This window comes from Gouania willdenowi, chromosome 8, assembly GCF_900634775.1.
Source record: "Gouania willdenowi chromosome 8, fGouWil2.1, whole genome shotgun sequence".
Lineage (NCBI taxonomy): Eukaryota > Metazoa > Chordata > Actinopteri > Blenniiformes > Gobiesocidae > Gouania > Gouania willdenowi.
In genome coordinates this window covers 3,687,112-3,831,290 of record NC_041051.1, presented here as the reverse complement: position 1 = coordinate 3,831,290, position 144,179 = coordinate 3,687,112, and the positions used below count along the sequence as shown (strand labels likewise).

The following is a 144,179-nucleotide window of genomic DNA, read 5'->3' as shown; positions in this document are numbered from 1 at the left end:
GAGCCCTTCTCATGGCTATTCACTGCGTCAAAACACAGAACAGCTGAGGATCAAAATCAAAGCTCAAAGCTGAAAATCAATACAATGCTTGACTGGTTCCAAAAAAAAAAAAAATCAACACAGAGCAAATATATATGTAAATGAAAATTTATACATATATGTTTATAAAGGCAGCTTTACCTTAGTCCGAATTGGTGTTTGAGGTTCAACCGATGGTTCGTGCTCCAGTCTCTGTCCGAGGGCGGACCACCGCGGGCCAGCCCCGGGGCTTCAAATGTGTCGACCCAGTGCTGGTCCACGATCGACGCCCCACAGAGCAGAAGATGGATTCAGTTCGTCGACGCCAATTGTTACGGCAGAATTTACGGTTGACCTCATTTGAGACATGATTCATTGCTCTGGTTGAATGATAGAATCCAGGAGAAGCATTGATGATTTAATAAAAAATGATTTTATTCTAAACTAAATAAAAGAATACAAAGTGGAACAAAGTGAAACAAAATTAGCGTCCGTCCAGGCGGACGTCCAAAGGAAGTGCCGCGCCCCGCTTCAACAGTTTCAAAGCTTAAGCTTTTTATACAGATAAGAAAAGGTCCCAACAGTGAGAGACAAAAGGGAGGGAGTCAGATGCCCATAGTGGCAATGTTGGAGGATGATGAAGATGTTATGAGAAGGTTTGGCTCCAGTCTTTATCTGTCTTGATAAGTGTGTACGTCAGTGTATGTCTGCAGAGATTCTGGCTTGGCAGAGACTGTGCTGCACTGAGAATAATACGATCTGTACTGTTTAATCATGATTCAGCTGTTCAAAAGTGTAAAGATTAATGGAGTCGTCATGTATTAAAACATGACAAATTGTACACATGAACATACATTTGAGGATATGATGATGAATATAAAATTTGCCATGACAACAGCAAAACAAAATAATGTTCTGGCTAATAAGCCAAAATATTACACTTTTCATTGCTTAATTAAAAAAAAAAAATAAATCAAGTAAGTATAAACTTTGATTGTTTTCATTATTGTGTTTCATTAGTTAATTTTTTATTAATTCGTTATTTCAACATGCATTTTACTGTAGCTCTGATGAGATGTTAGAATGTAACATTCTAATAACGTTGCTCCAATGGACTTTTATTTTGTAAACCGGAAGTTCCCACTGAAACGGTTGTACTTGAGGTAGCTTGGTGACTGAATGTGTAACTACGAGACATGGACAAAAAACTGGAATAAAAAGAACTAAAAGACAACACGGACTAAGTTATTCTTAGTTAACTAGACATAACAGTTCGAACACTGAGCAGGTGAAGATGAATAAAGCTGATCACGTTCTCACGGAGCACTGCTGCTTAATCATCATATCATCAAATGTGTGTTCATGTGTACAATTTGTCATGTGTTTATACACATTGACTGCATTATTCGCTGTACTTTTGAACAGAGACGTTGCTCCTTTGCTGAGTCATGTTAAATTAGATTACTCGCAGTACAGACAGATTGTGCTGTATTCACAGTGCCAGCAAAAACCAGTCTCTGCTCAAGGTCTCAGCATAACTCTGATAAGCAGAGCTCTGTAGAAACAGTAATTTCCCATCTAACTCCTTCCTCCCTTCACACCCTCCCTCCCCTTCCTCTTCATCAGCTATAAAATATATGTTGTGTTTATCCTTTGCTCTTTTCTTCATTAAATGTTTTTTTAATACATTCCCGTCTCAGCGTGGACTTCATCAATGCAGAGCAACTGTTGTGGGTCTAAATCAGAGGTCAGCTGAAGTTATGCCTTTACAACATCTTTTAAACATGGGGCTCAATAACTATGTTGGTCTCCTTTAGGATTATTACCTTCATATTTTGGCCTTTGATGAACTTTTTGAGACATGAAAACTCAACACAGAAAGGTCCTATTGGTCCACCATGGGAATCACACCCAGAAAACACTTGTTTTCACTTAAGATACTATACAAGCCCTGACTGGACCTCCAAGAACAATTACTGTCATAACTAGCTGAGATTTATTACAAGTAGTGGACATCGATATCATTCATGCTGGACTAGTTTGTATATATTGTCCAGAAGCGTTGGAAGCTTTTAAATTGTAAAAAAATTTTTTAAATAAATAAAAATAAAAAATGCAATAAAATACATGTGCTTTTAGAAAAACACTGTAATGATATTTATGTATTTATTTATTTCTATATTTCATGCATCATGTTGTTGAAGCTCTGAATCCTATTTTTCTTCGTAAAAGATGTTTTTATTTTTCCAATAAGTTCATTTTGTAAGACTTGGTGGGTTAATAATAACAATAATAATGTTTTTGATTCGTTAGTTGCTAAGCATGTTGCATGATACCGTGTACATATATAGGTTTTCTATGTGGACTGCAGTGGAAGCTCGCTCTGCTTTTTGATTTCCACAGCAATGGCGGCTGATGGAGCCTCACAATAGTTCCCGGAAGTGAGCAGTTTACTATTGCAGCACAATGAAGCTAAAGCGGAGTAGACAGTTTGTGATGCACTTTTGAATGGTAAGACTTTAAGATAATCATATTGGATATTATTATTATTAATATTATTATCAGCTATCTAAACCCTTTAATGTGTGCACACACACATATGACTGTGTACTGTATAAATATTGTAAATCAATGCCGTTATTGACAAATTGCCAAAAATTCCAGTTATGTCATAAAATTAATGGATTCCAATTGCCCGCCAATAACTTCCGGGAACTATTTGAGTCTACGTGAACCACGTGACGGTCAAGCATTTTGAACTTCCGGCTCTGGATTTCCGTACACACACACACATCGTGACGCTTGGTGACGTCATTAGATAACCACGCCCCTGGCGGAAGAAGTAGGTTTGCCGTAGTGTTGTGGAGCAGAGGTTCAGGCTGTGGGCTCGTTTGGACTTCAGGACACCTGATGTGAAAGGTAACATCTGTTAGAGCACATCTGGATCATGTGATCAGTCTGGACATGCGTCGTAGCTGAAACGTGATGTGTTGATTAACATTAAAATCTTTACATCAGGTCAAATACCAATGGAGGATGTCAATTGATATTTTCATACATCCTGAACCCAGATAGGTTATAACGTTATGAACATCTGGTTTATATTATGTAACCTTCCAAATCATCACAACTCCCTCATCTGTTGTGTAATAGGTGGTGGCTTAGTGGTTAGCATGTCTGCCTCACAGCAGAAGGTTCTGGGTTCAAGCCCTGGGGTGGACACTTGGGTCCTTTCTGTGTGGAGTTTGCATGTTCTCCCTGTGCTGGGGTTTCCTCTGGGTACTCAGGCTCCTCCCACAATTGTAGGGGGAACCTATGGGTGAAGTTGTGGTCGGGTTGTTTAAATCATTGCTTTGCTTTGGCTCTGCATCACAAGGGGGGGCAAAGTATTGTTAGAGGGATCATGTGTATATGTTGTATATACAACTATATATATGTTTATTGTTGGGGTGGGGTGGTCCCCCCATTATGTTGTATATACAACTATATATATGTTTATTGTTGGGGTGGGGTGGTCCCCCCATTATGTTGTATATACAACTATATATATGTTTATTGTTGGGGTGGGGTGGTCCCCCCATTATGTTGTATATACAACTATATATATGTTTATTGTTGGGGTGGGGTGGTCCCCCCATTATGTTGTATATACAACTATATATATGTTTATTGTTGGGGTGGGGTGGTCCCCCCATTATGTTGTATATACAACTATATATATGTTTATTGTTGGGGTGGGGTGGTCCCCCCATTATGTTGTATATACAACTATATATATGTTTATTGTTGGGGTGGGGTGGTCCCCCCATTATTACAATATGAGTTGAAATTAAATAAAAATGCGCTCTTTAAAAATGTAACAGTTTTTGAAAAGATACAACAATAAAACAAATATACAACTTAATATTTAAGACTGCCTTCCATTTTGAAATGCATTTTGGTCACATTTAACAGGTTCTTCTTTATGAATGTTTTTAAATGACCTACATTTACACTTAGTAGTGGGAGGAAACTTCCATCTCTGCTACAGGTTGTGTGTTTTAAAATGTGCTGTATGTTTAGCAGGCTATGGATCCGTATCTTCCCTGTGTCCTCCTGTCTGTCCTGATTGTCCTGGTGTGGAGCTCCTCTGTGGACAGCTTCCATTATGATTACTGTGTGCTGGGAGCTGGGCCAGCAGGACTTCAGATGGGACACTTCCTGTCTAAGGCCAAAAGAGACTACATCATCTTGGAGAGGAACTCAGGACCTGGCAGCTTCTTTACCAAGTTTGTCTCTAGAGAAATCTGTGCATCCACCCCTGGACATGGCCTGAATCAGAAATAGGCAACTGGCGGCCTGGGGGCCACATTCGGCCCTCGATCTAATTTCATGTGGCCCCAAAGTAAATGTACAAAATGACAGAAAAATGCACAAACCAAGAGCAAGAATACATTAAAAAATACAAAGAATTACATACAACATTGCAGGAAAACACAGTAAAAGACAAGATAAAAACACACAAATCTATTACAAAAATGAACAAAACGACAACAGTTATACAAAAAATTACTTCGAAAAAAATACAAAATTACAGAAAACGACAACAGAAATACACAAAAAATACTAAAAAAAAAAACGGAAAATGACACACAAATACATAATGACTCCAAAAAACATATATTCTACAGGAAAAATACACAATAGGACCACAGAAATGCACAAAATGCCTCACAACAAGCAAGACAACAACGAATATACACAGAATGATAAAAACTCTCTGTTCTTTCCTGTATTAATGCTCAGATCGCTCATTATTCTAAATGCTGAGTCATGAATATTGATCATGTGGCCCTCTGATTAAACAAACATATTTTTTCGGCCCCGCTGTGATAAAAGTTGCCTATCTCTGGCCTAAATGTACACTCATATTTGCGTGTGTTGTGTGGCTGTAGTTATCCCAGGCACAGGAAGCTCATCAGCATCAACAAGATCCACACAGGGAGGCGAAACCGAGAGTTTAATCTGCGCCACGACTGGAACTCTCTGCTGAGTGACAAAGCCGACCTCCTGTTCCAGAGAGTGAGCAGTGAGTTCTACCCTCCAGCAGACGCCTTCCCTCTCTACCTGTCCATGTTTGAGAAAGAGCTCGGGCTAAGGGTCCGGTACGGCGTAGACATCGGGAGGATCAGGGCCGTCCAATCAGACGCAGGCAGAAGTTACATCCTGACTGATCAGCATACAACAGTTTACAGATGCAGGTATATAGTTTTCTCCTGAACCCTGGGATTGAAATGAGCATTCCTCTACTATCCACGCCTTTTTTTTCCACATCAGGATTCTCCTGGTGGCCACAGGCTTGTGGGTTCCTCAGAAGGTGGAGTTTGTTGGTTCTGACCTGGTGGAGGGCTATGAGTCCATCTCCACAGATCCTGATGACTACAAGAATCAAGCTGTGCTCATTCTGGGAAAGGGCAATTCAGCTTTTGAAACAGCTCAGAGCATCATGGGAAGGGCGAGCCGGGTGCACATGCTCAGCTCAAGTCCAGTCCGTCTGGCTTGGCAAACACATTATGTTGGTGATCTCAGGTTAGTGAGAGTCTTTTGCTAATCACTGAACTTTAAACAATAAGTGTTTATTTTGACAGAGCTGTGAACAATCAGCTGATAGACACGTACCAGCTGAAGTCCCTCGATGGGCTGGTGGAGGCTCGCCTGGAGAAAATAGCTATCGCTCGTCGGCAGGACGAAGACGTAAAGAGATCAGGAGGAAAAAAAGACTTCAGAAAGAAAGAAAAACTATATTTAACTTTAAAAAAGTTTGTACAAAACACTGGAGAGAGGAACAGCTCCGATGTAACACGAGAAGAACTGCCGGAACACCACATTGACAACTTCCCAATGAGAAAACACTACGACCGAGTCATTCGCTGTCTTGGATTCAGATTTAACTTCAGCATTTTTGAAAGGTAGGAAGACAATCTGAAAAGTACACACGCACACACACACACACACACACACACACACACACACACACACACACACACACACACACACACACACACACACACACACACACACACACACACACACACACACACATTGATTATTTTGATAATAAAAATCTCTTCCACAGCTCTGCGTGTCCGCCTGTCAGTGACAATGCTAAAGGAAGGTTACCAGGTGTGACCGCCTGGTATGAAGGGAAAGACACCGCTGCTTTGTTCGTGCTGGGAACGGCTGCTCACTCCAGAGACTATCGCTCGTCTGCTGGTGGCTTTGTTCATGGTTTCCGTTACTTAGGTTAGATCCCCTCTTACTGCTCACTCCAAGCAACCATTCTGAGCAATCAGACAGGAAAACATTGGTTCTTTAAAATGAAATCTAAATCTTTCCCACAGTTCAAGCTGTACATCGTGTACTTGAATATCGATACCATAGTAATCTCTGGCCATCAACCAAGCTGTCTACAACACAGTTGCAGTCCTGGATTTTGAAGAGACTTGGTGAAGCTTCAGGGCCGTACCAGATGTTTGGTGTGATTGGAGATGTCGTACTTCTTCAAGGGTAAGAAGATAATGTAATGATTCATTTCATCTATACATTTAACTTATATAGCCACTATCACTGTCTGAGTGCTGAGACAACACAGAGACAGAAAATATCAGATAGAGAACGTCACTCATATTCCATACGTTTGGTCGTATTAGGAATGTGAGAAAACATAGAGTGGACATGGGTCACAAGCAGTGTTGGGAACGTTACTTTAAAAAAGTAATTAGTTATAGTTACTCACTACTTGTTCAAAAAAGTAACTGCGTTAGTAACTAAATTACTCTATAATAAAAGTAACTCATTACCAAGGAAAGTAACTATTTGCGTTACTATTAAAAAAAAAAAAATGTTGCTATATGTCAAAGAATTCACATTTTTTAGATGTGTGTGTTGTGAGGTGCTTCATTAATTTTGAGTTGCTTACAACAGATGTGGACAAATAATATAATGAACACTTCACATACACGTTCTTTGCCTTTGACCACAATTAATTTAAAGTAGTGTTTGTATCGTCACCTTAAAAATGTCAACTTTTCATCAGACTGCTCCACGCTCGCCATCTCTGCTGCTTCATCCAATCTGTGTGTGTGTGTCTGTGTGTGTGTGTGTCGCGTGTGCTGGCACGTCACCTTAGTCAATCATAATCGCTCACCTTGTTTTTAACCCACCTCCTCACAACAGCTGATTCAGAAGCTGGGGATGCTTTCGTATAACATTTTATTTAATCAATGCATGTAACGCACCGCATTTAACGTTCAGTAACAATAACGGCGTTGTAACGGCGTAAAAAGTAATTAGTTAGATTACCTCGTTACTGAAAAACAAACGCCGTTACTTAACGCCGTTACTTTAAATGCCGTTATTTCAAACACTGGTCACAAGCAGCTCTCACTCTTGTTTTATGTGTCCCCCAAATCAAAAATTATAATGCAAGATCTTGCAGTTAGATTATCTGTCCAAAGGGGGTCTCTACGTACAGTATCTGCTCATTAAGTAACCCAGAGCTTTCCTTCCTTTTTGTCAATGAATGGTGAAAACAAGCCTCTGCTTATTGATTTCCATTGAGCCAGACATGTTTTTGTAAGGGTGTAACGAGTCATCCATTAGATCGATGAATAGATTTATATTACTAATGCTAGGATCCAATTACATCGATCTGTGCTCGACAAGTTGTCCTTCCAGTTGACACTAATCAATCTAAAATCATTTCAAAAGTTAATCAATTGATTTTTTCCAGTAGAAGGAAATTACGCTTTGACATCACACGGCGCGTGTCAACACTCAACAAACAAGATGGAGAAGCCAGCGAGCGAGAAGTGGGTTACCATCTTTGGGTCCAGTGTGTGGAAACACTTGAGCTTCTTATTCTAAAGAAGTCGCTCAACTGTGTCCACGTCCTCCACCAGGCCCTTCTGGTAACGTTCACTGCAGCAGCAGCAGCACATGTAGTGTTAGCTCTTTAGCATTAGCTCTGCAGAAGCCTCATGATAACCATCATGTTCAAACAAAAAGTATCATCTTCAATCACTGCTCATTTAACCTGAACAGATGTTGGTTTGTTGCACATAAAGCTGCAGTATGTAAGGTTTTTTTGGCATAAAAAAGGACAATAATAACAATATGCATGCACTCTGTATACAGTATATACGGCAGTAATTACGGTAGTTGGAGATGCATCTGCGAGTCATAGTTTATATGGGACACGTTCCCCACAGAAAAACCATTGTGGGCAAATAAGGTAATTAAATGTATGATAGTGTGATGTGTGTTAGCAGAGAGGATTGGAGCATGAATGAGCTACTGGGCTGGCAGGTGAAGTGGACGTGAGAGGTGAATCGCAAAAATGCACAGAAATAAAAGAGACGATTCTGAGAATAAGACTCAAAGCAAAGTGCCCAATCCCAAACCACTGCCTACACACTAGCCTTCCCTAAGAGATGTTCCAAACCACGTAGGGTGAAGGGCGAGTGTGGAGGGACAGTGTATAAGGGCCTTAAATAGCAAGTTGGCATCCAATATACCCTTTGATGACATTTACAGGAAGCACAATGGAGGAAACATTCATACAAATATTAGTTCTGCATCTGTTAAAACCAAACTAGCAAATCTTATAGTATGACATTTGATTTGATTGTGCAGTTTTAGCACCTCAAAATGTAAACACAATTGGCAGTATTTATTAATTTGTTTGATTAGAAATGTCAAATGGTATTGGTGTTGAAATACTTGTGGAATCACTTAAAATCATTTGAGGTATTATGTAGGCCAAGCTGATGTCATTGTAATGGTTGCTGCAATTTTATTTGTATTAGTAAATGATGACAACCACATCAACAAAATATAGAAAGACTTCATCAATAAATTTGAAATAAAGAACTAAACAGAATAAAAACCGAGGGATTTAAGAGGTCACTCAAAAGACAAATGTCCAATAATTTGGGACATTTTAACAGCAGGTTTAGATTGGACACATTTTACATTTATAAACTTTTTTAACTTATTTAGAGAAGGTGGAAAAACATGGATTTTTAAATATCTACATTTCTGACAATACAACAAAAATCTGACGAGATGGAAAACCAGAATCCTGACCCATAATCTATTCCTGTAATGAAAACCAAAACATTTTTGTGGACTCGCATGTAAAATAAATAAAAAGCTCACTGCTCACTGGTTTCACTATGAATATCACAAAAAGACAGTTACTCAAGTTGCGAGTGCAAATTCCTTTGGATGGACACTTATTAGTCTTGGGATAGTGTTGATGGCGCAGTTTGGGGTGTACTGGACGTCACCCTGTGACAAAATACCGTAGTCATCTTAACTGGATTATCACAATAGCACAGCAATGATGCACGAGCACCTAAAAACAGTTGTTGAGGGTAGGAGAAGGAGAAGACATTGTTAGTAACTGGTGAATAATGAAATGACAAGTGTTGTAAACCACGCCATGGATGCAATATTAATGTGAGCAGCATGTCTATTTTTAGCGCTAATCCTTATTAGTGAGAGAGAAGCTAAGATATGGTGTAAGAAAAGACAACTTAAGTAAATTATTATTAATGAAACAGCAAGTCACATGGTAGCGTAGTGGTTAGCACGTCCTCCTCACAGCAAGAAGGTCCTGGATTCAAGCCCTGGGGTGGACACTTGCATGTTCTCTCCGTGCTTGCATAGGTTTTTTCAAAGTACTCTGACCGGGGGTTTCCACTGGATACGTCTCCGCCCCGCCACGGCACTGATCCGGTTTTTCCCCGCTGTCCGCCGTTCAGTAATCCCCACTGGTTGCGTTTTAAGTGCCCCGCGGTGCTTTCCGGTTGGATGACTGTGACGTCACGAGACAGAGCAGTTCTCACGATATTTATATAATTGTGCGAGAACGCAGTTAAATGTATGTGTTATAAACGCAACAATAAACAGATAAACAGGTCAGTGTTCCTAACAAAGGAGAACAAGAAGGTTGGACTCTGGATTTGTCATAGACACATTTTTCAGCAACAGCCAACAGAGAAGAGATAAAACTGCACCAGTAAAACATGAACTAAATCAAAGTTGCTGCAGTTTACAGTTGAGTTACAGTATGAGAGGAATCAATATAGTGGATATGATTTTGTTTTTGTTTTTACACATTATTACATTTTGGAGATGTAGTTACTTGAAATATAATCTTAAGTGTTTTATTTTGAAAAGTAACCCAATAATACGTGCCTAATTTCCTGTTTAGCTTAATTTGCTCTGTGCTGATTGATGCGTCGTGCTCTGGTGTCCGCCAAAAATAGAAGTCCCGTGTATATCTGGTGGAGGGCACCGGACTACCGCAGCTAGGAAGGAGCAGACACGGACCGCAGCGGACCTGGTGGAAATGAACACAGACTAAAGTGGAAACCTATCAGCTCTGGTGACGTAAAGCAGCGGAGCCGCATCCTGTGGAAATTGGGGGTAACTTCCTCCCACAATCCAAAAAACCTGACCGGTTGATTGGAGTCTCTAAATTGGCCGTAGGTGTGACTGGTTGTGTGTCTGCCTTTGTGTTGCTCGGTGATGGACTGGCACCCTGTCCAGGGTGTACTCCCGCCTAACACTCAATGAGAGCTGGAGATAGGCACCAGCAGACCCTGCGACCCTAAAAAAAAAGGAGCAAGCAACTCTGAAAATGGTAAATGCGAGTGTTTTGAACCTTGCCATGGATGCTAGTGTGAAAGCGAGCAGTCTAATTGCGTGCCTGCCTGGTTTTAGCGCAATTTATCATTAGTCAGTCCTCAGCTGTATGATTTTACTAGTAGGCTGGTCCAGAGTCTGACTGAAATGTCACAGCCTAATAGAAATGCAGATAGATGCTAATGCTTCGATAGTTCATATACGTACATAATGAACTTAACTAGCTTTAACAAAATGAGTCTTATTCTGATGTGCAGGTGAGGGTAAAAGAATATAAGAAATGTGCTCTGTGTCTACATCAGGTGGCTGATTGTGTTCTTTTTGCCATCTTGGCTGTAATGGACTTATTCTAGTTAGGCCTACAACCAAAAATAGTATTTAACTGGATTATTGGAAATGGAGATATTTGCAGCTTAATTTAGCACAGTTTGCTTTAAAACTACATTTTTTAAAGCTTTGAACTTTCTGGAAAACCATCCATCCATCCGTAGGGTGGCTGGACTCTCCCTTAGAGATACGGTGAGACGCTCAATCATCCGGGAGGGGCTCGAGGTAGAGCTGCTGCTCCTCCGCATTGAGAAGAGCCAGATGAGGTGGTTTGGGCACTTAATTAGGATGCCCCCTGGACGCCTCTCTAGTGAGGCGTCCAGGGGGCGTCCCTCTAGAAGGAGACCATGTCTAGAGACTCTGTCTCTGAGCTGGTCTGGGAATGCCTCGGGATCCCCCTGGAAGTGCTTGAAGAAGTGGCTGGGGAGAGGAAGTCTGGGCCTCCCTGCTAAGGATGCCGCCCCACGACCCGGCAATGGATAAGAAGATGAAAATGGATGGATGGATGCATGGATGGTGTTTGTTATGCTGTTTACTCAACGGGAAGAGATTCAAATTCTGATGCAGCTGGTTATGATTTACAGTCCACATAAACAGGACTGAATCATAACATAACCTAACAACTAGAGCGGACATGGACTCGTCTGTGAACGGTCGCATTTACAGTCCTTGGAGACGCTGTTACCTTACCAATAAACAGGAAGAGATTTGTCACCTTTATAATAAGTATTGACTAGGCCACTGGGAGTGAGGTCCAAGGCCAAGACAGGATGACTTGATAATAATGTATCATGTTTTTCTGCAGTCAGTGTCTTCTCCTCGTCCTTCTCTCACTGATGATGGCAGTTCCTGATCTGTGGTTCACGGCTCAACTAGTCTGAGATACTCTGATCTTCTATCTCTCTATCCTGTTCTGTTGGTCCTTCTGTCCACTAACCTCAACCAGTCCACGCAGATGGCTGCCACCTCTGAACCTGGTTTTAACGGAGATTTCTTCCTGTTAAAAGGGAGTTGTTTCTTCCCACTGTCGCTAAATGCTTGTTCATGTGGATCTTGTTTGGTTTTCTCTTTCTTATTATGAATTTTTTATTTTGATAAGCGCATTGAGATGACTTTGTTGTAAATTGCGCTATACAAATAAAGTTGAATTGAATTAAATTGTACAGTGTATCATACAGGGCAGGAGTGGAGCTAGAGTTCCATTGTAAACGCGGTGAGACCTCCATCTGTTTCTTTGATTTGTGTCAGAGTCTGGGTATGGTTCACACCAAACTATGTTGACGTTCCAGGGATTGAATTTGGCTGGGGTGAATATTCTAGTTTTAGTTGGATGAAAAAATGCTGTTGCACCAAACATTTTTGTGACAGTAAAGTTAAAAAAAACTCAACTCAAACCTGTTGCTCATTTTGTTTGGCCTCTTTTGAACTCTGCAGCTCTCACTGTGAATACATCGAAGAGTTTCTCCTTCAGGCTCTGCCCCAGTTCTCCTCTCTGTCTGGTCACAAGGTCTCTGAGCATGGACTCATAGTTATAGTAATGCAGTACGGGAAAAAGAAGATTGATTATTTGGGACATAACAGGGCCGAAACAGACTGGACTAAAGCTTGGAGATCCAACTTTCTGCACCCTGTTTTGTACTATTATGACTCTCTTCCTACAGGTGAGTGAACACAGGCAGGACATTTATTAATCCTGTGTAGTTTAATGAGGGAATAAACTCTGTTGGTTCTTTGTTTTCCTTAGAGGAAAACATGAAACTGCGGCCAGATGGATGGCCTTTACCAAGGCCCAAAGCAATTCACCACATTGTGGAAGACTTTCTTACAGAATGGGAGGGTCCATTATCTCACATTCAGCCTCTGCGTCACTTCTTGGAACACTGTCTCCGGTCTGACCTTAGGACCTTTTTTGCAGGTAAAGCAACTGACTACAGATTTGAAACTGATTCATTGCTCAGCAACTATTAGACCCATTACTCAAAGGACTTCTGCTTCTTCAGTATTTTTTGCTGTTGCAAAAACCACATTTTGGAGGTATTCTGATTTTGTCTGCATAAAACAGGATTGAGCTTAACTCATTGACTGCCATGTTTTTCAGTGGGAACGGGTGCTAAAGCCTTATGCAACAGCCACGTAAAGATCATACTATAGACCATATTTTATTGAGCCAGCAGCTGGCAACAGTGTTCTTTGGCTGAGAGATTAGCGCTGATAGCAGAGGTAGATGAAAATGGTGCTACAGGGGTTGAGAGTGAAGTATTCAGCAGCTCAGAGCATCTCACACTTGACCAGAGCATGTCTGGACCTTAACTAAGCTTTTGTGGAATATTGAGAGTGTTGTGATCATGAGGAAGTAAGATGTTAAAAAAACGGGCCAAATGGGTCGACTTGGCACGTCCAGGTCAAATAAGAAGTTGCGTCTGTGCAGTCTGACGGAGGGCGAGACATGGAAGAATGCCAAAATACAGTAAGCAAACCATATAATTCTAAACCAGATAGCAAAATAATAATTTTGCCATCCAAAGCCCAGTCTCAGTGTTGTTTTTGTAGTTTATCGAAGGAAACCAATGTTGAGGTGTCCCTAAAGCCTATCTTTCAGAATCTGGTTTCAGATTTCAGATTGTCATAGTACAAAATATTCTGTAGGTCTTGAAAGATCATCTTAAATTCATGGCAATATGGGTTGGCCGCTCTGAAAATGGCTGGCAGTGAATGAGTTAAATGAGCCACAGATTTAACTCTTTCACTGCCAGCCATTTTCAGAACAGTTACCCCCTCACTGCCAGACATTTTACAGCATTTTGACTGATTTTTAAAGACCCACAGAATATTTTGTACTGTGACTATAATTTGAAACCAGATTCTTAAAGATTAAAGTCTCTACTTTCATCAGAATTTTTTTCTAACTTATTTCCTTCTTCTGTAATCAGCAGTTGAATAGAGGTAGTTTCACACAAATCGCCTTTTTCTGAAAAAACCTATTAGTGACTTTGAAACTATTTTTTTTTTTTTTTTGCTTTACTGACACCTTAACATTGGTTTTCTTCTATAAACTACAGAAACAACTCTGAGACCGGGCTTTTAATGGCAAAATTATTATTATTTTGCTATCTGGGTCAGAATTGTATGGTTCCCTTCCATGTTTTGGCCATCCTCCAAGTCTCCCCACATGCACCCGTTTGGCCCGGTTTGTTGATCATTTTCTCTAATAATCGCGACACTCTCAATAGTGGACTTAGGTCCACACATGCTCTGCTTGAGTGTGTGCTGCTGTGAGCTGCTGGTAGCTTCACCAACAACTCTCATAGTGCCATTTTATTACTTGTCCATGCTTTCTCCCTCCCCAGCGATGGTGACCATCACGACTAATCTCTCATCCAAAGGTACACTGGTGCCACCTACATGGCACCAGTTGGTCACTATATCATAGTACAAGGCTGATGTTCATTGGAGAGCTCCGTCACACTGTCTCCTAGCAACTGCCGTTGAAAAACACAATTGACGTATATTTACGTCAGTGCCAGTGGGTGAGTTAAGGTGGAGAAAAGAAGCAAATTCAATGTGGGGAAATTTAAAGAAATATGCCAGATTTTGTTCTTTCAACAGTTTGTGATTAAAAATGACTGTCGTCATGTGAAATAAGATCTGGAAAACTGAGCTCTGCAAATATTGTGGATTTTAATTGAATTGAATTTTTTTTGCAGGGGCTGAGATATCTAAAACTGAATTAGATAGTAATCTACAAATTTTTTAATTTTTTTCTATCATTTTTGCTTTCTCGAGCGGGCTGAATTCAGTGTTCTAAAGCAGAGGTGTCCTGGAGGGTCGGTAGTCCACCAGGATTTCAATTTATTTCTGCTCCAACACTCCTGAACTTCTAAAGCAGTTTTGCAAAAAGTCTGCTAATAAAAAGGGACAGATTTGGCCCCCGTGCCTCGAGTTTGACACATGTGGCTTAGAACATCAAAAAGACCGATAAGGTTAGAACTTGGTTTTACGCAGATCAGACCAATTCATCAAAGATAGGAACATGCTTAAAGCTGATATCCGGAGTTTCTGAGAAACGTCTCGATGTCCCACACTAAACAGCCTCACTTCCTCCCACTGCCTCTGCCAATCTACCAGAAGCCACGCCTCTACTTTTCTGCACGCGCATCACAGAACATAACAAGGTCGCATCTGGTTGCATTGATATAGGTCTATGGGTCAGGTAAGAGCCAAAATCATATTCACCGGTTTCTTGGTGTGACGCGCGGCCTTGTTTCCGTGCACAGTCCTACATTCACTTTGACTGACAGTCTCAAAAACAGAAAGTCAAAGCCTATTGGCTGGGCGCAGTCGGCGTTTGTTTCCATTTGTATCGGGGTCTATAGGATGAAGGAGGGACTTATATACATTATTGTATATGAATGACCATCAGCAGTAGACCATAGTAAAAGACTAGTTAGGTGTTTTTATGCATTTCAAAAGAATCATACATAAACATAGATTTCTCAAAAACTCCAGATATTGGCTTTAAGGAAAGAACTTGCACAGCTACTTCCTGCTCAGTCAATGGTCGTCTTAGAAATGGTAAAAAAAAAATCTCAAAACATTTTAAATAAGTGAAACTAATGCTGGGCTGCTCACAGGCCAGGAGGGTATTAACTCTCTTCTTTTATAAATCCTTTTAATAATAAGCTGCCATCAAAATCTTGATGAATGTTGAAAATCTCATATTCATACAGTATTGTGAAAACAAGGAGCGGTTTAACCATTAAATAATTAAAGAATATAATCAAATTTCTGCTAAACTAGAATGTCTACTTTTTCATTTAAATAGACTGCCTGTGGTTGGGGAACTCAGTGGTATAGTATGGATGATCATTGCAGACACGCACTACTTACAAATCTAAAATATGTGCCTTATTCCCCAAGGATCAAACAAGTCATTTTTGTTAGTGTTTAATTTGGTAATTGTTGTTTAGCTCAGCTTGTTATTTTGTTGATGTTGTATAAACTTATTGATCCCTCCTCCATTGTTGTTAATCGCTGTGATAATATAATATTGTGTTTTCTTAGAATATTGAATACCTTTTGTTTTTACATGTAGAAACCTGTTTCCGCTCTTCTCTCACACACCGGAAGCCGCCACCTTTCTGTCAGCATGGATACTTGAAGCAGCAGGGCGTCCATCTTCCACAGCTTCTTCAGGTCTCTGGGCTTCTCCTCACGGAGCAGGAAGCTGACACAACATTTCCAAATGATGTTTCACCACCTGGAGCCTCACAATCATTAGCACTGAAACTTGACTTGTGATTGTTTCATGCAATAGTGTGCAGTATTCACATTGTCATTTATTTTCCCACTTTAGATTGATGTAAAAAAAAAAAAGACAGAGGAATGTAAATGTAGAATTAAACATATCACACTTTAATTAGAAAAACCTATTTTAATCCAGAATTATTGTAGAGTTAAGAACCAAATGTTGTAATTATATAATTATTCAGAATATGTTGCCAGTTATATTATGGTTTACTTGCTCTTCAGTTTGGTCTTTCCACAGCATTTCACAATTAGTCACTTATCAATGCATCAGTTTTCATATTAAGTGCAATCATTAAGATGCTTACAAGTCAGATGAAAGAGTCACCTTTTGAATGGGTACTACACTGTTGTTGTATTTTATACTCCAAGTCATTTTGCTGTCATTTTATCATTGCACATGGATGTTGTTACGGCTGAATTTACGGTTGACCTCATTTGGAGACATGATTTATTGCTCTGGTTGAATGATGGAGTCCAGGCGGAGCATTGATGGTTTTATAAAAAAGATTTATTATAAGATAAAATAAAAAGGAGTAAAGAAGAAGCTTCCATCCTGAAAGAATGAAAAACAAAAGCTGGTGGCAAAGCAAAAATGCAAAACCCGTTCAAGACCCGTTCCAACGCTCTGACTAACAGTTTCAAAGCTTAAGCTTTTTATACAGATAAGAGCAAAGTTCCACTCTGGGGTAAGGAGGAGGGGAGAGTCAGATGCCCAATAGTGGAAAGATTTGAGGATGATGAAGACGTATATGTTATGAAGAAGATGTGCGCCACTCTTATCTCCTTGATAGTGTGTGCTGCATGCGAGCAGAGACTCTGGCCTTGGCTCTGTGCACTGAGTACGATCTGTACTGTTTAATCTGTTCAAAAGTGTAAAGAGTAATGGAGTCATCATGTATTAAAACATGACAAATTGTACACATGAACATACATTTGACGATATGATGATGAATATAAAAATGACCATAACATTCCCCACTTTTGGTCGCCCTCAACGACCAAATCAAGAAACAAAATTATTATATTCAGGGTTAACTTTTGTGAGGCACAGATATATCAAGAAAATGTGGAAATAAACTTCTTCATCATTATTATCAATGGCATGAATCATCAAGAATCATCCTTTATTACATCTAGATAAGCAAGGACATCACTCGTCTTCATCGGCTGAGTTCAGTGGTAACTGGGGTAACCAATAGCCATGGTTAGAATCACCGCACTTGATTGGCGGCATCATGAGTGAAGAACCTTGAGTATTTTCCTCAATCGTAGCAGAAGGGTTTATGACTGTATTCCTGCAGCTAGGTGTGAGGTTGTCCACCCTCAACCTAGCTATGAGCATTTGGTGTGGCTTATAAACAAAGCTAGGCCCTTGTTCTAGAGCGTTTTCTTGTGTGTGTCGTGAAAAAGAAAATCTCAGTGGCCTTGTCGGTTCCCCCTTCATTGTTCGGTCAGCCTCCGTCTCAGCATCAGCTGGTGTCGGCAATCATCTTGGATCCATGTCGCCCGCTCCGCGACCTTCACTGCCGTGTGGGTCGTTCATTTCCGGTCGGCGTTGTAGATGATTGGTTGTTGTCTGAGGAAGGGTAGTCTCCACACACCTGGCAACCTCTCTTGGGATCGGCTGGTACCTGAACAGAAGGGGGGGAAAAACACCAAAACAGAACTCTTGGGATTGGCTGGTACCTGAACACAGGCGCGATCCCACTACTGAGGCTTTAGCTGGTAGCTGGTACCTGGTAGGCTTTAGCTGGTACCTGGACAGAAGGGGGGGGGGAAAACACCAAAACAAAACCAAAACAAAATAAAATAAAATAAAATAAAATAAAATAAAATAAAATAAAATAAAATAGAATAAAATAGAAGTTTAGGGGTGTTAGGTTTAGTTAACTAACTAAATGAATAGTTAGTATGGCCAGGAAGGCAGAGACAGGTCAGAGGTCAGGATCTGAGAGCTTTTCAGATCCTAAAAGGTGCTGCTGCACAATCACACAATGGTTAGGTGTGGGTTAGTGAGCTTTTAGCCATGCTAGCTCTGTAGCCCATTCGCACGCGAGTGGGAAAATATGAGGCTGAAAGAAAAGCAGGAAGTATTAATTCGATTTTCTTTTCCTGGAGTAAGAAGAAGCATAGCTGGAGTTGCAGTGATTATCTGTGGTACGTCTACTTACCTGGTGAGAAGCAACAATTTGAGAACCACTGTTTACAAGGACATGCAAGTCGGACGGAGAAGGACATGCAAGTCGGACGGAGAAGGACATGCAAGTCGGACAGAGAAGTGTGGAGTGTGATTACATGTCTTCTCAAGATGAATACATACAATTGGGAGACATGGAGATGTGAGAAAGCTAAATGAGTTTAACCAAATAAATAAATAATGTTATTTATTTATTTAAATTGTTTGTTTCATTTTTCTTTGCTATCTCTTATTTGTGAAGGAGAAATCTTATTCTATCCTTTATTTATTCTGAATAATGTTAACACTCCACACCTATTTACATAGCCTAATTCTTTTATAGAGCTGAATTTGTCAGTTCATTTATTTCATTATTTTCCCTCATAATTATTATTTGAGATGTAATTTACTTAATTTTGAAGGTCAGTTGGTGGCAAAAGTGTCTCCTATTCTGTGTCTGAACCAGAGTTTAGCAAGATTATTGGCCCTTTAAGGTTAGACAGAATTAAAGTTAAGTTGAGTCGAACAATCATATTGTCTTTTGCTCTCTGTATTTATCCCATTCGTAGGGGTGACGAGCCCCAGCACGGTTTGGAGAGCTTCCTTAAATGCTTGGAAATTACTTAACTTTAAACTATCTCTTATTTCAATCAATTATCAAGAATTTCAGGAGGACCCTTTTTAAATCTCAGGCGACCCAGATTGGGCCACCAACCCAATGTTGAGAACACTTAATTTTTCCCTTAAACGTGTCTAAACCCAGTGAAGGTGTTTTATGGTCTTGCACGCTAAGTGCTGGTGGAACAAGAAGAAAATGGTTGGAGGGTTTTGGGGTATATTTTTTTCCTATGATAAAATATAAATCAAAAAATCAGAGGGACGTTGGCCCTCTCCCTTCCCTTTTTTACATAAGAATACATTTGGATTCTTAAAACCATGTGATAAATATCATTGGAAAATCACTTATCTGATCATTTTGGATGTGTCTCCGTTTTCCTCTCTCTTGTGTCTGCCTGCCTTTGTGCCCTTCCAGCCTCCTCAACCTCCTCCTCCTCAGCCTTAAAAGGTCAAAGCCAGGGTCAACTGTACGCTCCCTTTGGAAATTTGAAGATCTGTCCCCACTTTTGCAGTTGGATTGGAAGTCTCTGTAGTCTCTGGAATAGATATTATGTTAGAACATCCACAATATGTCATATTGTCACGTGTCTATTTCAATCTATTTCCCCTTTGCTTCCCAGTTACAGTTATGGACAATACTTCCCTTTAATTCTCATCCTTCATCATAAGAGCAGTGACCAGGCATAGCGGCTGGGGGAGGCAGGATCGGAGTCGAGAAGGCGGTGGCATTTTCTGTTAGGAAACACTCAGAAACAGAAAGAGAGGAAACCATTAAGACTTAAATGAATAATTTAAAATATCTCTTTTCTTTAGTTGGATCTGATTCGTCTCCTTTGAGTATACAGCCAGCGACCTGTATTTTGGAAAAAGCTACACAATAGCAACAACTAAGACGAAGACATAGACAAGTGCACACAACAACGAGTATACACATATAACAACAAAAAAACATGGACACTGAACATGAACAGTAAGGTCAGTCAAGGTCAAAGCCAGTCATTCCACTGAAAGTGGTATCATATATAAAAAATGTCGTTTGGTGTTTTTAAACACCCAGAAAAAAACCTTTAAAGCCTGGTAAACTTTTTAGAAGGCCCAAGGCCTAAAACCATAGTTCTTTTAACAAGCAGCAGTGTTTTCTGAACACCCCACTACATAATTGCCAAAAACAGGGAGAAGATCTAGTGCATCAAAACCCAGGAGGAAAGGAAGGCGAAACAGAGGAAGATGTGTAGTCAAACAGCCATTCATCGGTCAATCACTCAATGACACGTCCACGGCACATTCGCACTCACAACGCGGTTCTCTCAGGCATACGTAACGTGTCATCATTCAGTCATTCATGCAACGCACACGTTCATGCCTCAATTTTTACGTCCATGCATTCACAAGGTTTTGTTGCATAGTGCCTAAGTAGAATATAGGTCTCATCTAACCCACCATCGGCGATAGCCAGTCCACCTCCTCTCTCGGGGTCAATGAGCTCTTATTGCCCCCTCATGCTTGGCAACCTTTTAGTGTTAATTAATTGCTTTTTACTGGTATCATCTGATTACTAAGAGGTACGCTCCTTTTTACTTCCACCTTTGCAGAGTCTACACTTAGATTATTGCCCGTTGCAGTACCGACAGTCTACTAGCTGCTGATCAGGCAGAACTCGCACGGCCGTGCTCCAATAACCAAACTCAACCCCGGTCCGCGGGGGAAACTCAACCGCTGTCCATCTCCAGAAATGTAAAAAAGAATCTCTGAATCAGCAGGAAACTCAACCACCGCTCTTGAAAAATAAGAGTTTGGGAATAACTCAACCACCATAAACTCCAGAAGTCTAGGAAAAAACCTCTGAATCAGCAGGAAACTCAACCTCCACTCTTGAAGAATAAGAGTTTGGGAATAACTCAACCACCATAAACTCCAGAAGTCTAAGAAAAAAACCTCTGAATCGGCAGGAAACTCAACCTCGGTCTGCAACCTGAGGGAAACTCAACTGTCAGGACTTTATTGGGCACCTCTAAGATTGAACGGAGCACGCAACCTCTAATAACCCTCACTCTAAGGGAACGTAGAAATTTGTTCAGAACGGTATTCGGTTACCAAGCATGTATCAAATCAGGTGGACCACTATCCCCCGAAGAGCGCTTTCCCTAGCAAGGTTTATCCTTTTTCTGCACATTAAACCAGGACTTCTTGTTTGAAAAGTAATTGCCTATGTACTCATAGCAACTAATGGGACATTTTTTCTCAGGAAAAATTTGGTATCCCCCCCTGCTGTCGAGTGGCTTTGGGCCGGCCAGACAGTCCGACGCGGTAAGGGGGAGGCACGCAAAATGAAAACAATGAATGTTGAACTAGGCTGTCTGTCGCAAGCAGCTTCAAAAAGGGTAAGGTACAGATTGTTTACGAGGGTATTGGTCAAAAAATGTCAAAATGTAAACTTGGTTGAGGCTGCAGTCCTCAATCTCTGTCTCAATTTTCCTGAAATTGAGTAAAAACAAAAGAGAAAAAGAAGAATCGTTCAGAAATAACAAAGGAGAAAAACGTGTGAGCTCAAAAAAAATCATGGCCAATAAAAATTAAAACTTCAGCTCCAAAAGCTGAGGCAACAGAGGGCTCTTTCTTCAGCGGATGTAACCATGTCTTGCATTGTGGGGGCCTCCCCTCAACAAGAAAATAAAATGAAAGAAAAGCAAACAAAAACAACCTTATCAGTAACACTATTTTCTTCCCTTTTGTTTGTTCTTTTCTCATAAAGTCAAAAGCAGTGTAAATAAATGAGCAAAGATAAATGATGGGCACACATGGTATCATGTGGCAAACAGAAGGGTTCTGTGTGAAGTTCTGGTGGTCCTGTGTTTCTCATAGTTATGAATGTGGGTGCGTGACTGTATGTCTGGTCTGTCTGCGTGTGAGAGAATAAATGAAAACAAAATAATCTAGTGCACAGTCAGAAGATAGAGGGGTTAGTATTGTGCTATCGAAGGAGAAGCTTGTTGGCTATTTGCTAGTTGTCCCCCTCCATGCCAAAGTTCAAGGCTAAAGTGATTTAGCACTACCACCAAAGGCTGTGGTGGACTTCTTGTGGCTTGGTATCCTTGTGGCTTTTGAAACAGTGTCTTTTTTGGTGAAGATATTCCAGCAGACGTGTGACCAGTCTGCAGTTGCTGCCCATCATTCAGGCAGTAGTCGTGGCGTTTAACTCGCAACTCATTGGTGGGGGAGTGTCCACTCCGACGCCCACAGGTTCTCAGTCTTTGATGATGGGGCAGGATGTGTTAATCCCAGCATTGGCATGCGGCCCATTCATAGACGATGAAGAGTTGACTTGGGACTGAGCGAGTTATTTCAGCATTGCTTTGCTGAATGGGAGTTGAGTCCTTGAGTCCTGAAAGGTCACAGACCTTTGATTGTCCATTTCCTTCTGATGCTTGGTCCTTTGAATGATGTTGACATTTCATTAGCATAAGAGTTGAAGGTGATTTCATTCTTTCATTGAAGATGTTGTTTCTTCAGGGGGACAACCACAAAGCCAACAGAAACTAACAATAGAATAATAAAAAAAATGATAATGATGATAACAGTAATATTAAAATAAAATAAAATGAAATACTGTATTCATCTGTGTGTGTGTTTGAGTGTGTGTTGCTCATATTCATTTTAGAGTGAACCCATCAAACATGAAATCAAAATAAAATTTAAAATTAAAATAAAAATAGTGTCTGTGTGTAATGGCACTATTCTGTAGGCAGGGGGAGAAGTGAGAAATCACAATGTTGTGTCACAAGTGTGTAGTGCACTAAACTGGCCAGTGAGGGGCGCCACCTCTCTCTCTTGTGTGTGTGTGTGTCTTCTCCCTCCCTCTCTGTGCGTGGGTGTGGCTGTGCGTGTGCGTGTGCGCCCGTGCGCGTGCTTCCCTCTCTCTTTCCTTTGAGTGTGTGTGTGTCCTCGTTCTGAGAGGAAAAAAAAACCAGAAACACAGCAGCCCGTGTGTGTGTGTTTGGCTCTCTCTCTCTTGTGCGTGCGCGTGCCTGTGCGTGTGCGTGCGCGCGCTTCCCTCTCTCAAGGCGCAACCAAGGCGCACAGAAGCCAAAAAGCTGACACTCGTCCAAATGAAAGCATTAAAGCCAAACACCCAAAGGGAGAAATCTGATTCACGTTTAAACAAAATAAAAACAAAGATAAAAAAGAAGTAAAACTCACCGAAAGCATGATCTGAGTTCACATCATACCAAGATTGTATATGAGTATGCATATATTATTTGTTTATTGGATTCTTCATCTGTTTGATTCACAGAAACACAATTTAGGTTAGGTTCGGGGTTTTAATCTATTTTGCTTTCGGTACAGAGGTGAACTCAATACATGGCAGCGGGGTGTTTTGGAAACTTTGGTTGCCCGTCTATCTATGGTCAGGACCTCACAGGCTGTCTGTGGGTGTCCGAACAAAACCAAAGTAAATAATGACCAGCCTTATTTTATGCCTAAACAAAATATCCGAGCCCGAAGAAAAACAGAGGGAACCTACAGCATTAAAAAGCAAAGAACCTCAACCATTTGAGCCTTTCTCATGGCACTCTATTCACTGCGTCAAAACACAGAACAGCTGAGGATCAAAATCAAAGCTCAAAGCTGAAAATCAATACAATGCTTGACTGGTTCCAAAAAAATCAACACAGAGCGAATATATATGTAAATGAAAATTTATATATATATATGTTTATAAAGGCAGCTTTACCTTAGTCCGAATTGGTGTTTGAGGTTCAACCGATGGTTCGTGATCCAGTCTCTGTCCGAGGGGTGGACAGAAGATGGTCCTTGTTCGTGATCGCCAATTGTTACGGCTGAATTTACGGTTGACCTCATTTGGAGACATGATTTATTGCTCTGGTTGAATGATGGAGTCCAGGCGGAGCATTGATGGTTTTATAAAAAAGATTTATTATAAGATAAAATAAAAAGGAGTAAAGAAGAAGCTTCCATCCTGAAAGAATGAAAAACAAAAGCTGGTGGCAAAGCAAAAATGCAAAACCCGTTCAAGACCCGTTCCAACGCTCTGACTAACAGTTTCAAAGCTTAAGCTTTTTATACAGATAAGAGCAAAGTTCCACTCTGGGGTAAGGAGGAGGGGAGAGTCAGATGCCCAATAGTGGAAAGATTTGAGGATGATGAAGACGTATATGTTATGAAGAAGATGTGGCGCCACTCTTATCTCCTTGATCGTGTGTGCTGCATGCGAGCAGAGACTCTGGCCTTGGCTCTGTGCACTGAGTACGCTCTGTACTGTTTAATCTGTTCAAAAGTGTAAAGAGTAATGGAGTCATCATGTATTAAAACATGACAAATTGTACACATGAACATACATTTGACGATATGATGATGAATATAAAAATGACCATAACAATGTAAATAATGTTAAATCTAAGTGTCATTCGGAAATTCACGGGTTCACATTTCACTCCCACATCCCTGAATAATGACATACAGAATTGGTCCAAAAACATGTATTTAATTTTTATGCTTTCTCTACGTTGAACCAGAGTAGATTAACCTGTGGAGATTTAACCTTAAGCTAAGGTTAAATAGAAAGCAATTAATTGTAATGGAATTAATCTGTTGTTGTGTGTCAATCAACTTCTGACCTCTCAGACTTTTTTTTTGGCATCACTTGCGGTCAACTTTCACAGGGTAAACATTCCAGCTTATCACTGGACTGGTATCTAGTTTTCTTGAAATGACTAGATCTGTTCCAGCTTGTTCATTATCATATCATTGTAATAAAAGTAAAATGAAAATGTGCTTTTTCTTCATGGAGGACACAAGCCCTCTCTACGGAAGAGTAAATAAATATTAAAAGGAAGGGAAGTGTTACTCAGGGGTTGAAGGGTGTGAGTGGGTCAAATACAAGAGAAACGAAGTTAGGAAGAACAAGGAAAAGCAAACAAACAGTGAACAGAGCAAGTGTTTACACAGGCTTTCTCAGTTACACCTCGTAAGAGAAAAAGACTGAGTAAACTTGTTAACGATGAGAGCGCTCTCTATGAATACACGGGAATGATCAGAGAGAGCAACATTATTAACACCTTTAGGGCCTGTACTACGAAACTGGATATCTCTCCATTAGCTTCACCTAACCAAACATTCTCTGTCACAGGGCAGCTGTCCTACGAAGCAAGTTATCAACACGTTAACTTACTGTAAGTGAGGTGATTTCAGCCTGGCGACGCGTGCGCTCAAAGGAAATGGGCGGAGATTGCAGCATCACACAAACATGGAGAAACTGTGTAGAGCAAGTTACATTACAATTGAGGAATAATTCTTTAAAAATATGAAGAATTAAAATGTATAATTCAGACCAAAAAAAAACACTGTTGCTGCGGGAAGAAAACGACACAGACAGGAAGCTGCTGACACTGTTAATAATGATGAGATTATACAATATAAATCCATGGAATGATAAACAGCGCTCTGATCAGTTTCACTTTATTGCAGTACACACGTGCTTCTATTCAGGTAGATCTATTTATCACACACACACTAGGATGAGAGCACATTGTTTCACTGTAGTATGATTCTGCTGATACTGACAGTGTCACTGTAGCATATGAATGAATGAGTTAATCTGTCCGCTCATACAGAGAGTGTCACTCCACAGGCTTCATCAGCTGACTGTAGATCAGTCCATCAGATATAAATCTATACCTTTCCTAAATTATGTCATTGCTAAATGAAAGGATCGAATTTATCCAATAATAATCTTTATTTCCTGAAAGCAGCTGTCAGATCTGCACCAACCAGGATCTACTAACAATGGGAAGCTCATTTTACAAGAGAACTGATTGGTCAGGTGGCGGGATCTTTGCACTCACTAAGATCTGATCCAGAACTTAACCTGGTCCTGACCAGGTTAGGTGTTCAGCCTAGGTTACCATGGTGATATAGCCCAGTAAAATGTTAGCCACCGTCGTAGTACAGGACATACCAATTAAAGGCTGAAAGTTAGCGCGACAAGAGGAAATCCAGCTTCATCATAGTCCAGAATGTGTCCTCTCTCTACGATCAAAATCAACACAGATTATAGACAGCAGTTTACCAAATATATCTTTAAAAACTAGGCACGAGAGCAGGAACTCAGCTGAAGAGCATCATATGTCCATAGGGCGTGTGCTTGCTTTGGAGGGAATAGATACTCCACCTTCCCTTTGCCGTCGGGATTCATTCATAAATCTGAAGTTAGGAGGTGATGCTTCCATAACAACAGTTTCATTGTCATTTTCATCTAACCAGGTTGCTATTTGAAACATAAATTCAAGGTTGTGCTTTATAAAATAATAATTTATTCAAAATGTTTTTCCTGCTGCAGACCTATTAGTTAATATAGCTAGCTTTAATGAGTTAAATGCTTTATTTTTATTCATGGAAGGCTGTGTGATGGATTGAGTTTGCATGATTTCCACCGGAAATCTTGTTTTTTTGTTAGTTTACCAGACTTTATTTATTTATTTATTTTACTACATATCAGTTATTGTATGATGACAACACAGTATTTCTGTAGAGGGGAGTGAATTAAGTCTGTGACAATGATACAGAGAACTGAGAGAAATGCTGGTGTGGGGAAGTAAGGAGCAGGTAATAGGTAGACATGACAGGCAGGGGGCGCTACTCAGACAAGTCGAATACCAACCATCGGAAAACAACAAAGAAAAAGACTGTTTGGAAGCTCAGTGGGTGTTTCTGCTTTCTGTCAATAAAACGTGCATTCATGGCTGTTCCTTTGGACCAAACTATGTCAACTCTTCAAATATCCAGAATAGCGATGGCGTAAGGTGCTGCTAACTAACACGGTTCATCCGTGAAACATGGACGAGCAAAGCAGCGTGTTCGCTAAGGATAATGAGCGCTCCAGCTCGGAGGGGGAGTATATGTTGGAGCACGGACCAGAGGTTGAAACCCATCAGCTTCAGCTCTGCGCTAACGTGGAGGGGACGGGGGGCTTCGGGATGAATGGAATAGGGGAGAACAGAGTGTTGTTAGGCCAAGACAAAGACCTGAAGTATCTGCACCTGGTGTGGGGCCCGGGGCGAGGTGGGGCCGCTGCGGGTAAGCCGGGGAAGATCACCGGGACCCGGGCCAGACGGCACCACAGGGCCGTGCGGAGCCTGTGTCCTATCGGGAAGAATATCTACGGTAAGGGTCGTTATGTTCTAAAATACATCCAAGATAACATGTTAACTCCAACTTCATGTAAAGCTTCAGAATAAAGCCTTAACATGGGTGTATAGACCACATCTACATTAGGGATGGGCTGTGTTGGGCAGAGCCGTGCGACAACGGAAGTTCGAAATGCTTGATTCATGTAGACTCAATTTGTTCCCGGAAGTTATTAGATACGTTGATAATAATAATATTCTTAGCCAATATGATTATTTAAACGTCTTACCGTTCAAAAGTGCATCACAAACGGTCTAATCTGCACTCTCCATTGCGCTGCAACAATCAAGTGCTCACTTCCGGGAACTATTGTGAGGCTCCATGGACCGCCATTGCTGTTTAAAAAAAAAACACAAAAAAAAACACAAAAACAAAACGAACTATTGGAGTGAACGGAGTTGTTGCAACTCTCTCTATATACGGCTCTGAGGCTGGCTATTGCCAGGTACCTCGCGATACGATACGTCACAATATTTTTACCCACAATAACGATATTATCACGATACAGCGATTCTGTGATAATCGATGTGTCACATGAAATTTCATCCACGATACATTACTATATCTGTCACTGAAGAAATTCTGAATTTATTGACTGCACTTAGTGCCGGGACAACGCGTCGACGTAATCAATGACGTCAACGCCAAATACGTGCCTGACTTAAGCGGCAGCAGCAATACACACACACACACACACACACACACACACACACACACACACACACACACTATTCTTAAGGTAAAAGGAATGTTTATTTTTTGTTGGAGAAGCACTTTCTGTATTAGGATTTGAAATTTTGAGTTTAGGAAAAATGTGAGTGGCAGAGTGTATTACTTTACGTTGTTGTTGTTTTCATGTGAATGAAGAATTAAAAGATGCACTTTTTTCAGTAAGCTAGGCCTATGTGTTTTCAACATAAATCTTAGTTTCTGTTGGTTGAGGAAGAACACCGGCTACCATGCCTTTTTTTATTGAATGGTACCTCTGACTGAATGCATTATATTGTACTTACTTGAACTTTATTTTGGAATTTTGAGTTAAAGAGCAATAAACATATGTTGCAATGTTGAGGAACTCGTGTTTTTTTTTTTCATTTTAAATATGTAAATCAACATGTATAAATTACTTTTAGTCAATTAATGGGGAGATAATCGATTTAACTGGAAAACTGAATTGTTAGATTAATCGATGCATCGGGGAAAAAAAATTGCTTGATTAATTGTTTAAAATTAATCGTTCATCCCAGCCCCAACTGCACTGAATCAATTTCACAGGAATTCCAAAACATTGTCAATCAATTTCACATGAATGACAGCCAAGTAAAACAAAGTGTAATTTGTAAATATCCACTCTTCACCTATTGTCTCAATGTACTGTGTATGTACTAAGGCTGAATAATTAACTTTAATCGCATCAATATTAAGGTTTTCACTACTGCTATAACGTAACCTCAGACACTGAGGTTTTTTCTTCCATCTTCATTAGGGATGTAACGATTCACTCAACTCCCAATGCAATTCGATTCACAATATTGGTTTCATGATACGATTCTCTCAAGATTTATTTTACAAAATGGGACTGGAGACGAATGATGACTGAAAAATATTCCTTTATTTTTTTTGGGAAAAAAACTATAAAAAACTGTACTGTTTTCTTTTTATTTTTCATTGTCAAAAGAATCCCTTGATATACTATTCAAAACAATTAAATTTAACTAAAAATAAATCTTGAATGAAATAAATAAAGGAATAATACAAATGAAGAAGAAGCCTATTAATTTAAATTCTGGTTCTATAGTAAACAATGCAAAACTACATAATAGTTCTTTTTCTTTTTAAAAGTGCAACTGAAAATGTATTTTGTGCCTTAACAATTGGACTTTTTTTTTTTAAAAAAAAAACAGTCATTGCACTGTATTTGTGTCAGATATTTGTTTGGACCAGCAGAGGACGCTGGTAATCCAGTGGTCGGTTGGCATGCAGATATCTTGCAGTGAAGAAGATATGCTATGCGAGCAGACAGAGCTAATAGAAAAATGTGACTTTTACAGATATTCACGTAATATTACAGATATTCTTTCGGTGCTAAAGGGGTAAGTAATCATTTATGAATATGTTTAAGAGTAGAAGGCGGCCAGAAAGAAAGTAGTAGCAGATTCCGCCTGCCTCCAACATTTCTGGATAGCGCCCTCTGCTGTTTAAAAAAAGTACTGCGATTCAATTTTCACACTATCGATGTTAACCGTGATAACTATGAATCGATTTTTAACTGCCTTACGTTTAATCGTTACATCCCTAATCTTCATTGCATGCGTGATATATATATATGTTCACCAATCAGAAATGTTGAGAATCACCTTCCTAGGCTGCTGGCCAATCAGAGATGGTTACAGGACACAAGCTTGTATGCGCCGCAGCGAGTCTCAGTTATAAGTGTATACGGAAAGTATTCACAGCGCTTCGCTTTTCCCACATTTCATCATGTTACAGCCTTATTCCAAAAGGGATTCAATTCATTTTTTCCTTCAAAATTCTACACACAATACCCCATAATGACAACATGAAAAACATTTGTTTTAAATGTTTGCAAATTTATTAGAAATAAAGAATGAAAATATCACATGTACATAAGTATTCACTCAGTACTTTGTTGTGGCACCTTTGGCAGCAATTACGGCCTCAAGTCTTTTGAAATATGAAGCCACAAGCTTGGCACATCTATCTGTGGCCACTTTGGCCCATTCGCCTTTACAGAACCTCTCGAGCTCCATTAGGTTGGATGGGGAGCGTCTGTGCACAGCCATTTTCAGATCCCTCCAGAGATGTCCAATGGGATTCAAGTTTGGGCTCTGGCTGGGCCACTCTAGGACATTCACAGAGTTGTCCTGAACCCACTCCTTTGATATCTTGGCTGTGTGCTTAGGGTTGTTGTCTTGTTGAAAGATAAACTGTCGCCCCAGTCTGAGGTCAAGAGCGCTCTTGACCAGGTTTTCTTCCAGGATGTTTCTTTACATTACTGCATTCATTTTTCCCTCAATCTTGACTAGTCTACCAGTTCCTGCTGCTGAAAAACATCCCCACCTTCATGCTTCACTGTAGGGATGGCATTGGCCAGGTGATGAGCGGTACCTGGTGTCCTCCAAACATAACGCTTGGCATTCACCCCAAAGAGTTCAATCTTTGTCTCATCAAACCAGAGAATTTTGTTTCTCATGGTCTGAGAGTCTTTCAGGTGCCTTTTGGCAAACTCCAGGCGGGCTGCCATGTGCCTTTTACTAAGGAGTGGCTTCCGTCTGGCCACTCTACCATACAGGCCTGATTGGTGGAATGCTGCAGCGATGGTCTTCCTGCTGAAAGGCTCTCCTCTCTCCACAGAGGAACCCTGGAGCTCTGTCAGAGTGACCATCGGGTTGTTAGTCACCTCCCTCACTAAAGCCCTTCTTCCCTGATCACTCAGTTTAGAGGGACGGCCAGCTCTAGGAAGAGTCCAGGGGGTTCCAAACTTCTTCCATTTATGGATGATGGAGGCCACTGTGCTCATTGGGACCTTTAAAGCAGCAGAAATTTTTCTGTACCCTTCCCCAGACCTGTGCCTTGAGACAAACCTGTCTCGGAGGTCTACAGACAATTCCTTCGACTTCATGCTTGTTTTGTGGTCTGACAAACACTGTTAACTGTTGGACCTTATTTAGACAGGTGTGTGCCTTTCCAAATCATGTCCAATCAACTGAATTCACCACAGGTGGACTCTGCTTAGGCTGTAGAAACATGTCAAGGATGATCAGTGGAAACAGAATGCACCTCAACTCAATTTTGAGCTTGATCTCAAAGGCTGTGAATACTTATGTACAAGTGATTTCTTCATTTTTTATTTTTAATGAATCTCAAACAAACGTTTTTAAGTTGTCATTATGGGGTATTATGTGTAGAATTTTGAGGAAAAAAGTGAATTTAATCCCTTTTGAAATAAGGCTGTAACATGATGAAATGTGGGAAAAGCGAAGCGCTGTGAATACTTTCCGTATGCACTGTACCCCTCAGTTGAGTGCGCTAACAATGACACTGGGGCCCTATCAAATTCATGTTAATGGAATCACAGAAACGACCAATAAAAACAGAATCTACCATTGAATGCAGAAATAGATTAGAATAGAATTAGATTAGAATAGAATAGAATCGGGTTGAAATAAGGGTGTCCGATATGACGATATTAGATCATTAAGGATGTCAACATGACGACAATCTCCCAAATCACGGAGATCGTAGAAACGTCTGTAGTTCACATTTTAACCCTTGCGGTGCTGTGTCTGCGTCATATGTCTGTGGTCCATACACAGAACATCCAATGGTTTTTTTTTCTGCCAAATCACATTTGCTAGTCAGTATGTCAGCATTACAGACATTAGTTAAGATTAATTAAGTGCTTAAACGGGGAAAAAGCATGCTCCGCTCCCCCTCCCCCCAGTGCATGGACACACAGAGTTAGCTGTGCTGCTTCCTCTGTGTTAGCGACTGTCTGTCAGAGGCTCAGTGCAGATGTCTGTCTGTCTGTTAAACTCCATCAGTTCTCAGTGTTGAAGCACTGAAATATGTTTGAGAAAACAATGCATGTGTTTCTCTTCTATAACTAACTCTGTAGCTGTAGCAGAGATCTACTGCTGCTGTAGCTAACGGGGCTGTTTACACACTCTTAAAGAGGCAGTGTCCTGAATGTGATTTACTTTAAAAACTACTTTCAGCAACTCAGAGCTGCCCTGAAAAAAGCAACAAAACATAATCACATTTCAGCCTTAATGAAGGAAAAAGTAAAAAGTGATAATAAATGTTGATATTGTGCTGCTAGTGATTAAGAAAAGGGTCTTTGTGGCATTTTTCTCGACTGACTTTGACCCATTATTGTTTTTCTTGCAAAACTATTGAAAAAAATAAAAAAATAATAATAAATGGAGTTTATATCACCTATTGCCATTTTGGGGAAAAACATAGAGATATGAATATTGGTCCATATCACCCAGGCCTAATGTAACCAAAGCAGTAACATTTTATCTTGTAAAGGATATGATTGTCTAAACTGTGTTAAATGAGGCGTTCAAACACTGTTTAAAGTAGGATTTTATTAATATGAGTGTGTTACCTCAATAACAAATATAAATCACTAGACTGATATGCTGCCTTGTTATGTAGCAAGTGTTGCTAATGCTACACCACTTTAGTTAAACAAAGTAAAAAGACTGTGACTAAAATAACTTGTCAGCCTTTTTGTTTGATGTTAATTGTACTAGGAACCAGTTTGATGAATTGCTTACATACAATTATTTACATACATTTAGGGCGATGATTTCGAGTAGGTGATTTGGTTTGTTTTATTGGTAAATAACTTTAAAATAGTCTAAATGATTTGAATGAAAAAAATCATGATAAAATCGTGACTGTGATTTCACGAAGAAAAAATTGTGATATGATATTTTTCCCATATTGCCCACCCCTAGGGTGAAATGCCGTCACCGTAAGGAAAAGGACATTTTGTTATTGGGAAAGGTTTCCGGGACCGCTTATCATTCTGCACCGCCCGCCCCCTCCCATCCTGGCCGCTTTAAACACTGTCTAACATGCACTAAACCCTGTCTAAACTGCCAAAAAATAATAATAACAATAATAAAAAAATCATTTGTAATGCACTTTACGTTTGATGCCAAACCTCACAGTGCTATAGGATTAAAACAATACAACACAACATATATTAAAAGACACAACTAAAAGGAGGCATTAACTGTTAAAACAAGTTTCTGTAAAAAGGTGATATTTAAGTTTTTATCTTAAAAATGTCCACTGTTTGCGGGACCCTGAGGTGGTCTGGGAGGGCGTTCCACAGGCGGGGGCCAGCGGCATCAAAGGCCCTATCGCCCATTGTTTTGAGCCGTGTCCTGGGCATGACCAGATGGTGCTGTTGGCCTGACTGGGTCCTGGTTGAGGTGTGTGGTGTGAGCAGTTCAGTGAGGTAAGTGGGGGCTGCACCGTGCAGACAGTGATGGGTGTGCAGGCGGATCTTATATTCTATGCGGGACTGAATGGGGATCCAGTGCAGTGTTCGGAGGATGGGGGTGATGTGCTCGTGTTTTTGCACCCTCATCAGGACCCTGGCAGCACTGTTCTGCACATACTAGAGCTTTTGTAGTCCAGCCTGGAGGAAACAAAGGCTTGGACGAGCTTCTCTGCAGCAGGAAGGGAGAGAGAGGGGTGCACTTTGGAAATATTACGGAGATGAAAGACTGAAGTTTTGCAGATGGAGGTGACATGACTGTCGAAGGAAAGGACGGGGTCAAATTTAACCTCGTGGTTTGTGACAGAGGGAGAGAGGGGAATGGTGTGTCCAGAAAATAAAACAGAGGTGATTGGGGAGGAGCAGAGTTGATGAGAGGTTCCAGTTTGAACGGCTTCTGTTTTTGAGCCATTGAGCTGCAGGAAGTTTTGACTCATCCATGCCCATATCTCCTCCAGGCAGGCAGCCGTGGCAGAGGGGGAGCAGGGGGGAGTGACTTTAAGATATAGTTGTGTGTCATCAGCATAGCAAGGAAAATTAATTCCATGTCTGCTGACGACATGACCCAGGGGGAGCATGTAAATGGTGAAGAGGGCTGGACCCACAGGTGACAGTGTGGGGACTCTGCTCTGTCAGTGAGGTAGGAGTGAAACCATTGAAGGGCGGTGCCAGAGAGACCTGTATAGTGCTGGAGTCGGTGCAGGGGGATGTGGTGGTCTACTGTGCCAAACGCAGCAGAGGTCGAGAAGAATGACGAGGGATGTGGAACCGGAATCAGAAGCCATCAGCAGGTCGCTGGTGACTCTGATGAGAGCTGTTTCTGTGCTGTGGGAGAGACGAAAACCAGATTGGAATTTTTCATAAAGATTTTAGTTGATTATGGAGCTGGGTGGAAACAACTTTTTCTAGGAGTTTGGAAATGAATGTGAGATTTGAAATTGGTCTGTAATTTGACACTGGTTTAGGGTCCAAGGTGGATTTTTTGAGGAGGGGTTTAATGAGAGTGGTTTTGAGGGAGGTTGGGAGATGGCTTGTTTCCAAGGACAGGTTTATTATTTTGGTTATGAGGGGACTGATGGATTTGTTGTGAGTTTTAAGCAGAGGAGATGGGAGGGTATCGAGGCGGCAAGTGGATGGGTTAAATTTCCGGATGGTGTTCTCGACCTCCTGCTGCGTTGTGAGGGAGAATTGTGGTAGGTTTTGTGCGATGGGTGTTGTGGGCAGGTCAAATGATGTGCTAGTGAAACATGGGAATGAGGAATGGAAATTATCAATTTTAGATGTGAAGAAATCAAGAAACCGGTTGCAATTTGTGTCTGTGTGGGTGTAGAATGAGGAGATCTGTGGTTTGAGGATGTGATTAATTGTGGAAAACAGTTTTTTGGAATTATCTGAGCTGTTGTTTATGAGTGTTGAGTAGTGTTCTGACCTAGCCTTGTAGAGTGCTTTGGCATAACCCCTATGATGTTCCCGGTAGGCCAACTTATACACCGTCAGGCCAGATGTTTTGCAGGCACGCTCCAGGACACGGCCAGACCTCTTCATCCCTCTCAGCTTGTCTGTAAACCAGGGGGCAGAGCGGGTAAATCTGACAGTTTGGGTTTTCAATGGAGCAAGAGAGTTAAGAATGGAGGTGAGGCTGGTGTTATAATAATCCATTAAGTCGTCAGCTGATGAGTGAGGAGAGGGGGAGAGAAGCTGGAGTTGTTGACTGAGAGAGGTGGAATCCGAGTTTTTGATATTTCTGAACAGTATATGGCGTTTTGGTTTGGTGAGTTGGACTGATATTGGAACTTTGAATGTAACAGTCAGGTGATTGGTGACACCGACGTCATACTTGAAGGCCTTTGATTGGGAGAGAGTGTGTAATGACAAGGTCCAGTTTGTGGCCCCTATTGTGTGTAGGGCCATCCAGAAGCTGCTGAAGGTTGAGACAGTCCAGGATCTGTTTGAAATTGGAGGCCAGTTGACAGTTATTGGAGTCCATGTGTATGCTTCCACAGGGATAGTATTCCACGTGCAGACATCTGCTTGAAGGCAGAGGCGATGCAGGATCCGTGGAGACTGATGGGACTTGGTGTTTGGATAGTAGAGGCTACCACCGCATAGTAACAGGCATGTGCCGGGTAACACTTCACTGAGCAACAGTACTAAGAAGTGCAATAATATCCATCAAATTGCTACAGTGGTTGCTGTAACTACAGCAAAACCATACAGTACGGTAGGATGGATTTGCAGAGAAGCAGCGAACAGCCAGCGCCAGCGTTCTCTCCTCTCACTGTCCACCTCCCAACTAGCAAATCATCACTGACTCCTAAATCATCTACAGACGGTCGAGACGCTGCTCCTCACCTGCCGTCAGAGAAAGACATTTTGCTACTAAATAAAGAAATTACCAAACTATGGCAAACTTTCTACAGTAACTAACTAAAAAAGAAAGATGAATTACTCACCAAGTATACGGACATGATTGAACAGCAGTCAGTAACACTGTCACCCATTCTCCTTAATATTCCATGTGACAATGACACAGTTCCCTGGGAGAATCCTGGACCAGGACTGTCCTGTTCCACACCACGCCTGCCATCATGGGCTGAGGTTGTTGTCCGCGGACATAGACGACAGATTAATGGAATGGCATCCCTCCTCCTCTGCTTTCTCTCCACAATCTTTTTGAAGCGCTTATATGATAACGGGGACAAACTCAGTCCAATTAAGCCGACCGAAACAACCGCCAGCAAAAACGCCTCCACCACCACCTGGATTAAATTCCCACTGGCCATAAACCTCCTCTGTAGCCCGTCAAACCCTCCTCAAAGCTGCAGTCCAGAGGGATGCTACTGCAGCACCACTTCAATGCCAGCTGATGACAGGAGCACCCACAGACATTAGCAACCCCAGTACCGGAGTTCCGGTACTGTAACCGAGCTTCCTGTAACCGAGCACCACCAGACGTTCCCACACAGAGGCCCCATTGCCAGTCAACTCCGAGGATGGAAACAACACCACAGCCAGCTGTGATCCAACCGCCGGACGTTCCCGGTCAGTATAACAGGTGCACACTCACTCCTAACACTCTCTTCCCGCACACAAAACAATGAAATAACTATTAAATGTAGACTATTAAATATCAGATTGCTTTCTTCTAAATCTCTTTTAGTGAGTGATCTTATAACTGACCATCAGCTGGGTTTATTATGCTTCACTGAGACTTGGCTCAAAAATGAAGATTTTGTTGCTCTAAACAAAGCCAGCACTCCCAATTATGGTTATCACCATATTCCCCGTGAGAGTGGTCGGGGAGGAGGAGTGGCAGCAGTTTTTCACTTAAGTTTATGTTACCCCAAAAACGAAACTTAATCAAAATTAATTTGAAAGCCTGTCTCATGAAATTTGTAATCCCAAAAACAAGATAGAAAAACCCACTCTATTTGGTTATAGTTTACAGTCCTCCTGTCCATATTCAGAGTTTCTCTCTGAATTCTCTGTCTTTCTCACTGATCTGGTGCAGAGCACTGATAAAGCCATCATAGTTATCATAGTAGGTGACTTTAACATTCACATTGATGATGAAAACAGCTTAAATATTATTTACCTCACTATTAGATTCAATCGGCTTTATACAAAATATAAACAAACCAACACATTATCTTAATCATGCCCTGAACATTGTTCTAACATATAGTTTAGATATTGATCACCGGACAATATATCCTCAAAATCCTATTCTTTCAGATCACTTCCTGTTTTCCTTTGAAATAGAATATCAGCCTGCTTAAATTCTGAGAGAAGAGTACACTATAGTAGATCACTGTCTGAAAAAGCTGTAGCTAGATTTAAAGATTGAGTTCCATCATTGCTTACCTCTGATCCATATGATATCTCAACAGAGAGTAGCTATCAATGTCCTACGACAGAGAAAATAGATGATCTTATCAACAGTGCAATATTGTCACTGCACAGCTCTGGATGCTATTGCCCTGCTTAAAAAGAAGACGATATTTCATAAAAAGGTTGCTCCCTGGTAAAAATCTAAATTGCGTCTTTTAAAACAGGCATCACGAAAATTAGAAAGGAAGTGGCTCTCTTCAAACATGGTAGAAGTTCATACTGCCTGGAGAGAAAGTTTGTTAGCTTATGAAAAAGCTCTTCACAAAGCTAGAACCTCATATTATTCAACTTTAATAGAGGAAAACAAGAATAATCCTCGTTTTTATTCAACACTGTAGCCAGGCTCACCAAAAGCCACAGCTCTGTTGAACCCTCTATTCCTGTCAATCTGAGCAGTGAAGACTTCATCAACTTCTTTACTGTTAAATTCTAACAATTTAAAAACAAAGCCAATGTTCCCCCTGCAGGAGTGCTCAATTATTTCTTAAATAATTATATTATCCCCAACATGCAGCTTTTATTTACAAAGTTTCACTCCACTTGGTCTATCTGAAGTGACCTCAGTAGTTAGTGCTTCTAAATCAACAACCTGTCTTTTAGATCCAATCCCAACTCCACTATTTAAAGATGTTTTTCTACTTATTAGCTCTAATATGGTGAACTGGATTAACACATCTCTAGTAGCAGGTTTTGTGCCACAAGCCTTTGAAACCGCTGTAATCAAACTTCTCCTTAAAAAACCTACCCTTGAGCCAAGTGACTTGTCCAATTATAGACCAATATCCAATCTCCATTTTGTCTCCAAAATTCTTGAAAAAGTCATTGCAGGTCAACTATGTGATCACCTACTTCGGAACAATTTATATAAGAGCTTTCAGTCTGGCTTTAGAGCCAATCACAGCACAGAGACTGCCTGAGTAAAAGTAAACAATGATCTCCTTTTAGCCTCAGACAGAGGGTTGATCTCAGTTCTGGTGCTCTTAGATCTCAGCGCAGCCTTCGATACAGTGGATCATCATCTACTGCTGCAGAGACTGGAAAGTGTTTTTGGGATTAAAGAAACAGCGCTGGTTTGGTTTAAATCTTACCTATCAGACAGAACCCACTTTGCTCATGTTAATAATATCTCCTCAGCACACGCCAGAGTTAATCATGGAGTTCAGTTTTGGGACCAATACTCTTTACATTATATATGCTTCACTATGTAACATTATCAGAGAACATAAACTTATCAGTTATTAAAACTCCAGGCTTGACGTCACATTCTGGATGAGCTGTAACTTTCTCCTTCTTAACCAGGATAAAACCGAAGTGATTTTATTTGGTCCAAAACACCTCAGAGAGAAATTATCAGAGCAAATAGTGTCGAATAGGAGGCAGAGCATTCAGCTACCAGGCTCCTCGCCTTTGGAACCAGCTCCCAGTCTTAGTACGGGAGGCTGCTACTCTCTTCACCTTTAAGACTAAACTCAAAACCTACATATTTGCTAAAGCGTATACCGTATAATAGCGTCAACCTAACCACGAGGAACAAAGCCCTAAACCTAAATATAGGAATTAAAACTAAGATGAAATAGTAGAACACCAACATTATATTCAAACATGATCCACCATCTACACATAGATCTAATAGGCTGCAATGTTATGATGTCCAGTCAGACACAGTTGTGCCTGGTTGTAAAACCCCCCCACTTCTGTTTCTCGATGCATAACCCATCATAATGCTCACACTGCTTCACACCATTTACACTGACTAGTACAGTGCCCGTTGGAAGTATGCATTCATGTGGGAGCATAAGGGGTATATTTGCGGGTCCAATTTTCCTGGTTTAATTCTATGGGGCATGTGCATGACTTCATCACTTTTTTATTTTTTTGTTTGGTGTATTTTCCTGTAACATATGTTTTTTGGAATCATGTGTATTTACATATCTTTCTGTTGTCTTTTTGTGCATGAATGTTTGCTGTTTTTTTTTTTTTTATTTAAATATTTTTTGTAATGTATGTTTTTTAGGGTCATGTGTATTTTTGTATCTTTCTGTTGTGTTTTTGTATAATTATTGTTTTGTTGCCATTGTCGTGTGATTCAGGAGTCATTTTGTGTATTTTTTGTGTAAATATTTAGTTTTATGTATTTTAAGTATAAATATTTAGTTTTGTGTATTTTGAGCCATTTTCATATTTTTGTTGTATTTTTCTGTAATGTATGTTTTTTGAAGTCATCATTATGTGTATTTTTTTATCTTTCTGTTGTCTTTTTGTGAATTTTTTGTACAATTATTATTTTTTGTTGCCATTGTAGTGTTATTCTGGAGTAATTTTGTGTATTTTAGTTTGTTTTTTTTGGTGTAGTTTTGTGCATTTCTGTTGTCATTTTAGTGTATTTTTTGTATAAGTATTTAGTTTAGTGTATTTTGAGTCATTTTCATATTGTTGTTGTCATTTGGTGTATTTTTCTGTAATATATGTTTTTTCTCTCTCTCAAATTTGTAGCTTTCAAAACAGCAGCCATTGCCGTCAATCAGTTCCGGGTGAGGTCTGTGCGGTCTAAATAGCGTACGGTCAAATGTTTTGAAACGACATCATCGCCAAATAAGGAACAGTAAAAATATATTTTTCCTCAAAAGAAAAGTCCACAGGAGCGAGATCAGGGCCAAACTCAGCTGGCACGCACCGGAAGAGAGCTGTGCAGTGAAATAGATACAGTGCCCGTCAGAAGTATGTATTCATGTGGGAGCTTAAGTAGAGTTAATTATGGCCAAATAAGTATGTGTTTGAAGGTTGGATGTACAAAGAGGTGTACATACTCTGTGCTCTGTAGTGTTATAAAGGGCTTTATTTGCGGGTGCAAAATAAAACAGCGTCTGCGATCTCCCCGGTTTAATTCTATGGGACATGAACATGATAAATGTGTTTGTTGTTGTTTTTTTTACTCCCTTTTATATTTTTTTGTTTGGTGTATTTTTCTGTAATGTATGTTTTTTGGAGTCAATATGTGTATTTGTGTATCTTTCTGTTGTCATTTTGTGTATTTTTTGTATAAATATTTAGTTTTGCGTATTTGAGTCATTTTCATATTTTTGTTGTATTTTTCTGTAACGTGTGTTTTTTGGAGTCATGTGTATTTTTTATTCTTTCAGTTGTCTTTTTGTGCATTTTTTTGTATTATTTTATTCATTTAGTATATTTAAATAAATAAATACCGTCCGTGAAATGTTTGAGACGCTGATAACCAAACTCCATAGACATTGTAGCGCCAATCAGAAAAGTAACAAAACTGCGCAAAACAAAACGTAAAGCTCCAAACTATATGAGTGAGTAAGTAAATTAAAGTATTACCTGCTGCCTTTTTAAAAAAAAAACAAAAATATTTTTTTACCTTCGAACCGAGTGGTCAGAGCTTAGCTTCCATGCACGGCATGACACAGAATCTGCAATTTTCCAGATGGAGTATTGAACAGGTTGAGGTCAAAACCCACTCTAGTGAAACAACGCGTTATTGAACAACAGTTATATGGTTTAAACAATGGGAAACGTGTCTGCAAAAGACTCACCAGTGGCTGACGGTTTCAAATGATCTATTCAAAGAGCTCCCGTGTCTGAGACACTAACGATAGCATGGCACAGGAAGAAGTGGAGTCGGCAGTGGCTCACACACACGAACATCAGTGACTAACATCAGGCCCAATAAGTGAGACTTAAGAGCTTTGCTCGTTTATCAGTGCAAGCACGACTGCTTAGACGCTCCTCTCCCCTCTCGGGTATAAATCTTCTTCTCTCTCACTCGTATGTTTACAGTCTGTGTCTGCTTGGCTGTGTGCGCAGCGATTGGCTCTGGCTGCACACGTGACTCTTGCTCGTGTGAGGAGCTGTGCAGTGAAATAAATATAGATGTGCGCTAGCGCCCCCTCACCCCCTGAGGTCAAAAGCAGAACAGGTTTCATTTCGGGGCTGTCCAGAAGTGAACTATAATTAAAATAAACATTTTGAAATGACCAAATTACTCCAAAATAACAGATTCACACACTCGGGGTATTTGGAACCCGTCGACCGAGTTTCGGGTCCAACTCGCCCCGCGTCGGGGAGATTTTTGCTCCACACACATCCACACGCGCACACACACACACAGACCATCCTTGAATTATAGTATAGATGTCCACCTCATATATCATTACATGTGACTAGTACAAGACAAAACCTCGTCTGTAGTGGCAGCATTTCAGAGCAGAGCATGGAGGATGCCGCAAGACGTTTAACGTTAACCCAAACACTAGGAATGAGTGTATCATGTTTTCCTGCAGTCTGTGCCTTCTCCTCGCCCTCCGCTCTCTTTTTTGTTTCAGGTGTCTTGATGTTGGAGCTGGTGGTTCCTGATCGATGGTTCACGGCTCAACTAGTCTGGAACACTCTAATGGACTATCCTTCTATCCTATTCTGTTTGTCCTTCTGTTCACTAACCCAACCAGTCGAAGCAGATGTTCTCCACCTCTGAACCTGGTTCCGTTAGAGATTTCTTCCTATAAAAAAGAGGGAGATTTTTCTTCCCACTGTCACTAAATGCTTGTTCATGTGGATCTTGTTGGGTTCTTTCTGTTTTACTATGGACTCTATATTTTGTGAAGCGCTTTGAGATCACTTTTTTTGTAATTTGCACTATATAAATAGTTGAATTGAATTGAAATAATTTAAATTAGATTAATTTAAATTAAGTTGACCAAAACTTTATCATTAAACCAGATCAGATTCAGTAAACCATAGATCCCTGAGGGGGAATTGGGTGACATTTAATGCTGCTCTCATATATGACATGAATAGTTAAAAAGGAGCAGAACGATCCATGTTTGTACAACTTATATCTACCTTTTAATTGTATTTTACTTTATTTTTGACATACGTTTTTGTTTAATTATGGGTTTTTTATTTATTAGTATTGATTTTGTTTCCTCATGAGTTGAAAATGAATTTTCTGGAAAAAATTATTAATATTTCTTAAACAGAATATTAAAAAATTAAAATGAACGGAATTGGGAATAAAATAAAATGCATATGTATTTGAAAATATAAACAATTTTTTTTAATTTTTTTGTCAAAATTGTGCAGCTCTAGTATGTTCTGCATTATCTCTATGTATCATGTATAATATATATATATATATATATATATATATATATATATTGTTTTCGTCATGTCTTGTATGTTGCAATATAAAAAAGAAATTGATATTTGGCACCAGCGAATCGATAACATACCACAATAAGAAACCTCGCGATATATCGTATCGATATTTTGGCACACTCATAATTTACATCCTGGTTTGTTTCACTGTGGTCCCCATACTGACATAGGCCATAGACCAAAGTTCATATCTTCTCAAAATGGCAATATATGATGTGAATCTTACCAGAAAGACAATTCTGGGTTAAATTTGATGATGCAAAATGCCACACAAGCACATTTATTAAGAAAGAGCAGCAGAATCTGTTCCACTTTTGCCTTTTTCTCTTTTAAGGAACGGCACGTGAGTGAGTTCTGTAGTGTGGCGTTTAGGGGAAGGTCTGGGTTTGGATGCACTGTGATCATCAAACTGTGCTTTACATGTTCTGAGAAGTAGTGACAACTATGACTCCTAAAACAATGATTTTTATACAAAATAACTAGGGATGCGCCGAAATGAAAATTCTTGGTTAAAACCAAAAATGAGAAAACAAAGGCTGAAAATTTAAACACTGAAATAAATTAATATGCAAATTATTATTCCCATTGCATTTATGGCTCTAACCTCACTAAAATGTAAACATTGCAATTGTTTGAGTTAATATTAATAAATAAATGAAATATATAACACTATTTGTTCGGATCTTTGGTTTCAGCCCTCCGAAAAGGCTACGCCAGGCATCACACAAATTTCACAACTCGTGTTTGCCTTTGTTGGTTCTTACATAAACTTTATTGACCATGGTAGACACAGTGGTAAACCACAGGTTATAAACCTGAAACAGGATAAATGCTTCATCACATAACACCCATCACACTTGTTACCAGTGCTTAACAGGTTCATTTAACAGTTCCTACATTACCAATGGATCATGTGCTCCCGGCTGGATGGTCTTGTGTTGGCTTTTTTCGTTTGTCAGGTTCAGACAGTTGAATTCTTGGAGCTCCTTCCGCTTCTCACTGCCTGTCAAAGCTCAGAGCTGGCTCTTTTATACTTGAGCATGGTTCTACCCGTCAACATCAGTTCTTTTTGTTTTTAACTCGAATTAAAAATGTGCTGGGACATCGAGCAGAAAAATATTTATTTTGCGCTGAAATTTCAACAATGCACTGTATATGTGTGTATATATATATATATATGTATGTATGTATGTATGTATGTATGTATATATATATATATATGTATATGTATATGTATATGTATATATGTATATGTATATGTAGAGAGAGAGAGAGATGATGTATAACTTGTTCCAACTCATACATTAAATAATAATGTACAGGCCCATAATGAGCTGCTGAAAGACAGTCAAATTAAATCTGTTCTCTCATTAAAACACAAAGTGCATTGACATAAAACACACTTACTGCCCTGTCAACTCTGCTCAAAAGACACTTTAGTTTTCAGATGTATTGATATACAGACGCTCCACGAGTCCACGGACAAGTTGGTCTATTTCTCGATGAGCGCTATGCTTGGAGGCGCTTCACACTGGGCAGTGAACCGATCCATTGAGAATGGAAGGTCATATCATCTGCAAAAAGCAGTGACGCAATCACGAGGCCACCAAACCGGACCCCCTCAACGCCCTGACTAGAAATTCTGTCCATAAAAGATGTGAACAGAATCGGTGATAAAGGGCAGCCTTGAATGAGTCCAACTCTCACTGGAAACCAGTTCGACTTAGTGCTGACAATGCGGACCATGCGCTGACTTTGATGGTACAGGGAACGTACAGCCCCTATCAGGGGGTCCGACATCCCATACTCCAGTAGGACTATACAGTGGACCATCCTCTCCAGTACCCGCAAATAGACCTTACCAGGACAGGCTGAGGAGTGTGATCCATGTATGGTTGGAACACACCCTCCGATCCCCTTTCTTAACTCATTCAGTGCCAGCCAATTTCAGATTTTCTATCGCCCTCAGTACCAGCCGTTTTTGAGCATTTTGATTGATTTTAAAGACCCACAGAATATTTTCTCCTATGACTATCTGAAATCTGACACCAGATTCTGAAAGATTGAAGCCTCTACTTTCATCAAAAAAGAATTTGTTTCTGGCTCGTTTTGTTCTTTTGTAAAACAGACCAGGCTTTTGATGGCAAAATTATTATTATTTATCTATCTGGGTCAGAGTTGAATGGATTTCTTACTGTATTTTGGCGTTCCTCCAACTTTCTCTCCCGTCAGTCTGCACACATGCAACTTCCTCTTCCTCCTGGACATGCAGAGTGTCACTGCATTCCCCGTTTTTTTTTATGGTTTTATCTCACCATCGCCACACTATCCATGAGTTCCACACATGTTCTGGTCGAGTGTGCGCTGCTGGGAACGTCAACTCTCGTACGTAGCGCCGTTTTCTGTCTCGTAAACACCTTTCCTCCTCTCCCTCTTAGCTCTGCTGAGCATGGATGATCACTCATCCAAAGGTGCGCTGCTACCTCCTTCATGTCACTTATTATTTTGCTATCTGGCTCACAGGCTGGGGGTGTTTTATACCCCCACCACCTCCCTCCTCCCGACACGCATCGATGACCCGTTTGGCCTGGATAGTTGATGGTTCTATCTCACCATCGCAACATTATCAATAATCCACTCAAGTCCACACATGTTCTGTGTTAGTATGTGGAGCTGTGAGCTGCTGGATTCGTCACAATATCACTCTGTAGTGCCATAATCTCACCCATTCCTGCTTCTTCCTGCTTTGCTGGGTAGCATCAGTGGCTAATCATCTCTCATCTAATGGTGTACTGCTGCCATCTTCAGAGCACAGTTGGTCACTACAACACCCCACAGCGTAGATATTGATGAGGGACCTCTGCCAGGGTGTTTTCTAGTAATCCCCATGAAAAAACGCAAATGACGAGTTTACTCATCAGTGGCATTGAGCGTTTGGATTTGAAATGACGAGTTATCTCATGTCAATGGCACTGAGTGAGTTAAAAAGGCTGACCACCATCTCGGTCTGCCAATCTAGAGGCACTGCCCCAGTTGTGTCAACCATGACAGCCCCACAACAGCTCATCCACCCACGGGGCCTTGCCACAGAGGAGCTTTTTAACTGCTCCCCCTTACTAAGATGCTGGATGGTGGTCCCTAACCCCTTCTAAGCCATCTGGAAGTTGTTCTCCATTGCCTCACCAAACTCCAAAAAGGCCTCATAGGATTCCTTCTTCAGATTTATGGCATCCCTCATCTCTGGTGTCCATCAACAGGCACCGACAACCTTACAGCCACAACACCGGTGAGCCACCTCAACAACAGAGGTACAAAACATGGCCGACTCAGACTCAATGTCCCTCGCCTTCCCGAATCATGGTTAAAGCTTTCCCAGAGGTGAGAGTTGAAGCTCCTTCTGACGGGAGACTGCCAGCAGACCCTTACAATATATTTGGGTCTGCCAGGTCTAACCGGCATCTTCCCCGCAATCGGGGCCAACTCACCACCATGTGGTGATCGACTGACAGCTCTGCCCTTGTCTTCACCCGAGTGTCCGCAAGTCTGACGACACAACTACAAAGTAGATCATCGAACTGTTGCCTAGGGTGTCCTGGTGCCAAATGCACCCTTATGCCTGAACATGGTGTTCGTTATGGACGATCACCTTTATTTTATCTTCATTTTTTGTGAAATTTAGATGAATCTTGTGGGACCGTTTGTGAGAAGTTGCAGGATGTATAACTGCAACTTCTCAGTCATTGTTTTTAACAACGACGTCTGTAGTCATGAAGTCCTTTGAGAGGCTGGTTCTGAGCCACCTGAAAAAGATCACAGGACCCCTGCTGGACCCCCTGCAGTTTGCCTATCGGGCAAACAGGTCTGTCGAGGATGCAGTCAACATTGGTCTGAACTTCATCCTGCACCACCTCGACTCCCCAGGGACCTACGCTAGGATCCTGTTTGTAGATTTCAGCTCTGCATTCAACACCATCATCCCGGACATCCTTCACCAGAAACTCACCCAGCTCACAGTGCCGGCCTCCACCTGTCAGTGGATCACCAACTTCCTGACTGACAGGAAGCAGCAAGTAAGGCTGGGAAGCATCACATCTGGCACCCGGTCACTCAGCACTGGCGCCCCCCAGGGGTGTGTTCTCTCCCCACTGCTATTCTCCCTCTACACCAATGACTGCACCTCAGGGGACCCCTCTGTGAAACTCCTGAAGTTTGCAGACGACACCACCGTCATCGGTCTCATCCGGGACGGGGACGAGTCTGCCTTCAGACGGGAGGTGGAACAGCTGGCTCTTTGGTGCAGTCAGAACCATCTGGAACTGAACCCGTTCAAGACCGTGGAGATGTCAGTGGACTTCAGAAGAAATCCCCCCCCACTCCCCCCCCTTACCATTTTAAATAGGGAATTGGCTACCGTGGACTCCTTCAGGTTCTTGGGATCCACAATCTCACAGGACCTGAAGTGGACCTCCCACATAGACTCAACCAGGAAAAAGGCACAGCAGAGGATGTACTTCCTGCGTCAGCTGAGGAAGTTCAACCTGCCCCAGGAGCTGCTGATCATGTTCTACACCTCCATCATTCAATCTGTTTTGTGCACCTCCATCACTGTCTGGTTTGGATCTTCAACCAAACTAGACAGACACAGACTACAAAGGATAGTCAGGACTGCAGAAAAGATCATTGGTGTTGATCTGCCCTCCATCCAAGACTTATACCTGTCCAGGGTCAGGAAACGGGCAGGTAGCATCACTGCAGACCCCTCACACCCTGCACACAATCTGTTTAAACTCCTCCCCTCAGGCAGACGCTACAGATCACTGTACGCCAAAACAACCCGCCATAACAACAGTTTCTTCCCCCAGGCTGTCACTCTGATCAACACTAAACAGTCAAAGAGTGTCAGTCCTGTTTCTGTGAAAAAACCCTGGAACCAAACATAACAACCCTGGATCAATCTGACACTGAGAATGTTCATGTACATACCTTTAATTTAAATGTTCTCCTGCACTACTTATCAATGCTCTACTGCACTATTTTCCTTTTATTAATATTATATTTTATTATTACCTTTCTTTTCTATTATTTTTCCCTTCTTTTTATCTTATTTTTTTTTAATTTTTATTTTGTATTTATTTTTTTTTTTTATACTATTATTATTATTATTATTATTATTATTATTATTATTATTATCATCTTGTTATTTGCACATTCTAGTCTAACTACTGTTTATATTTATACTTATGTTTATACTTATTATCATCTCTTCTAGTTGATTGTTTATTATTGAATTGTTTTCACTATTGGAGAGAGCACAGTTGACCGAGTCAAATTCCTCGTGTGTACAACATACACTTGGCGAATAAAGATGATTCTGATTCTGATTCTGATTCTGATTCTGACTGCAGTGCCATAGGCCCGGGAAAATTGCGAGCCCCTGTAAATGTTTTGCCGTCCCGTTAAATTTGTGTATTTCAATTATTGGCTCATGTATACTATAATAAATCTTTTTTATGTGATTTTGACCTCCTCCTGCAGGCGACATTGGACTCTTTAAAAACCCAGATTAGGCCCCTATGCTTGTGAAATAGATAGAGCCTTAATCAATATTTTATATTTTATGCCAAGGAGGTTATGTTTTTACCGGCATTTATTTGTTTGTTGTTTGTCTGTGAACAGTCTAACTCAAAAACAAATGGATGAAATTTCCAGGAAATATCCGAAATTGGATAATGACCAAGTGATTAAGAGTTTGGGGATGATACGGATCAATATCCCAAATGTGGATCCGTATTAAGAAGCAAAAAAACCTCTCATAATTTGCAGAATTTCAAAAATTCATATCTCAGTTTGTAAATGACAGATGTTCATGAACGTTAACTCGAACGTTTAGAGTTGGGCCTTCTGACGCCCCACAGAGTTTCATCTGATGTAGTAGTTTCCTTTAGTTTGTGTCAAGTAATGGCTGTTTTTGTGTCATCACAGAAAACGTATGTTTACTTTGAATGTTTTATCTTGGCAGCTGTGAAACGACTGAGGGAAGCAGCTAACAGCAGTGACATTGACACAGGTACAAACATCAAATATATCTTTCTCACAGGTTCAGTAGAGAGTGAGCTAACTTTGTACGTTGTGTTTATTGGTAAGTGCGAAAGCTTCTGCAGGATGACATTGACCCGTGTGCTGCAGATGACAAAGGACGCACTGCTCTACACTTCTCATCCTGCAATGGCAATGAGAGCATTGGTATGTAAATACATATTCCAAGTTTTTTTTTAATTCTGTGCTCAAGATAATATTTGATTCAATAATGTTATATAAGTACATTTCTAACATTTGACTACATCTCTTAAAGAGGTTAACTTGGTATCAAAACTGATCCCTTTCCTCTTAACATTAATAATATATAAAGCAGCGCTGTTAAGCATAGGGGCCCCCGACATTGTAATTTTTCTCCCCTACGGAGCAATGTCACCTCCTACGTTCAGTTTTCAGCAACGTAGGGAGGATTTTCTGTAGTTTTTCATTTTTTAATTGGCACCGTTGTAATAACTGTACACACTTGGAAACAAAAGGGACTCCCAGGTGTGCACGGGTTGTTTTAACTCTTTTTTTAATTTGCGTAACCCAGAAACACATACATCAGCTGCTCCATCTATTTAATACAGGTGATTGGCTCGGACGTTCCAGTTTTTACCCAAGGACCCGTGCAGCCCTTTTGCTGCCCCCTGATGCTGCCTGTGTGCATCCTCTGCTTACGTAATCATATTAACCGCCCTCATATTTAAGCTCCCAGGAGTGTGGACAGTCCGAACTCCGCTGTTTGTGGAGACTCAACCATACCGTGGCCTGGAAGGGCCCGGCGGCAAAGGCAGTGGCCCGCTCCTAACTCGCCGTTTAACAGGCCCGTGGACATAATTACCTCACTAAGTTTTTTCCACTCTCTGGCGGGGACGGATGACCACCCACCCAACCCGTCTAGAAACACGGACCGCTGTGTAACTGCACAGTAGAGCCCAGTGAATGGAAGCATGTTGACCACCTCCTTTTTTAACACAATAATTTAAAAGTGAAAACAGCAACAATGATGAGTTGCTGCACGTTTGTCTCAGCACTTACAGTCCCTGGCATTAATAATTCATTGTGTTCTTTTATCCATATACCGTTTATTTAAAAACCCAAATTCTACAAGTGTTATGATAGCTGATACTGTAGGTTTTATGTTTTGAAAGCTGCTTTGATTATGAACAGCAAAATTTTTAGTTTCTTGTGGGATTCATGCTGCTCATTAAAGTTTTCTTTGGAAATCTTTTTTTTTTACTGAATATACTTTTCTGTTAGATCAGATTGAATTAGCTGAAGCTAATATTTTACTTATTTCTACATATATTTATTTATTTTGTAATATGATCACTGTAATGATGATACATTTGTTTGGTTTCTTTAATGAATGATACAGACACATATACTTTGTTTTAAAGAATGAAATAGCCACAAAGTGAGGAAAAGACAAAAAGATGCATAAAAAATTGTGATAATTGTTAATATTGTAATAATCGTTGATTAATGGAATCGTAGCACTCTGAATTGAAATTGAATCTAATTGTGAGGTCCCTTAGATGGCAGTAACAAAGACAAAAAAAAAACAACTTTAGCTTTATTTCACTAATTTTGGCCCTCAAAGAGTTATATATTTCAAAATTTTCATGCACGCTCACACACCACATTCCCTATGCTGTGAAAAATTCCTGGTGAGAACCCTGGGTTGTCAGGCTGTCAAAATGTATTTCAGTGGCTTCAAAGTGGGATTGTTCATATTTGTTAATTTTCCTTGAATGAAATAAAATGAACACCACGTATTTAGATCACAATCTGCTGAGAGCCTTAGGGGATTTTAGAAAGATACAAGGTTTGATTAATGCAATGTGTGATCAACAGACCTTTTAGAGACCCTCCATTATGCTATTGACTGAACTTCCTGTTAACTTCAAAACAAGAGCACTATTTACAAAAGTGTTAAAAAAATACTAATTGAAGACAAGAAGAGATGCTTTTATTTTGAAAAGAGGATGTTTTTAGCTTGAAGCTGGTCCCAGGATCATTTTCCGCTCGCAATGCATCATGGGACGGTTGATTATGACTAGTGTGCCCACCGTGCATACTCCCCATAGAGTTTACATCCTGGTATTTCTCACATACTCAATCTTTTCATACTATCTAATGTGAACGCACTACATACTGATTTAGACATCACACTTAATACGAGTAGTACGTTAGTACGAGTAGTACGTTGGGACGAGTAGTACGCAGTGTTTGGAATAACGGCGTTTGTTTTTCAGTAACGGGGTAATCTAACTAATTACTTTTTACACCGTTACAATGCCGTTATCGTTACTGAACGTTAAATGCGGTGCGTTACATGTATTGATTGAATAAACTTTTATCCGAAAGCATCCCCGGCTTCATACTTTGGCTACCATGAAACATGACGCGGCCTTAACCAATCATAATCGCTCACCTTGTTTTTAACCCACCTCCTCACTACAGCTGAGTAAGAAGCCGGGGATGCTTTCGGATAACAATTTATTCAATCAGTACATGTAACGCACTGCATTTAACGTTCAGTAACAATAACGCCGTCGTAACGGCGTAAAAAGTAATTACTGTATTTTTCGGACTATAAGGTGCACTTAAAATCCTTTAATTTTCTCAAAAATCGACAGTGCACCGTATAGTCAGGTGCGCCTTATGTATGAAATTAATATGTCAAAATGTTTTAGTACAACTTTGGTAAACAATGAAGCTGCACCACTTGATGGATTTTTGGCGCTTCAGGGCTGCCGTAGTCAGACGCCTTGTGGATTGATATGTACCAGTATTGTGCTTCAACATACTGAACTGAAAAAGTGAGTGTAATGTTCTGTATTTTATGTGTTAAACCTGAACAATGTTGAGAATTATTGTTAATGAGTTGAATAAAGTTTGACTTATCTGACTATTTTGTTTCGCTTAATGAGCCTTAATAATAATAATAATAACAATAAACCGGCGCATCTTATGTATGAAAATAGACCCGGTCTGACCCATTCATTGATAGTGTACCTTATAATCCGGTGCGCCTTATAGTCCGAAAAATACGGTAGGCAGATTACCCCGTTAATGATATCTTTTTTTGAAGCTTTACTCATTATGACTGCAATGGAACTAATAGAAGATATTTTTTTCAAGAGTGTCCTAAAAATAAGAAAATGGATACTGTACTTACTGTTGGATCTGAAGGGTTTCACATTATTCTGACCAGTTTTTTTTTAAGTTTATTATAGAATAGAATATATCTTTATTGATCTCCCAGAGGGAAAATTCACACAAAAAAGAGCTAAACTACTTACCTCAAACATCCACAGCCAGCTTCACTAACCCTAGTCTTTTTATCCTGCTTTGGCAAACATGCAACCAATTCATCCAAAATAGCAGCGACCAGCCTTTGTCTAACCATGCATTCTCCGTTATCCTGGATGTATTTATCTGACGTTTTTGCAATACCCCCTCGCCAGCAGTTTAGCGATGAGCAGCAGGGCATGTCTAAGGCACGACCAAGGTAAATTCTTTATAAATTATTATTATTTTTAGGGATGCACCGAAATGAAAATTTGTGGCCGAAGCCGAAGAAAATGTAAACGCTTGGCCGAATACTGAATATAGAATGCGTTTAAGTTTTGCACTATTTTTTTTAATAGTGCATAAATAGCCTAGAATACATTTTTAGACATGTTTTTAAAGAAAGTAAATGTTTATTGAATATTCTGACGTTTTTTAAATATTCCAGTAGCCTTTGCTTTTCAAAAACAGTACAACAAAGTTTTTCATTTATATTAACCCTTCAAATAAAACGAAACATGCATTCCAAAAAAAACTACAGTGCATTAAAGGGGAAGTATGATGAAAAAAAATATTTTATAATGGTTTTGTTGCAGTGATATACATCCGTTTCATATAGAATATATACAGTGTTACACTTTTTTGTCATGTATGTAAATGCAAACTGCACTACTTTTTCTGCTGCGGATTGTGTTGTGAGTCACTGCTTGGAGACACGGACCCATTGTTTACACACATCAGCTGTTAGCACTCCGTGCTAATGCTACACCAGCCTATGCGGGGAGACCCGACATCACTTGTGAACTGAGGAGGATACGATGGGGTTGTTATTTATTATTATTTTGGGCCACACAGACGGACTTTCACACACACAAACACTTACAAAAAAATATGCACGTGCCTGCATTTACATCACAGCCAATGTCTGATTGTCGTCTTCTTTGTGTGTGTAGTGCAGTTACTGCTGAGTCACGGCGCTGATCCAAACCAGAGGGACAGTCTGGGTAACACCCCCCTGCATCTGGGTATGAGAGAGCAACAAAAGCAATCACCATCACGTCATCTATACGTTGAAGTCACGTGCATTTATATGTGATCTTGAGGATCATATTGTGTCTGTAGAGGAAATTCAAAAACACACAGTTGACAGCTTAAATGATAGGTGAATTAAGCAGCAGTTTGTTTCAGTAGGCTGTGATGCATCAAGTAATTGGAAAAGTCCAGCCACACCCTCTTATTGATAGACGTGCTGTTCCGTGTCCCATGGATTAAAACTCATCGTTATTCCTTTAAATAGGTACAGAGATTATTAGATTAGCACAGACCAATGAAGCTGCAGGCACTTTTTTTCTTTTTTTAATGCTTGAGCAATTTAGCATCAGTAGTATCATTGCAGAGTCATTGTGCAAACAAACAGATCACACATATATCTAGCTTCATTGTAGAGTAATGGGTGAAATTAAACTAATGCTATCCGTGAACATGTGAACTGATGATTGTTGGTTGCTTACATTCTTCTACTTGGCTCTTTTCATGCTTCCTCTGGTACTGCAGGTGTAAATTAGCTGACATTAAACATTTGTAACAGCCTCTCTAAGCTGGTTTAAATCCTGCATAAACGCTCTAAAGTAGCCTCTTGCTTCCTTTTAAGTTCGTTCATCACATTAGTCTGAGTGTTGAGTGCTCTACCCCACCCTTCAGAAATGACTGGCAGTCTTTGCAAAACAGCTGCCAACGTAATACAGACTTTGCAATAGATCAGAAAGCAGCCAGCTCCAATCAGCAGCATCCCTGCTACCATATATCCAATCATGTAGATGTCCTCCACGGAAAGCATGGACAGACACACGACCTTCCACTTATTCCAGAATCCAATGTGTATCCGGCCGCAAACATTCCATCCGAACAGGCGGGCTCACCTTTGCCCATTCTTTTTGTTGACAAATTTGATTGATTGCATTGAGAGACCAGCTGACCAATTCCATAATTTCAGTTGGTGGATACAAATACAGAGAGAGTTTCCCATTAGATCTACGAGACACAAGACAAAACAAGGAGCAAGGGCAGATAAGAGTGGGAGAGGGAGTACTGAAAAATGCGTCCGCCTTCAGTGCAGGAAGAAGAAGTGCATATAAGCATAGCGATATTTTGGAAATTACAGAGCCCAAAGAAGTCATGGTTTTTATTTCTGGAAATGCTTGTGTCTCAGTTGTTTGTGTGTTTGTGTGTTTTTGCAGCGGCTTGTACCAACCACGTTCCTGTTATCACCACATTGCTAAGAGGAGGTGAGAGCACAGCCTTTTTTCTGTTGGAGAGCTTAGCTTGATATATAGCTCTATCATCTGTTTCAGCAATATTTGTGTCTCATACTTTCTAATCATACATTTATTTGTTGTTATAGAAACGTGTTTTTAATGGCGTGTTAATCATCTATATGGTTGTCTGTTCAAACAGGACTTTATTGTGCTCCAGTGCATGCTATAGTTAGCAAAGCAACATTTACTGTATGTGGAGATTGATTGCTTTGGCTGTGTAGTCTGCAGCAGATGATAGAAACAAATATTCACATGTAGACCTCAGATTAAGTCCTGGATACAAAATTTCAGTGGAGTAAAGTTTGATATAAAAGCAGAGTTTGGATCCTGGGCCCCCCCACGCACCCCATCCCTAATGTATCATCGGTACAAAATGATGAGACAATATATACAAAATAATGATTGACTAGTTAGATAGATACATTAATCAGTTATTGACCAGTTAACTAGATACATTAATCAGTTATTGACTAGTTAACTAGATAGATTAATCAGTTACTGACTAGTTAACTAGAGACATTAATCAGTTATTGACTAGTTAACTAGAGACATTAATCAGTTATTGACTAGTTAACTAGATACATTAATCAGTTACTGACTAGTTAACTAGAGACATTAATCAGTTATTGACAAGTTAACTCGAGACATTAATCAGTTATTGACAAGTTAACTAGAGACATTAATCAGTGACTGACTAGTAAACTAGATACATTAATCAGTTATTGACTAGTTAACTAGATACATTAATCAGTTATTGACTAGTTAACTAGAGACATTAATCAGTTATTGACTAGTTAACTAGATACATTAATCAGTTATTGACTAGTTAACTAGATACATTAATCAGTTATTGACTAGTTAACTAGAGACATTAATCAGTTACTGACTAGTTAACTAGAGACATTAATCAGTTATTGACAAGTTAACTAGAGACATTAATCAGTGACTGACTAGTTAACTAGATACATTAATCAGTTATTGACTAGTTAACTAGATACATTAATCAGTTATTGACTAGGTAACTAGAGACATTAATCAGTTATTGACGAGTTAACTAGAGACATTAATCAGTTATTGACTAGTTAACTAGAGACATTAATCAGTGATTGACTAGTGAACTAAAGACATTAATCAGTGATTGACAAGTTAACTAGAGACATTAATCAGTTATTGACTAGTTAACTAGAGACATTAATCAGTTATTGACTAGTTAACTAGAGACATTAATCAGTGATTGACAAGTTAACTAGAGACATTAATTAGTTATTGACTAGTTAACTAGAGACATTAATCAGTGATTGACAAGTTAACTAGAGACATTAATTAGTTATTGACTAGTTAACTAGAGATATTAATCAGTGATTGATGAGTTAACTAGAGACATTAATCAGTGATTGACAAGTTAACTAGAGACATTAATCAGTTATTGACTAGTTAACTAGAGACATTAATCAGTTATTGACAAGTTAACTAGAGACATTAATCAGTTATTGACTAGTTAACTAGAGACATTAATCAGTGATTGACAAGTTAACTAGAGACATTAATTAGTTATTGACTAGTTAACTAGAGACATTAATCAGTGATTGACAAGTTAACTAGAGACATTAATCAGTTATAGACTAGTTAACTAGATACATTAATTAGTTATTGACTAGTTAACTAGAGACATTAATCAGTGATTGACAAGTTAACTAGAGACATTAATTAGTTATTGACTAGTTAACTAGAGATATTAATCAGTGATTGATGAGTTAACTAGAGACATTAATTAGTTATTGACTAGTTAACTAGAGACATTAATCAGTGATTGATGAGTTAACTAGAGACATTAATCAGTGATTGATGAGTTAACTAGAGACATTAATCAGTGATTGATGAGTTAACTAGAGACATTAATCAGTGATTGATGAGTTAACTAGAGACATTAATCAGTGATTGACTAGTCGACTAGATACATTATTCAATGATTTATTAGTTAGATACATTAATCAGTTATTGACTAGTTAACTAGTTACACTAATCAGTTATAATAATGACTTTTGAAATTGATCCTTCTTTATGCTCAGTCCACATCTATTATTCCACTTCTAGATGCTTTACAGTATATACTGTATATATTATTTTATATTTGGAGTGTGACCCATTGTTTTTGCTCTAACTGTATCAGGCGCCCGTGTAGACGCCCTGGACCGTGCAGGCAGGACCCCTCTACATCTGGCTCGTTCAAAGCTGAACATTCTGCAGGAGGGAGACTCACATAGTCTGGATACCCTGAGAGGGGAGGTGACTCAGGTAAAGATGGAATCACTTATGGAAAGGCCAACAGTGTGTGACACAGATGTTTGGATCAGATTATACAGATGCTGAGGGAGTATCTGAACCTGATGGGCCAGAGTGAAGCTAAAGAGAGACTGGAACACATTTCAACACAGTTGCAGCACACTCGGACCAAAGAGCAGGTGAGCTACAGCCCTCAAAAATACATTTGCATCAGAGCTTTAATTCACCTTTAATTCAGAATAAAAGGAAAACCCTCTTTAAAATTATCTTGTAAACACCTACTGTATTTTCTGGGCTATAAAGCGTGCTACTGTATTGGCCGCATTCCAATAATTGAGCAAATTTCAATAAAAAATCCGATGCCTTTCCGATGACTCAGCCAATCACACGGGCAGGTAGGCGGGCTGCTGTACTCCCGTTTGCTTTGATGGAGATTGCCTTGTTTTCTAATAAGTTTCAACTGGAAAAGTTCCCTTTCTCACATGAAGTCTCGTCCTCACTGCTCCACGTCTGCGTATCAGTCCATTTACAGCCTTTGTTGTTGACTTTTTACTGGAACAGACTGATACACCGCTTCGTCAGTTCTTCTTACCGTGCATTACCACGAAGTGATCACAGCAAAATCGATTCAAAAGGGCCCTAATCGATTCACTTTTGATTCAGTTAAGGATATCACTGAGTACCAGTTTTACTTGTATATGGAAAACATTCTCATTAGAACTAAAACTGCAAATAGTAGAAACTACAGCTTTATCTTGGTGCATTAGTAAAAATATCAATATTAACATTAATAATTGAACCTCATGCTACTTCAATCATGTACGTGTTATTTAACATGACCTGAACCAAAAATGCAATGACTTAAATCAATTCAAAGCACAGGACAGGCTGTGTAAATAAAGTAGTAACAGACACATTGTAAACTCAAGACATTCTCATTCCTTTGAGTCCCACAAAGGTTGTGTGCTAATGTTCCAGTGGCTGCACAACAAATATAACTGTATAATAAGAGACGCAACCATAAAAATAAATAAATAAAAGCAAACATCCAGAAAATAAAATGATTCTGAATTGTCTTAAAGTTCAATAAGTCAGGTCTTTGGTGAATGTAAGAAAATACTTTTAAATTCCCGTGAACAGTAAACTTCAAGAAAACAGCCAGATGCAGAAAAAGCCTTTAAGCCCTCGACAAAATGTTAGAATAATTCTTTTTTGTTTTTGAAGCATTTTCATCCTGAATTCTGAACTCCCCCTTCTGTCTGATTTTGGTCATTGCATTAACAGAATCAAAAAACAGACATCGTGCAAAAAATATTTGGAAAAGGCTCTGTATTTGCATATGGCAATAGAGTAAAAAGTCATATTTTTGGAACATATTTATGAAAAACTTGTAAATCTTGGGGCATGAAACTCAAACCGTCCATGAAACTTGACACGTGTGTTTTCTCTCTTAAATGTCGACTTGTAGATTTTTCTGCAGAAAAGTAGCTGATCTACATGTTGTGATGTGAAGCAGCTCCTTTTTGCTGTAACATTGTATTTGTTCATTGGATTGGGATTAGGTTCAGTTTATAATCTCAGCGCGGAGGTAAACTCAGTACGTGACACTGGGCTCCGGCTTAATTTTTCACTTTTTTTTTTTTTTTTTTGCTCATTCTCAACATTTGCTGCTGGAGCGCAGGGAACAACTATGATTTCCCATGGCCGTGAAGGCATCATGTTTACGTGCATCTTTCTCTGCCAATGTGCGTCTGAGTGTTGATTGGCTGGAAGGCTGGGGAATGGGTGGGCATAAGCCAGGAAAGAGTTACAGTGTGTTAACACATTCCGTTCCCACAGGGAAGTGTGAGTGAATGACGGTGTTAGATGGTTCTTTATGTGTTTGATTGTTTATCTTTAGCATCAACTAATGTCTACAGGTTACTACGACCTCCATTAAAGGTGCAGTCTGCAACTCTTATAAAAGTGACTTTTTGTCATATTTGCTAAAGCTGTCACTATGAAAGGACAGTTTTACATCAAACTAGTAGTTTGTGTGAAAAAAACAGACTCATTAAGTCCCGCCCCATGCTGCTCCTGCTGCCTTTGGCAGATTGCCAGAATGTACTGCGACCGAGCAAAAAGAACCAATCAGAGCCAGGATTGTGTTTGTTGGGCTGTCTGACAGCTGTTGCTCACAGGTCCCGCCCCTTTCCCGGGCTGGAGCCATTACAGTGTATAGTCTGGAGGAGTAGAAGATGGAATTGGTGACTTTTCTGCTTGAAAGGTAATTACTGCTGCTTGATTTACGTTATGTTTGATTTGTAATTGTGATAACAGCTCCAATCACGTCCTTACAATACCTTTTGGGCGAAAGCATCGCGCTACTAATCTACAGGCAGCATTACGTAATAAAAGGTTTGATTCAAGGGTTTTATGAATTGATATCGGGCTATACAAAGGACAATCGATTCAAATCGATTAATCGATTTTTTAAACCCTGCCTTACTTACGGAAGCTTCTCCATCAGCCTTAGGCCGCTGTCGGTGCCTAAAAGAGGCCTAGAAATAGGGTTTCGTTCCACCTCGGGGGGCACTACCTATTTTTTTATATCTTACATTAGAAATATATAGAGATTCCTCAGGAAAAAGTTCTACGTGCACAACCTGGCAGTTTTTGAATAAAAATGCTGCTAAAGGTGCCCATTTTGGAAAACATAAGGAATTTTTCACTTTCAAACCTGTTTATCAAATAAACCCAAAAATGCTGAATCACCACTTGAAGTACAAAATAAACCAATTTGAAATGTGTGATATCAATCAATCAATCAATCAATCTTTATTTGTATAGCGCCAAATCATAACCAATGGTATCTCAAGGCACTTTACAGTAGAGCAGTCTTAAGGACGGACTCTTATACCTGAAGTTGTTATCTCGGAACAGTAAACATGATAAAATTATCAAGAAAACTTCTACTGTAGCAATAACATCACCAATACTTCTCATTATGTTATTCCAATTCAAAGTTAGTATTTGAGGTAAAATCTGAATAACAAATAGAATTAAGCCAAAATATAATGTATTAAAAAACACTTTTTCAAAATAACACATTTAATGGTGAATTGTCAATTTGCATACACGAGCAGTAACTGCACTACATGTACATATTCACAAGAGTGATTATTGTAAACAAGATTTAATTTAGATTTATTCATATTAAATATATATGTCCTATATTACATTTATTATCATATACACATCACTAAATATCAATATCACTGTCCTCACTATCAGATTCACATGAAACACTATCGTCAGTTGACCTCATATTGTCACTACTAGGTCAGTGTCCGTAGGAAGTTTGTATTACTGTAGAAAAGTGGGAGGGGCCAGTACCTTTTTCATGGATGGTTAAATGAGGTTGTTTTTAAAGGTGGGACGTCAGAGACATTTATGCTTGTTGTGAAATGTGTAGCAATTGTCAGTTATTCCTCAAAATTGTATTCAAAATTTTTTTTCAACACTTCAACCTAACTGTAAACAAATGCCAGGGCAAAAAAATTACATAAATATTAGGGAAATATTCCTACCGTTTCCTCCTTACACTACACCGGGTCTCGCTACATAGGCTGGTGTAGCATTAGCACGGAGTGCTAACAGCTGATGTGTGTAAACAATGGGTCCGTGGCTCCAAGCAGTGACTCCCAACACGATTGGCAGCAGAAAAAGTAGTGCAGTTTGGGCATCCAGAATAATCCTTGTATCATTCGTTTTTCATTATGTAACAAAAACATGAAAAACGAAAAAAAACAGTCATTATTTAATATTTGTTTCTAAAACCAAAATGAAAAAACAGAAAATGCCTTGTTTTTCAAATTCCAGCTCTTTTGCTTCGGTACAGAAAAAGAAAAACAAACACCTTTATTCGTTTTCTCCTTACCGATCGGCCAAAGTACGTGACCCGGAAGTGAAGCGTTACCCGTGTCAGTTACCTGTGTGATAACACAAGCTGTGTCATGGCTGGACTGGAGGAATATACCGAACACATTCTGAGATATCTTTAGCTCTGCAACACTTAAGAGCCTCTAAATCCTCCAAAATGTCCGTGAGGAGGTTCTGTGCCCAACACCAGCTAAAGCAAAAAGGACACGTTTCGGATGCACAGTTGGAAGCAGCGATCTTGTTATCAATAATTGTGGCTCGTCCACTCTGTTGATATTTCAAACCTAACAGCGTTTGTGATTTTATTCCAGAGATCGTTAGTGTTTTAATAGTGTTCATATTTTTAATATTATACATATTCGGACTAGAGGAGGTGTCTAGGGTTGTCTGCTGATGTCACTTTCGGCCGATCCGAGCACTTTTAAAAATCGATGGGAGCAGCTCAGCAGCAGTATGGAAGCTTGGGCAGTTCCCTCACTTCCACCCCTGGTGAATGAAAACACCGACTACCTGGGTCTGCTGCGGGTGAATTAGGACTTTACCTGGGATTGATGCTCATATCTGAGCACTTTTGTAAAACTGACAGACCTTTTTTTCCACACTCCTCTCCCAAGCTTTCAACTTTCGATTGTTATGTATTTACTTTATTGTTGTTGGTTTTTTTCTGACTTGTGTAGTTGTTTTAACAACTGTAAAGTGTTTTTGAAAAATGCTTCTAAATAAAATGTATTATTATTATTATTATTATTATTATTATTATTATTGATGGGACAAGGCAACTCAATGTGCTTTACATGATAAAACATTCAATTGTTTAAAATCAATAAGAACATTTAAAATCATCAGTAAAATCAATTCAAATCATCAACAAACACATTACATCAACAACATGACCAAAAATCTCTCTCAATCATACACGATAGAGAAAAAGAGTTTTAACTTTGATTTAAAAATGTTCACATTAGATGCTGACTTCAGCTCTGCTGGCAGTTTGTTCCACTTCTTTGCAGCATAACAACTAAAAGCAGCATCACCATGTTTACTGTGAACTCTGGGCTCCACTATCTGACCTGTGTCCATAGATCTGAGAGACCTGCTGGGTTCATACCTGACTATCATGTCACTGATGTATTCTGGACCAAACCCATTCACACATTTATAACCAGCAGCAGAACTTTACAGTCTCCTCTGAGGCTGACTGGGAGCCAGTGTATAGACTTTAAAACTGGACTAATGTGCTCTGACCTCTTTGTTCTGGTTCAGACCTGAGCTGCAGCGTTCTGAACCAGCTGTAGATGTTTGATGAAGATCATTACAATAGTCCAGTCTGCTGGAGATAAAAGCATGGACCAGTTTCTCCTGATCTTTCTGAGTCATTAAACCTTTCACTCTGGAGATGTTCTTTAGGTGGTAGAAGGCTGTGATATTTCTGAGTGTGAAAAGCACAGTATGAGTTCTGACCTTGAAAAGTTAAAGTTATGAGATACACCATTCACTAACCATGTCCATGATTATTTTTATTAGGCTATTATTTTAATTCAATTTACAAATTTGAAGGAAGTGCACAAGATGGACAGGCTGATAAGTGAACTAGAGTAAAAAAAAAAAGTAAAAAAACAGAATTTTTAGCTCGTGTGCAGCATTAGCTTTAGCAGCTGACTCGTTCTTTCTGCCTCAGAGATTGATTCTACATTTATGCAAAAAATCTTTCAAGGAATCAAAGCTACAACCGGAAAAAATAATCTAAATCTTTGTCAGACTCCTTCCTACACCGTCAGCCATGGTGCGTTTATCCCTCTTGACCTTTGACGTAATGCAGAAGTACTGAACCAGTGCGAGTGTGTTAAAAGGCTTATTCTGCCGCACTGCCGTTAGCATAGCCGTTAGCGTCCGATGAGAGTACACTTCCTGGTCACGTACTTTGGCCAATCGGTAATGGAGAAAACGGATAAAGGTGTTCGTTTTTCATTTTTTGTACGGAAGCAACAGAGCTTGAATTTGAAAAACAAGGCGTTTTCCATTTTTTCATTTTGGTTTTGGAAACAAATATCAAATTGTGAGTGTTTTTTTTCGTTTTTAATGTTTTTGTTACATAATGAAAAATGAATGAACGAATGATACACAGATTGTCCAGTAGTGCAGTTTGCATTTACTAATATGGTAATAAAGTATAATATATATTCTATATTAAACCGCAGTGTTGTTTTAGCTGTTAGATAGTTGGAGAGGGAGGAGCTCACATTCTAGGAGGCGTGTTAGGTGACGTCACCTACCAACGTGGGCAAAATCCAACTGTCCCGTTTAAAGCTGACTTTTTACAAAATGTGGAATAGCAAGGGAGAGAGGAAACAGAACTTTTCCATCTTTAGCCCTCTGAATAAGGCTAAAGGAAGTATATCACTGTAAACCATTATAAAGTGAATTTTTTTCATCATATCTCTCCTTTTATGCACTTTAGTTTTTTTTGGAATGCATGTTTTGTTTTATTTGAAGGGCTAATATAAATAAAAATCTTTGTTGTGCTTTTTATGAAAAGCAAAGGCTACTGGAATATTTAAAAATGTCATAATATTCAATAAACATTTACTTTCTTTAAAAAAACATGTCTAAAAATGTATTCTAGACTATTTATGAACTATTAAAAAAAAATAGTGAAAAACTTAACAACCGCATTTGATATTCGGTATTCGGCCAAGCGTTTATATTTTATTTGGCTTCTGCCTCAAATTTTCATTTCGGTGCCTCCCTAATAAATATACAACCCACTGTATTTCCTTAGGTTTATCAAACAAAAAAAGTAATCAAACTGGTGGAGCCACTGCTATAACCATGTGGTCAGACGTGCAGCTTCCTCCGCGGTGCATGAGGGACCTGTCCAGATAAAGCTGTTCATGATGTCCATGTGATGTAATGTGGGCGACAAAAAACACTCACTATTAAGTAACAATGAACACATTTCCATTGGTCAGTGCAGGCCCACGAATTTGTTTCAGAATTAGGGCTGAATAATTTTATAAAATAATCTAATGGCGATTTTTTTTTCCTCAATATTGCATATTAATATGCCATTATTTTTTTCAAGGGCCTCTGGCATTTATTTTTTCAATGAACACAAGCAATAAATGAATCAGTTTCATAATTAACAATTTCAGATTAATTTCAACTTTAAATAAATATAAAATATACATTTTAAAGCACACATTACAACAATAAAGCAAACAAATCTGTGGCTTTAGCTCTTCAACATATCTAACTAACTTTACATTTCATTAAACATGTAAACGTGTGGACTGTACTTCTTAAACACTCTGAACTTAACAGGACAGTACAAGACCGGACAAGACGAAAATAAATAAATACAATTGCAGTTTTTGTGATTACAAAATTGTGTTTTATGATATTGCGATAATATCGCAAATGGAATTCATCGTTCAGGCCAAGTCAGAATGCTCTCATCTCATTTCATTTTAGCTGACTCAGGAAGAAGTCCTACATTAAAGATATGAGGAATACATTCTAAACCCAATCAATCAATCTCAATCTTTTATTTGTATAGCGCCAAATCATAACCAATGGTATCTCAAGACACTTAGAGCAGTCTTAAGGACGGACTCTTCATTTTATGGATACACACATATGCATATATACGTATATACACATACATATGTATCCCACACCCAACATGAATTCAACCCAGTTGGTAATATATTAGTATAACATTCAATTCAACCTTAAAGTTTCTGTAAATCTATTTCTGGTGTCAAGTTGTGGAACAATCTAAGCTTGGAACTCAAGCAAAGTCCAAATATCAACCAGTTCAAGAAAATGTACAAAAACAGGTTATTTAGTGTTTATAATTGATAATGGTTACTTATGATTATTATTTATTAATTGATGTGGTATGGTGATGAGAGGTAGAGAATGTGAATATGTATGTACAGTATATACACACACACATTTTATTTAGACAAAGGGACGAGAGCTAATAAGCTATGCTTCTTCTCACTCCTTTTTGAATATGTCAATGTATTTTTTTCTATGCTTGATTATTATTTTACTTCCTGAAAATCATCATTTCTATAATATGCTGTGCAAATAATTTGTTAAAAAGCAATCAGGAAGGCTTGTACTATTTGCATATTTGAAATAAATAAATAAAAGTGAGTAAACATAACTGCTTTTAGGCAGAACCTGCTGGCTTGTTTATGGCTTTGAAGAAGTGGTTGTTATGGTAGGAGTAACTTTCATCAAGCTCTTCTTGAAACGCACCATCTTTGGTGAAACCACTTCAGATCCTTCAACAAGGGTGACAAGTCTTTACAACCGTTCTGTTTTATCTCAACACTTTAGTGCACAAGTCAATCATTGTTTGTGTATAAAACGCCGATAGCAGGCCAGCTGAAACCTGTAGTTTGTTGGGACATCAGAGACCAGTTTGTCCAACGTTTTGAGCCATTCTTTCGCACAATGTTTGATTTTTTTTTTTTCCCATTGGACTTCAGTGAAGGGCTGCGGACCTTCCCCACCATCTTTTCCCACATGAAGAATGTACTTTACGGGTGTTAATAGAGCTTGAGCACCGCTATCAGGTGAAGCTGTGCTGCTAACTCTCCTCCATGTTTACATGTGCGTAGTGATATTGCCTTGATTTTTGGCTGTGACCTGGCTGTGACCTACTAACATTCTCGATGCTGATTGGTTGAAAATCGAGCTCAACAGTTGTTTTTGTCTCAATGCGCAGTCAATATAGCGTGCCAATAAATGACACTTTTCTCATTAACTGCAGGATAATGCGTGGAGAACTTTTTGCTTGGATACCTTTTATTAACGTTGAACATTATGAGCAAAAGAAAAAGTAGTGCCACGTTTGGTGGAACCAAACTGAACGATACAGCTCACGTACAGCAGCCTACCTCAGACCCATACCATTCTACGGTCGTCACGTCACTGCAGCCATGAAGCGACCAAAAAGCATAACAATGTTCAAGTGACTCATCACTTTGATGAACTTGATTGAGAGAAATACCTTTCGAAGATATGGATATAATGAAAAGAGTGGATGGACGAAAGCATAAACATGCGTACGCACAGACTTATTACGCGTACACGGACATCGGCAAACGAAACATCGGGGATATAAAGCCCTTCACCAGGAGACAGAGCTCCATTAATAAAGCACGGGTCGTCATAAAGTTTTCCTTCCACTCAACATTCAGATGGAGGTAGAGCAGCCGTTGCATTAATCACTGGCTCTGATTGTACGTCTCCTGCTTCTCTTCTCCTGCTCAGCTGACCAAAGTGAAACATCCCCAAGCTGCTGCTTCAAAACTATAATCAAATAAAAGTGAAAACAGTCATTATGTGGTCATCAATGTTGTAATCAAAAAGAAAAGGTTTGTTTTGTGTTTTTTCCTCGATAGACGTGATACGTCACGTTCTTTCTCTGTCCAATCAGAACCCTTCCTAACCCCCAGACCTAAAGCAGAATTAAATAAAGGTGAATTAATGTTTCCATGTAAACCTCTATTTATTATTACTATTTACATGCAAACACGAAGCAGAACACTTTAATTCAGAATCATTTAATTCAGAATTAAAAATCATATGTTAACCACGGCTATTGATAGAAATGTGATTTGGTTTTTTTGTCATTGTTTTTTTTTTGTCTGTGTTTTTTTTATTTGGTTGTGGTGTAGCTTATTCTGATGTCCTTTCCACTGACCACCTTCTTGTTGGTTTCCAGGTGGATGAAGTCACTGATTTGTTGGCCAGTTTTACGTCCCTCAGCCTACAGAAACACAATATGGGAGACAGATAGAGGTGAAGATGCCAGGAAAAGAGGACAAATGTTTTTTAATATTGCTTGGATCACTCCCTACAGGAAGCAGGTCACACTGGGCCATGCTGTATGTCATCATATATTTTAATTCCTAAACAAAACATGTTAATTTTAGAATATTGAATGCTAAGAAACAGGTTAAGAAGATGTTAAAGCAAGAAGGACTCACTAGGTTGTGTGTGTGTGTGTGTGTGTGTGTGTGTGTGTGTGTGTGTGTGTGTGTGTGTGTGTGTGTGTGTGTGTGTGTGTGTGTGTGTGTGTGTGTGTGTGTGTGTGTGTGTGTGTGTGTGTGTGTGTGTGTGTGTGTGTGTGTGTGTGTGTGTGTGTGTGTGTGTGTAAGCAAGCGTAATTACATGTTTCATTGTTTGCCTACGATTATGGCAACAATACAAAAAGGTTCCAGCTGTGATTTAGTTTTTGCTTGCCTTGTTTTTCATGCTGCATGCCTTTGAGTATACATCTGTCTGTTGGAAGTGAATGTGTGCATTAATAAATCAATATGAATACAGGTGTTCTTGTTTCCATTTGACAGGGTTTATTTACTTTATTTTGAATGTTTTATCTGAAGTTGTTTGTTTGAATGTGTTTTCATACTAGACAAACTTTACACTCAATTCTCAAAAAGGCTAATAGATGTACCTAGTACATTTTCTGGGCTTTTACCCGTGGCTGTCTTTGAAAGAAAAATATCTAAAGAAAATCATCACTTTTGCATTGCATTTCTAAAGACATTGTGTTTTAAGGGTTAAAAACATAAATGCCTTTATTTGTGATTACAGTGGAGATTTTTGTAATGGTAAGTAATATGCGTAGAAACGGGAGTCGGAGACGGTGTGTTCAGCAGAGAACTCCAAACTTTATTCTCTATTAAATTCTCGGTCCCCACACAAATAAAATCTCTATTTTCTTCCAGAATAATATTTTTGTTGGTTTAGTTTTCTTACCAGGGATTTAAAACTTAAGGTTAGCCACAGGTGCAGGAACGTTGATGGTCTGTAGATGTTGCAGGAGGTGAAGTAGGAAGGTGCTGAGTCATTGCATAATGTGATTAATTTAAAGGTTAATAAATTGGTTTATCGTATTTTTTTGAAGTTGTCAGTCATTAATACCCTCTGTAAGAAATAACAATTCATTACTTTTATGTTTTTTAAAGTTACATCGAGCCATTGCAAAAGAGTCAAAGAGCCACATGAGGTCCCAGAGCCGCAGGTTGCAGACCCCTGGCCTACATTAAGAACAGAACAGGTCACCACAATGAATAAATATTGTCTAAATGAGGATTTGATTTTAATGGTTACATTATTACTCAAACATTCACAACAGTATCATATGTATTCAGTAGATTATAATATATGTAAGAAACAATTAACTGGGTTTGCTTTAACGTTAGAAGGTGGAAATGCTCTTTCCACTGATTGGATGTCTGGCCTAAGCTCCTCCCCCTCCGCAGCCGTATTGTGTTGGCGCTAAAGGATGTGCACTGGAGCAGCTGCTTAAACTGGATCTCACATTGAGGTACTTTAGCTAGAGTGGATGCATTCTTACTCTCCTTCTGTTATCTGTATTATTCATGTAATGTCTGTGTTGGTTCGGGGTCGGAATGAGCCGCGCTGTACGCTTTCTCGGTCCTCAACACACAGTAGTACCTGAGCAGGGCCTATTGTTCCTGAAAGCCCCGAGCTTTCCTGAGCCGCTCTGACCGCGATGCGGACACCACTGTGGGCGTAGAGAACGCTGGGTGTGGGTGTGGCCAGGAGAAGCGAACGGGTGTTTGTGTTGCTTTATGGAAGTATGTGGGAATTCGTTTGCTAATATAAACATAATTTGGAGTACTTTGTAAGCAAAAATTGACACCAAGATCCCCATGCCCTGTTGATGCTTCATCTTTAATAGCATATGTGAACAAAAACCATGGAAATAAATCGCATTATAATCTCTCTTTTTTCCCTCCGTTAACTTAAACATACTGTTTTTGGGTTGATAGAAATATGTAGGGTTATCTGAACCAAATAATTAAAAAATAATAGGTGTGTGTGTGTGTGTGAGAGAGAGAGAGAAAATGTAGAACTTTTTGTAAATGGAATGCTGTCAAAATTTAAATTCCACAATGTTTCAGACTGCATCGTCATGTAAGTCTATTATTAATTTAATAAATTGTATGGTAAAGTGTGATAGGGCCAATCGAAATTGTAACACAAAAAAAGTTATTGTAAGAATAATAACTTTTCCATGGGAAGATGAAGTCTATGTCCAAAACAGTGGAATTTTAATCTGCATCTTCTTTATAATGTAACTATCATCCTTTGCTTTAGTAGTAGTAGATTAAAAACAGTAAGATTTTTAGTGTACTAGTAAACATAAATGTGTTTACAAGTATAAGTCGGCCTTACTGGTAACACTTTTACTAGTTACTAGTGGTTATGGTGACCATATTTACATATTTAATACAATAAATAAGTTGTTATTGTTCATAGGGTTTGAAAATCCATTTCTCTCTTTATAACAAAGACATAATTATATAATAAACATCATGTGAAATCATTGGTGGCTCAAGCCAATCACTATCATTCATTAGAACAATCTGTACTTGAAAAATCTCATATAAACCTCAAAATCTCTCACTCATTGAAACAATGACAAATGTCATGTGACCTGTCAAATTGCAGCCTTTGTGGTTTGAAAATCTAGATTCATCATATTGTGATGCTATCATCAACTGTTGAGTCTGTTTCAGTGTCATTACAAACACAGTCTTTGATTTGCATTATTCTTTTTAATAACGGGTAATTTAAATGACTGTTCAGTGTTTCCCACAGGACACAGTTTACATGTATAGTACATGGGCACGTGCAAAAAATTATTATTATTTATTAACTCCTGACAGGAGTTAACACCCCTTAAGGTCCACCCAGGTTTCTTACACGTTCCCAAATGTGAATGCTAGCTGTTTTGTGCACATGCATGGGGATGGTAACATTCTGAAGTTTCTCTAGAACATTTCTGAACAGTGTCAGTATCAGGTAGGGGTGTCCCAATCCAATATTGATATCAGATATCAGTCCGATATCAGCCAGAAAACGAATATCGGATTTTATCGGACAGCATCTAAAATCTGATTGAAGCGCTCCGATGAGTTTTTGTAGTTTTTATCTCAGTTGTTCCCACCATATACTGACAGTAAAAAATAACTGAAGAGAACTTGAATTGCTGACTATCATTCTCTGTTTGAGTAACATCACTTGATCAAGCCTTTTCTAACATTTCACACTACAAAATAAGTCGTAACAGTGTACAGTGATGTTGCTAGGTACGTGTCCTGCGTCCCTGACGCATAAAAATCTAAAAGGACGCAGTAAATCCACTATCCTGGGACGCACCTTATTTTTCCCATGAAAAAGGACACATTATGAACAACAACTTATGCTTAAAATCACAGTAACTAGCAAAACAAACCTTGCCGTCAGCGGACCCCTTTTCGCATTAACTCAGCACAGACATGATCCCATTGAATACATGCTAGTTCAGCCAATCTGCGTTAACGATCCAGTTAACGCAGATTTCATTTCAAAATGTTTCCTCGGACCGCTTATTAAGTGCACTTTTTTACACTGCTGCCAACTTGTTTGTAGTTTTATTTCAGCAAGTTTCACTTTTACAGTTACAGTTGGGGACATTTGTAATTGAATACCCTAGTTACGTTACAGCAACCAAATTAAACTATATCAACGAAGTGAATTAATAAAAATGGCCTGTTTAAAGGCTTTTTCAAATTAAAAAATTATCCTGTGAAATCTGTGACCTGTTGACCTGCACAACTCAAAGAATCGGAATCGAGAATCGTTTAGAACAGGAATCGAAATCGTTTAAATCCAAACGATGCCCAACCCTACTTACCACTAAAACAAATGTAAATATGTCATTTGTATGAGGAAAAAATAGGTTTTAATTGTGAGTTTCAGGTCAGGCTCTGATATAAATACCTAATGTCTGTCGGACCTGTAGGTTTCACTTTAGCTTTGTCGGGTTCTTCTAGTCAAAACTTGAATAAGGTTCATATCATAAATGGTCTGTGTTTAAAAGCAAATCAGCACCACAAAACTAAATGTCTCATTCTCAGTTTTTTTTTTCTCTTTTTTTTTGGGTCAACTAATAGTTACGTGAGCCATAGTCTTGGTCAACCAACCATTTCCTTGGTTGACTACAGCCCTAGTTTTTTCACCACAAGGGGTCAGAATATGTTACAGTATCAAAAGTTATCATTAATTTATGATGTTTCAGACTCTACAATCCCTGGTATTGATGGTCTCGTCCACAACAACTGAACAACTTTATCCACAGATCTTCTGTAGCTGTGATGAGATGTTTAAACGCTCTGAGCAGGTGAAACTGATTAAAGCTGACTCATGTTTTCACGGAGCTCAGCAGCGCTACATGAGAAAAGGACGGAGCTTTACAGACACGTTAAAGTTAAGCGGGCACTGGTGGCTCTGATTTAGGAGTCAGGGATTATTTGCGTAGTTTTTTGCCAGTTTAGACGGTGTTTGAAGTGTCCAGGATGAGAGTGGGAGGGACATTTCCGCATTAAAAAATAACGTCCTTTCCCTCACGGTGATGGCGTTTAAACCCGATTCTGTCCATTTCCGCATTCAACAGTAGATTCTGTTTTCATTTGTTGATTTTTTAATTCCATTTACAAGGATTTTATAAGGCCGTAAGGGTGTGTGATCTGACGATATTAGATCTTTAAGGATTACAACATGACGACGATCTCCCAAATCACGGAGATCGGAGAACCATCTGTAGTTCAGATTTTAACTCTTGCGGTGCCGTGTCTGTCATATGTCTGTGGTCCATTCACAGAACATCCAAAGGTTTTTTTTTTCTCTGCCAAATCACATAATTTGCTAGTCAGCATGTCAGCATTACGATTAATTAAGCGCTTAAACAGTGCAGAAGTACAGTTCGCTCCCCCTCCCCCCAGTGCACGGACACACAGTTAGCTGTGCTGCTTCCTCTGTGTTAGTGTCTGTCAGAGGCTCAGTGCAGACTACATAATTTAATCACATTTCAGCCTTCATGAAGGAAAAAGTCAAAAGTGTCACAAAATGTTATTGTGCTGCTAGTGATTAATAAAAGGGTCTTTGTGGCATTTTTTTCCACGGACTTTGACCCATTATTGTTTTTCTTGTAAAACTTTTGATAAAAAAATAAATGGTTTATGGGCATAGATGATATACCTATTGCCATTTTGAGGAAAAATATAGAGATATGAATATTGGTCCATATCACCCAGGCCTAATGTAACCAGTAACATTTTATCTTGTAAAGGATATGATTGTCTAAACTGTGTTAAATGAGGCGTTCAAACACTGCTTAAAGTAGGATTTTATTAATATGAGTGTGTTACCTCAATAACAAATATAAATGACTAGACTGATATGCTGCCTTGTTATGTAGCAAGTGTTGCTAATGCTAACGCTACACCACTTTAGTTAAACAAAGTAAAAAGACTGTGACTAAAATAACTTGTCAGCCTTTTTGTTTGATGTTAATTGTACTAGGAACCAGTTTGATGAATTGCTTACATACAATTAAAAAAAAAAAGATAATTACCTTGTCCTAAATGATCTTTTATTCTTTTTTCCATTTAAAATAGTCTAAATGATTTGAATGAAAAAAATAGTGATAAAATCGAGATCGTGATTTCACAAAGAAAAAATCGTGATATATTTTTCCCATATCGCCCACCCCTAGCCCTAGTGTAGTTGTTGGCGCACTCAGAGTCTTGCTGTAGTGCAGCCCAGGAAGGCGGTTCTCTGCAATTCTGATTGGTGAAGATATACAGATCCTTGTTTATCGCGTGGGGGTTACGTTCTAAAAATAACCCACAATAGGCGAAATCCTCGAAGTAGTCAGCTTTATTTTTAACAATTATTATACATGTTTTAAGGCTGTAAAACCCCTCACCACACACTTTATACACTTTTCTGAGACAGACGTTGACATTGTGGGTTTTGTCAGGGAGAAAACTTGCAAACATACAGCACTTCAGAGTGCACAGGATCAAAAAATGTCCCTATTCGCATCATATGCGAGTTTGAAGCGAAGCACCGCCCACCAGCGACATAAAATGAACCACTAGTGAAAGAAGCTGGGGTGATTAGTTGATAATGCTATCCTAGCTCAGTGCTACAGAAAGAACTTTTACCTGCTTCTACCACCTCCTCGCTGATTCTCCTGGTTATAAAGGCCGTGTCATACAGCTCCAGGTGGTCACACACAGCTTCTACTTCATGGTTGAATAGGTGAACAGACCGGTGTCCGTGTTGACTTCGCCCCCAGGTATCAGGTAACACCTCATAGAAACCATCATCTAATAAAAACATCTCCCAGATGTACAGGAGTTGTAATGACATGCTACATACACTGACCACAGACAGTGGGCAGATAAATGAATGTGTGGGAAACACTAGTGTTTTTTGTTCTGCTATAGCTGAGGTGTGAATGATGAGTAATACTGAGTTTTATATCCATCAGGTCTGTTCCTGTCTGGATGCCGACTGACGCAAACATCAACAAATCTGCATTTTGATACCAGAAACATGGCTTTTGAGGAGATTAAGGGTAACCAAGGTTTTTAGTACTGTAACTAGGGATGTAACGATTTATCGTAAGGCAGTTAAAAATCGATTCATAAGTATCACGGTTCACATCGATACTGTGAAAATTGAATCACAGTACTTTTTTTAAACAGCAGAGGGCGCTATATATTTATCCTTCTGTTGTCCAAATGCTGAGGCGGCGGGCGGAATCTCCTACTACTTTCTTTCTGGCCGCCTTCTACTCTTAAACATGTTTATAAATGATTCCTTACCCCTTTAGCACCGAATTAATATCTGTAATATTACGTGAATATCTGTAAGAGTCACGTTTTTCTATTAGCTGTCTGCTAGCGCATAGCATCTCTTCTTCACTGCAAGAATATCTGCATGCCAACCGACCACTGGGTTACCAGCGCCCTCTGTTGGTCCAAACAAATATCTGACGTAAATACAAATACAATTTTTTTTTAAAAGTCCAATTGTTAAGGCACAAAATACATTTTCAGTTGCACATTTAAAATGAAAAAGAACTAATATGCAGTTTTGCATTGTTTACTATAGAACCAGAATTTAAATTAATAGGCTTCTTCTTCCTTTGTATTATTCCTTTATTTATTTCATTCAAGATTTATTTTTAGTTAAATTGCATTGTTTTGAATTGTTTATCAAGGGATTCTTTTGACAATTAAATATAAAAGGAAAATAGTACAGTATTTTTTAGTTTTTCCCCTTAAAAAAATAGAGGAATATTTTTCAGTCATTTGTTTACAGTCCCATTTTGTAAAATAAATCGTGAGAGAATCATATCGTGAACCCAGTATCGTGAATCGAATCGTATCGGGAGTTGAGTGAATCGTTACATCCTAACTGTAACTTTGATGTATAAATAGTATGTCTTTGTTTTACCTTCCTAAAAGGGTTAGGGTCATTTTTAAATGGTTATATTCACTAGAATAGAAGTGTTTTAGGTAAGGAGAATGCAACCCAAACTGTGGAATATATTTCTATATGACAGTCACTGTTCTAACAGATGATCTTACTTTTGTGCACAGAAACAAAAGATTAAATAGTTTTTCTGTTGCTTTACAGTAGAGGGAGGGGCTTCTATAGTGACACAATGACTTTTAAAGACTATAAATGGCCATTGTAGCATCAACATGATGGAACCCATATGAAATCTTTCCCTTACCTCCTGCTTTTTATGTCAGTTCTTTAGAAAAGCTTTTATAGCAGCGCAGCGTTCTACCATTCTTCATTTTAACTTGTTAACATCTCACCATTGGGTAAGATTTTGTGGGCTGTTTTATGTTTTTACTTTTGCTAAATTCTGGATTTTAAAGGGCTGTTAAATAGAATTGATTGATTCATTTCCAGTGCTTTTTGTGTGTGCTTCAGAAATGGGGATGGAAGGAGACAGGGGGCTTGTGGCGGGGCGGAGCCAGAGAGAGAAGAGGAGGTCTTACAAAGACTTATTAAGAGAGGAAGAGGAGATCGCTGCGCAGGTACGAAAGTCTTCCAAGAAACGGCCAAAGGTAAGTAGCATGACCTTGCAGGATTGATCATATAGAGTGTTTCTGTAAACTACTACTGGTACTGGAATAAAAAAAAATGCTTCTTGACATTCAAAAAGGACTCAGAACTCTTCTTGTTGGGTGGAGATCCTCACAGAAAGAAGAAAAAGCACACTGATGACTACTATTACAGAGGTGAGACTCTTTTCATTCTATTAGCGTACATCCTCTCTGATTATTTAGCATGAGCACTAAGTGAAATGTCAGTGCAGTTTAATCAAACTTGTACAAGTTGAGACAATGTTTGAGAATAGAATGACAAAGTTTGGCTCCTTATAGTGTGCTCTCAGTGATGTGTTTAATCAAATACTGTAGAGGAACTCACAGCTGCTGACGGTGTTGGCTTCAGATGACGTAGCAAAGGGGGTGGAGCTTGCTCTAAGGTCAGCATTGATACAGGAAGTTTTAGTCAGCATGAATGCAAGTTGGTGTATCTTGTTGAATAAGTTGAATAAGTATGAGTATCATTGTACTCTAATTATACTTATAGGATCATTAAATAATTGATATAAAATATTTTAATGAAATAGCTGCCACATACAGGACAACGTTTGTAGCACATAGATATTTCTGTTGCTGTCGTGAAGTTTATTTATTTATTTATTTTATTGAACTTTTCAAACAATCATACACATATATATCACTTCAACATACACTAAGCTCTAGGGATGTAACGATTCACTCAACTCCCGATACGATTCGATTCACGATACGATTCTCTCACAATTTATTTTACAAAATAAGACTGTGGAAAAATTACTGAAAAATATTTCTTTATTTTTTGGGGATACTGTACTATTTTCCTTTTATTTTTCATTGTCAAAAGAATCCATTGATAAACTATTCAAAACAATGCTATCAATCAATCAATCTTTTATTTGTATAGCGCCAAATCATAACCAATGGTATCTCAAGACACTTTACAGTAGAGCAGTCTTAAGGACAGACTCTTCATTTTATGGATACACACATATGCATATATACGTATATACACATACATATGTATCCCACACATGAATTCATCATGGCGGCAAGGAAAACCTTCTGTTAAGCAGCAGGAACCTTGTGTGGATCCCATTCCTATGATGAACAGCCATCCACGTTATGCTGTGTTGGGTGTGTGCAGAGGAAAGGGTGGAAACAGAGTTGTTGAGACTCTGTAACTCCACACTGAGGATCCCACGGACCTGCAAGACAAAAGCCAGAAGGAGTACAGGAGCAAACACACAAGGGAAGAAGCAGACATAGAGGGAGTGTTAGAGAGAGGAATGGGACCCTCTCCGGTCCCTCTCTAACCTAAATGACCTCTCTCTTAACGCCCTCTCCAACCTCTCTCCAACCGAGCATGCCAGACCCCCCCACCGGCAGTCTATGCCTATTGCATCTTAACTATGAGCTATGAGCTGGTTCCTAACTAATAGCTTTACCAAAGAGGAATGTTTTGAGTCTAACCTTAAAGGTAGAGAGGGTGTCTGCTCCCCAAACCATGGTTGGTAGATGGTTCCAGAGAAGTGGGGCCTGATAACTGAAAGCTCTTCCTCCTGTACTACTTCTAGAGACAAATGGAACAACGAGTAGTCCAGCATTTTGAGAGCGTAGTGTTCTGGGGGGATTGTATGGCACTACAAGCTCCTTGAGATAGACTGGTGCCTGTCCATTTAGGGCTTTATAAGTGAGAAGAAGAATCTTGAATTCTATTCTATATTTTATGGGAAGCCAATGCAGAGAGGCTTATACAGGAGTAATGTGATATCTTCTCCTAGTTTTAGTCAGTACACGTGCTGCAGCATTTTGAACTAGCTGAAGTGTCTTAAGCGACTTGCTCGGGCAGCCTGCTAAAAGAGAATTACAATAATCCAGTCGAGAGGTAACAAAAGCATGGACTAGCTTTTCGGCGTCGCCCTGAGGCAGGATAGATCTGATTTTAGCAATGTTACGGAGATGAAAGAAGGCAGTTCTTGAAGTTTGTTTTATGTGAGAGTTGAAGGATAAATCCTGATCAAATAGAACCCCAAGTTTTCCAACAGTTGTGCTTCGTGCCAGAGTAATGCCATCTAGGGCAGTTAGGCTAGCATAGGTTTCTCTATGGTGTCGTGGGCCCAGTACAATGAAAGTAGAAGAAAATTTTGGTCCATCCAGGCCCTAATGTCCTTTAGACAGGCCTCAAGTTTAGATAGCTGATTTGTCTCACCTGGCTTCATTGATACATACAGTTGGGTATCATCAGCATAGCAGTGAAAGTTAACAGAGTATTTTCTCATAACATTACCAAGGGGGATCATATAGATACAGAAGAGGATTGGACCTAGCACAGAGCCCTGAGGAACCCCGTAGCTTACTTTAGTGTATGCAGAAGACTTATTATTCACGTGTACAAACTGGTACCTATCAGATAGGTAGGACTTAAACCAGTTTAGGCCAGTCCCTGTGATTCCAAGTAATTCCTCTAATCTCTCTAGTAGAATATAGTGATCTATAGTGTCAAAAGCTGCACTAAGATCTAATAAAACCAGCACTGAGAGTCATCCTTCATCTGAAGCCCAGAGTAGATCATTAGTTACTTTAACTAAAGCAGTCTCTGTGCTGTGTTGAGCTCTAAAACCTGACTGGAAGTCCTCGAACAGGTTGTTGTTTTGAAGGAAGTCACAGAGCTGAGCCGCCACAACTTTCTCAAGAATCTTTGAAATAAAAGGAAGATTAGATATAGGCCTGTAGTTTGCTAAAGTGCTGGAATCAAGAGTAGGTTTTTTGAGAAGGGGTTTGATTACAGCTACTTTAAAGGACTGTGGTACGTAGCCTATTGATAGGGATATATTTATTGTCTCCAACAAAGATGGGCAGACCAGGGGAACAACTTCTTTAAACAGCTTAGTTGGGATCGGATCTAAAAGGCAGGTCAATGGTTTGGAGGATGAAATAATAGAGTTAAGTTCCTGAAGTTCTATATGTGTGAAACAGTTTAGGTTAGGCCTATTTACATTTAATGGTACAGCAGGCCCAGGTGAAGGCAGGGAGTGGCTAATTTTATCTCTAATCTTATGAATTTTATCGTTAAAAAATGTCATAAAGTCCTCACAGCTGAGGGCTAGAGGAATCATGGGCTCAATAGAGCTCTGACTTTGTGTTAGCCTGGCTACAGTGCTGAAAAGGTACCTCGGATTATTTTTATTTACTTCAATTAGTGAGGAGTAGTATGTAGATCGAGTATGTCGTAAGGCTGTGATGCATTTACTATGGCTTTCTTGCCAGAGTATTCGTGACTCCTCTGTTTTATTGGAGCGCCACATTCTCTCTAATTTACGGGTTGTTTGTTTGAGTGTGTGAGTTTCAGAGCTAAACCACGGAGCTTTCCTATGACGTTTAATAGTTTTTTCTCTCAATGGGGCAATTGAGTCCAAGGTGGATTTTAGTAGACTAGCAGAGCTATCGACAAGCAGATCCAGTTGAGAGGGGTTATAATTAATATCATAGTTATTTATTGGATGGTGCACTGAGTTTAAGGCAGCAGGAATGGCCTCTTTAAATTTAGCCACCGCACTATTGGACAGATTTCTACTCATAACTATTTTATTGCACAGTGCGAGATCCTCTAGGATAATGTTAAAAGATATTAAAAAGTGATCTGATAGCAGAGGATTTTCAGGGTAGACTTTTAGTTCATTAATATCAAGGCCATATGTTAGAACAAGATCAAGAGTATGATTTAAACGATGAGTAGCTTCATTAATAGTTTGAAAAAAGCCAACTGAGTCTATTAGGGACATAAAGGCTGAGCTCAGGCTATCACTATCTTTGTCCACATGGATATTAAAATCTCCTACTATCAGTATTTTATCAGAACTGAGGACTAAGTTTGATATAAACTCAGAGAATTCTGATAGATATTCAGAATAAGGGCCTGGAGGACGGTAAATTATCGCAAATAAGACTGGCTGGCAGGTTTTTTTATTCGGTATGAGATAAATTTAGAACCAGGCTTTCAAAGGAAGTGTAACTGGCCTTTGGTTTAGGATAGATTAGGAGAGAGGAATGATAAATAGCTGCTACACCACCTCCACGGCCTATGTCTCGTGGCATATGAGTATTTAAATGACTGGGAGGAGTGGCTTCATTTAAACTAACATATTCATCTTGATACAGCCATGTTTCAGTTAAACAGAATAAATAAAAGTTATTTTCTGAGATAAGGTCATTTACTAGTAGAGATTTGGATCTCAGTGATCTAATATTTAATAGAGCACATCTAATGGTTTTATGTTTTGGTGTTTCTATATTTGAGATTTTAATTTTTTTCAGATTTTTATAATTGATACTTCTTTTATTTGATTTTATGTTAAAATGCTATCTAACTAAACATCTTGAATGAAATAAATAAATAATACATATGAAGAAGAAGCCTATTAATTTAAATTCTGGTTCTACAGTAAACAATGCAAAACTGCATAATAGTTATTTTTCTTTTTAAAAGTGCAACTGAAAATGTATTTTGTGCCTTAACAATTGGACTTAAAAAAAAAATAAAAGTAATTGAACTGTTTTTACGTCAGATATTCATTTGGACCAGCAGAGGGCGCTGGTAACCCAGTGGTCGGTTGGCATGCAGCTAAGTGCAGTGAAGAAGAGATGCTATGCTAGCAGACAGAGCTAATAGAAAAACGTGACTTTTACAGTTATTCACGTAATATCACAGATATTCTTTTGGTGCTAAAGGGGTAAGGAATCATTTATGAACATATTTAAGAGTATAAGGCGGCCAGAAAGAGAGTAGTAAGAGATGCCGCCCACTTATGGACGAGAGAAGGAATAAATATATATATTTAAAAAAAGTACTGCGATTCAATTTTCAGAGCATCGATGTGTACCGTGACACCTATGAATCGATTTTTAACTGCCTTATGATTAATCGTTACATTTCTACTAAGCTCCATTAACATATGGACATGCACATACAATTAAAAAAATAAAAATAAAAAAAACAAGTCCTGTAACATGAGGGGGGGTTACTAAACTTAGTACTTAAAGTTCAGGTTTAAAGTTATGTTCAAATTAAGACAGGAAAGGCATCCAGTCTTTAAAACATATCTGTACTGAGTCCCTAATAGAGTATCTAAGTTTCTCAAGCTTGTGATGTGCCATAACGCTTTCCACCCGTTTACTATGAGACGGTGGTTTGGTAGATTTTCAGTGCGTCAACACTAAACTACTCCAAATAATGCAATTACTGGGTCTGGATGTATTTCCTTATCACAAAAAATTGTTCCAAAGATGGCTGCCAAGAATGGTATGAGACTAGGGCAGCTCCAAAACGAATAGTATAAGAGTCGCTTCACCCTGGTGGCAGCGGGGACTAGTTTTATCTAATCATGGGAACATTTTTGCTAGTCTGCTTCTGATAAAGTTTAATTTATGTATTACTTTAAACTGTAATAATCCATGTATAATGCATATGGATGTAGAATGGATTCTGTATTCTGTTCCCTCAGGTGAGTCAGCGAAGGGGTGGTCATTTCTTGAACTGAATTGTATAGTTTGGATATCATGCCTGTCTGTAGAGGGTCCCAGCCCAGAAAATCATCTATCTGGCCCCGTGGTGGTGGGGATGGGAAGGACATAAACAGCTTATTGACAAATGACGTCGTGTAGTTTAAGGTTATTTTTATAATGATTGCTTTGCTCTCACCCTCCCTCCAGATCACGATGGTTTGGGCCTCCCTCCTCACAAGAAGAAGCACAAATCTGCAGAGCGCTCACCCACCTTGTCCTCCCCCTCCACAGACACTGCCATGGGCCTCCTACAAGCCATCACCTCTCCTCTGGCCACAGGCTTAGACCCCAGTCCCAACATACACAAGAAATCCTCGTACCCCTCCTTCTCCTCGCACTCTTCAAAAGAGCGTAAACGTGACAGTCATAGCGGCAGTGCTAGCAAAAGTAGCCACTCCTCTCACTCTCGTTCAATGTCATCTTCAGTTTCCTCCAAAAAGCACTCCTCCTCCTCCTCCTCCAAATTGTCACTATTTCACAGCGGCTCATACAAGGAGGAGCCCTTAACGCTGCGTGAGGCCGACGGCCTGAAGATGAAGGTCATTATGTCACCAGAGAAGGAGGATGGAGATAACTTCCCTTTCCCACCACACTCGTCTAAAGGAAGTGTGAAGAAGGAGAAGGACAGACTCTCAAAGCCACCTAAGAAGAAGCTGCAGCGGAGCCGAGACCCCCTCCCTGTGGTGGGTAAAGAGGTGGAGGTGGAAGGTAAACCAACCTGAGAGCTCATGCATGTCCACCACATTTAAACGTCCTCGTTGATGTGTGTTTGATTGTGCGTCTCACAGGTCATTATGGAGACGAGAGCTCCTCCTCGGGGGCAGAACTGGAGGCAGGAGAACTAGTTATTGATGACTCATACACACATTTGTCCAAAAAAAAGAAGAAAAGCAAAAAAAGCAAGAAAAAAAAGGACAAAGAAAAGGACAAAGACAAAGAGAAGAGTGGGAAGGACAAAAAGCACAGTAAAGGACATGGAGGTGAGATTACGTTCACACAAATGTGTTCATAAACCTTTTCAAAATGAATTATATTTATATTTTGTATGTTACTAATAAATAATAAATGATTATCAGACACAGAGCCAAGCTACAATGACCTCAACTAAAGGATTTTTAATATTCAAGAGTGGTGATATAACTCAAAGTTGGAGAAAAGAAAAACAATTGTTTTATATCCAAAGAAAGAGTAATATTTATACTATAAATTAAAACAGATGAGTTTTTTTTATCTTACATTCCCATATGCAGTTATGGACCAATGAAAATAGTAAAAAAAAAAAAAAAAAAAGTGTACTTTCATATAGTTGCTTGAGGAAGAGGGACCAAGATGGCAGCTGTAGCTGTGAGTGGTCAATCCTCGCTGCTTCTAATCTTCTCTACTTAACTTTTGAGTCACTTTACTGGATTTTTAACAAGTTACTGCTTTATATCTTCAAAACGGGCTTGTACATCCTTACCTGTGGCGTACTACTAATGATGAACCATCCTAAGACTTTGGCTATAAACCCGCATCATTCTCATAGCATTACTGTGGATTCATTGGGAGTTTTAACAGAAAAAACACAACTAAACCTTTTTGGATTTGGTTACGTGACGTGTAAAAACATTTCCTTGGAAGACTAAATCAAGCTTTGTTGTCACCATTTAAACAGTAGTTTTAAACAAACAAAATTATTAATTTAAAAGGGAGAATAAGTAACTTGCAGCTCTGGGGCATTCTGAGCACTAGTCTAATGTGGTTAAAAGCAATGATCCTGCATTTGTGCAGAGGTGAAGCTGGTATTTTTTGTCATTTGTAAAATGTGGTGGTGGTGCAGTCAAACACAGACAGCTCTGTGTAGAGTTCATCACGTTTTGCTCAGATTACAGAAATGTGTTGATTAAAAGGGATTGGTGAAGTGGGTGTGGTTACTACATTTAATAATAATGCATTGAATTTATTTGCACCTTATTTTGGTCACTCAAAGTGCTTTACATGGCATTATTCTTTCATTCCACACTTGTGTTTACACACAATTAACACCTTTTTTCCTCTCACACACATTTGAAACCCTTTTCAGACTCATCCCGGACCCACAGCCACCCCCACCCCACAGTCACACACGGCACTGTTGGTCCGATGTATGCCATGGGCACGCCCGTCCCCCCACACGATCACCAGGGTGATGGCGGGGTTCCAGAGAAGAAGAAAAAGAAGGAGGAGAAAGATCGTAACAAACACGAGAAAGATAAAGACAAGGTAGTCACATGTCACTGTTGTGCTTTGTGTTGTCTGATGTCATGGTTTCCCCTTTTTCAGCCCAAGAAGAAAAACGCAACAGCCTATCAGGTGTTTTGTAAGGAGTACAGGGTCAACATCAATGCAGAACAGCCAGGACTGGGTGTGTACAACTTTGTATTGGCAGCAATCTCACCACAATGCCACCAGGTTAGAAACACAGAGGTGTGTGTGCGCGTGTGTGTGTGTGTGTGTGTGTCCCACAGTGTTCGGTGAGCTCAGTAAAAAGCTGGCAGAAGTGTGGAAAGCAATGCCAGAGAAGGACAAACTGGTAAGTGTTTGTTGCTCTGACTGCTGTGATTATATTCTGATCATGTGTGCGCAACCAGTTGTTGTTGTTGTGCAGGTTTGGAGACAAAAAGCGCAGTACCTGCAGCACAAGCAGAACAAAGCTGAGGCCACCACGGTCAAACACAAGACCTCCAGCGAGACCAAAAGCAAAGGTAGCACGCAGCGTAGCATAGCATAACCTCCAATTTCCACTGGATGTGTAACAGCAACAGAGCTGATACGTTTCTATCAGTTACTCCTCCTGTGCATGTGTTCCATCACTTCTGAGTAACTGTAACTAAGTAACTGTAACTAAGTAACTGTAACTAAGTAACTGTAACTAAGTAACTGTAACTAAGTAACTGTAACTAAGTAACTGTAACTAAGTAACTGTAACTAAGTAACTGTAACTAAGTAACTGTAACTAACTCCTCCTGTGTAACGACCCCATCAGTTTGGAGCTCTCCAACAGATACACACGACGACACATAAATTCAGTAAAAATAAGCTCGTCTGGAACAGGAAGTGGTGCACAGATGCAGTATAAAATATCCAGATTATTTTCAAAAGAAAATACTCTGTGTTGAAGGCAGATCATATTTCTATCCATTTTCCGACCCTCTTGCATCTTTTCAGGATGGTAGGGGTCTCTAGCTTTCTTCAGACGCAAGGGGGCGGGGCTAACACCCTGGACAGGTATTTCGCAAATAAATATTGACCTTATCCATGGTTGGATCGCAATAATCACCATAAAAGCTGAAGATCTTCTCCAAGGACACAATCAACTGTTTGTATGGCTTTGTGCTTCTCTTTGGATTCACAACAACTCATTATATGGCAAGATTACGTGTGAATTAGTGAGATCTCTTGCAACAGCTACACATCGTAGACGGAGGCAGTGGGGATTGATGGACAGAGGAGCACGGAGACGTTACAGAGATGTTACGCATCCAGTGTTAGGGTATCTCTGAATGCTGCGCACTTTAAACAATCTTTATTTTTTTACATTTGTGACGAGAGACAATGCACATTAATGGACATCAACATGTAAATGTGCCAGATTGTAGCCACAGGCTAGTTTCCAGCAGGTTAATGTTGTGTACAACAGAACGTTTCTTCCCATTCGTAGGAAATACTGCAACAACGATGGTGTCACCAAACAGAGGGCCCGGCACCTTGTCTTTGTCTCCGGCTCGAGTTCCAGATGTTGATCCCATTGATGCAGCTGCTCACCTTCAGCTGCTTGGAGAGTCCCTTTCCCTGATTGGTCATAGGCTCCAGGAAACTGAGGTGAGCTTTATATTATTTCTTATTCCACCCCAAAGATTGGTCCATCTGTGCTTGTTGGTCAGAATTACTAGAAATGCGGTACTCGTGCAGCAGATCCCCAACATGGGCCAGGTTTGCTTCCCTGCCAAGGCACGGATGGTCTTGCATGGCCCTGGTCACATTTAATCAATCTGTGGTGGATTCACTAAGATGTGAAATAAAGCTGGTAAACCAGGTGTGTCCCTAAATCCTTTGGTGGCATTGTTTCCTTATCTGCTGTGGTGAATTCACTAAGATTGCAGCGTTAATAGGTGGCGTGTAGACATGGTGGAGACCGCCCTATTTAAATGAACATTTTACTGGTTCAACATGGAGAGGTGAGTGCACAGAAGCACTAAATGACATTTGAAGAAGTTCAATTAGAGGCTGGTGGACTTCTCTGTCTGCTGCACAAACATTTAATAATGTAGAAAACGAAATCAACTAATACAAGTGCTGTTTAAGATAAATCAGTCTGCAGCACTGAAGATGATCTACTGAGAATCATCCAGCAGGTCTGAGCTCCTGAGTAGTGCTCTGATGGGATCCTTGTTCCATCACTGAATAAATGACTCAGCTGATTCTGGTCTGACGCTCTTTACCATCAACGCGACACAAAGAGTTTGAGTCCAAACATGTAGAGGAACATAGACACAGCTCAGGTGGGTCCGGAACGACATCCATGGAGCTCCGTGTACAGCGACTCTCCACTGCAGCGTGTCACACCAGACTCCAGCTGTTTCTCTCCCTCACACACACTTTACTCTGTATTTTCTTATTCAGTGGCTGTTAATATTGACTGTTTTATTTAAGGTATTTTCTTATACCAGAAGTGAACTGGAGCCTTTTTTTACATCTCCGCTGTGTATAGTCAACGTTTACTGCAGCTCATCTCTGTGTGTGAGTTTACACCTGTCTGTCAGTCGTACTGTTTTTAGTGCAGAAACAGTCACCACAAACAGTTCCAGGTTGATGAATTGCATTGCGTCCACTGAATTAATTTATTTGCATTTTTTCCTCCCATTAGTTTGCTCCCCCTATGTGATCCTCCTACTTTACATATTCATCAGAGGGAAATGCGCTAAATGGATTGTGGGCGTATTGTGACGCTCTCCTGAGTCTTCCGCAAGCAGGCTGTATACTGCCTCTCTGTTGGACTGCGCGTTACTCACAAAATAAGTATAATGTGCGCACAAAATACTAATTTGTGGCTTTGTTGCCACGAAATAATACCGCGGCAGGAAGTTATGTGTTTATGCCCTTTGTGCCTGTTTTTATTGTATCTTTTACATTTCTACAACCGCCCCGTTGGCTCAGTGGTTAATGTAGTGGTTGTTGCTTCATTTTCTTTCTCAACCGCAGGGGATGGATCAGTACCAGGTTAAACAGTGTAGTAGAAGCGTGACGATATCTCGATACGGCGATATATCACAATATTTTTCCGCACGATCGATTATCGATATGCTCTCACTAAGTATCGGTTTTTATTTTATTTTTTTTAATTTATTTTTTTAAACCTTTTCTGCTTTTGTGCAGGTACATCTTCACAGAAATTTTGTCACTGTTTGTTGAAGGAACCAATATTTTGTTTACTGGAATATTGCACTATAATGATGTCACTGGTAAGAAAGACCCTATTTTTTGTTTACAGAAAGCACTATTGGAGATAGTTATTAGTTTACATTGGTATGTTGACACTTATTTACAGAAATGTTGCACTAAAATAGTGTCACTGTTCATAGGACACTTTTTCAGTTTATTGTCTTTCAGAGATATTAAATAAAAATTGTATTTTTTCACTTAATCTTTTTTTTCTTGTTATGTCATAGATTATCGTAGATTGATTTCTGACCAATATATCAATAATCACAGTATTGTCATATTGTGAGATAATCGTTATCGTAAGCATTGTATTGTGTATCGTATCGTGAGGTACTCAGAGGTTCCCAACCCTACAGTGTAGGACCCAGACACTGGAGGTCTGATGCAGGTTTTATTCAAACAATAGTTGGTAGGTTGACTGGTATGAAGAGGGTTCTCAGAGCAGAGCCTCCAAAGCGCACTAACATGGATACAACCCGTACAGGCTGGAGGAAGAGCTCTGCTCCTGCTCCTCTTCTGGACACAGCGACGGACAAACACACTGTGCTGGTTTCTAACTGCGGTCCGACCAACCGTAGACTGACTGAACCCACTGTAGTGAAGAAGTGAACTGACCCCAGCCAGCGTCGTTCACCCATACTTAATATTTAACCCCCAAATTAAATCAAACAAGGAACCGGGGCACACAGCAGACACTGCCCACCGTCCTGGCCCCCCAAGGAAGACGAGCGCTCCTCCAGCCACACCAACAGGTTCTCCTTTTTCTACTGCTGATGAACTCAAACATTCATACAACACACGATCACTCTCTGATCTACCGATCACTCACACCCATACGACCCATAAAAAACACGAGACACAAACAGACCAGCAGTGACACGTGCACACACAAGCACTGACAGTGACGCGCACACATACAGACTATACACCTGACTACACACACACACACACATACAGACTATACACCTGACTACACACACACACATACAGACTATACACCTGAGTACACACATACAGACTATACACCTGAGTACACACACATACAGACTATACACCTGAGTACACACACACACATACAGACTATACACCTGAGTACACACACACACATACAGACTATACACCTGAGTACACTCACACAACCAACTGTCACACAAGCTAAAGGGACTGAGACACTGCCCCCTGGTGGAGGGTGGCATCCTGTCGCCCCGTTGAAGGTGTTTAAAGAACAAGAAACACAAACGCGCAAAAACATGTCATTTCCTGTTTACAGTGTTTACAACAGTAGCTGTGAGTTTATTTTGCATGGAAAAGTCCGGTGTTGTGCATATGATGCGTCTGCACACACAGAGCTACATACACTCATTAACACTTTGAACGGATGTACAACATAAATAAAAACAACACGGTATCCACGAGGGCAGCTCAGCACCTGCTCCTATTTGACTGCTAACCACCAGGAACGTAGTATTTTGTGCGTGTGTTATACTTGTTTTTTTTATTAGTTTTTTTTTTATTTATTTAAATAACCATGTCATGTCAAGAGGGTTCTCAGCAGAGCTTCAAAATGCAAAAAGATGAAACGGCGGTGAGACAAAAAAAAAATGCAAGTCAGCAATTTATTGCAAACAAAAACAAAACTGAAACAGGCTGTTCATCAGCTGATCAAAAGTATAAATTGTGTGTGTGTGTGTGTGTGTGTGTGTGTGTCAGGGCATGGTGGCGGTCTCAGGCAGTCTTTCTGTCCTTCTCGACTCCATCCTGTGTGCGTTAGGACCGCTGACCTGTCTAACAGCCCAGATACCACAACTAAACGGATGTCCTCGAAACATCCTGGTACGCTATCTCAGTTCTTCACATGATTTGATCCTAAGCTGTGATTGTAGCACCTAACCATATTTTATTTTTATTTCTGCTAGTCAAACACTCTGGACAACATTGCCTACATCATGCCTGGACTGTGAGGGATGGACGTGGAAGTAAACATTATACTACAGACAGCTTTTTAAAGTGTTTTAAAGTGTTCACTCAGTGTATTTTAAAGGAAATATTTTAACTGACATGTTTCTTCTTCGTGAATGAGTGTTTTAGCTCCAATATAAGACCGAACATGTCTGTGCATCAACCTTTTCTACTTCACTGTAAAAACATGCTGTTGGCCTCACTCTGATGCTGTGTAATACATTCCTTGTTTGTATAAAGTCCCTGTCCTCACTTTTGATGAGTTAATGTGTACACATTTAGCATCAACAACAATTTGGAGGTGTTGTTAAAAAAATCAATTGCAGCAGCGTTCAAGCGACTATAGAAAAATGATGTTTCTGAACTCATTGGGCAGCCTTTTCCATTAACACAATTTAAAGTATTCAAATCGATGTGAAATAACCTGAACATAAAATACACTGTAGTTAGTTTAGTGTAGTTTATTTGTTTATTTGAGCAGTTAAAGTTCTGCTCAAAAGGAGTGGGCCGAAGCAAGAGCTTATAAGCGCCCACCCCCGAGATCATTACAATGAAAATAACATATCACACAGTACAAGGGAACAAATTACAAGGAATAAAGTACAAGAGCATAGGAACACAGCATGCACACAACACACAACATATCCGTTTGTGATTTAACCTTAGACATTATCAGTGATACATTTAGCACATCATATTTTGATTGTGATTTTACCTCTTCAGCAAAAGAGAACCTGTTACACATCAAAGTGGTTGTTTTACCACTTAGTGAAGTTGAGCCAGTAAAGAATAATGCAATATATTTATCCATTCATTAGGAGAACCATTTGGCTACAATTATTTGTTTAAGAATCAATAAAGTTTAAATGGCTACGTAAGTCATATCTTCCACTATTTTTGGCGAGCCCTAAAACACTGATTACATTTCAATGTGTAGTAATATCAAAACGACTCAAATATTTAATTTGGACAGAAAAAAAATCAAACAGCCTGTGAGCTAATTTAGCTACTGTAGGCCCTTCAAAAATGTAGTTAACAGACGCGCTAAATTAACTTAAGTATGAATTTCTAGTTTGTTTTTTTCTGATGGGAATGAAATTTCATAAGATGCTGATCTCAAAACATTTTCCCCTAATGTTATTACATCATAGATTTAGTCAATGATTTATGGATTAAAGGGCTTATTGCTTCAATGTTGAGAGTTGCATCATATACAAATGTGTAGTAATAATAAATTAAAAATACTACAAAACTAATTTATATGTATTTAGATAGTCAGAATAAATATATAGAAAGATGAGTAAAGTTGTTTGGTTCATCTGTGTCCGATTGGTGACGTGTTTCCGCATTTCTTTATTTTTATTTTTACTAGTACAGTGCCCGTCGGAAGTATGCATTCATATAGTGGGCGCTTAAGGAGAGTTGTCAATTACGGGCATAACAATAACATACTCTGTAGCATTATTAAGGGGCATATTTGCAGGTGCAAACTAAAATAACGTGTGCAACTTCCCTGGTTTAATTCTATGAGACATGCGCATGATGAATGTGTTGGTTTTTTTTTACTAATTTTTATATTTTTTGTTTTAGTTATTGTTTGTTGTTGCCATTGTAGTGTTATTCTGGAGTCATTTTAGTGTTGTTTTTTTTTTGTATAAATATTTAGTTTTGTGTATATTGAGTCATCTTCATATTTTTGTTGTTTGGTGTATTTTTCTGTAATATATGTTTTTTGGAGTCATTTTGTATATTTTTGTGCATTTCTGTTTTGTGTACTTTCCGTATAAATGTTTAGTTTTTTGTTTTACGTCATTTGTGCATTTTTTTGGATAATTGTTTTTTGTTGCATTTGTAGTGTGATTCTGGAGTCATTTTGTATCTTTTAGTGTAGTTTTTTGCATTTCTGTTGTCTTGTGTATTTTTTATTTAAATATTTAGTTTTGGGTATTTTGAGTCATTTTCATATTTTTGTTGTTTTTTTTGGGGGGGGGGGGTCCATTCTATATTTATGCGCACCAGTCCATCCATGTGTACCTGCCTAACTTTCACTAAACTTCTCTATTGTCAGTAGTTAGATGTAGTGGTAGGTGTGACGGAGTGAAGCTGCAGTAATCAGGTGACCTTCACTGTGTAACATGTAAACACTTAGATCTGACCGCGTCGGGGAGATATTTGCTCCTCACACACAGACCTCCCTTGAATTATAGTATAGATATAGATTATAGTATAGATTCATTTAAATACAATACAATGTCATACACCAGAAGTCTCATTCTCGCGGCCCGAAGGACGATATGAAAATGTAATGTAAGTGCGGCCCGTGTGTTTTATACTGTATTGTAATGACTTGAGCCGTTATCAAAGGTTTATCAGCCTTTAATGGAAGTCGTTAAAACAGAACGTACCCCTCATTCTCCGCTTACACCCACCCTTCCCCAGCCTCCCAGCCAATCAACACGCAGAACACATGTAAACAAAGACGAACATTGGCAGAGAAAGCTGTTCGTAACGATGCTTCAAATGCATGAGAAACCACACCACCTGTTAAACATTGAATAAACTACACGTTTAACATGACTCAAGTTAAATAGGACCTAGTCTGTTACAATATGAATGGCACTTTACAGCATTGTGCGTTGACAATGTCACCAAGGGTAGCACACCTCCGATGGAGTCACCCACCCAGCCAGCTCGCATCGCCGTCCCGCTTCCGAGGCAGGGGGCTAATAGGGGACCTACCCACATCGGTAGTGTTGGCTGGAACGTACAGCTGATTCCATAGGGTTATTATAGAAAATAAAAGCCAGTAAATAACGCCTCTGTGACTGCGTCCCATGGTTTATATCGACTATAATCGGCTAATGTCCCGATGGATAGTAAACGCCCCACTGGCGATCGCCTTTTTTCCGCTCTCTATCTCGGTACTTTCTAACCCAAGGCCCCTCCAGTGATTGGATTAGATCATTGGAACATAGGGATGATATCATCATTGCGGAGGTGAGACTGATTACATCATCACTGTAGGTTGGCGGAGGTAATTGTTTCTACCATCTACAAATGTCATGATTTTAATTTCATCACGAAATACATGAACATTGAGAGCAAAAAAAAAGGCGAATGCTGCCGAGTGGTTCATTATCCGCCTTGTTGTTGTCGGAAGAAAAAGCGGAAATGACGTTCTCCGTGCGTCTGGTTGGCTAAACACGTGACTTTAACTGTATCGCTTGGGGGGACACACACACACTTTATTAGGAGAGTGACAGCAATTAGCTGACATGTCATGTTCAAAGCCTGCAGTGAAGAGAGAGGTTGGTGATGAGCACAGAATAGTTCTTCCCTCAAGCCAAAAATAGCTCAGTGATGTGAGAGGAAGTACACAAGAGAAGCTACGTTCAGAAGAAATGTTCATGTTCATCAATGTTGCATTAATGTTCAGTGCAGTTCATGTTCAGAAGAACTGTTAGTAATTGTTAGTAATGAAGTTTATGAAGATTCAATTTTTTTTTTACCAAAGTTGTTCGTGAAATGCCTGAAATTAAAGCTGGGGTTGGCAATTTTCTCCAGATACAGTTTTTCAGTTTTGGGTTGAAATTGTCTTTATGTCCTGACAGAAATTAAGATCTTATGTGCTCTGAAAAAAGAACAAAGAAAATCCATCAACTGTAGCAGCTGTAAATCTGTAATAACTTCAAGTTTTTGTTCACGTTTTTAACATATATGATGGTAAATTTTTTTGTTTACTTACTGCTTAATGAGACAACAAAGCTTCTACACAATACAAGCGATGAGCTGAGCTCCTCTTTTGCAGCAGCTGTGCGCATGCATGTGAGTGAGACGGAGCACAGAGGGGAGTGGGGTAGAGGCGGAGTCGTCAGGGAGGCTACATTCAAAATCATGCTAGCTATTGAAAATTGCCTACCCTACCTTAAAAGAACTGTCAGTAATGACGTTTATGAAGATTTCATTTTTTTACCAAAGTTATTTTGTGGAATACCTGATGCGGCCCAGCATCACCCAGACTCTGCTTACTGTGGCCCCCAGGTAATTTGAGTTTGAGACCCTTGTAATACACTATTCTTTGACCATTCACTCTCGTTAAAAGTTGTACATACTGCTCAGTTGCACACCACCACTTACCGCTATGGGAGGGGCTGACGTCATAAAGTGGCTGATTGACAGGTGAAGCTAAGGGTGTCGGAGAGGATAGAAAGAAAGGCAAATAGGAGAAATGAAATCATTCTTTCCCTGCCAACTTTTACAAAAGCCAGGATCAGAAATGGTAGATAAACATGAACAAACTAAATTTGATGATTTCAAATCTTGAATATGTCCATATTTTATCAGAAAAACTAAAATCATTTCAAAAAGTATAATAACCCTGAAACACTTTCACTCACTCCATTGTATAAACATTTGTTCAAAGCTAAACAAACCCTGTTTTTGGTGTATGCCTATTTTGAAATTGTATATATATATATATATATATATATATATATATATATATTCAGAGCTCCCGGGACGTGGTATTTGAATGTAAACCGACCATACTATGTTTGTTAAATATTTTAATAGTAAACATGTAAATATGTGACTGTTTTGTGGTGTTTTTAATTGTTAATAAAAAAATAAACGGATAAAACACAATACACAACATTGACGATCAAAAACCAAAAAGATATATGAAATAAGTCGGAATTCACTCAAAATATCCATTTCTAATTCTTTTTAAATAGCAGGGTTTCAACCTGAGGGGTATTCCATAAAGGAGGGTTAACAAACTCTGAGTCTATCCATAAACTCTGGGTCAACATACCCCACGATGGGAAACTGTGGGTATCTGATTCCATTACAGCTGGTATGAAGTGGGTTAATAAACCCTGAGTATGTAAACCTTGGGTTACTGACGTGCACGCGCGCGATGAAAAGCCATCATCAATGGATCGAAGATGACTTGAGCTGCCATGACAACCACCCGCAACATAGTGATTTATTCACCCTAATGGGTGAAATAAGCCGGTGTTTGAGAAATATGAGAATATTAAGACAGTAAATGCCGCTTGATATCGAATCATTTATATTGATTTTTAATGTAATATTGTCGCCAGAGTCATCTCAACATCCTAAAAAATGTCATAAAAAAACACTGAAGCGAGACGCGACCCATCGCTTTCAAGCGCAGCATCACAATTCACTGCACCATCATACCTTCAAAGATGTGTGATGTACAAATGATCATCTCCTCCTTTATATTATCCACAGATTTGTAATCAGTGAACTTTACTACAGACGTCAGTAGATGTTTTAATGTAGATCAACCTCTCAGTGTCTTTCACTTAATGATCTGTATCCACAATGTTAGAAAGAAAATTACCATTTGCACATTAAAAAAAAAAAAACATAAACATAAAGCAACACATTAGTAATGATGTGAACACTTCTGTGGTGTGTGATGTTACTAATGTGTTTCAGAGAAAAGTGTTAAGGTTCATTAAAGTGTTCAGGTGGGCGGAGCCAGGTAGAAACCCAGGGTTTCTTTGATAAAACCTGCCAGCCACCAGGTTTAGTTCATGAACAATGTTACCATGGTAACATACTCAGAGAAGAACATACCTCACGTTTAGGAATGAGATACTCAGAGTTTCACTCATTTGAGCCCAAACATACTCAGAGTTTGAACATAACCTACTTTATGGAATACCACTCAATAGAACAAACTGCCGATCAGATGGAGACGCATTACGCGCATGCGCGCCGGACAAATCTGACAGGCCGGACACATTTGGTAGTTACACCGGACACGCCCCATCCCAGCTGCAGCAGGAGGCGGAGCTGAGTCATTCCACTGGAATCAGGACGTTTTCTTCCTGCTTTCAGACTCGACATGTCAACGTCTGCTTCTCTCTCAGGTGGTAGTTTTAAACATTTCTATAAACTTTTACTGTGTCAGGGTTTAGTTACACACTTACACTGTGTGTGCGTGTGTGTGTGTGCGTGTGTGTGTGTGTGTGTGTGTGTGTGTGTGTGTGTGTGTGTGTGTGTGTGTGTGTGTGTGTGTGTGTGTGTGTGTGTGTGTGTGTGTGTGTGTGTGTGTGTGTGTGTGTGTGTGTGTGTGTGTCAGAGGAGCTGAGGCTGCTTGTTCTGGAGGGGTGCGGGGGCCATTCCGGACTCAGCCCCACGGTCTGTTCCATCCTGGGCCTGCAAGACAAGCCTCAGGGCACAGAAGGTCTAGAGTGCAGCAAGCAGTTATTATTAAACAAACAGGTAAATATTGCTATTAATAGCTTTTATTAAACAAACAGGTAAATATTGCTATTAATAGCTTTTATTAAACAAACAGGTAAATATTGCATTTAATAGCTTTTATTAAACAAACAGGTAAATATTGCTATTAATAGCTTTTATTAAACAAACAGGTAATTACTATTCACTAAACTACTTCAGCAGATTAACAACACACTAAAGACATACACACACTGGCGATGTTTTCAAAGTGTGGGCTGCGCCCCCTTCAGATTCAGGAAACTTTATTTGTCCCCAAGTTTCAGTTCCATTCTGACCAGGAAACATGGAAGACAGTCACATGGGGGGACAGGTACGGGAGAACTGGGGAGCAGCCGTAACAGGGAAGTACTCATTAGTTTCAACCTAAACATGTTGCAGCCAGGGCGTTGAGGGGGTTTGGTTTGGGGTCCTCAGGGTGCATCACTGCTTTTTGCAGACGATGTGGTCCTTTTGGCTCCATCACGCTGTGACCTTCAACTCTCACTGTATCGGTTCACAGCCCAGTGTGAAGCAGCCAGGATGAAAATCAGCACCTCTAAATCAATAAATAGATATGCACTCTACACACACATGCAGACGTTCCTTGATTTATAGATAATTATTATTATTATTATTATTATTACAACACCTTAGCGAGCTGAGCTGAGGAGAAAGAGACGGAGATCCTCAGAAACAGCTGGATACAGGCTGTCACAGACACTCCCCCCTTTCTTCTTCTGCTTTTTGTGATAAAGATTACCACGATTTCTTCAGGTTTATTTTTTCTCGTACGCCACGCCCTCCCCTGAAGAAACCCCTGTTCTAGAGAATAAGGACATTTTATTAAACATTATCATTTCACCGTATGGAAATGAAGTTTGACTTTGAACGCAGTCTGTCGGAAGGAGTCGCCTCGTGCCTCGATGGGCACGGCAGGTGGGAGAGCTCGTTATCAGTGCTTGCAGTTTTAAATATTATTATTTCTTATTTCTCACACACATTAGTGTGTAAATCTTTAGTGTGAGGGCCTTTATACCATTCATTAGCTCTTCTTTCAGCACTGCACCAATGTTTGTGTGATTCAAATATAGCTGGTGTTTGGAGCACGTAGCTTTTTTTTTTTTCAATCATTGTTTCAATGGTGTGGGCATTAACTGTTGTGTAGCTTTGAACAGCACATCTGTAGTTATCTCCACTCTCTCAGCCTTCTCCATCCCACGGACCAAGTAGAGTTGAAGGTCAGGAGATCTCTGTGTGTGGACATGAGGAGCTGCATGTCAACGTGACACAAACATGCAGAAGAGTTTTGTGTTCAGCAGTGGCTTTATCAAAGATCATATATAATAGTAGAGGTTTAATCAGGTTATTTTTTTTAAAAGTCCTTCTAGAGCAGCAGGAGATTGTTACACAATTGCGTTTGTGAGACACGTCCAACGCTATTTAACTCAAAAAAGTCAGTTTGGCTGTTGTGACACAGTCTGTAACCAGACTAAATGGTGAATGGTTGAAGTTGATGTGTCTGACACAAAGACGACGGACTTCAGCCACGGTGTGCCGCTGAATCGACTGGAATCTTTAGTCAGATTGGGTCAAATTGCAGAAATGTTGATTGGACAGAATTGCAGGGCCGTGCAGAATTCGAGGGGATTGGCTGAATTTGCATTAATAGTTGGGATCGCAACACCGCTAATTCCTGGAGGGTGTGATTTGTGCTCAGATGTGTTGAAATAGGGCCATATCCAGACAAGCATGCACTGACGTCGGTGTTTACTCCCACGTTATTTTAGCCAGGTTGTTTTTTTGGTCCCTACACACAACCGACATATGAGTGAACGGAGATTCTGCATTTTTCCTCCATTTTGTAAACACTGCGTCTGAGCTGCTACGGGAAGCCGGAGGGTTATATGTCATCACGCCGCTGCGCTTTTTTGAACCTTTGGTGTGGATTTTATTTTGTGAACCTTCAAATTTGATATTACCATTATATCGTGCCAAGAAATGTTGTTACATTCCTAGTTGTTAATGTTGGAGAGCTATCAGAATTTGAAAGTGGCACTACCTCTAAACTCCACCCCCTCCTCTCAGTGCTCCGTGCAAAGCCACTTGTTTCTACTACTCAGCCATTTCAGCAAGCGATGGTGAGTGTGCACAGGAGGAAGAAGGGATGAGACATGAAGGCATCTGATTGGTTCTTTCCACTGGCATTGAATAGCAGGGATTCATCAGTTTTTACAGAAGTGCAGCTGCAATAGATGCCAGATTGTTTTTGTTTCCTTTTCTGAATATGTAGTTTTGACTCGCGCTGCCAAGAGATTAAAAAATGTGTGATTAATTAATTATGCTCTGTTATTAATTAATTTAATTAATCTATTTTTTAATCTCATCTAAAAATTGCAGAGAAATGCCCCTCAACTTGAGGTATTTTCTCATTATTTCCGGCAGATCAAATGATTGGTGTGCTGTAGTCCCTCGTTTATTGCGGGGGTTAAGTTCGGCTTGTTTTCTATCCTGTCTTTTTATTTTTTGCCAAAATTAACGCAAACAAAGTTGAGAAGCTCCCCAGTCACCCATCTTGTATTGTAGCGTGTACATCGGTATTATGGGTATACTAAGAATTCTTGAAAAAAGGTTCTAGACTGTTTGGATTGCTAAAAAATTAAAGCAATTAACGGCATTATGTTTTTCCTGTAATTAATTCATCACAATTAATGCATTAAAGTGACAGCCCTAGTTTTGAGTGCTCTCAGGATGGAAGGAACCTTTTCATCCACTATGAAACAACAGCTTTAATGTTCTCTGTTTTTACTGTAGTTATAGCTTTGTACACAAACAATGGGTGCTCTGATGTTTCACCCTCCTTTCTTGTAGGTGGCTATAGTCTCCAGTCCTGCCTGGTTCGGCTCATGGTGCTCGCCAGAGGAGCGGAGAAAGCTCATCTCCTCCTTCATTACCTTATGCAGACCTGGGCCACACGCCTTCCTGCTTTGCGTTCCAGTCAACCAGGCAACCGATGGAGAGGCCAGAGCACTGGACGTCCTGGAGAAGCTGTTTGGCTCATCTTCCGTCAGCAGCAACACCATCGTGGTCTTCACCCAAACCGAGGTCCTGGAGGAGGATGAGCAGTTAGAGGACTACCTCATCACATGGCGTAAGGATCTGGTTGAGTTGTTGGAAAGATGTGGCGAGCGCTACCACATCCTGGATACCTGGAAGGGTGAGGAAGAGCAGAGGAGGGCAGTGGACGAGCTGCTGGAGAAGGTGGAGCAGGTGGTGAGCAACACTAGGAACAAACACTTCAGCTGCTCTCTGCTCCAGGAGGAGGAAGCTGTGAGAAGTGCAGGAGATCTGGATCTTATTGTAGACAGTATTTTCCCCTCTGACAGTGTCTCCACGTCACCCACAACGCCTTCTTTTCTCTGGAGCCTGTGGGAGACTCTGACAGGCTGGGTGAGGTCTCTGCCCTCTCTGGTGAGAAGGGAGGCCCTGCTGGGCGCCCTAGTGGGGCTGTTTGTTGGGGGGCCATATGGTGGTGTGGTCGGGGCCTCCGTTGGTTCTGTTGCCACTGAAGTAAAGAGAAGAAAAACGCAGAAAAACAAATGAAAAGCTAAAGTTATCTGTTTACCTAGCCACTGTGCTACATGCTAACTAGCTAGCACCTGTACACGTATTAATGCTCAATCACTTCGTATGACCACATCATGTATTTATGATGTCAGAATGTACTCCAGGTTTTAGAGGAAGCTTAATAGTAGTAACCTTTAATAGTAGGGCTGCACAATTCATTTTAATAAGTTTGTTACGCTTAAATTAACCTGATAGTCGGCAATATTCACATTTAAAATGCAGGCTCTGCTGCATATCTAACCTGTTGTCAGCCAACGACATTAAAGTCTAAACACTTTTTTATGATATATATGATCAGGTATGAAATAATGTAGTTTATTGATCCCAGTGCTGTCCTAAACCATTATTTTTTAAACTATTAATCAAGCAACAATTTTTTTGATTAATCGACTAATCCAATGATTAATTTTTCAGGTAACGATTATTTAACATTACCTCATATTAATACAATAAGGATCTCAAACCATTTCTAGGTAACGTTTCAACATGTCTTGAAGATTTCTGTATTTAAACAAACACTGCTTTGCAGGTCATTGCATGATAAAAGTATATTCCAAATATCCTCCTGCGGTGTTGAAAGGTCTCTAGTTTTTATTTTATTTTATATAAATCTTCAACACCGCGTTGTTGTCTTGTTACATCTCGCACACGGACACTTTGACACACGGACAGGCAACCACAATTAAATTACATTTTAATGAAACCGTATCACAATAAAGTAAAGGCAGCCCCTTCTGACATTAGAAGGTCAGTTCTTTTTCCATAATTAATATAATCCTACATTTTACAGTAACATACATGCTATGGTAAGGTCTAGTTTAACATAAAAAGTATTTTTATTTACTTTTTATCTAACGCACTGCACAGCCTCAAGTATTTCATGCAAACATTTCAACTCAAATGTTCCAACACTGTAAACCCCAACGTTCACAGTAATTTAATAGATTAAGTAGTTTTTACGACCTAAGTTATAGAATAAGTTCTACTAACTTTATTATGTCAAGTTGGTGTAACATGTTCTTCCTTTCTTGAGTTACTTTAGTCATTTTTTTAGTAAATGGAACTATATTTGTTTATAGGTAAACATAACTAAACACAACTTAATAGAAATAAGTAATAACATGCTGAGAATGATAAAATCCTATTCTTTCAAATAGGGATTATTTAAAAAATAATCCTAATTCATATAGTACTTTAATTTAACTTTTATCAGAAAGTACAAGTAGCCAGTCATCCAACCTTTTAAGTTCTGGAAAAAAATTATTTTTTAAGTAAATCAACTTTTTTGAGTTTTGGTAACATATTGATGTGTACAGTGAAGATGTTCATTCAAAGACTGTATGTAACATACATGCTATGGTAAGTCCAGTTTAACATAAACTATTTTTATTTTGTTATGTAACGCGCTCTGCACAGCTTCAAGTATTTCATGCAAACATTTCAACTCCAATGTTCCAATAAGGCATTCATTAAATGATGCTGGAAAATACTGTAACTCCAGCTATTAATTCATTATAGTGTTTAATTTACTACAGTATCTTACCAAAACTCTCCACAAGATGGTGATATTGAGCTTTTTTTTTGGTAAAAATGTCAAGCTTTGATGTGAGTGAAAACTATATTTAAGGAAATAAAAGTTGATGCTTCAAGAATTCTTTTGGTTTTTTATGAATGAAGAATGGTTTGATTTAAACTAAAGTCTAGTGTTTAAAGTTAAGCTGAATAGTGTCATTTCTATTGAACTTTAAGCTAAAGATGTCCTTAAATAAATGAAGACATATTTTTGGAGAACAAATGCAGTGCAGGTTGATTGGTTCATTGATTCCAGCTTTGACAATGATGTAATTGGTTCCATAATGGCTGCCTGGCCCCCGCTCTGCCCAGGGAACAGCTGGGCGTTTCAACGTGTGGGTGGTCTAGAGGTAGAGAAGACTAACTCATGTTTCCTTAGAAGAAAAGAGGAGAAAGAGAGAGTGGACGAGAAGCCGCAAATGCTCAGAGACCACATCTGTCCTCCAGATGCGGTCTCTTCTCCTGTCTAACCTGGAGAAAAGGAGCTTTTAAACGTGAAGGACTCAAAACGTTGTGTACACTAGTTAAAATCACTACTCCTTTGTTATTTGTGAACGGATCAGGCTGAAATTTGGTAGCTCTAATTTATGGATGTGTACGTTTCGACGCTCTGAGTCCGATTTTCGATTTGGGGCCCCAAAAGAAAATAAAAAACAAAAGTCTATTTCTCATTCATTCGCGAGTCAAATATTACTACGGTTTGTGGTACTGAATCATTGACACATACCAATATATAAATGGGGCCCATTTCCGTATGTGCCACGGAGGTGCTAGTGGTCCATTTTTTAAATGACTACTACTTCATTGAAACGGGCTGTAATTTGACATTGTCATAAAAAATAAATAGAGTATTGAATGGGGAAATATCAGAGTGAGAAATGTCAAGTGTGGCGTGTGGTGTGAGAATGCGTCAAATTGCGTGACTGTCACATTCAAAGGGTGAGGCTTGGCAGCTCTGTTATTTATGTATTTTTTCACTCAGAATTGTGAACGGTTTTCATGACCTCGAGGTCAGCGAGTGAGCTATTTGGTTTTTTGCTGAGATGTCATTGTGATAACTTTTGTTAAAGAACTGGATACCTCCAGGCGGGGGTGTCCCAGGGGTGGGTCTTTGGGTTTGGCGTCTCGGGGAGCACTCCCCCGCCGTCTGCCCATGGACTGGCCACGGTTCAGGGAGGCACCGGGTCGGGCTCATACCAGACAGGCCTCCTACATGGACACTTCACGCCACTCACTCCCAGCTGGTCTGGGTCACCCACTTGTTGCACCACACTCACATACCCAACCCTTGGGGGGCTGGGGGTGGAGGGGGTGCCACCTGTGCTACTAAGTAGTGGCGCGGGGTCGGCACTCCCACCTCTGACTGCCCTACTAATCCCTCCAATTTTAATTACACCTCAACACACCACCCCCCGGAGGGTGGGACCACCACTTCCACCCTCCGGAGCTATTGCACCACATACACACGCTTGGGTGTGGGTGGGTGGGGTTTGCGGGATGCTGGCGGGGAGCCTTGGGGTTGGGGGTTGGGGTCGGCGTCGGGTGCTCGGCTGCTTGGGGTTTCCTCGGATGTGTGTGTGGGGGGCAGTGGCTGCCTCTCGGCCTGGGTTCTTGGGGGCGTCTGGGGGGCTGCTCGGCTGTGGGGGGGTGGCCTGGCCTTGGCCCCCGCTCTATATGCTGGCCTGGCTGCATCTGCAGGCCCGGGGCAGTTCCTGGGTTTGTGGTAGCGGTATTTGCACATATACTGGTCTACGATGCACTGGCACGCCTTGGGATGTGGGATAAAACTCATACTGGGCTTAACTTTAGACACGTTAATCCCAAATACCTGCTTTAGGTATTTCCACTCACTCCTTCCCCCTGTCCACAGCCACCACCATTATAGCTAAGCTTCACACTGGTCACTATACTGGCTTGATTACACAACATAAGCACAATATGTTCTGAAACTTCACATCTCACCCTCACTGTAAAATAATCTATTCTTCCCCACCCTTTCTATTTCCTACCTTGAGTCTCTCTTCCATGCACTTGATGTTTTCCTTTGTTCTGCAGGATGTTTTGTTTCAAAGGGACCACAGAACCAATCAGAGGCCTATTCCTGTCTGCCAGTGGCCTGATGAAGATTAAAAAGCAGGCTCTCAGCTGTAGCAGCAAAGCCTTGTTGTAACCACCACCTTAGGGGCCCTCTGCATTTCCAAAGCGAGGAAGTTGTTCTCTGACACATATCAAGTTACTGCCTTGCCTCATTGTCAGTGGGAACATTTTCTGCTGCATCATTTGCAAGCTCAAGGTGCTTTTCAACTTTGATGTGGTTGTATGTGTCAGTTCCCCTGACTTTTCTTGGTGCATGCATGTAAACTTTAGGTTATGTATATTCTATGAGTTTATAATATCAGTGAGATGTCTCACTATGTATCCCATAGTGAGACATCTCACAAAATTTTATGAAAGAGAACCTTCACAAATTGCAGGACAGAAGATCAAGGTTGATGACACATTTTGGGTCTGTGTCCTCTAAAAAGAAGTGGTTCTAATCTTCATTTGCTCTGGTCTTTTCTGGCCTTCCAGTAAGCTTTGTAGGCATTCATATGACTCTCGCAAAACCAGTCGTAAACTACATGATAACATCTGGACCTGCGTGACATTTGATGTATGTATCAGAAACGAGTGCAACTCCTTCTTTGTCTTGTCTTCATGTGGTAAGGCCAGGATTAAGACTTGATCCCATGGAGCAGAAGTGGAGAAGGATGAGATGGATGAAGGTCTGACTTGAATTAAGTTAGTGTTGCAGCAGGAATAATACAGTCACCTCCTCCAAAACCTCTATAATTGTACTGAAGACAAACGTGTGTGTTGTGCTGTGCCCAGCCTAAACCACAAGCCTGGTGTCCGTTACAGAGATGAGAGTTCAAACACTGCGCCACCGCTACGGCTTAAAAAGGCCTCTCCAATCATTGCCCCACTTACAGCCAATGCATGTTGTTTAATGTGGACCACACCATTCATCAATTATGGTGAGCACACACACGCACGCACACGCACACACACACACACACACACACACACACACACTCTCTCTCTCAAGGCTAGGATGTGCAGGATGCGTGTCCACAGAGCTGTCACACTTACACCTTCAATGGTTCTTTCATGTCATGACACCACATCCCATTTCAGAAAAAGATGCTTTTGTAGAGCTAACACAGTTTATACATTTTTACACATAACTATATTATTTTGTGAAAGATCAGGAGGTAGGCAAAGCATCACTAACGCAATTCACTGTGGAGTGGTGATGCTTAACTGACCCACACTTTAGCACCAGTTTTTTTTTTGTGGGAATTGGATGCACAATGTTGTCTGGGATAGTGTATGGAATGTGCAGTTCTGCTGGTGTTTGTACTTTTGGGATGTTTGACCCACAGGTGTTTCCATAGGACAGAGAAAACAATGAACTCACTAATGTGAGTTGCTAATAAAGTCTAAGGGGTGGATTCACTAAGATGTGAAATAAAGCTGGTAAACCAGGTGTGTCCCTAAATCCTTTGGTGGCATTGTTTCCTTATCTGCTGTGGTGAATTCACTAAGATTGCAGCGCTAATAGGTGGCGTGTAGACGTGGTGGAGACCGCCCTATTTAAATGAACATTTTACTGGTTCAACATGGAGAGGTGAGTGCACAGAAGCACTAAATGACATTTGAAGAAGGTCAATTAGAGGCTGGTGGACTTCTCTGTCTGCTGCACAAACATTTAATAATGTAGAAAACTAAATCAACTAATACAAGTGCTATTAAATACACTTTAAAACCTAATAAATGTTGGACACTGATCAGTCCATAGAAAACAGGAGCAGCTTGGGACAGCATTGTCCTATTGATCTGTTGATATCATTGATCTGAGTTATTGTAGCAACAGATAAATCAGTCTGCAGCACTGAAGATGATCTACTGAGAATCATCCAGCAGGTCTGAGCTCCTGAGTAGTGCTCTGATGGGATCCTTGTTCCATCACTGAATAAATGACTCAGCTGATTCTGGTCTAACGCTCTTTACCATCAACGTGACACAAAGAGTTTGAGTCCAAACATGTAGAGGAACATAGACACAGCTCAGGTGGGTCCGGAACGACATCCATGGAGCTCCGTGAACAGCGACTCTCCACTGCAGCGTGTCACACCAGACTCCAGCTGTTTCTCTCCCTCACACACACTTTACTCTGTATTTTCTTATTCAGTGGCTGTTAATATTGACTGTTTTATTTAAGGTATTTTCTTATACCAGAGGTGAACTAGAGCCTTTTTTTACATCTCCGCTGTGTATAGTCAACGTTTACTGCAGCTCATCTCTGTGTGTGAGTTTACACCTGTCTGTCAGTTGTACTGTTTTTAGTGCAGAAACAGTCCACAAACAGTTCCAGATTTGATGAATTGCATTGCGTCCACTGCATTAATTTATTTGCATTTCCTCCTCCCATTAGTTTGCTCCCCTTATGTGATCCTCCTACTTTACATATTCATCAGAGGGAAATGCGCTAAATGGATTGTGGGCGTATTGTGACGCTCTCCTGATTCCCTGGGGTTTGTAGCCCTTATCAGAGAGTGGAGTGATGTTTGCACATGTTTTAATACCCCGAAACCTTTAGTGAATCCGCCCCTATGATTAAAGGAAGAAGGCCTCTGTTTATTTTTATTTATTCCTTTACAAAGGACTGGATGGCGTGGAAGCTTTTTCATGATTCGGCCATACATCAAATGAAATGCCTTCTTGTTAATGATGTCACAGGTTCTCTCAGAGTTATCAGCTCAATGTTGACAGGTAGTCAGGTAATCTGAGTTTACCATGTTATCGTGACCGGAGCATGTTGGCTGAGCTTGAGCTGCTTGGTGGAGGTCTGCGCGCTCTGAGTGCTTTTCTAGTTAAGAAGTATTTTTACTCTTTTCTGACTGTGATTTATTGTTTCTTTAACAGACAAGGGAGATAGTGATTCGCTTGACGTCATTTTTGTTCTGGTTTGTGCGTAGTGTGGTGTGGTGTTGGCTGGTTTTGTTGAAGGCCACAAAATCAACATCCGCCATTGTTTTTGTCAAGTTCTGTTTAGTTTTGTTCACTTTTGCCCTCCTTTTGTTCTATGAGTCAGTTTATTCTCGTTTCATGTGTTAACGCTTGTCTTTGTGTTCCAGGTATTCCTGCTCGTGGCTCCTCCTCCCAGTGATGTCAGTGTCTTTGGGTTGCGAGTGATTATCTGCCTCATTTTTTCCACCCAGGTGTGACCCGTTCCCAATCGAGCCTCCTGCACTATTAAGCTGAGTGTTTGGACACTGAATGATTGCTGAATCATCGTTAATGTTATGTGCCTGCTGCGTTTTGACCCATGCTCCCCGGTTTCGTTGTGCCCTTTTTAGATTTAGTTTTTTGGATCACTCTTATTTTCAACTCTACGCCTGCCTGCTGCCTGATTCTCTCTGCTCTTGGGTCCACACCATTAACTCCTTCACTGCCAGCCATTTTCAGAGCAGCCAACCTCATAGTGCCAGGCATTCAAGATGATTTTCACTGATCTTTCAAGAGCCACAGAATATTTTTGTACTTTGACAATCTGAAAGATTAGACTCTCTACTTTCGTTTCTAATATTTTTATTAGGAAGCAAAACAGGATCAGCATAAACATGAAAACTCGTACAATGCAGCACTTCCTAAATTTTCCAACTTATTGTAGAACCAAAAGCAAGAAGAAAAAAAAAAGACAAACGAGATTTCCTAAGTCAAGGAGACGCTGAGGGGGGGATTGCGACACTGAAAGCCGAAAATAACACGGCTATTTCAACCCTGAAAGCTCAGGTAAACTCATACGGGGAAACGCTGCAGGAGCAAACACAGGCAGCTAACAGCGACTTGGATACCATACAACAGCTTGAAGACAAAGTCCGTAAACTCTCTGGACAAGTCGAAACCCTCAACAAAAAATGTGTGGACCTCGAGGGGCGCCACTCACGCACACTCACTCACGCACAGTGACACTCTGAAGCCAAACTATTTCCAAATTTAACCCCTATTCTTTTTTCTTTTTTTTTTACTAACTAACTCTTCATTCGACTCTTAATATTTTTTTCGCTGTGGCTGCTGAGGTGAATGAGTGGAGGAGGAGGGTTTGGTAAACGTGTGTGTTGAGTTTCACAGAGGGACATCCACAGTGTCTTCTTGTTCTTCTGCTGCAGCTGCCCGAACTTTAAACCACGCACCATAAACCTTTTTAGCATGTTTTTTTGTACTGTTATGGTCATTTTTATATTCATCATCATATCCTCAAATGTATGTTCATGTGTACAATTTGTCATGTTTTAATACATGACGACTCCATTAATCTTTACACTTTTGAACAGCTGAATCATGATTAAACAGTACAGATCGTATTATTCTCAGTGCAGCACAGTCTCTGCCAAGGCCAGAATCTCTGCTCACATGCAGACATACACTGACGCACACACTTATCAAGAAGATAAAGACTGGAGCCAAACCTTCTCATAACATCTTCATCATCCTCCAACATTGCCACTATGGGCATCTGACTCCCTCCCTTTTGTCTCTCACTGTTGGGACCTTTTCTTATCTGTATAAAAAGCTTAAGCTTTGAAACTGTTGGAGCGGGGCGCGGCACTTCCTTCGGACGTCCGCCTGGACGGACGCTAATTTTGTTTCACTTTGTTCCATTTTGTACCTTTTTACTTAGCAATAGAATAAACTTTTTATATAAAATCATCAATGCTTCTCCTGGATTCCATCATTCAACCAGAGCAATGAATCATGTCACTAAATGAGGTCAACCGTAAATTCTGCCGTAACAATTGGCGTCGACGAACTGAATCCATCTTCTGCTCTGTGGGGCGCCGACCGTGGACCAGCACTGAGTCGACACATTTGAAGCCCCGGGGCTGGCCCGCGGTGGTCCGCCCTCGGACAGAGACTGGAGCACGAACCATCGGTTGAACCTCAAACACCAATTCGGACTAAGGTAAAGCTGCCTTTATAAACATATATGTATAAATTTTCATTTACATATATATTTGCTCTGTGTTGATTTTTTTTGGAACCAGTCAAGCATTGTATTGATTTTCAGCTTTGAGCTTTGATTTTGATCCTCAGCTGTTCTGTGTTTTGACGCAGTGAATAGCCATGAGAAGGGCTCAAATGGTTGCTTTTTAATGCTGTAGGCTCTCTCTGGTTTTCTTCGGGCTCGGATATTTTGTTTAGGCATCGGGTGCGGCTGGTCATTATTTACTTTGGTTTTGTTCGGACACCACAGCCTGTGAGGTCCTGACCATAGATAGACGGGCAACAAGGTTTCCAAAACATCCCAGCGGTGCCATGATCTGAGTTCACCTCTGTACCGAAAGATTAAAACCCCAAATCTAACCTAAATTGTGTTTCTGTGAATCAAACAGATGAACAACCCAATAAACAAATAATATATGCATACGCATATACAATCTTGGTATGATGTGAACTCAGATCATGCTTCAGTGAGTTTTACTTTTTTTTTTTTTTATCTTTGTATGGTTGTTTGGCCTTTATGAGAAAAGAACAAACAAAGGGGAAGAAAATAGTGTTACTGATAAGGTTGTTTTTGTTTGCTTTTCTTTCATTTATTTTCTTGATTGAGGGGAGGCCCCCCACAATGCAAGATATGGTTACATCCGCTGAAGAAAGAGCCCTCTGTTGCCTCAGCTTTTGGAGCTGAAGTTTTAATTTTTTATTATTTTATTGGCCATGATTTTTTTTGAGCTCACACGTTTTTCTCCTTTGTTATTTCTGAACGATTCTTCTTTTTCTCTTTTGTTTTTACTCAATTTCAGGAAAATTGAGACAGAGATTGAGGACTGCAGCCTCAACAAGTTTAAATTTTGACATTTTTTGACCGATACCCTCGTAAACAATCTGTACCTTACCCTTTTTGAAGCTGCTTGCGACAGACAGCCTAGTTCAACATTCATTGTTTTCATTTTGCGCGTCGTACTGTCTTGCCGGCCCAAAGCCACTCGACAGCATGGGGGGGGGTACCAAATTTTTTCCTGAGAAAAAAATGTCCCATTAGTTGCTATGAGTACATAGGCAATTACTTTTCAAACAAGAAGTCCTGGTTTAATGTGCAGAAAAAGGATAAACCTTGCTAGGGAAAGCGCTCTTTGGGGGATAGCGGTCCACCTGATTTGATACATGCTTGGTAACCGAATACCGTTCTGAACAAATTTCTACGTTCCCTTAGAGTGAGGGTTATTAGAGGTTGCGTGCTCCGTTCTATCTTAGAGGTGCCCAATAAAAGTCCTGACAGTTGTGCGAAATCTTCCCTCGGTTTGGTACCGAGGTTGAGTTTATGTGTTTTCCTTCAGTTTGGTACTGTTGTGAATTATCTCCCAAACTCTTATTTTCAAGAGCGGTGGTTGAGCCCTGCTGATTCAAAGATTCTTTTTTGTAATCTTTGGAGACGGACGGCGGGTGAGTTTTCCTTCAGGTTTGGTACCGGAGGTTGTGTTTTCCTTCAGTTTGGTACTGTTGTGAATTATTCTCCCAAACTCTTATTTTCAAGAGCGGTGGTTGAGCCCTGCTGATTCAGAGATTCTTTTTTACATTTCTGGAGACGGACGGCGGGTGAATTTCCCGCGGTTTGGTACCGCGGTTGAGTTTGTTGAGTTAGACACGGCTGTGCTATTCCTGCCTGATCAGCAGATGAGCAGACTGTCAGTACCACGGGCGATAATCTAAGACTCCGCCAAGGCGGAAGTAAAAAGGAGCGTACCTCTTAGTAATCAGACAATACCAGTAAAAAGCAATTAATTAACACTAAAAGGTTGCCAAGCATGGGGGGGCAATAAGAGCTCATTGACCCCGAGAGACGAGGTGGACTGGCTATCGCCGCTGGTGGGTTAGATGAGACCTATATTCTACTTAGACACTATGCAACAAAACCTTGTGAATGAATGGACGTGAAAATTGAGGCATGAACGTGTGCGGTGCATGAATGACTGAATGATGACACGTTACGTATGCCTGAGAGAACCGTGTTGTGAGTGCGAATGTGCCGTGGACGTGTCATTGAGTGATTGACCGATGAATGGCTGTTTGACTACACATGTTCCTCTGTTTCACCTTCCTTTCCTCCTGGGTTTTGATGCACTAGATCTTCTCCCTGTTTTTGCCAATTATGTAGTGGGGTGTTCAGAAAACACTGCTGCTTGTTAAAAAATTATGGTTTTAGGCCTTGGGCCTTCTAAAAAGTTACCAGGATTTAAAGGTTTTTTCTGGGTGTTTAAAAACACCAAACGACGTTTTTATATATGATACCACTTTCAGTGGAATGACTGGCTTTGACCTTGACTGACCTTACTGTTTATGTTCAGTGTCCATGTTTTTTGTTGTTATATGTGTATACTCGTTGTGGTGTGCACTTGTCTACGTCTTCGTCTTAGTTGTTGTTATTATGTAGCTTTTTCCAAAATACAGGTCGCTGTAAGGAGACGAATCAGATCCAACTAAAGAAAAGAGATATTTTAAATTATCCAGTTAAGTCTTAATGGTTTCCTCTCTTTCTGTTTCTGAGTGTTTCCTAACAGAATGCCACCGCCTTCTCGACTCCGATCCTTCCTCTTCGCCGCCATGCCTGGTCACTGCTTCTTATGATGAAGGATGAGAATTAAAGGGAAGTATTGTCCATAACTGTAACTGGGAAGCAAAGGGGAAATAGATTGAAATAGACACGTGACAATATGACATATTGTGAATGTTCTAACATAATATCTATTCCAGAGACTACAGCGACTTCCAATCCAACTGCAAAAGTGGGGACAGATCTTCAAATTTCCAAAAGGAGCGTACAGTTGACCCTGGCTTTGACCTTTATGGCTGAGGAGAAGGAGGTCGAGGAGGTTGGAGGGCACAAAGGCAGGCGGACACAAGAGAGAGGAAAACGGAGACACATCCAAAATGATCAGATAAGTGATTTTCCAATGATATTTATCATATGGTTTTAAGAATCCAAATGTATTCTTATGTAAAAAAGGGAAGGGAGGGGCCAACGTCCCTCTGATTTTTGATTTATATTTTATCATAGGAAAATAATATACCCCAAAACCCTCCAACCATTTTCTTCTTGTTCCAACAGCACTTAGCGTGCAAGAGCATAAAACACCTTCACTGGGTTTAGACACTTTTAAGGGAAAAATTAAGTGTTCTCAACATTGGGTTGGTGGCCCAATCTGGGTCGCCTGAGATTTAAAAAGGGTCCTCCTGAAATTCTTGATAATTGATTGAAATAAGAGATAGTTTAAATTTAAGTAACTTCCAAGCATTTAAGGAAGCTCTCCAAACCGTGCTGGGGCTCGTCACCCCTACGAATGGGATAAATACAGAGAGCAAAAGACAATATGATTGTTCGACTCAACTTAACTTTAATTCTGTCTAACCTTAAAGGGCCAATAATCTCGCTGAACTCTGGTTCAGACACAGAATAGGAGACACTTTTGCCACCAATTGACCTTCAAAATTAAGTAAATTACATCTCAAATAATAATTATGAGGGAAATGAATGAAATAAATGAACTGACAAATTCAGCTCTATAAAAGAATTAGGCTATGTGAATAGGTGTGGAGTTTTAACATTATTCAGAATAAATAAAGGATAGAATAAGATTTCTCCTTCACAAATAAGAGATAGCAACGAAAAATGAAACAAACAATTTAAATAAATAAATAACATTATTTATTTATTTGGTTAAACTCATTTAGCTTTCTCACATCTCCATGTCTCCCAATTGTATGTATTCATCTTGAGAAGACATGTAATCACACTCCACACTTCTCCGTCTGACTTGCATGTCCTTCTCCGTCCGACTTGCATGTCCTTGTAAACAGTGGTTCTCAAATTGTTGCTTCTCACCAGGTAAGTAGATGTACCACAGATAATCACTGCAACTCCAGCTATGCTTCTTCTTACTCCAGGAAAAGAAAATCGAATTAATACTTCCTGCTTTTCTTTCAGCCTCATATTTTCCCACTCGCGTGCGAATGGGCTACAGAGCTAGCATGGCTAAAAGCTCACTAACCCACACCTAACCATTGTGTGATTGTGCAGCAGCACCTTTTAGGATCTGAAAAGCTCTCAGATCCTGACCTCTGACCTGTCTCTGCCTTCCTGGCCATACTAACTATTCATTTAGTTAGTTAACTAAACCTAACACCCCTAAACTTCTATTCTATTTTATTCTATTTTATTTTATTTTATTTTATTTTATTTTATTTTATTTTATTTTATTTCATTTCGTTTTATTTTATTTTGTTTTGTTTTGTTCTGTTTTGTTTTTTCCCCCCCCCTTTTTTCTGTCCAGGTACCAGCTAAAGCCTACCAGGTACCAGGTACCAGCTAAAGCCTCAGTAGTGGGATCGCGCCTGTGTTCAGGTACCAGCCAATCCCAAGAGTTCTGTTTCGGTGTTTTTCCCCCTCTTCTGTTCAGGTACCTTCCGATCCCAAGAGAGGTTGCCAGGTGTGTGGAGACTACCCTTCCTCAGACAACAACCAATCATCTACAACGCCGACCGGAACGACCCACACGGCAGTGAAGGTCGCGGAGCAGGCAACATGGATCCAAGATGATTGCCGACACCAGCTGATGCTGAGACGGAGGCTGACCGAACAATGAAGGGGGAACCGACAAGGCCACTGAGACACACACAAGAAAACGCTCTAGAACAAGGGCCTAGCTTTGTTTATAAGCCACACCTAGCTGCAGGAATACAGTCATAAACCCTTCTGCTACGATTGAGGAAAATACTCAAGGTTCTTCACTCATGATGCCGCCAATCAAGTGCAGTGATTCTAACCATGGCTATTGGTTACCCCAGTTACCACTGAACTCAGCCGATGAAGACGAGTGAGGTCCTTGATGCAAATGATGATTTTTGCTTATCTAGATGTAATAAAGGATGATTTTTGATGATTCATGCCATTGATAATAATGATGAAGTTTTTTTTTAAGGTTTATTTCCACATTTTTCTTGATATATCTATATCCGTGCCTCACAAAAGAAGAATATATCCAATGTATGACAATAACGATGCTAATGGTTAACCCTGACAGACAGCAAAGGTGGAATATAATAATTTTGTTTCTTGATTTGGTCGTTGAGGCGACCAAAAGTGGGGAATGTTATGGTCATTTTTATATTCATCATCATATCCTCAAATGTATGTTCATGTGTACAATTTGTCATGTTTTAATACATGACGACTCCATTAATCTTTACACTTTTGAACAGCTGAATCATGATTAAACAGTACAGATCGTATTATTCTCAGTGCAGCACAGTCTCTGCCAAGGCCAGAATCTCTGCTCACATGCAGACATACACTGACGCACACACTTATCAAGAAGATAAAGACTGGAGCCAAACCTTCTCATAACATCTTCATCATCCTCCAACATTGCCACTATGGGCATCTGACTCCCTCCCTTTTGTCTCTCACTGTTGGGACCTTTTCTTATCTGTATAAAAAGCTTAAGCTTTGAAACTGTTGGAGCGGGGCGCGGCACTTCCTTCGGACGTCCGCCTGGACGGACGCTAATTTTGTTTCACTTTGTTCCATTTTGTACCTTTTTACTTAGCAATAGAATAAACTTTTTATATAAAATCATCAATGCTTCTCCTGGATTCCATCATTCAACCAGAGCAATGAATCATGTCACTAAATGAGGTCAACCGTAAATTCTGCCGTAACAGTACTTTCTACTTTTTGTTTTACCTCTCTCTGTTTCTGGCATCCCAATTTTAATCTATTTACCGACATGTTGGGAAGTCATGGTCTGAATGTCTAGCGTTGACTCAAGTCTTGCGCATGCAGCATGGGCAATACTAACTAAAGGTGGATGGAGGGGTGTGACGACACACATTTTGGAACATTTTTTAAAATAAACGTAAGAGCAACATAAAGGGCCTCTTGTACTGACTGACAAAAAAAATACCTTTCGTTCTTCTGTTATCAGCAGCTGAATAGAGGCACGTTTCACACAAATCACCAGTTTATGACAAAAAGCTGAGAAAAAAGCCTTGTTCTAAAAAAAAACCTAAGCATTTTTTTTTTTTGCTTTAGTGACACCTCAACATTGGTTTCCTTCTATAAGACTACAAAAACAACACTGAGACTGGGCTTTTGATTGCAAAATGATTATCTTTTTGCTATCTCGGTCAGACTTAATTGGTTTTCTTATTGTATGAGCCGTTTCACACTCTCGCTCTGGTTCAGTTCTTCCGCATTAGGTCAAAGGTCAGAGGGATAAACTCTCCATGGCTGACGGTATAGGAAGGAGTCTGACAGAGATTTAGATTATTTTACCTGCTGATTCCTTGAAAGATTTTTTTGCGTAAACGTAGTATCGGTCTCCGAGGCAGAAAGACCGAGTTAGCTGCTAACATACCTGTCAAGTTTTGGATTTGAAAATAAGGGAAATTTTCTGGTGCCACTACAAGCATCCCACCCACCCAGCCAAGCTCCAGTATCCCTTATATTTTAAGATAGGTGTACAAGAAATCTAAAATATCCACTTGTCAAGCACTTACTAAATACAATTATGTGATTATAATCTGGTAGGTCGACCTTTATTAACATTAAAATGCTGTGAACATTCCTACTAGGGCTGGTGATATGGACCAAAACTCATATCTCAATATATTTTCTCAAAATGGTGATAAATATACGATATAAATATAGATAATTTTATCAAATAAAGTCTGACCAGAAAAACAATTCTGGGTTAAATTTGCTGATGCTAAATGCTACACAGGGACATTTATTAACAAACAGCTGATCAATATGTGACACTCATGAAGCACATGTGTTTATTTATTATACTTACAGTTTATATACAAGTCAAAACGTTGCATATTTACTGTTAATTTCACATTGCTTCTCTTTAAGTTAAAGATTATCATTTTATTTTATTACATATTTTCTTATAATTTCACTAATATTCACTAGTATTCACTAATGACTTATTAGACACATTTATTACAGACTTTACATTCTTTAACACTTTTTAAAGCAGTGTATATTTGTGGAGCTTGTGATTGACTGATTTTTCATGGTGACTTACGTTGTTCCTTCTGCTGTGGTAGACGTTAAAATCTCAGTTATTAATCTAAGAACATGTAACTGTGTCACATCCTGATGGTCTTTAGGAAGATAAACTCTCTGTCACATTTTACAACGTATTTACACCAGTTCTGGAACGTCTTCATTCATCATCTCTGTTCTGAGTTGTTTCTGGGTTTGTTGCCGCTGTCAGCACTAATCTCGCGAGAACTGCCACTCAGACCATTTCAGGTAGAAGTTCTCGCGAGGCTAGTGATGGCGTTCAGTTTAGTAAGGCATCTTTTAATTATTATTACATTAAAATATGGGATATTTACGGGAAAATACTAATACGGGAAGATGGCGGGAAAGAGGGGTAAAATACGGGAGTTTCCCAGCCAAAAACGGGATACTTGACAGGTATGGCTGCTAATGCTAATGCTGCTAAAGTTAATGCTGCGCATCTGAAAAATCTGTTTTGTCCCTGATTTTCAAACTGTTTCAGCTAATGGTGTTACTCCAGTTCACTCATCGACCTGTCCATCTTGTGCACTTCTTTCAAATTTGTAAATTTAATTAAAATAATATCTTAATAAAAATAATCATGGACCTGGTTAGTAAATGATGGACATCATAAATTTACCTTTTCAAAGTGAGAACTCATACTGTCCTTTTCACACTCTGAAATCTCGCTTTACCATCAATATTAATAATAATACATTTTATTCATAAATGCTTTTCAAAAACTCAAAAATACTTTACAGTTGTTAAAACCACTACACAAGTCAGAAAGAGAAACCAGCAACAACAATAAAGTAAATACAGAAAATACATAACTATCAAAAGTTAAAAGCTTGGGAGAGGAGTAGGAAACAGAGGAGGTCTGTTGCTTTGATACAGTTTTTAACATTGGTTTTACTAAAGTGCTCAGATATGAGCATCATTCCCTGGTACAGTCCTAATCTGGAGACCCAGGTAGTCTGTGTTTTCATTCACCGGGGGTCACCTGTGTGGAAGCGAGAGAACTGCCCTAGCTTCCATACTGCTGCTGAGCTGCTCCATCGTTTTTTAAAAGTGCTCGGATCAGCTGAAAGTGACATCAGCAGAAAACCCTGATCCCTCCTCCAGTCTGAATATGTGTAATATTATTAATATGAACACTATTAAAACACTAACGGTCTCTGGAATAACATAACAAACGCTGTTAGGTTGGAAATATCAACAGAGTGGACGAGCTTGTTTACAGTTACATCCCTCTCGACCTATGACCCCCCACCCCCCCAGGTCGCACATGTGCAGTTCCAGAGTGTAAAAAGGCTTATTTTGGCTGTCCTCTAAGTCTCTCCCCCGTCATTCTCCACACATGCCATTTCCTCCTCCCACATGTCGAGTCTCACTGCTTGCCCCGTTTTTTTGATCATTTTTTCTCACCATCGCCACACTCAATAGTCCACTTAGTTCCACACATGCTCTGGTTGAGTGTGAGCTGCTGTGAGCTGGAACTTCAGCATCAACTCTCGTAGCACCATTTTCTGTCCCGTAAACTCTTTTCCTCTCCCTCTGAGCTCTGCTCATTACGGGTGATCCCTCATCTAAAGGTGCTCTGCTGCCACCTACATGTCACCAGTTGGTCACTACATCATGGTACAAGCTCCATTTTCACGGCAGAGCTTTGTCACACTGTCTCCTAGCAACTCCGGCCAAAAAACACAATTGACGTCTTTAGACGTTTTTGGCAATCAATGAGTTATCTCTGACATTGATGCTGAAAACGAATCCATGCATTTGTTACATCGAGACTAGATTATTGTTACTCCCTACTGTCAGGATGTCCTAGAAACTCACTAAAAAGTCTCCAGTAAATCCAGAATGCTGCAGGTAGAATACTAACAGGTACTAACAGGAGAGAGCATATTTCTCCAGTATTGGCTTCCCTTCATTGGCTTCCTGCAAAATGTAGAATAGAGTTTAAAATCCTCCTGTTAGCATACAAAGCTATACATGATCTAGCTCCTGTGTATCTTAGAGACCTATTAGTGCCCTATTGTCCAGGTAGAACACTCCGCTTTCAGTTATCTGGTCTTCTGGAAGTTCCTAAAGTGTCTAGAAGTAGAACAGGAGTAAGAGCATTCAGTTACCAGGCTCTTCCCCTTTGCAACCAGCTCCTAGTCTTAGTACGGGAGGCTACTACTCTCTCCACCTTTAAAGGACCCATGTTAGGAAGAGTTTTTATATATATATATATAAAAACTTTTCCACGGGCCGTCTCTTTTTCCTTTAAGCTTGGGTCCTCTACCAGAAGCCTGGGAGCTTGAGGGTTCTGCGCAGTATTTTTGCTGTTCCTAGCATTGCACTTTTCTGGACCGAGATGTCTGATGTATTTCCTGGGATCTGCTGTAGCCACTGTTCCAGTTTGGGGGTCACCACTTACAGCCTGCTGTTATGTGCTGGATTGTCTCAGGGGCCTCTTTGCACAGTCTACACCTGGGGTCTTGTCTGGTGTGGTAGATCTCGGCCTCTATTGCTCTGGTGCTCAAGGCCTGCTCCTGTGCAGCCATGATGAGTGCCTCTGTGCTGTCCTTCAGTCCAGCTCTGTCTAGCCATTGGTACGATTTCCTGATATCCGCCACTTCGGTTACGTCTCGGTGGTACATCCCATGTTGGTGCTTGTCCTCCCATTACCTCATCTTCTGTTCCCCATTGTCTGAGACATTCACTGAGCACGCCATCTGTTGGAGCCTTGTCCTTGATGTACTTATGGATCTTGGATGTTGCATCCTGGATAGTGGCTCTCACGCTCACTAGTCCTCGGCCTCCTTCCTTACGGCTAGCGTACAGTCTCAGGGCGCTGGATTTGGGGTGTAACCCTCCGTGCATTATTCCTGCAGGGTATCTGATTACTGGCAGGGCGTAGCTGTTTATTGCCCGGGACTTGTTCTTGCCATTGAGCTGGCTTCTTAGGACATGCCTTACTCGTTGGAGGTATTTGGCCGTAGCCACTTTCCTTGTCGCCTCTTCGAGGTTGCCATTCGCTTGTGGGATCCCGAGGTACTTGTAACTGTCCCCAATGTCTGCTATTGTTCCTTCTGGGAGTGAGATCCCTTCTGTGTGGACTACCTTCCCTCTCTTAGTCACCATCCGACCACACTTCTCTAGTCCAAATGACATCCCAATGTCTGCGCTGTAGATCCGGGTGGTATGGATCAGTGAGTCTAAGTCTCACTCATTCTTAGCGTACAGCTTGATGTCATCCATGTAGAGGAGGTGACTAATGGTGGCCCCGTTCCTGAGTCGGTATCTATAGTCTTGTTGATTATTTGGCTGAGGGGGTTCAGGCCTATGCAGAACAGCAGTGGGGACTGGGCATCTCCTTGGTTTTGATGGAAACTTGTGAAAGTGGCTTGCCATTGGCCTCAAGGGTGGTGTTCCACAACCTCATCGAGTTTCCAATGAAGGCTCTTAGAGTCCTGTTTATGTTGTATAGCTCCAAGCATTCAAAGATCCAAGTATGTGGCATTGAGTTGTAGGCTTTCTTGTAATCGATCCAGGCAGTGCTCAGGTTAGTGTTTTGGGTTCTGCAGTCTCTAGCGACTGTTGTGTCAACCAGGAGCTGTTATTTGAAACCTCTGGTATTTTTACCAATTCCCTTCTGAGCTGTGCTCATCCATGTGCCCGCTTATCTTAGCCACTATGATGCCAGACATGAGCTTCCACGTTGTGGAGAGGCAGGTCATTGGCCGATAGTTGGATGGGACTGTACCCTATGAGATTATTGTGGACATTTTTGTCATGATCTTATTTTTCAGTATCTGTCTTATTCAGCGTGATTGCGGTTATTGGGGTTTTGTACCCAATCTTTGGAGGGAAGTTGGTGTTAACTCCAGTATGACCTGGCCGCATTGGCTCCACCTTGCAGTAGCATTGGTGTTGTACCTCCTCAATCTGAAGTTGTGATAGCAGTTGCCTTTTGTGGATGTTGGAACACTGAGCTACTAGTTGTTTTGCCGTGAGTTTGGACTGTGGGTTTCATAGTAACCATTTCTCCCACATCCTTTGCATGTAGCCCCTATGACTAGGGTTATTGGAGTAGTAGCATTCCAACAAAGCTCTGTTATCGTACCTCGCCCATTTCAGTCTTGTTCCTGGGGAATGCTAAATCCCGCCCGCACCCTGTCACCTGTGGGGTCCCCCAGGGCTCCGTGCTCGGCCCCACCCTCTTCACTATTTACTTGCTTCCCCTCGGGTGTGTCGTCGGCAGGCACAGTATTAACTTCCACTGCTATGCTGACGACACACAACTCTACCTCAAGCCTCTGGGTCCCCCTCTGCCACCCTCACTCGTCTCAGCTCCTGCCTGGAGGAAATAAACGCATGGATGAGACCAAACTTCTTGCAGCTGAATGGCTCAAAAACAGAAGCCATCCAAACTGGTACCCCTCAACAACTCTGTGCCTCCCCCATCGCCTCAGTATCAATTTTTGGCCACAGCATCCCCCTCTCTCCCTCCATTACCAACCTTGGGGTGAAGTTTGACCCCCACCTCTCCTTCGACAACCATGTCACCCACATATGCAAAACCTCTTTCTTTCACCTCCGTAACATCTCCGTAATCATCTCGTTTGTCTTCTCCAGGTTGGACTGCTGTAACGCACTCCTCATCGGGATCCCTGGCAGGAACATCCAAAAACTCCAGTATGTCCAAAACAGCGCTGCCAGGGTCCTGATGAGGGTGCAGAAATACGATCGCACGGTGACGCCCCCACCTACCTCACTGACCTCCTCACACCACACACCTCAACCAGGACCCGGTCAGGCCAACAACACCGTCTGCTCACGCCCAGGACGCGGCTCATGACCATGGGCGACAGGGCTTTTGAAGCTGCTGCTCCTCGTCTGTGGAACGCCCTTCCTGACCACCTTAGGTCTCCACAGATGGTGGATGCTTTTAAAAAAGGACTAAAGACCTTCCTTTTTAAAAAAAGCCTATAGCTAATTTGAACTTGTCCTGCTTTTATTGTTGTATTGTATTGTATTTTTTTCCTGTTTCACTATGTAGCACTTTGAGATTTTATTTGAAATGTAAAGTGCATTATAGATAAAATTCATTATTATTATTATTATTATTATTATTATTATTATTATTATTATTATTGTTCCAGTAGCCCATTTGGTGCTCTGGTTCCCCAGCACCTGACGCAGACCTTGTTTGGCCGGGCGACGTCTGAGCCGGCATGTCATTCATTTCATTGTCTCTCATCATTGTATGGTCGGCAGTAGCATGAAGAGTCTTGCCCAAGGACCCACGCTGGCAGATGGTATATTGCTCATTTTTCCCAACAGGGATTCAAACCGGGGACCTCTTGTGTGCAAGTCAGGTGTCTTACCAGTTGAGCTGGCCAGTCGCCATATATATATATATATATATATATATATATATATATATATATTAATGGCGCGCCGTTATCGGCGTTAACTTGCTGCGTTAACGCGAGCCTCTTATCGGGCGATAAAAAAAATATCGCCGTTAATCTATTCTCAAAGTTGGGAGCTGGGTCTATACTACGCAAGCTATGATGTCTTTCACCTTGATATTTTAGCGCGGATGTATACAGTACGGAGCCGAATTGCACTGTAGGGGAGGATAACGAGTCTTCGAACCTGTGTAAATTACCACATCCAACGTGACATGCTAACATGGATGCAGCTATGAAGCCACCGGGTTTGCTTCAGGGAAAATTTATTTTTAAAACGCTTCCCAATGGAAACTTCGACAAGTCAAAGGTTGTTTGCACCTTGTGCAATGCCGAATTAGTTTATTGTAGGAGTTCTACCAGTCTAAAGTACCACCTAAATGCAAAGCATCCCTTAGCTAATGCCGGGTCAAACGCTGATAGAGCGCAAGGGAAGAGTCGTCGTCAAACTACTATGTTTGAGTGCAACCGAGGCAAGCCCATCAGCACAGCTCTATCAGCCAAGCTAACGAATCTCCTCGCTCAGTGGATTGCCACCAGCTGCCGGCCCATCAGCGTGGTTGAAGATGATGGGCTCGAGCTCGTTCTCCAGGCTGCCACAGGTGACCCATCTTACAAGCTACCTGCGAGGCGAACTATTATGAGGAGAATAGATGGCCAGTACGCCGCAAAGAAAGCCGCAAAGGATGCGAAGATTGTCGAGGCGAGGTGGGTAGCAGTCACGGGGGATCATTGGACATCTGTCAACAACGATAACTACCTCGGCGTTACTGTACACCTCATCGATGCCAGCTGGGAACTTCACTCCTTCGCTTTAGGTAAGATACGTCATGTGAATTTAAATTACATTATTTAATTGAATTACTTAATCCAGGGGTCTTCAACAGGGGGTCCGCGACCCCTAGGGGGTCTGCGGAGGTACTGCAGGGGGGTCGCGAAAGTTTTGGTTAATTAGACATTTAAAAAAAAAAAAAAAAATAATAATAATAATAATAATAATAAAAATAATTAGACATTTTTTAATATTCCCCCCCGCAATTTTTTCAATAAATTGAAATGCCTTTAAATACACATTAACATGAATCCAACACACTGTAGTGAACAGATAAATGGAGGCAGAAGATGTCTTTCAGTCAGCAATGCACACGTTCAGCGACACACAGGAGCTCTTTCAAGCTGGGCAATGGTTCATTCACCTGTCCCATCATACATTAGTGAGTAATGTATGCCATCCATAGCTGGTTTGAGGATTCACTGCCCATACTACATGTATGTTTAAAATTAAAACATGAATCTGTCAATTATGTTAATAGTTCAGTATTATATGCAAGATAACAGGTATGTTTATGCATGCCAGTGGCACTAACAAGCATCAATAATTTTCGTTTCCACATTTATGTTGAACAAAAATGTCCATTTGAACAGCTTTTATGCAAATGTTGTTACATGCAATTTGACAGACATTGTTGATCTTGGCAGGTATCAGTTTATTATGTTATGTTATGTTTATGAATGGCAGTGGCATGGCCACCCTACTCACTGTACCTTGCACATGTTTAAACTAAAAACAAGAATATATAAACCTGTGTGTTTTGAATGTCTTAGTATTGAATGCACAATAGTACATTTATACATGGCACTATAGGACCAGTTTAATATAAAACACAATTTTATACAATATATATAAGTAGGGGGTCCCCGCTCCATCTCTCCATCAGTTTGGGGGTCCTTGGCCTGGAAAACGTTGAAGACCCCTGACTTAATCTATTACTTACCAGGACACAACGAATTACCACCACATTATGTTTGCTTCTTGATGATGCTAGTTTTTTACGAGTAGTAGTGCAATTTCGATGTCGGTTTTTGGTATTTACCATAATTACGATAGCACTTGAAGGCAGCATTATTCGGATCTACTTTTTTTGTCCGTTAGGTGTGATGAAAACAGAAGAGCGTCACTTTGCTGAAGCGTGTGCCAGGCAGTTTCTTGACGTCGCTAATCGGTGGGGGATTGCTGACAAAATCAGCACTGTTGGAACAGACAGTGCTCCTAATATGGTGGCAGCAGGGAGGATACTGCCATTTGAACATTTGCCTTGTGTGGCGCATGTTGTACAGAGAGCTATTGTAATGTCACTTCAGGCGGGTGGTTTTGATGGCGCACTGGCCAAGTGCCGCAAAGTGGTCGGACATTTCAAACACAGTCCAACCAACTCAGACGAGCTGAATGTCCAGCAAGCCTCCCTTGGACAAGTTCAGGAGCCACTCGTGCAAGATGTCCCAACACGGTGGAATTCCACCCTTGAGATGATCAAGCGCATGAGACGCAACAAAGATGCACTGCACACAACGCTGTCTCAGCAGAAGCACAATCTGGCCCTCCCAACAAATGCTGATTATGAGAAGTTGGCAAAGCTAGAGAAACTGCTGGAGCCATGCAGGTATGGTCTACAAAGATAGCGTGTTCATGAATTAGCATAAAAGTTATTTTTAAATGTCACTTTTTATTCAATAAACACGTGCCCTTAAATTTAATGTAATTAAGAACTTTAAAAAAAATGTGTAATCTAAGTTAAATGAATCAGTCATTAATTATTTTTTACTCTGTTTATGTCTGTCTGTCTGTCTGTGTAGGTATATCACTGATCTCCTTGGTGGGGATAAGTATGTATCCTGCTCTGCGGTTCTACCTGCCCTGTGCCACCTCCAGCACGCGATGAAGATCTCTGATGATGATCCTGCCTATGTTTTACGATTCAAGGCTGCCTTCACCAAGGACCTCAACCAGCGGAGGGAGAAAATAAACCTGGAATGGCTTAAGGTATGTCAGACTGACCAGAAGATAACTGCATTGTTTGACCATTATAGACTGTTAAGCCAGCAGATCCGTCAATGAATAGATGAATGAGTCATGAGGAAATATGGAGGTTAGATTTGGAAAATGAAATTTACAATCAATCAATAATTATTATTTTTATTCATCAAAGGTGGCGACTGCTCTAGATCCACGATTTTAGGACCTCAAGTGCTTGCCCAGAGCAGAGAGGGAGCCAGTGTGGGCACAGCTAAGGGAGTTGGTGAAGGGAGAAGAACCTGCTCTGCAGCCACTCAGGGAGGAGAACCCTGAGCCACCCAAGAAGAAAACAGCCCTGCTACTGATGGGATCAGACTCAGACTCAGATGAGGAGACACCAGAAGACAATACTGTGGAGAGGTACAAGGTAGAGCCCAGTGCCAGTCTAGATCTGTGTCCACTGAAGTGGTGGTCAGAGCACACTGCTGTCTATGGTAAGATGGCCCACATTGCCCGTAAATACTTGGGGACTCCTGCCACAACTGTCCCATGCGAGAGACTTTTTTCTGTAGCAGGCCATATTGTGCAGAAGAGGAGATCTAGTTTGTCACCAGAAAATGTCAACAAGCTGGTCTGCCTGAGTGACTGGTGGAAGGAGAAATAGAGCTTGGACTGATGGACACAAATCTAGTGACTGTAATCACTTCATCACGACCTATTATGTTCAGTTCAAAATTAATGTTAAACAGAATAAACAGTTAGTAGGCACAAGTTCTTCTTATTGAACATGATTTATTTTCATCATCATTTATTATAATAGAACTGCTTTCTCAATCAGTTTGTGATGCATTTTGGAAACAGGAGATGAGCCCCTGGTCTAATAAACCCGTTCTCAAAGACTTCCTTTTAGTCATTATTTGGGTTGCACACATATTCTGCATGCCTTTGGGAGAATTAAAATTACCCATTTTAATCTAGATTAATCTAGATTAATCTAGATTAATTTGAAGATTACAGTGAGATTAATCTAGATTAAAAAAATTAATCTATGCCCACCTCTAATATATATATATATATATATATATATATATATATATATATATATATATATATATTTTAATTTATTTATTTCTTTTTTAAATTAGGTATAAAAGGACATATCTCCTTTTGCAGCTCCAACAGTAAAATTAGCTTAAAAACAATCAAAATAACCAAAGATAAATATGAAGGACTTCATTGTCAAAAGTCAAATCTGTTATGCATTTGGACATTGTTTTTGAGCCAATGGCCTGTCAAAGGAAAAATGATCAAAGAATGCACTAAATGCCTTTCCATAACATGCTCTTTAACAAATGTGTTTCACTTTGTGTATGGCTTGCACACAAACATTATCTAGCAAGTAAGATGATGTTGGTGAGAGGAATAGACAGATTGTAGTGACTTTGGGGGTTGGTCCTCAGAACAGATATGGGAGGGAATAAAGGAGATAGGACCAATGACAGTGAAACAGTGCGTACGTGTTCAGAGAGAGTAAATGACTTGCACTGTACACACTCATTCATGTGTGCTGATCATTGAGGTGTCAATCAGATGGGACAAATTTTCCTCTTTTAAAGCTGCAGTATGTACGTTTTTTTTGGTGTCATTTGGTCATAAATCCATAATCATCTTTGAGCAAAGTGTTCTTCTCATGGCTTTGTAAATGAGCTTTAGAAATACAGGGGCATGATGCTGGACTTCAGCCAATCAGAGATCTTTCTACCAGCACAGTGCTCCATGAGCTGTTTTAGGCATCACTATTGGCTGCTCGAGCTGCTCGTCAAAATTAGATGCGTGTTCACAATCTGAGAATAGGGAAAGTGCAATAGCAGATGTCCCAGCACAATTCCCCATTGCGGCTTTTGGCTTTAGGCATCAAGCAACAGAATAAAAATGAGCCTCTAACTGTCCTCACAGCAGTGAGTGATACATGCTTTCACATCTCTAAAACATCAGAAAACTAAAAAAACTAAAGTTCCTTCATACGTTCCTAGTCTCTATTGAGAAAACAGTTGCAAAGAGTTCCACAGTGTGCGCGTTCGGGCAAGCGTTCACAAGAAGACCAGTGAGATCAGGCCCGTTAACGGGCACTGACACCACCATTAACGTCACTCTTCTTCATGGATTTTTACTGGACTGCTTTCGTGTTGTGTTGTGGAGTTTGAATTTGTGTACATTGTGGCGGTTGTATGTGTAAGAGCACCTCAACTTGTCTGCTTCATGAATTTTACATATTAGAGAAAGTCTGTAGGTGTTTGTGTGTTGACAGGCCATCACTTAGCACTGAAATAATGACTTGTTTTTACCAAGCAAAGCAATGCAACAGGAAGTGAGTGACAGTAAGGTTGCTTACTACGTCCCGCATTTCAAACAATATTTGTTTGTTCATCAAATCTCACTAAAGTTAGCTTTTATTTATGAGCGGTGCTGCTTGGCTAGCTTTTGAATGACAAATAAGTATAGATAAACCGGCAAAAAGAACAGACTTTGTATTTACAACGAGCAATGAGAAGCCTGTCAGTGAAGACGTACGTAAGGCTTTCTGCTCTTTGTCTCCTCGAGAGGTCCATCCATCCATCTTCTGCCGCTTACTTATCCATGGTCGGGTCGTGGGGGCATCTAAGTAAAAGCTTAGCAGTAGCATAAACCTAGCATTAACATTAATGTAGCATTAGCATTAGACTAACATTAACATTTACATAGCATTAGCATTGGGCTAACATTAACATTTACCTAGCATTAGCATTGGACCAACAATAGCATTAGCCTAGCATTAGCTGTAACCTGGCATTAGCATTAACCTAACATTAACCTATCAATAGCATTAACCTTGCAAAAATATTAACCTAGCATTAGCATTAACCTTGCAAAAATATAAGCCTAGCATTAGCATTACTTCATTCAGCGCCAGCCATTCTGAGATTTTCTACCCCCCTCAGTACCAGCCGTTTTTGAGCATTTTGACTGATTTTTAAAGACCCACAGAATATTTTCTCCTATGACTATCTGAAATCTGAAAGATTGAAGCCTCAACTTTCGTTCTTTTGTAATCAGCCGTTAAATCGAGCACGTTTTACACAAATCTTCAGTTTCAGAGGAAAAAGCTGAGAAAAAAGCCTTTTGTAAAAAAACCCTGTCAGTGACTTTAAAGCTATTTTTTTGCTTTAGTGACAACTCATAATCTGAACATCGTTTCCTTATATAAAACTTAAAAAAAAAAACACAAACCGGGCTTTTGATGGCAAAATTATTATTATTTATCTATCTGGGTCAGAGTTGAATGGATTTCTTACTGTATTTTGGCGTTCCTCCAACTTTCTCTCCCGTCAGTCAGCACACACATAACTTCCTCTTCCTCCCGGACATGCAGAGTGTCACTGCTTTCCCCGTTTTTTATGGTTTTATCTCACAACCACCACATTATCCATGAATTCCACACTTGCTCTGGTCGGAGTGTGCGCTGCTGTGCGCTGCTGGGAACGTCAGCTCTGCACGTTGCGCTATTTTCTGTCTCGTAAACGCCTTTCTTTCTCCCTCTGAGCTCCGATGAGCATGGATGATCTCACATCAAAAGGTGCGCTGCTACTTCCTACATGTCACCTATTATTTTGCTATCTGGCTCACAGGCTGGGGGTATTTTGTACCCACCTCCACACCCCCCCTCCTCCCCCTCCCCCCGACATGCAGGGATGACCCGTTTGGCCTGGTTAGTTGATGGTTTTATCTCACGATCACAACATTATCAGCAATCCACTCAGGTTCACACATGTTATGTGTTAGTATGTGGTGCTGTGAGCTGCTGGATACATCACAATATCACTTCATAGCGCCATAATCTCACTTCTTTTCCTGCTTCTTCCTCCTTTTCTGGGTAGCATCAGTGGCTAATCTCTCATCTAAAGGTGCACTGCTGCCATCTTCTGGACACAGTTGGTCACTACAACACCCCACAGCTTAGATATTGATGAGAGACCTCCGCCAGGGTGTTTTCTAGTAATCCTCGTGAAAAAATGCAAATGACGAGTTATCTCATCAATGGCACTGAGTGAGTTAACTTAACATTAGTATTAGCCTAACATTAGCAATGACCTGGCATTAGTCTAGCATTAGCATTAACCTAAGATTAGCATTGAGCTAACATTAGCATTAACCTAGCATTAGCAATAACCTTGCATTAGCCTAGCAATAGCATTATTCTAGCATTAGCTTTAACCTAGCAATAGCATTTACTTATCATTATAATGAGCTAGCAATAGCTTAGCATTAGCATGAACATATTATTACCATTAATGTAGCATTAGCAATAACCTAGGCTATGCCTAGCAATAGCAATGATATTGCAGTATTTACACAGTAGTATTAGTGAAAGACCCAGTATGAAGGAAAAAACCAGTGAATTTGATGGGATTTAGGATGTGATGGCGCGGAAATGGCGAAGGCCTTTCCTGTGACATTTTAGGCCCCTCCCACTGACCACAACCTGTATTTTCTTCATCAGCGACCTGCTCCCATTTGTCTAAGTTCATCCAACAGTATTTTGAGGTCAACACGACATATCGTCTTTCCGCTACTGTTAGCTGTTAGCGCCCTCTGAGAATGCAAGGCATGATCGTTAATTTTCTTATTTAGTCTTGTTCAGGGCTGGACAGTCATCATGTGTATCAAATATAAAGCAGTTTGAACTTTGTATTTGAGAGTTATGTGCATTTTCCTATTATGGCGTGCTATAGTTGCTAACAGTGAACATAACCGCAAATGACGCCTATTGAGGATTTTTCTTACTCCTGTGTGTGTGTGTAATAACGATTGCTAGAACACCTCATCCACACAGTTGCTCCGGTCAGAGAGAGAAATGAGGATACAGTGTTGAGTCTTAGCCTTTTATGTGCCACAGCATGGAAACAGTGATTAACTATCCATTTGTTCACTGATGTACAAAATAACTGATATTTGTGATGGTATTCTGTAAATAATAAGACAGAAAGACAGTGACCGTGGCTCAGGTGGTAGAGGGTCGTCTTCTGATCAAGAGGTTGGGGGTTCGATCCCAGTACCTGACTATGTGTCGAAGTGTCTTTGGGCAAGACACTGAACCCCCAGTGGTCGACTAGCACCTTGCATGGCAGTCCTGTCCCACTGGTGTGTGAATGTGAGAGTGATTGGGTGAATGAGCTGATATGTAAAGCGCTTTGAGACTGCTTCAGTGTGGTGATAAAGCGCTATATAAAATCAAGTCCATTTACCATTTACCATATAAATGAAAAACAGGCCAACCGGAAGTGACACGGCCGGTTAGCTTAGCATTAGCGCTGGTAACAGAAACGTACATTAAACAACTAAACGGTGCGCTACCCGTGAGGTTCACAACCAATAAACAACTGCTTACACATGCTTGCAGTGAACCAAACTTACTTCTTTCATGAACACGTCATAGCAGATGACACATCGGCCCGCAACAGTGCCCGAAAACAACGGTGAAAACAATAACTTCCCGTTTAGGTGCCTGAACAGGAAACACCGTAATACAAACGAAACATAGGAAATTTATAACAATGCCAGTCAAAAACACAAGGCATGATTGGAAATGTTTCAAGGCAGTCATGATTAGGCTTGGGCAAATGTCAATTGTGTGAAATTTGAAGCTGATCAAATTTTGTGTGTCAGAGTTATAGGGATTTTTAAATGGTGGCGTGCTAACAAAAATTGGCATTTCAAATTGCGGAAACACCATGACCAAACCGTTAGAGATACACAAATTATTTCGATGATTTTTCATCTTCAGTGGGTCCTACGGGTTTTGGCAAAGTTTGAAGCGAATCGGATGAAGCCCCTCAGATCTGTTCACGCAAATGTCGAAATGCCATTTTTGACCTTTGACCTGTTTGGTTTTGGGCAGGGTCATAATGTAACTTTTTGCTCATCTTGGGGTCAAAAATACATGTGGCAAATTTTATACATACCGGTCAAACTTGCCGGCCGTGTAGTTCCATCGCATTTTTTTACCGATTTTTTTCATTGCACTAAATTATCAAATTTTTCACCAGGCCTGAGGTGAGTGCAAACTTTGGTGAGACTTTAGGTATGCTCAGGGGGTCAAATTAGCAATAAAAGGCAAAGTTAGTACAATACTGATAGTAAAAATAAATGCAATTAAAGCCGCGAGCGGCGTCTTAGGGTCCGAAGGAGTGGTCGAGTTCGGTAACCCATGTGTTATTTTCACATTGATTCTTGTTTAAGGCTGGGCAGTCATCATGTATATGAAATATGAGGCCTTTTGAACATTGTATATGAGAGTTATAGCGGCTTTTCTATTATGACGTGCAAAATGGCGGCAGTCGAAAAAAGCCAATATGAAAGGGAAAACATGTTAAAAATCACTCTCAGTGAATTTGATGCAAATCCATTCAAAAATAGCCAAGATGCAGCATTTAGAATATGATGGCGAGCGATTTTCTGGTGACATTATAGGCCCCTCCCACTGATCACAGCCTGTTTTTTCTTCATCAGTGACCTGCAGGTCCTGCACCTATCTTATAAGATTCATTCAACACTATTTTGTCTTTCCGCTAGAGCTGTTAGTGTCGGACGCCACTAAAGGCGGCGCACAATGAGAACGCAAGGAATGATGGGTTATTTTCACATTGAGTCTTGTTTAGGGATGGACAGTCTACATGTGTATCAAATATGAAGCTGTTTGAATGTATTGTATATGAGTGTTATAGTGGTTTTTCTATTATGGTGTGCAAAATGGCACCAGTCGCGCCACGACCAAACCGTTAGAGACACACGCAAATTCTTTCAATGATTTTTAATCTTCAGTGGGCCCCAAGTGTTCTGGCAGAGTTTGAAGTGAATCGCATGGAGCCCCTCAGACGAGTTCGTGCAAATGCATTTTCAGGGCGAAACGCCATTTTTTGACCAAAGATGGTTGAATTTCTGTTTGGTTTTGGGCGTGGTCATAATGTAACTTTTTGCTCCTAAGGGCATCCTAAGGGGGTAAACTGTTGTGGAATAATAATAGGGAATAAATGCAAGAACAATAGGTTCTAACGGCCAGTTTATTACGACTATTACAGTGCTCGTTGGAAGTATTTATTCATATAGTGGGAGGAGCTTAAGTAGAGTTGTCAATTATGGCCAAATGAATATGTGTTTGAAGGTTGGATGTACAAAGAGGTGTACATACTCTGTACTCTGTAGTGTTATAAAATGGTTTATTTGTGGGTGTAAAGTAAAATAGCGTGTGTGATGTCCATAGTTTAATTCTATAGGACATGTGCATGATAAATGTGTTTGTTTCTTTTTTTTTTAACTCATTTTTATATTTTTTTGTTTGGTATATTTTTCTGAAATGTATGTTTTGTGGAGTCATTTTGTGTATTTTTGTATCTTTTTTGGTGTAGTTTTGTGCATTTCTGTTGTCATTTTGTGTATTTTGTGTATTTTTTGTATAAATATTTACTTTTATGTATTTTGAGTCATTTTCATATTTTTGTTGTTGTTTGGTGTATTTTTCTATAATGTATGTTTTTTGGAGTCATTATGTGTAATTTTGCATAAATATTGTTTAGTTTTGTGTTTTATTTTACTCATTTAGTGTGTGTGTGTGTGTGTGTGTGTGTGTGTTACGTGCAGGTAAACTGCACTATTTTGATCCTCCTCTGTTGTTTCAGCAGCTAATCTGCTGCTGTGCTCACCTGGCCTCGTTAGCAGCCCTGCAGTGTATATAAGGGCTCAATCAAGCACACTCTGGAGAGAGCTGTGCTGCGTTCAAGGTGGCCTTCATTTTGTTTTGTTCTCGGTGTGGCGGTAAGGTGTAGGGTTAGGTAAGACGAGGTACCTCTTACATTTTACACACCTAGGAATTTGTCTGTCTAGTAGTGATGGCAATATGAAGCCTCATGAAGCATTGAGGGATCGCAGCCTATTACTCAGCACATGGTTCGAAGGGTCGCGGTGATACATGCTCCACTACGCCATCATGTGGACAAAAAAATGTAATACATGCCAAGGGCCTATAACAAATGGTGGGGTCTGAACTATGGTCTGAAAGAATACAGCCAATAATGTGGAGAAAGTTGTGATGTAAAATGAGCTTGTGTTACTTTGTTCATGTATGTGCTTATGCAACTATTGACAGAGTTTAATAAAAACAAAAATACATTTATTCATTTTTATTTAAAAATAATAATTTTTCGAGAGTATTTGGACTTAGGCGATTTCTTTTTTTGCACAGGATTTCACCCGCCTTTGAAAAAACCCGTTCACAGGGCACAGATGATGCAGGTGTACATAGATATGTAATGGCAAGTTTGTACAGATTTGGAAATGTAGATGTATGTTTTTCCAAATATTGAAGGGGACTTTCAAGTCGAGCAATATTTGGTTCACCCAGGTATGTTTGGACCTCCACTGTAGCATTGGCAGTTATATTAGGGGTTCTTGTCTGCTGGCATGTCGTGTCAAAACGTTGCCACAGTTTTCTCCCTAGAACAGAAAAAACAGGCTGTAAGTGACTTATTAGCACAATTAGAGTACACATATTACCTTCTTCTACAGATGAAGAAGGTCCTGATGATGATGATGAAGCTGAAGCAGATGAGGACAATCCAAGTCTTAAGACTCGAGCACATTCTCCGATCAATCTTTTTTCTGCTCCTGCTGCCTTATTAGGGTTGAAGAATCCTATTTTTTTGAATCTTGGATCAAGTAACGTAGAGAGGGACATGATGCTCATTGATTGAAGGTGGCTGAGCTTGTCCCTCAGCTGTCTACGCAAATACTCAGCCACGTCTCTGCTCTCAGGTGTCTGGATATTGCCAATCTCCTCTTCTTCCAGAGCATTATGAAGAATGGAATGACTTTTGACCCAGAGACTTTCTTCTCCTCAGACACCTCAATAGTGGCATAGTTAAAGGGGGCAAGTACTTTCCGACAGTCTGCAATTATATTATATTGTTATGCTGAGAGTGGTACAATGTCTGTATGGAGCCCAGCCAAAGCTGCTCCAACGGGCTCTCTCAAATTAAACAGACGCTGAAGCATTAGGTATGTGTTGTTCCATCGCGTATCCACCTCCTGAATAAGTTTAAGTACGGAGAGACCCATTTGCAATTGAATCTGTGTTAGTCTCTCCTATAAAACAGTAAATAAAATAAAACAATGCAGGAGCAGAAATAATAATTGACAAATTACAAGTAAGGACCTTACCTTTGCAGTGGAGCTGCTCTTAAAATATCCAACCATCTTACGACAGTTCGTCCTGATGTCACACAATTCAGGACTTCGGTCGAGAGCTTTCTTTATAATTAAGTTTAGAGTGTGTGCCACACAAATTGTGTGACGCAAATGTAGCTCTCGAGCACAAGCACCCATATTGGCAGCACCATCAGTCACCAGACATGTCACCTTTTCAGCTAAACCCCACTCAGATATGAGAGAGGTCTTCACTCTCGCTATATTTGCTGCTGTATGTGCCTCAGGGAAATGCTGCACCCCAAGGACAACAGTCTGCAGAGAAGTTGTCTCATCAATAAAATGACAAGTCACAGCGAGATAGGCATCCGTGTTGATTGAGGTCCACATGTCTGCTGTTAAACTAACAGCAGATGCAGTAGACACGACCACTTTGGCCTTGTCTTTGGCTTCCCTATACCTCTTCTCCACCATGGCTTTCAAAGTCTAAAAAAAGTAAAGTATTGAAATAGCTGATCTGAGAAAAATAACTTGTTAACATTGTTTCATTTGTTCACATAAATACCTGCCGCGTGGGAAGAACATAAGATGGAGCCAAAGCTTTTACAAGCTTTCGGAAGCCACTTCCCTCCACAATGGAAAAGGGCTGGGAATCCTCAATCACCATATCCACCAACACCTCAGTCAAGTCAACCGTCTCAGCTGAATGAAAATGCATATGTTATAGTTAGACATTTTAATGGACAATTAAATTCAAATAACCATATAAAGTGTAATTGTAGGACAATCATCATCAATTATTATCATGAAATAAAATGGCCTACCCGAGACAGGTTCACCCTGGTTGGAATCCACACTGCCATGCAAGGCTCGGTAGTGCCTTAGCATAGCTGAGGTGTTATTATTATAACCCAGTTGTTTAGAGCACAACAGACACTTCACCTACAATTAAAAAAACTATTATTCAAACCTATTTAGAAAAGACAAATGTGAGCAAGAGAAATTATGTGTTGTCATATTTGTGTAATCTATTATTACATAATTATTGCTATGCCTTACCTTATTAGGTGAGATCTGCTCAAAGTGCTCCCAAACTGGAGAAAATCTTCTCTTTCTTGCTGGTTCCATCGCAAAAGAAGAAGCGTGAATAGGATGCCAAAAGAAGCGCAATAACCCAAAAACACAAAAAGTGAGGGGGAATCCATTGCGTTGACTCATCTGTTTTATTTTGAATTGCGCTCCAAACCAGCGAATCATTTCCTGAATCAGTCACGTGGTACGGCCGCTTCGCAAGGCTTCGAACGTCACCACATACGTCACCAACACGCGCCTCGACCCACGCTTCAAAAAAAAACTCCCTTAGATTACTCGGTACACGCTTTGAAGACTCGGCACGCTCAGCACATCACTACTGTCTAGGAACACTAGGTAAGTGGTGAGTGCCACCCCTTGTATGTTTTGGCCTCTTCTTTAGTTAGTTAGTCAGGATTTTTGTTCTTTGTTCTTTTTCATATTGCAGCAGTAGAGTTTGATAGGGCCTGGTTTGTTTTGTTTGTTTCATTTATTTGGCACAAACCTCCCAGCCCTCACCGTGTGTGTGTGCGTGTGTGCGTGCGTGCGTGTGCGTGTGCGTGTCCCAGCCACAATTCGGCTGTTTTTTTTTTTTTCACAAAATCATTGTTTACTTTCAAACCGAGTGGTCAGAGCTTAACTTCCATGCACGGCACCTCAGAGAATCCGCAGTTTTCCAGATGGAGTATTGAACGGGTTGAAGTCAATACCGACTCTAGTGAAACAGCGCTTTAGTGAGCACTTATGTGGTTTAAACAATGGGAAAGTTGTCTGCAAAAGACTCACCAGTGGCTGATGGTTTCAAATGATCTATTCAGAGAGCTCCCGTTTTTGAGACGCGACGATAGCATGGAACAGCGATGAAGACAGAGGAAGTGGAGTCCGTGACCCGCAATTAAAAGGAAGTTTGGGATCACAGGGATGATTTTAAATAACCATGAAATATTAAATAACCATAAAAAATTAACTTAAATAACTTTTAGAAGTGCAAAAACTCTTTAATATTGACCTTTTTTAAACCCAAACAAACTGCGACAGTGACGTCATGAACCCGGAAATAGCGCGCTCAATAACAAGAGGCCCGTAATCTTAAAATGAACATTTTGCAACACTAAATTACTCCAAAATAACAGATGCACACACTTGGGGTATTTGCAAGCCGTTGACAAAGTTTCAGGTCAAACACATACCGCAGGGAGATATTTGCTCCACACTCACACATGTACGCACGCACGAACACACAACATTCTTGCTTTTATAGGTAGATGTTACTGATGACACGTGCTTGCTCACATTTAATGCATGGATGTGCATGTGTTTGCTTCACATAAGAAAGTGGTTTATAGATTTTATTTATTTGGAACGGGGTTAGCTAACAATTTCATAGATTTTCGGTTACAGTTTGAAACCAAATGCCTCATACGCACTACATAAAATGAATAATTAGCACACACGTTTGACCCCTCATAATGATTAAACCACATATAAAATAATTAGATAAAAGAACTGATCTATCAGTAATCTTGTATTTAATTAGTATTGCTTTAATCAGGAGAAATTAAAAGAAGTAAATATTTAATGTAATCCTAAAAACAGTTATTGGCCATGTGAGAATAGTTTTTAATGTTGGAAGTATAGTTGATAATGTGAACACTGATATTTCTGGAAGCTAAAGTTAATATTATTGTGTTATAGAAGATGTGACCATTCCTCGACTCTCTGAGGATTTTGGTTCTAAACCTTTTCAAAATGTGAACAATCAGGAAAGTCTATGTAACTCTTTCACTAGGAGCATGCTGTTGGAGCATGTGCTCTGTAAATGGTCAATTAGTTTTGCTTTCTATAATACATTCTATCTTTTGCATTGAAATCTCCATATTTTTATTGATATTAACTGAGGATCAATCGGCGCCGATTTCCTTAATTTTGGGGGTCAGTGTTTGACCGATACTTGCATATGAAACCGATCTTATCCACCTCCACAAACGTCTGACCATTCTGCTGTGAGATGATTGACAGGTCCACCTGGTCACGTGTGCATCAACGCTCAATGGATCAAATAATCTCTCTGCCAATCGCAAAATTCAATTGTAATTGCTGGCGTTCAACTCAATATGCATAACTAAAATATTTATTAAAATGTTAAAAGTTGGACTAGGATCCAACAGCACGACTTAATACCCCAATACAGAAAAAGGTGGGTTTGGGGTTTAGTTCCTCCTTTAGTTACCTGATTCCTTATAATCAGATTATAGCGTTACCCTTATAATCCCAATTTTAAATTCCTAAAATCTAAAGTTAATCTGGGACTCATTTCAGTTTAACTCTGACTTGAATACAGAGGCTAAAATAACTCCTACTAGTTCATTGATGTGCTAGAGCTTGTTGTTCAGTGATATTTAGAACAAAAATGTGTCATGTGCTGTCATGAGGCAGCATAAATCTGCAGGAAATGTAGGATGAGACAAACAGAACAAGAATGAATGAAATAATTTTGCCATGAGTTCTTTCCCAGGCTTCAGAGGTATTACTTTAAACTAGAATTCAAGATCATTTCAGGTAGAGCTTGAGTCATTTTGTGGCTGCAGCTTCCTGACCGTTGTTTTTCCTTTCCAACTGAGTGAATTTACATCCTCATGCTCCTGCAGTGTTTCACTGAACGCCTTTAACTCAGCAACAGCTTTTTTAAATTTGGGGCTTGTGACACTCAGCCAAAAGCCACAAATTACCCCCCTCTAGCAACAGCGAATCAGGAACAATTTTGTGTTGGCTATAAAAAAAGAGTGAGAGCGAGAGAAGTGAGGAGAAAATATAGCTTACACCAGGGACCACCAACAAAGGCAACATGGGCTGAACAGCTCGTTGGCCACAGTTTGGGTGGCAGCAATCACTCCCATCATATCACATCTACGTAGTATGGCACAACATCCATTAGCTAACTCCCAGGCCTGAATTAGTGGATTTATGTCACTGTTCCAAGATGTTTGTAGGCCTGTGATTGGAGTGCAGAGACCTGCAGCGGTGAGAAATTCAGCACTATTTACACTAGTCACAGTCAGGAGAGAAAAGGGATTTGGATGAGGTAACAATTTGCCACCTGGAATTTTCATTCTGTCTTTTGTGAAGGGTGGGATTTTTGATTTCCACCCCACACCATGAAGTGGGTCTTTAACTCAAAGCGTTTCTTACAAAGCATGAGGTTTTGGCATTCCCTCCTAATATGCTTCCTTTGAGCCAATCCATGTTTTTCCTATTCTGGCACCCCTCCTGACTTCCCTTTTAAAATTCATTTCATGGTTGCAATATGCCACTGCAAAGAGTCAAGGACAAAGCAAAGTGATGTGGAAGAATTCCAGCTAATCACAGCCTGATATTTCAGGCTGGTGCTTTTTTCTATCGCTGAGATCATCTCTGAGGTTACCAATCACCAGATTTGGGTTAAAAGCTGACCTTGTCCCATAAACTCCTCCACTGGACTTACCTTACATTAGTATACCATAGTATACCAACACCCCCATGGCCTTAATTTGCTGACACATCTTTGCCTTGATATTATTTGTTCTTCCTGCTTTTCTTTGCAATATACAAAAGAGCTATAAATGTTTGTTTTGCAGATTAATGGCTCACATTTAGAATAATAATTGGTTTAGGGGCTACGCTGAGTCACATCACTCTCTGACTATCTTTGATCTGAAGTCTGCAAAAGGTGATCACTTGTCTCTGCAGTTAGCTTTTATACCAGTGACGTGCAGTCAAGGTAGGCAAGGTAGGCAGTGCCTACCCAAGGGTGAATTGATATTTTGATTATTTGTATTTTTTTGCATAATTTTAATATAATTATAAATTATTTATTTTTCCATTTCCAATAGCCTACAGTACTTATAAGTTTAAAAGTGTCAGTATTTTGTGCGTTTCATAGCCCAAATTACTAAACAGCGCTATTTCCTGGAACGGCTGCAGTCTCACTCCGCTGTAAGGCAAAGGGAGGCCACACCTCCTCCCAAATACACATTACTGCTCTGCCTCTGTTCTCATAGCGTGTTTTAATGTGTTTGCTCATGCGCAGTCAGGTCCCCAAGATGACAACCATTTACGTCTAAGGGCAGCTCTCTACGCTGCCTTTGGACGTAACCGTGCTATGCTAAATGCTATACGTAAGTTCACAGAGCAATTGATCCCATGTGACCACTGCTGCTATATATACAGTATATATATATATATGTGTATGTATATGTGTGTATATATGTATATGTGTATATATATATGTGTATGTATATGTGTATATATATATGTGTATGTATATGTGTGTATATATATATGTGTATGTGTCATGTTCTGTTGGTTAAGTTTAGTTATTCTGTGTCTTTGTTTATTTTGAGTCTAGTCTTGTGTTAACTCTTGTCTGTGTTTCAGGGATTCCTGTTTGTGGCTCCACCCCTCAGTGATGTCTGTGTGCTTGGTTGGTGATTGATTAGCTCCCTCATGTTTTCACTCAGGTGTGGGCCATTCCCAATCAAGCTTCCCTCACTATTTAACTGAGTGCTTGGTCACAGTGTGGTTGCTGGTTCTTTGTGTGATGTTGTCAGGTTCGTTGGCTCCCTTCGTGTGCAGTTGTGTCTAGTCTTGATCCCTGTTCCTGCTCCCCTGTTTTTTGAGTTTGGATTTTGAATAAGTTTGTTTGAGGAATAAACATGGACTGGTTCCACCAACGTTATTCCTCTATCCTGCCTCCGTCTCTCCTTGCATTTGGGTCCACACCAACACCGGACCGTGACAGTATGTATGTGTGTATATATATATATATATATATGGTTATGTATGTGTGTGTATATATATGTGTGTGTGTATATATATATGTGTGTGTGTAAAGCATAAAGGTGCATTTACACCGAATGCAACTTCAATGACTATAGTCGTTTCTTTAATGGTGTTCATGATGTTGATTTTGTTAGATGGCTAAATGCTTGTTCATGTGGATCTTGTTGGGTTTTTTCATTGTTATTATGAATTTTATATTTTGATAAGCGCATTGAGATGACTTTGTTGTAAATTGCTTGATACAAATAACGTTGAATTGAAATAAATTAACACTTGCCAGCAGAAACATATGAAAGTGTCATTGGTGGTCTCGATTTGCAACGTGCCTACCCAACCCTAGTGGTCACGGCACGTCACTCTTTTCTACCTACACCTCCATATGCCACACTAAAGAAAAAACAGCAGGCAGGCTTTCTCTCCAATTAGAGCTGCAATGGTAGAGCGAGGGTGTGAAACTGCCAGCTGGAGGGCTGGAAATAGAGAGCAACAAGTGCACCCAGTGAAACAGGCTCTCTGAGGAACACATGTGGTCAAATGAAGGATTTATCGGCTATATAAACCTAAACGCAAACCGGATTTTCCTAAGATGCTTAATGGAGCAATGCATTTCACTTTGGTTTTGGCTGACAGAGAAAAGCTGGACTATTTGCATTATGCAACCTCCTTCAAAGAAGTTTTGATGTCTTGAACTAAGGCAAATTATCAATAAACCAATCATTAGTGCTGTCAAGAGAAAAAATGGTGGGATTAATTAATTATGCTCTGTGAATAATTAATCTAATTAATTTATTTTTTAATCACACCTAAAAAATGCTGAGAAATGCCCTCAACTTGAGGTATTTTTTTTTAAATTACATTATTGTGGCAGATCAAAAGTTTGATATATAACAAAGTGTTTTTATAAAGTAATTCATTTTTTTGTTTTTAACAGACTTGAACAAATGCAGATGTAACATTTACATTCCTCTGTTTTTTAAACTAGTCCCAAAGGCCACGTGTCATATTGATGTGAACTTTTGTCATTCTCCAAATAATAGAAATTACAAATGAAATAAATCATCAAAAAACTGCAAAAAAAAAAAAGATTAACAGCGTTATTTTTTTAGCACATTATTTTTTCCTGTAATTAATTAATCACAATTAACGCGTTAAAGTGACAGTCCGACTAATCATTAACACCTAAAAACAGTTATTGGCCATGTGAGAATAGTTTTTAATGTTGGAAGTATAGTTGATAATGTGAACACTGATATTTCTGGAAGCTAAAGTTAATATTATTGTGTTATAGAAGATGTGACCATTCCTCGACTCTCTGAGGATTTTGGTTCTAAACCTTTTCAAAATGTGAACAATCAGGAAAGTCTATGTAACTCTTCCACTGGGAGCATGCTGTTGGAGCATGTGCTCTGTAAATGGTCAATTAGTTTTGCTTTCTATAATACATTCTATCTTTTGCATTGACGAAAACGAAAAAAGGATCGATCGGCACCAATTTCCTTAATTTTGGGGGTCAGTGATCGGCATATGAAACCGATCTTATCCACCTCCACAAAGGTCTGAATGTACTGTAGTTACTGACCGTTCTGCTGTGAGATGATTGACAGGTCCACCTGGTCACGTGTACATCAACAGTCACCCTAGCATGTCGACAGTTTGGCAGTATTACACGGTAAAATAAAAAGTGAATTTTTGGTAAAGTGCCTAAAACAGGCCTGCAGTGTAACCTGTAGCACACGTTTTATGTATTGTTCCTTAAAGGTGTATGCTGTCAGTGAAACAAACGTTTCTAGTTTCTATTGTAGAATTAACACTCTGAATTATTCTGCAAACTCTTTATCATGTTGACAAAGCTGAAAGTGATGTAACATCAGTAACTATTTCTTGTGCAAAATAAGAAAATGACTTAAACTTACAGTATGTCACTATTTTACATAGTGCTAATCTCGTAGCGCTCATCACATGATAAATAACGCTGTGCTTCGACTGGTTGTGGTTAGTGTACAGGAAGAGAAGGAACATACTAGATGAACCACAAAGTAGTGCTTCTAAAAATATGCTCTTATTTGCTTTCTATTCTTCACCTGCTGTTTTTTTTTAGGATTTTTTAAGATGTTGCCAAAAAGCAGCTCCTTCAGAGGCTTTTCCCACAGATATGAGTAGAATTACTGTAATCACACCATTGGTTCTCAGCCCGGGTTTGATGTAACCCTCGGGGGGTCTTAGGGGTTTTTAGGAGGGGTCAAAACACACAAGGTAAAAATAAATGTAAAATAAATTACATTAATGGAAGATAAATTATATAGCAATATTTAATTTTAATTTCAATATACTAATTTGTAAAAATGAAAACTAAAAGCGTAAATATTCATTGCTATATTTTTGTGTAAAATTCATGTTGAGTTGTTTGTGTTGTTTTGTTTTATGAGCACAGCAATTTTCTGTGCAACTGATGCATAGTTCATTTTGTATATATATATATATATATATATATATATATATATATAAATAGTGCATATATACTGTATATACACAGTATACATACCTATGCTCTGATGAAATCATATTGTATTTTTCCAACTACAAAGGGTTCAGTACCTCCCACTAAGGTTAAGTACCACTGATTTGTTCCTTGTATATTGACAGAGGTACAGTCAGTTGCACTGGTGAGCTCAGTGGGAACCCCAGATATTTCTACAAATTTATAAAACTGTTTCATAATCCTGCCAAATTTTCCTATTCTGTTTTGGATTTTCAAAGAATAAAAGGGTGCCTCATCAATTCAAATACAGGAAAATTTTTGAAAGGGATTGATGGTATTCCTATATTGGCTACTATATGATAGTATTTTGTTTATTTTTGTAATGGGCATATTGCTACTCATGCAAATCTTACTGTAAAGGCATACATCATCACAGCCTGTATTTTTCTTATATTTAGTTAATTCTCGTTTAACTTTGGTCATTTCAAACATGTTAATTTACATCTCCTTATAGCACCACCGTTAGCTACTTTGAGTGTGTGTGTTTTTTTTTTTTTTAATTGTTCCCAAGGGTTAGGGTTAGTGTTTCCAAATAAGTCATATAAGTCACTGTCATGTGCTGCCACTAATGTTTGTATTATCATCATTTATCCGAGCCTGGATAAAGGGGCACAGTGGTGGGGCAGCATGTTTTAGTGATTTAGTAATTCCACCTCAGCAGAGAAGTGTGAGATTTAAAGGAGACATATCATGCATTTAAGTCATTCCTTTTTACATATAAATCATACAGTTGTGGTCTATATAAAGCGGAACTGCAATGCTTGGGTCTGAATTCCTCATTATTATAGCTCCACCCCTTTTTTTACCCCTTTTCTGATGTGCAAATGCAAATGAGACACTTCATACCCCGCCCCCTCTCCAGGTTGCAGAGGTGACACTCGGTTCAACTCCACCCTGTTCGGCCATTTTTGTAGTTTGATAGAAGAGATACGATTATTTAGCGGCGCAGAAAATGTTTATTCACATGTTATTTACAAAATGTCAACAACAGAAGACTTGTCCATCCAGCTTTACATGTTCGAGCCAGAGTCGGACCCGGCGGAGCGAGATGAAAATGAAGATGATGAACCTGCAGAACCCTAACAAGTGAGCTAACGCTAGCGCCAAGCTAACGTCACGAAATGCATTTGAATAGACTTTTTGGTGACAAAAATGGCAAAATGAAATGACAAATGAAAACTTTAGACTTAAATTAAATCGAGTAGGCCATATCATCAAGGATCTAAAACGAGCACACAGCATTAGCAGTTGCACCATCTTCATATGTTAGCGCTAACAAAACAATGACAGGGACGTCTTATCATCACACTTTTTTGCGTTATTTACAGTTTACCGAAGTGCTCTGTTCGTCGTCTCCAAAGATAGAAGGAATTGAACCCTCAATCGGACAAAGTCCTTCGGCAAATCCTTCTTTATACTGGTGGAGGTTGATGAAGCAGTCATCCTTGAAGTGCTTCGCGCACACAAAAATGACCTTACCCACAGATGTGGGTACATTTCCATAAAACTCAACCAGGCACTTTGAAAAGGTTCTGATGCTGGGAGACGTTGTAATGAAGCGTGTGGGTTACTACATCCAACAACCAAACATTTTGACTTATCCTCTCATAACTTCGGCATCCTTGAGCTTGGTTTACAAAATAAATGCGAGAAATGAAAATGGCGGATTGCTCGAAGTGTTGGGCCTGGAGTCGATGTCCTAATTTGGCAGTTCCGCTGAAAAATACTGTGATGTCATTGTTCAAAAAATGTAATAGAGAATAGAAAAATCGAAACAATATGACCAAAAATATGACCAAAACAGAATATAAAGATATCAACGGAGCACCTGAAGAGACTAATTTGAACTTTTCTGTACTTCTAAACACTCTAGATATACAACAAAATGCATTTAAGGGCTAAAAAAGTGGATTTAGCATGATATGTCCCCTTTAACAGCTAGAACTGAAACAGCTCAACACTTAAATCTATAATGAGTAATATGAGTGAGATGTCTCACTATGGGATGTCGCCTCTACTACATTTCTCAAAATACCAATTTCACTTTGCCAATCCTGATTGGCCGCTGAAGCGCATCAGTTTGATGGGAGAACCTCCCACCTTCTATAAACGGAGGGGACCAACAGATGTGCGTCATTCTTCATAAGCAAACCTCTTCTCCTTGTTCAAGAAAGAAGGGAAGTCTGGTGAGACATCTCACTCATATTACTCATAGAACCGGGGTTACGAAAGTAACCTATAGTTCTATTTTGTGACATAATAATGCATCAATTTTATAGAGGGCTTTTTTGGACACTCAAAGACAGAATTAAGGGATTATTCTTTCACTCCACACTTTGTGGTGGTGAACTACTATTGTAGCCACAGCTGCCATGGGGCAGACTGACGGAAGCGAGGCTGCCAAAGTGCCCCATCGGCCCCTTCAACCACCACCAACACTCACTCACACACTACATTCATACTAGACAATGTGGGTGAGGTGTCTTGCCCAAGGGCACAATGACAGATACCACTGGGGTGACTGCCAGTGAGATGTCTCACTATGGGATATGGAAAGTCCCGCAGTGCAGACATGCTTACCGAGCATCACCAGCCCAGGGGGCAGGAGTCTGCTTACATCAGGACAGAAAGACCGCCCGTGCTACGCATGGGGCGAATACGTCCAGCATGTAAAAGCGGACAAACGTGAGGCGCAAGGCCCAGCTCGCCGCTGCACAGATGTCCTGGACAGACACTCCCCTAAACAAAGCCCAGGATGTGGCAAGTCCCAGAGTCAAGTGTGCACGCAGACCCGCAGGTGGCTGCAGACCCTGACATGATAAGCCGAAGCAATATCCTCCACCACCCAGTGTGATAGGCGTTACATAAAGACAGGCTTCTCCATGCGGGGATTTGGCCCAGGAGACAAATCAGCTGATCGCTCCTCCTGAGGCCTCTTGTCCTGTCCATGCAATTGTGGATCGCACAAACAGGACACAATAAAAATGAGGTCGCTGCTCACTCTGTGAAGCAGAAATGGCCAGCAGGTTGATGGGAGAACATGAACCCACAACCTTCGGCACAAAGGCCGGGTTGGGTCTCAGAATGATTCTCGGATCACCTGGGGAAAGCTGAGCGCACAATTGGTGAACCGAGAGCGCATGAATGTCACTGACTCTTCTGGCAGAAGCCAGAGCCAGCAACAAAACAGCTTTAAGGGGGGCAAACTTTACTTCCGTCTCACCAATCAGTTCAAACGAGGGTCCCTTAAAACCCTCCAGAACCACTGCCAGATCCCATGGTGGAACCACCAATCTGGACACGGGGAGGAGCCTGTGTGCACCCTTCATATCAGCGGATGCTGACTCGCTGGTTTGTCCGCAAAGCCCTCGTGACAGGCGGCAATCGCTGCCAAATACACTTTCACAGCCTGTCAACCAGGCCCTGCAGTAATGACAGAATCACACCCACCGGGCACTGAAAAGGAATATGCCTTTTTGGAGACACCAGTCCTCAAACACCTTCCACTTGGAGATCTAGTGGAGGGGGCACGAGCGCTCTGTATGGTAGAGATCACACTCTGTGATAACCCTACGGCGGATTGTGCCACTCAGGGGCAAGGCCCACAGCTCCAGCTGGTAAATCTCCGCCAACCAGTGCATAGCCGGTAGGTGGGGATCCACCAGGATCAGATAAAGGCCATATTCCCTCACCCTGTGCAGTCCGCTGGAAAGCACATCCCCGGGATGTGCGTCACTCTCAGAGAGAGGAGACGCCCCACACTCCATTGGAGTGTGGGGACTTCCTCGGCCAGGCAGGTTGGCCTCGCTGAGGTTGCGGAGGCTGGGCGGAGGATCTTGGTGCACTGAACAGCAGACCCTGGAGAGGAAGGTATTCTAAACAATTTATTAGGAACTGTTTTTTCCATTTGAGAAGCATCTCTAAGCTGAGACACATGGTCTCTCGTCATGAGCTTGAGATGATTGTGCATGCGTTTTTTCCCTCACGATTAGACTACTGTAACAGCCTGTTTACATGCCTTAGTAAAAAGGACTTGGCTCGCCTACAAGTAGTCCAAAACTCTGCTGCACGGCTCCTGACCCGCACCCACAAGACAGCCCATATTACTCCTATTTTAAAATCTCTACGTTGGCTCCCTGTGATATACAGAATTAATTCTGTATATGACCTTCAGGGCTCTCCATGGTCAGGTGCCTGGATACATTAAAGGCCTGATCCAGCCCTATGTCTCCAATAGGAGCTTGAGGTCCTCTTCTCAGAACCTGCTGATGGTCCTCTGCACTTGCTTTAAAACTCGAGGAGATCGATCGTTTAAAGTGGTAGCTCCTCGCCTTTGGAATGAACTTCCACACACTCTGCGCATGCTCGACTCTGTGGATGATTTAAAAAATCAACTAAAGACATACTTTTTTAGGGAGGCTTTCTAGCCACACTTTTGTATCTGCCCAATGTAGGCTTTGTATGTACCCTTTTATTTCTTGCATTCTACCGACACGGCACTGTACTGACATATGTACTCCAATTGTTATTGTTTTAAACATTAAAATGTGAAGCACTTTGTGACCCTGGTCTGTGAAAAGCTCTATATAAATAAACTTTACTTACTTACTTACTTAAGGTCGTTTTCTGACGTACAGGTGGAGACGTGAGCAGAGGCTTCCTAGAGAGGCATAGGCGCAGAGCCTCATCGTCCCTTTTCTTTGCTTCACAGCACCTGCGGCATCCTGAGCAGTCCGGGGGCCTCCATGGCCTCGCAGTCGTGAACGGAGGAGCCTGCAACCGGAGCCCTCCCAGTAAATGGGCGGGTCTGCCAAGGATGGGCCCCTTCTTCGAGCAGCTCGGGGACGAAGGGGAGAGTTTATCTCAGAGCGCCTCTGGAGAGAGGAAGCTTTTTTCCCTCGTAGCGGGACCTGGTGGTTTCCACAGGCTATGAGATGGCCAGCCATGTAGCAGCGCGTTTGCACACTTCCACCGTATCCAGGCTCGGAGGATGAGAGACAGGTGTGGAGCCCTCCATGTCCTCCTGAGAGGCAGTGAAGGAGGCAGACCGGAGTAACGAACACTTTGTCCCCTTCGTCCACCATGGAGAGGAATGGATCGGAGACGTCCCCATCATATTCTTCACAGTTGATAACAAGGACATCCTCGTCAGGTGGGGAGATATCTTCTAGGTTCAGCTGAGAGCCCCAGCTGAAGCTGTGAACAGCAGCAGTTTCCATGGGAACAGTCTTCACTGCATCCACCGCGGTCATGCCGTGTGTGGAGGAAGAGGGGCCTTGCTCGGTCCTCAGAAGCCAAGCCAGCCCAGAGGGCTTTGAATAAGGTTTGATTAAGGTTTGGATATTTTTTGGATAAGCTTTAGAA

General features: G+C 40.2%; 5 protein-coding genes and 1 long non-coding RNA gene across 11 annotated transcripts; 5 read left to right on the top strand and 1 right to left on the bottom strand.

The window, feature by feature from the left end:
* Nucleotides 1-2,812: 2,812 nt before the first annotated feature.
* foxred2 (FAD-dependent oxidoreductase domain containing 2) lies at nucleotides 2,813-16,816 on the top strand. 2 transcript variants are annotated; one of them, XM_028455910.1, is made up of 10 exons: nucleotides 2,813-2,937; nucleotides 4,081-4,286; nucleotides 4,953-5,258; nucleotides 5,335-5,586; nucleotides 5,646-5,966; nucleotides 6,134-6,300; nucleotides 6,399-6,564; nucleotides 12,472-12,698; nucleotides 12,782-12,952; nucleotides 16,130-16,816. In XM_028455910.1, the coding sequence occupies exons 2-10, from the start codon at nucleotides 4,087-4,089 to the stop codon at nucleotides 16,333-16,335; spliced, it is 2,016 nt and encodes a 671-aa protein (XP_028311711.1). In that variant the 5' UTR covers nucleotides 2,813-2,937; nucleotides 4,081-4,086; the 3' UTR covers nucleotides 16,336-16,816. The 2 variants fall into 2 exon arrangements, with proteins under 2 accessions (XP_028311711.1, XP_028311712.1); XM_028455911.1 differs by having other exon boundaries at nucleotides 2,842-2,937; nucleotides 4,084-4,286.
* A 9,984-nt stretch (nucleotides 16,817-26,800) lies between these two features.
* ankrd54 (ankyrin repeat domain 54) lies at nucleotides 26,801-66,690 on the top strand. Of its 4 annotated transcripts, none has more exons than XM_028454765.1 (9): nucleotides 26,801-27,319; nucleotides 48,469-48,516; nucleotides 48,594-48,692; nucleotides 52,778-52,849; nucleotides 54,062-54,109; nucleotides 56,310-56,434; nucleotides 56,494-56,601; nucleotides 58,603-58,688; nucleotides 66,087-66,690. In XM_028454765.1, the coding sequence occupies exons 1-8, from the start codon at nucleotides 26,992-26,994 to the stop codon at nucleotides 58,654-58,656; spliced, it is 882 nt and encodes a 293-aa protein (XP_028310566.1). In that variant the 5' UTR covers nucleotides 26,801-26,991; the 3' UTR covers nucleotides 58,657-58,688; nucleotides 66,087-66,690. The 4 variants fall into 4 exon arrangements, with proteins under 4 accessions (XP_028310566.1, XP_028310565.1, XP_028310564.1 ...); XM_028454764.1 differs by having other exon boundaries at nucleotides 58,590-58,688; XM_028454766.1 differs by lacking the exon at nucleotides 58,603-58,688 and adding an exon at nucleotides 35,917-36,425 and having other exon boundaries at nucleotides 27,182-27,319.
* Nucleotides 66,691-67,572: 882 nt separating this feature from the next.
* Nucleotides 67,573-87,575, top strand: hmgxb4a (HMG box domain containing 4a). The gene is made up of 13 exons (XM_028455303.1): nucleotides 67,573-67,697; nucleotides 72,720-72,806; nucleotides 74,180-74,316; nucleotides 74,415-74,490; nucleotides 80,047-80,607; nucleotides 80,688-80,879; nucleotides 81,962-82,140; nucleotides 82,201-82,282; nucleotides 82,386-82,450; nucleotides 82,526-82,622; nucleotides 83,579-83,739; nucleotides 87,070-87,192; nucleotides 87,276-87,575. The coding sequence occupies exons 2-13, from the start codon at nucleotides 72,785-72,787 to the stop codon at nucleotides 87,318-87,320; spliced, it is 1,740 nt and encodes a 579-aa protein (XP_028311104.1). The 5' UTR covers nucleotides 67,573-67,697; nucleotides 72,720-72,784; the 3' UTR covers nucleotides 87,321-87,575.
* A 2,477-nt stretch (nucleotides 87,576-90,052) lies between these two features.
* Nucleotides 90,053-98,855, top strand: LOC114468422 (GTPase IMAP family member 5). Of its 2 annotated transcripts, XM_028455304.1 has the most exons (4): nucleotides 90,053-90,315; nucleotides 93,044-93,224; nucleotides 93,437-93,579; nucleotides 96,448-98,855. In XM_028455304.1, the coding sequence occupies exons 2-4, from the start codon at nucleotides 93,200-93,202 to the stop codon at nucleotides 97,177-97,179; spliced, it is 900 nt and encodes a 299-aa protein (XP_028311105.1). In that variant the 5' UTR covers nucleotides 90,053-90,315; nucleotides 93,044-93,199; the 3' UTR covers nucleotides 97,180-98,855. The 2 variants fall into 2 exon arrangements, with proteins under 2 accessions (XP_028311105.1, XP_028311106.1); XM_028455305.1 differs by lacking the exon at nucleotides 90,053-90,315 and having other exon boundaries at nucleotides 92,972-93,224.
* Nucleotides 98,856-118,813: 19,958 nt separating this feature from the next.
* On the top strand, nucleotides 118,814-121,817 carry LOC114468142 (zinc finger BED domain-containing protein 1-like). The gene is made up of 4 exons (XM_028454854.1): nucleotides 118,814-119,177; nucleotides 120,293-120,800; nucleotides 120,994-121,180; nucleotides 121,377-121,817. The coding sequence occupies exons 1-4, from the start codon at nucleotides 118,814-118,816 to the stop codon at nucleotides 121,815-121,817; spliced, it is 1,500 nt and encodes a 499-aa protein (XP_028310655.1).
* An 8,934-nt stretch (nucleotides 121,818-130,751) lies between these two features.
* On the bottom strand, nucleotides 130,752-131,520 carry LOC114467830 (uncharacterized). Its single transcript, XR_003674576.1, has 4 exons — nucleotides 131,447-131,520; nucleotides 131,212-131,329; nucleotides 130,953-131,089; nucleotides 130,752-130,873 (listed from the first exon to the last, which is right to left on the bottom strand). It is a non-coding gene; the product is annotated as an uncharacterized LOC114467830 (long non-coding RNA).
* Nucleotides 131,521-144,179: the final 12,659 nt, after the last annotated feature.

Coding starts and splice junctions, on each gene's coding strand:
- LOC114468142 (XM_028454854.1), top strand. CDS start 118,814: ATGTTTGAGTGCAACCGAGGCAAGCCCATCAGCACAGCTCTATCAGCC. Junction 120,801..120,993: donor AAACTGCTGGAGCCATGCAG/GTATGGTCTACA, acceptor CTGTCTGTGTAG/GTATATCACTGATCTCCTTG. Junction 121,181..121,376: donor TAAACCTGGAATGGCTTAAG/GTATGTCAGACT, acceptor CCACGATTTTAG/GACCTCAAGTGCTTGCCCAG.
- ankrd54 (XM_028454763.1), top strand. CDS start 26,992: ATGGACGAGCAAAGCAGCGTGTTCGCTAAGGATAATGAGCGCTCCAGC. Junction 48,517..48,593: donor CAGCAGTGACATTGACACAG/GTACAAACATCA, acceptor TTTATTGGTAAG/TGCGAAAGCTTCTGCAGGAT. Junction 48,693..52,777: donor CAATGGCAATGAGAGCATTG/GTATGTAAATAC, acceptor TTGTGTGTGTAG/TGCAGTTACTGCTGAGTCAC.
- hmgxb4a (XM_028455303.1), top strand. CDS start 72,785: ATGGCTTTTGAGGAGATTAAGG. Junction 80,608..80,687: donor TAAAGAGGTGGAGGTGGAAG/GTAAACCAACCT, acceptor TGCGTCTCACAG/GTCATTATGGAGACGAGAGC. Junction 82,141..82,200: donor ACGAGAAAGATAAAGACAAG/GTAGTCACATGT, acceptor CCCCTTTTTCAG/CCCAAGAAGAAAAACGCAAC.
- foxred2 (XM_028455910.1), top strand. CDS start 4,087: ATGGATCCGTATCTTCCCTGTGTCCTCCTGTCTGTCCTGATTGTCCTG. Junction 4,287..4,952: donor CCTGGCAGCTTCTTTACCAA/GTTTGTCTCTAG, acceptor GTGTGGCTGTAG/TTATCCCAGGCACAGGAAGC. Junction 5,259..5,334: donor ACAACAGTTTACAGATGCAG/GTATATAGTTTT, acceptor TTTCCACATCAG/GATTCTCCTGGTGGCCACAG.
- LOC114468422 (XM_028455304.1), top strand. CDS start 93,200: ATGTCAACGTCTGCTTCTCTCTCAG. Junction 93,225..93,436: donor AACGTCTGCTTCTCTCTCAG/GTGGTAGTTTTA, acceptor TGTGTGTGTCAG/AGGAGCTGAGGCTGCTTGTT. Junction 93,580..96,447: donor AGTTATTATTAAACAAACAG/GTAAATATTGCT, acceptor CCTTTCTTGTAG/GTGGCTATAGTCTCCAGTCC.